This window comes from Cherax quadricarinatus, chromosome 5, assembly GCF_038502225.1.
Source record: "Cherax quadricarinatus isolate ZL_2023a chromosome 5, ASM3850222v1, whole genome shotgun sequence".
Taxonomy (NCBI): domain Eukaryota; kingdom Metazoa; phylum Arthropoda; class Malacostraca; order Decapoda; family Parastacidae; genus Cherax; species Cherax quadricarinatus.
In genome coordinates, this window is record NC_091296.1 from 32454503 (window position 1) to 32598681 (window position 144179).

Genomic DNA, 144179 nt, shown 5'->3' on the forward strand with positions numbered 1-144179 from the left:
TAGGGACACAGTTTGTCCGAAAAAATGGTCCTATTTTCGAAGCGTTCAATATGTGATACGTTCGATTTTTGAGGTTCCACTGTATAACAAACCCTTGGCTACGATGGAACATCGTGGCCAAGAAAAAAGAAATCAAGGATGCTGTTGTCGCAAAGGAGTTAAATATGCTGACAAAAATGAGATCACCAGTACTCGAAGAGGTTGAGAAGTTATTATTGATGTGGATAAACGAGAAACAATTAGCAGGAGATAGTATTATGACGTCGATTATTTGTGAAAAGGCTAGGCAGTTGCACGACGATCTGGTAAAGAAATTGCCTGCAACTAGTGGTGATGTGAGTGATTTTAAGGCCAGCAAAGGTTGGTTTGAGAGATTCAAGAACCGTAGTGGCATACACAGTGTGGTAAGGCATGGTGAAGCTGCCAGTTCGGACCACATAGCGGCTGAAAAATATGTGCATGAACTCAAGGAGTACATAGAGGCTGAAGGACTGAAACCTGAACAAATGTTCAATTGTGATGAAACAGGCCTCTTTTGGAAGAAAATGCCAAAGAGGACCTACATTACACAGGAGGAAAAGGCACTGCCAGGACACAAACCTATGAAAGATAGGCTGACGCTCATGTTCTGTGCTAATGCTAGTGGGGATTGCAAAGTGAAGCCGTTACTAGTGTACCATTCTGAAAATCCCAGTGTTCAGGAAAAACAATGTTATGAAAAGTAAATTGTGTGTGTTTTGGAAATCTAATAGTAAGGCATGGGTCACGAGGGAAATTTTCGTCGAGTGGTTCAATGAAGTGTTTGGCCCTAGTGTGAAAAATTACCTCCTGGAAAAGAAATTGGATCTCAAGTGCCTCCTAGTAATGGACAATGCACCTGCTCATCCTCCAAACTTGGATGACCTAATTTTCGAGGAGTTTGGGTTCATCACAGTAAAGTCCTTGCCCCCGAATACCACTCCTCTCCTCCAGCCCATGGACCAGCAGGTCATTGCAAACTTTAACCCTTTCAGGGTCCAAGGCCAAAATCTGAAGTGGTGCTCCAGTGTCCAGCATATTTTTGTGAAGGTAATAAGACAAAAAAAAAAAAATCTGATCAGTACTTACCGAGATACAGTGCCAAGAAGTTTGTCAAAAATGATGTGGTGGCGGCAACATCGACAAATTCCACATACGCGCATTACATTATTTTGTGGTTTTAGTTGTTTTTTCTTTTCTTTTCCAATTTTTTTCTATTCCCACTAACATTTGGGGCCTGAGAGACCAATACTGTATATAATGTATATATATAAACTCACTGTATTGAACACAATAACCGCACTAAAGTTATTATCATATTATTGTTTACCACTGTTGTTTATTACAATAAACATGCACAAATATTGTATAATACTAATGTTCTATCATATATTTACATATTTACAATCACTGGACATGGTTTTAAAACTGCTGGAGCTTGTGAAACTCCTTGAAACAAGGCACCATGCACAGAGGCACCTTACATTCCTCACACATAAACCGAGTGTCTTTGCGTCTTTGTTGCCGTCGTTTTGTTTGTGCACAGACAATGCATCTCTTCTGAGCAAATTTCTTCTTAGTTGAAGGAAGCTGTATTATGAAATGATCACCTCTCCTCAAACACTTGGGTATATCCTGAGGAATTCGAGGACCATGTTGTATAGCAGGTGTTGTTACCTGGTACTTCATTATGAGTTGTCTGACAACAGACAAACAAAATTCACCATATGGTGGTCTGTTGCCAGTCTTTATTTGGTACATATTATATGCATTGAGCATTGAAATGTCCATGAGATGGAAGAAAAGTTTCATGTACCACTTGTAACTCTTACGAACACAGTCAACAAAACCAATCTGCATGTCACACTTGTCAACCAAGCGCATGTTTTGTGTATAATCAATCACTGACACTGGTTTTCAAATACGTTCATTAGTCACTCGATCAACTTTGCCACTGTCTTGCATTTCATTACGGTGAATGGTTGTCAACAATGTGACATCTCGTTTGTCATGCCACCGTAATGCCATGATGTCATTGGCAGTAAACACCTGCACGTCATCACCACGAGCACCTGCGTTGAGCCTGGGCATATGTTTACGATTAGAACGCACTGTGCCACACACATCTGTCTTGTTCACTCGCATGAAATCACTGAGTAATGGGCTTGTGTACCAGTTATCGGTATATAATGTATGCCCCTTACCAAGATAAGGTGCCATCATGTTTCTCACTACGTCACCTGAGATACCCAATAACATCTTGGTATCTTTCAATGTTTTACTACCCGTGTATACAACAATATCCAACACCAGGCCACTGTCACAATCACAGAGTACAAACAGTTTTATACCAAAGCGTTTCCTCTTGCTCGGTATATACTGCTTGAATGACAGTCTACCTTTGAACAAAATCAAAGACTCGTCAATTACAAGATTCTTGAATGGATAAAAGTATATGCTGAACTTTTGTTTGAGATACATGAAAACATTTCTAATCTTGTATAACCTGTCACTTCTGTCAGGCCTGGTTTTGTCAGAGAAGTGCAACATACGTAAGAGTAAGATAAACCTGTTCACTGGTATGATTTCACTGAAGACCGGGATAGAAATTAGCCGATCTGTGGACCAGTATGCTTTTATATTATGCTTATAGACGTGAGGCATAAGCATTATTGTTCCAAAAAGCAAATACATTTCTGCAACAGTCGTCTCTTTCCACCTGTGTAGTCTTGACTGTGGTGATAAGATCGTATTTGCCATGGTGTACTCAAAATACTTATTACTTTCCCTGACAATAATTTCCATCAATGAATGGTCAAAGAATAATTCAAAGAATTTCAGTTCATTGGCCGTGGTTCCAAGGGGACAAGTAGGTAGAATTCCACTTTGATGATTCTCAAAGTGGTGAGGCTTGGGAACAAAATTGGGATTTTGCTGCCAATCCCACATACGGTTTGCTGGTGGATACTGGACATCATAGGCTGGTTGTGCGGGTGGTTGTGGTGGGCTGGTGGCTGGCGCTCCGCTTTGTCCTTGAAATGACGAGTCAGCAGCGTGGGTCCCAGCGTGGCCTCGTGAGTCACGCATGGCGGTGCCACTACCATCACCACTAACACCATCCACTGATGCCTGTGGTCTATCCATGCCAAGTGTAGCCACATCATCCTCACTATCATTACCTAAAACTGGTGTTGGGCCACGGGATGTACTCCGGGATGTGCTCCGGGATGTACTCCGGGATGTACTCCGTCCCCTGGGCACAGCATAGGGTACACTACCCGAGCGCATGCGGCGGCGAACATACCGACGCTTCACTGGTGAATGATTCCTCACTATCACTACTCGATTGATCGTCGAGCGCAATAAAATCACAGTCCACGTCACTATCATTATCATTACTGAAGTCAGAGGCCTGGCCACGCGAAAATATTAGTTTTCTCTTGCGATGAGGAACAACCGACCGTGAGGATTGTCAGGGTTTTCTGCACTATTATCGATATCCTGGTCATTCTTTTCGGTCACTAACTGATCAAAGCCGTAGAATTCGTCTTCATTTCCACTTCCATCAGTGTCAGAACTATCAGATAGGAAGAGGAGAGTCCCAATTTTCCGGGGAGTGAGAGCTGACTTGCGACGAGGCATGGTGAACAAGGGTAGTTTATGGCGCACACCCACCACGCAGACCCGTTCTCTCACATGTAGGCCTATGAGCATTTTCGCGCTAAATTTGACGGCGCTAGAATTTTGGCATTGATCTACGGTTTGGACACTCAACGTAAAGCCGTTGATCAATGGGACGGACCCTGAAAGGGTTAATAAAAACTACACCAAAGCAATGTTTCAAAAGTGTTTGAATGTGACCTCAGACACTCACTTGACCCTAAGAGATTTTTGGAGAGAACACTTCAGCATCCTCCATTGCATAACCCTTATAGGTACAGCTTGGGAGGGAGTGACTACCAGGACTGTGAACTCTGCTTGGAGAAAATTGTGGCCAGATTGTGTCAACAAGAGGGATTTTGAAGGGTTTGGGGCTAACCCTGATGAGCCTATGTCTGTTGTTAAAATTATTGTGGCACTGGGGAGTTCCATGGGGTTGGATGTGAGTTTGGAGGATGTGGAAGAGTTGGTGGAAGATCACAATGAAGAGCTCACCACTGGGGAGCTGCAAGAGCTTCAGCAGGAAGAGCAACAGATCGCAGCTCAGAATCTTGCTGCAGAGGAAGAGGAAGAGAGATGGAAGAAAATGCCTTCTTCAGAAATTAAGGAGATTTTTGAAATGTGGGGTAAGATGGAAAGATTTATGGAGAAACATCACCCTGACAAGGCTGTTGCAAGCCATGTTGGCAACATGTACAGTGACAAAGTCTTGGCCCATTTTAGGGAAGTGTTAAAGAGACACCAGAAACAGAGCTCTCTGGACAGTTATTTTGCGAGACAGGACTCCAGTCACTCTCAAGCTGGTCCTAGTGGCATTAAGAAACAGAGAAGAGAAGTAATCCCAGAAAAGCAATTGGTACCTGAGGTGTTCATGGAAGGGGATTCCCCTTCCAAACTGTAAATAATCCAATCTCTCTCCTCCTCCAGTCTCCCATACACTAAGAAGAATTGCCAATAAAGGTAAGTGTTATGCTGTTAATGTTTCATTCATCATGTCCCATTGTATTGTTTATTACTACATCTGTGTGTGATGAATGGTTTAGAAAACTGACAAGTTGAAGAATTGAGACACTTATGCAACACATAGGAATCTTTATTGAAAAAAACGTTTCACCACACAGTGGCTTCATCAGTCCAATATAAAGTAGAAATGGGTAAGGAGAGGAGAAGTTTGAGATAATCAGTCCCTCAACCTGGAATCGATGTGTTCAGTCCATCATTCTTGTAGGAAGTGCAGCATAGGGCCAGAGAGGTGGCTTATATACTGCAGTCAGACGAGTCGAAGCAGGAGGAGGCGTGATCACAGTGGGACATGCCACTAGTGTAAGTAGGTAGTCGTCCAAAGGTTGGGCAAGCGTTGAAGTCTTTGTACCAAGATTCCATGATGTTGCAGTGTCTGACATACGTGATGAATGGTTTAGAAAACAGACAAGTGTCTCAATTCTTCAACTTGTCAGTTTTCTAAACCATTCATCACATCTGTCATACACTGCAACATCATGGAATCTTGGTACAAAGACTTCAACGCTTGCCCAACCTTTGGACGACGACCTACTTACACTAGTGGCAGGTCCCACTGTGATCACGCCTCCTCCTGCTTCAACTCGTCTCACTGCAGTATATAAGCCACCTCTCTGGCCCTATGCTGCACTTCCTACAAGAGTGATGGACTGAACACATCGTTCCAGGTTGAGGGACTGATTACCTCAAACTTCTCTCCTTACCCATTTCTACTTTGTATTGGACTGATGAAGCCACTGTGTGGCGAAACATAAGAACATAAGAAAGGAGGAACACTGCAGCAGGCCTGTTGGCCCATACTAGGCAGGTCCTTTACAATTCATCCCACTAACAAACATTTGACCTACCCAATTTTCAATGCTACCCAAGAAATAAGCTCTGATGTGCAAGTCCCACTCAAATCCAACCCATCCCACTCATGTATTTATCCAACCTAAATTTGAAACTACCCAAAGTCCTAGCCTCAATAACCCAACTAGGTAGACTGTTCCACTCATCTACTACCCTATTTCCAAACCAATAATTTCCTATGTCCTTTCTAAATCTAAACTTATCTAATTTAAATCCATTACTGCGGGTTCTCTCTTGGAGAGATATTCTCAAGACCTTGTTAATATCCCCTTTATTAATACCTATCTTCCACTTATACACTTCGATCAGGTCTCCCCTCATTCTTCGTCTAACAAGTGAATGTAACTTAAGAGTCTTCAATCTTTCTTCATAAGGAAGATTTCTAATGCTATGTATTAATTTAGTCATCCTACGCTGAATGTTTTCTAACGAATTTATGTCCATTCTGTAATATGGAGACCAGAATTGAACTGCATAATCTAGGTGAGGCCTTACTAATGATGTATAAAGCTGCAGTATGACCTCTGGACTTCTGTTGCTTACACTTCTTGAATAAAGATTCCCATGTGTTGCATAAGTGTCTCAATTCTTCATTACTACATCTATATTTCATGTCAAAATTTTTTTTGTTTTAATACTTCTGGGTGTCAGGAACGGATTAATTGTATTTACATTATTTCTTATGGGGAAAATTGATTTGAAAATCGTAGATTTCGATAATAGTAGCACCTCCAGGAACAGATTAAATACGATAAATGAGGGACCACTGTACGTCGCTAAGTGAGGAGAGGCTGTATTATTATTATTAAAGCTACCAGAGGCTGGTTTCAAAAGTTTAGGGAAAGAGGCCAACTTAACAGCATCAAAGTGCAGGATGAAGCACAGATAATTGAATGTGTGGGATTTACCAAGCAACAGATTTTTAATGCGGATGAAAACTGCATTATTTTGGAAGAAGATGCCCTCTAGGACATATATTGCTAAAGAAGAGAAATCAAATCATACCACAGGCAGGGATAGAACCTGCGGTCAGTCTTGAAACTCCAGACCGTTGCATTAGCCACTGGGCCAGGTGGCTACAATAAGATTCATCCAGCTAGGTATATTTATTCACCATAGGAAGGTTAGCATAAACACCACTGTGACCACAAATGCAAGTTTTTATAGACCAATCTCCCACCAGTGTGGCTGTGATAAACTCTAGCTCAAAGTCCCCTCAAAGCCATCATCATGACTCGGGAAATCGTAATGACACGATTGCAAACAAACCATACCACAGGCAGGAATAGAACCCACGGTCAGTGTCATAAAATTCCAGACCAACGTGATAACCACTGGGTCAGCTGGCTACAATAAGATTCATCCAACCAGGTATATTTATACACCATAGGAAGGTTAGCACAGGCACCACCGTGACCCCAAATGCAAGTTTTTACAGACCAATCTCCTGCCAGCATGGCCATGATGAACTCTAGCTCAAGTCCCCTCAAAGCCATAATCATGACTCACAAAATCATAATGACACAACTGCAAACAAACCATGTCAGCTGGCTGAGTGGCTAATGGAGTTTTATGACTCTCCGACCGCGGGTTCTATCCCACCCGTGGTATAGTCTGTTTGCAATCGTGTCATTATGACTGCAAACAAACACTTCTGCTAGGGGCTAATACTACTCAGCACTCACTATCAGCTAAAATCTATAATGTTTTAAGATAAGCAATGAATGTGCTGTGTATGCATTTTACTTTTTTATTATTATTAACCCTAGTTCTATTGTTCACTTAATATATGGTAATGTAAATGCATTATCAGGCATTTATACATATTTAAAAGTGAAAAAAGGGCGATTCACTTTACAGCAATATTTACTTTATGGCAGTAGCCTAGAACCTAACCCTCAGTATAACCGGGGGGGGGGGGGGGGTTCTCCTGTACCTCAAGTTTCTGATTCTGAACCTGAGCAGTTTTTTTTAGTCTTTCGAAAGTTAGGCTCAAGCTTTGTGATGACCATTCAAGCATTGGATAGCACTGGTTCCCACAGCATATGGTAAAGCACAGGAATTCACAGCTGGTTTAAGTGATGAAGATTTCTCTGATTACAGCATTGTTTAAGTGATTGTGCTTGGTGCATATCAGTGTATTCCCAGCAAATATCAGTTCGAGTTAAAGTTAAGCAAGTGTCAGTCAGGTCAGTCTCATATGAACTTTGTTCAAACACAATCAAAGACCACCAGAAAGCAACCCACTGCTATTTCCCAGTGTCTGCAGTGAATATTTACACTATCCTGTGCAGTCTGTGACAAGAGATAATACATGTGGGAGAAACTGGCAGAAATCTGTCTCTTAGGATCAATGAACAAAAGTACACTTTTTACAGGGATCATCAGTGCTTGTGTCATACATAACAAATGGACATGTCACCAGTGAATCGGATATGAGGAAAAACTGGAGTTTAGAAGCATCCTTGATAGGGGTAACAAATAGTTGTAAAAAATAAAGGAAGTTACAACATACTGTACCTGCCAAGATAGCACAAATGCTTCTAAAACATGCCTCACTCTGCACATGTTTTCAAGAACAGTGTTCTTCAGACACTCCTCTGTAGCAAAGTTATCAGTGATCACCCTGCACAAGCTTACAAGAATAATGTTATTCAGAAATTGTGTTAGATATAAACTTGATAAAAATGGTTATAAAAAATATTAAAAATTACTTACAAAAATAAATAAGTTGCAATATATGCAGGCAATTTTGAATTAAGAGTACGTATTCATCAGTATGTAGACATAGAGTAGCAAGGCCCTTATACATAAAAGATTTCTGTTACTTGTGATTACTTTGTTACACGTTTGTCAAGTCTGAAGAGTGCAATGGATTCTTATTTGTTGATCAATGCATAATGTTTGTAAAACAAGCACTGAGTTTCAGCATACAGTGGACCCTCGGCTAACAAAAGCATAGTCTAACGTTAAATCCGCCTAACAGATCGTTTGAGTGTAAAAATTTTGGCCCGGCCAACGATGAAAAACTAGCCCAATGTGATTCGTCCCGAACCTGTCCATCCAGCTTGAGCACCTCAGCTGCCCTGCCGTCATTGTTTACAAGCCAGGGTGGCCGGTTCCATGCATACATTAGATACATTTTGTATTATTCCATTATTTTTAGTGCTTGTAACTGCTAAATAAGCCACCATGGCCCAAAGAAAGCTTCTAGTGCCAACCCTGTGGTAAAAGGGGTGAGAAATACTATCGTACCACGGTCAGCTGCTGCTGCTGTTGTACCACGGTCAGCTGTTGCTGCACCACTGTCAGCTGTACTACTCGAAGATGTGTAGAGACTGTTCTTGGTGTGGCTTAACAAGAAACAATTACCGAGAAACAATTAACCCCAGAGGGTTAGCCACCCAGGATAACCCAAGAAAGTCAGTGAATTATCAAGGATGGTTTAACTTATTTCCATTGGGGTCCTTAATCTTGTCCCCCAGGATGCGACCCACACCAGTTGACTAACACCCAGGTGAACAGGAAAAAATGCCTGGAACTAGTGCTCATATTGGTGAATTTAAGGCCAGCAAAGGTTGGTTTGAGAGATTTAAGAATCGTAGTGGCATACACAGTGTGATAAGGCATGGAAAAGCTGAAAAATTCCAACCCCAACAAGTGTTCAGTTGTGACGAAACAGGACTGTTCTGGAAGAAAATGCCAAACAGGACCTACATTACTCAGAAGAAAAGGCACTCCCAGGACACAAGCCTATGAAAAACAGGATAACTTTCTTGTTTTGTTGTAATGGTAGCGGAGATTGCGAAGTGAAGCCTTTACTCATGTATCAATGTGAAAATCCCAGAGTGTTCAAGAAAAACAGTGTCTCATCACTCATTAGTACTCTTCAATAAAGGTGTCATTTTAACATTTATTGCTCAACTTATTTTTTGCCATTAAAATACTCCAGGTGCTATAGACTACCTCAGGTGCCACTGATTTTACTTTTAATACATTCTTTTACTATTATATCCACTAGCTCCTTTATTTTAACTGTAAATATCTGGTCTTATTAATTTTCCTTTTATATCCATGGGGAAGTGGAATAAGAATCTTTCCTCCGTAAGCCATGCGTGTTGTAAAAGTCAACTAAAATGCCGGGAACAATGGGCTAGTAACCCCTTTTCCTGTAAAGATTACTAAAAAGAATAAGAAGAAAATTGTCAAAGTGGGAAGTCTGAATGTGCGTGGATGTTGTGCAGATAAGAAAGAGATGATTGTGGATGTTATGAATGAGAAGAAGCTGGATGTCCTGGCTTTAAGTGAAACAAAGCTGAAGGGGGTGGGAGAGTTTCAGTGGAGAGGAATAAATGGGATTAGGTCAGGGGTTTCAAATAGAGTTAGAGCTAAAGAAGGAGTAGCAATAATGTTGAAGGATAAGCTATGGCAGGAAAAGAGGGACTATAAATGTATTAATTCAAGGATTATGTGGAGTAAAATAAAGATTGGATGTGAAAAGTGGGTTATAATAAGCGTGTATGCACCTGGAGAAGAGAGAAGTGTAGAGGAGAGAGAGAGATTTTGGGAAATGTTGAGTGAATGCGTGGGGAGTTTTGAATCAAGTGTGAGAGTAATGGTGGTTGGGGATTTCAATGCTAAAGTGGGTAAAAATGTTATGGAAGGAGTAGTAGGTAAATTTGGGGTGCCAGGGGTAAATGTAAATGGGGAGCCTTTAATTGAGCTATGTGTAGAAAGAAATTTGGTAATAAGTAATACATATTTTATGAAAAAGAGGATAAAAAAATATACAAGGTATGATGTAGCACGTAATGAAAGTATATTAGATTATGTATTGGTGGATAAAAGGTTGATGGGTAGGCTCCAGGATGTACATGTTTATAGAGGGGCAACTGATATATCGGATCATTATTTAGTTGTAGCTACAGTTAGAGTAAGAGGTAGATGGGAAAAGAGGAAGGTGGCAACAACAAGTAAGAGGGAGGTGAAAGTGTATAAACTAAGGGAGGAGGAAGTTCGGGTGAGATATAAGCGACTATTGGCAGAAAGGTGGGCTAGTGCAAAGATGAGTAGTGGGGGGGTTGAAGAGGGTTGGAATAGTTTTAAAAATGCAGTATTAGAATGTGGGGCAGAAGTTTGTGGTTATAGGAGGGTGGGGGCAGGAGGAAAGAGGAGTGATTGGTGGAATGATGAAGTAAAGGGTGTGATAAAAGAGAAAAAGGTAGCTTATGAGAGGTTTTTACAAAGCAGAAGTGTTATAAGAAGAGCAGAGTATATGGAGAGTAAAAGAAAGGTAAAGAGAGTGGTGAGAGAGTGCAAAAGGAGAGCAGATGATAGAGTGGGAGAGGCACTGTCAAGAAATTTTAATGAAAATAAGAAAAAATTTTGGAGTGAGTTAAACAAGTTAAGAAAGCCTAGGGAAAATATGGATTTGTCAGTTAAAAACAGAGTAGGGGAGTTAGTAGATGGGGAGATGGAGGTATTGGGTAGATGGCGAGAATATTTTGAGGAACTTTTAAATGTTAAGGAAGAAACAGAGGCAGTAATTTCATGCACTGGTCAGGGAGGTATACCATCTTTTAGGAGTGAAGAAGAGCAGAATGTAAGTGTGGGGGAGGTACGTGAGGCATTACGTAAAATGAAAGGGGGTAAAGGAGCTGGAAATGATGGGATCATGACAGAAATGTTAAAAGCAGGGGGGGATATAGTGTTGGAGTGGTTGGTACTTTTGTTTAATAAATGTATGAAAGAGGGGAAGGTACCTAGGGATTGGCAGAGAGCATGTATAGTCCCTTTATATAAAGGGAAAGGGGACAAAAGAGACTGTAAAAATTATAGAGGAATAAGCTTACTGAGTATACCAGGAAAAGTGTACGGTAGGGTTATAATTGAAAGAATTAGAGGTAAGACAGAATGTAGGATTGCGGATGAGCAAGGAGGTTTTAGAGTGGGTAGGGGATGTGTAGATCAGGTGTTTACATTGAAGCATATATGTGAACAGTATTTAGATAAAGATAGGGAAGTTTTTATTGCATTTATGGATTTAGAAAAGGCATATGATAGTGGATAGAGGAGCAATGTGGCAGATGTTGCAAGTATATGGAATAGGTGGTAAGTTATTAAATGCTGTAAAGAGTTTTTATGAGGATAGTGAGGCTCAGGTTAGGGTGTGTAGAAGAGAGGGAGACTACTTCCCAGTAAAAGTAGGTCTTAGACAGGGATGTGTAATGTCACCATGGTTGTTTAATATATTTATAGATGGGGTTGTAAAGGAAGTAAATGCTAGGGTGTTTGGGAGAGGAGTGGGATTAAATTATGGGGAAGCAAATTCAAAATGGGAATTGACACAGTTACTTTTTGCTGATGATACTGTGCTTATGGGAGATTCTAAAGAAAAATTGCAAAGGTTAGTGGATGAGTTTGGGAATGTGTGTAAAGGTAGAAAGTTGAAAGTGAACATAGAAAAGAGTAAGGTGATGAGGGTGTCAAATGATTTAGATAAAGAAAAATTGGATATCAAATTGGGGAGGAGGAGTATGGAAGAAGTGAATGTTTTCAGATACTTGGGAGTTGACGTGTCGGCGGATGGATTTATGAAGGATGAGGTTAATCATAGAATTGATGAGGGAAAAAAGGTGAGTGGTGCGTTGAGGTATATGTGGAGTCAAAAAACGTTATCTATGGAGGCAAAGAAGGGAATGTATGAAAGTATAGTAGTACCAACACTCTTATATGGGTGTGAAGCTTGGGTGGTAAATGCAGCAGCGAGGAGACGGTTGGAGGCAGTGGAGATGTCCTGTTTAAGGGCAATGTGTGGTGTAAATATTATGCAGAAAATTCGGAGTGTGGAAATTAGGAGAAGGTGTGGAGTTAATAAAAGTATTAGTCAGAGGGCAGAAGAGGGGTTGTTGAGGTGGTTTGGTCATTTAGAGAGAATGGATCAAAGTAGAATGACATGGAAAGCATATAAATCTATAGGGGAAGGAAGGCGGGGTAGGGGTCGTCCTCGAAAGGGTTGGAGAGAGGGGGTAAAGGAGGTTTTGTGGGTAAGGGGCTTGGACTTCCAGCAAGCGTGCGTGAGCGTGTTAGATAGGAGTGAATGGAGACGAATGGTACTTGGGACCTGACGATCTGTTGGACTGTGAGCAGGGTAATATTTAGTGAAGGGATTCAGGGAAACCGGTTATTTTCACATAGTCGGACTTGAGTCCTGGAAATGGGAAGTACAATGCCTGCACTTTAAAGGAGGGGTTTGGGATATTGGCAGTTTGGAGGGATATGTTGTGTATCTTTATATGTGTATGCTTCTAGATTGTTGTATTCTGAGCACCTCTGCAAAAACAGTGATAATGTGCGAGTGTGGTGAAAGTGTTGAATGATGATGAAAGTATTTTCTTTTTGGGGATTTTCTTTCTTTTTTTGGGTCACCCTGCCTCGGTGGGAGACGGCCGACTTGTTGAAAAAAAAAAAAAAAATCTACTGTAGTTCATAAACTCACTTGTTAAAATAATTAAAGTGCTATTAGATATTTCAGTGTATAACTGAATTATCAATTCTGTAATAATCCCTTTTTCTTTCAAATTTTTACAAGTTTTAGATTCAATATAAATCTTATATCATTTTACTCAGAAAATCTAGTTTGTAAAATTACTCTCATCCTATGATTACAGACATAGATCCTGATGTAAACTTTTTACAAAATTAATTACATGAATCAACCAGTAACTATAATTACTACACAGCAGACCAAGCAAAGACATTACTCAGTGCAAACAATAACATAACCATCTTTAACTACAATGTCAGATCCTTGAACAAACATTATGATGACCTCACAGCATTACTCAGTTCCCTTAATTCCAATATATCAATCATCACACTCACAGAAACCTGGATTTCTATACCATTCCTGGCTACATGGCCATACACAACTGTAGAACAGACCAGCAAGAGGGAGGAACAGCTATATACTATTCAAATCAACTCGAATGTATCAATAAATCTTGCACAAGGGATGAACATGGAGAATATATCATAGCCAAATTTAAATCAAAAGACCTGCAAAAACCCCTCAGTTATAAACATCTACAGAGTACCACAGTCAAACATTTATCACTTTAGTGAAAAACTAGGAAACATGATTACTGATGCACACATGAATAAAGACCACCTACTACTAACAGGTGATTTCAACATAAACATACTACACAACCAGGACCTGCAAGTAACCGAATTCACAAACACAATGAGTAACTGCCTGTTGCTACCAGCAATATCTAAACCTACAAGAATCTCCGAGACAAGTGTCTCCTTAATAGATCACATCTGGACAAACACTATATCCCCTTCAAAATCAGGCATAATCACGGCCAACACTACAGACCACTACCCAACCTTTCTCATAACTAATCTGGGCAAACTACCACAAGACATTACTAAAGTAACCTTCAGACTAGACTACATAACGAGACAGCAGTTAACAACTTTATAGCAGCTATGAATAACATCGATTGGCAAAATGAGCTTGAAACATATACAGATATGAATGAATGTATAAATAATTTTCTAAAAAAAAGCCCAATGCCTCTACAACAGACATTGCCCCAGAAAAACTAAACAGATCACAGCAAAGAGACTGAATAATCCCTGGCTAACAGCAAGCATCCTCAAATCCATTAACATAAAGCACAAATATGAAAAACAGTATAGAATGGGTCAAATAACTAGAGAACAGTCGAGAAATTACTCGTCAGCACTTACCAGCCTGGTAAGAAGGTCAAAAAAATTGTATTATGAAAATAGATTACATAACATCAAAGGTGATACGAAAAAACCTGGAAAACTCTATCTGAAATTCTTGGAACTAAAAAGTTATCCAAAAACAAAGCAGTCAAACTAACAAAATCAGATGAACCTCTACTCACTCCAACCGAAACAGCAAACAGACTTAATGTTTTCTTTTCTACCATAGGAAAAAATCTAGCAAACAAAATACCAAGCACAAACGCCCATCCATCAGACTACCTCATAGGAACCTACCCAAATACACTATTCCTAGCTCCAACCAACCCCACTGAAGTTATGCTCATCATAAACACCCTTAAAAAAAGGCAGGAGACATAAACAACTTGCCTGCTTTTATGTACAAAAAAGCTTCTCAAGTATTGTCACCAATTATTGCAACGCTCTTTAACAAATTCACTGAATCATCTACCTTCCCAACAATCCTCAAAATAGCGAGGGTCACTCCGATCCATAAAGGAGGTGACCAAGCTGACTTGAATAACTATAGACCAATATCTAACTTACCACTGCTCTCTAAAATCTTTGAAAAATTAATTCATAAGACGGATCTATTCCTACCTCGTTTCACACAACATATTAAACCCTTATCTGTTTGGATTCAGAAATAATAAGCACAAATGACGCTATCATACACATGCTAGAACTAATATATACCGCACTTGAAAAGAAAGAAGTCCCACTGGGCATTTTCATTGATTTACGTAAAGCTTTCGATACAATCGACCATGAACTACTGTACTCGAAATTAATGCACTATGGTATCAGAGGCCACTCCCTCAACTACCTAGTCATACCTTAGTAACAGAACTCAATATGTGTATGCAAATGATGCAAACTCCTCCACCCAACCAATCACAGTAGGAGTCCTACAAGGAAGCATCCTTGGACCACTCCTCTTTCTCATCTACATCAATGATCTACTGGATGCATCACAGCTACTCAAACCCATATTATTTGCAGATGACACCACATATGTATTTTCCCACCCAAATGCAGTCATACTAGCAAACACAGTCAATGCTGAATTACAGAAAATATCTGCCTGGATGATGACTAACAAACTTACCTTGAACACTGATAAAACCTATTTCATTCAGTTTGGAAACAAAGCTGCAAATGATCCAATTAACATTACGCTAAATGGATCATCAGTCACAAGACTCAGAGGGAAAATTCAAAGGTATCCACCTTGACAGTATCCTTAAGTTCTGGACACACATACAACAAATCACCAAGAAAATCTCCAAGACTGTAGGCATACTATCAAAGATAAGGTACTACGTTCCACAATCAGCTCTTCTCGCACTGTACCATTCACTCATATACCCTTATCTTACATATGGAATTTGTGCATGGGGATCAACAACATCCAATCACCTAAAACTCCTAATAACCCAGCAAAAGGCAGCAGTAAGAATGATAACAAATTCCCACTCTCATCAGCAAGCTCCACCAATTTTCAAGTCTGAATCTGCTCACCATTAAGAACATCCATACTTTTTCAAGTGCCTACTACATACACAGAACAATACACGCAAATATAAACCCCCCACTCAAACTTTTCCTCACCAACCTAAACAGGACACATGGCCATAACACAAGACACAGATCTCTTTTTGATATACCTCGTGTCCATATCACACTGTGTAAAAACTCTGTCTATGCACATAAAGGGCTCCAGTCTGAAAATCAATTTAAGACTCTTCTCAAATGCCACTTAATCACCCTAGACTAAATGCTAAATACTTAGTATACATTTACTCACCTATGTACTCCCACATCATAACTAAAACAATCACATTGAACCTTTTATCCATTGTTAACAGGAATATAACTGAATCATTGTTTTTCACAAACGCATTTTAGAATATAAATACGTATATCTTTGTATTATACAAATTTTGATTCATTTCTAATTAATATTCTACTGTACAACTATGAAATACAGTGGACCCCCGGTTTACGATATTTCATTCCAGAAGTATGTTCAGGTGCCAGTACTGAACGAATTTGTTCCCATAAGGAATATTGTGAATTAGATTAGTCCATTTCAGACCCCCAAACATACACGTACAAATGCACTTACATACTTAATTACTTTCCTACTGTACAACTATGATATACTATTTCTTAGTATTAAGTAGAATGTAAGCCAATAATGTTAAGTTGGCCCATAATGCCAAGGCATAATAGAGGCTCTTTTTGCATTGCATCCCACTATTGTATATACACAATCTCAATGTACTGTTTGCAAAGACATTAAATAAATAAATAAAATATTGTACATGTCTTGTTGTTTTCTTTGTAGGGAAATGTATATTTCATGAAAAAAATTTTTTTTAATACTTTTGGCTGTCTGGAACAGATTAATTGGATTTCCATTATTTCTTATGGGGAAAATTAATTTGGCTAACGATAATTTCATCTAATGATGAGCTCTCTGGAATGGATTAATATCATTAGCCGAGGGTCCACTGTATTTTCTACAAGCAACCGTTCTAATACTTATACGTATTATAAAATTAATAAATTACTACTTGCACAGCCCAAATTAATTTAAAAATATTCCATTATGACATATCAGAACTTTGGTTTGAAGCCAAGCAGAAGAGACATTCTATGGTTATTACATGAAAACCAGTTGTCATGTAACTTTGAAATATTTTGTAACTTGGAACTATTTTGTAAATATCACAGAATGCTTTCATAAGGTTAAACACCAATACTTCACATGATGGAAACTGTAAACCATGAAAAATCATAAGAAATTTTTCCCATTTATCATGCTGATGCTTGGATATTTCTGTTACTGTACCACAAACATAACACTATAATGAAGAGATTAAAGGAAAAACTTTAAATACAAGTGAAATAAATTTAATTTTTTAGTTAGGTGCACAAGTGTGAAAGATAACAGTTTTACAGAATGTCGCATTGTATACACAGTTTAAGTCATTATTAGGATCATTTTTCTTATTAACTTGACAGATTGGTAAATGTGATAGGATAATAGTAATACATTAGGTGGATAAAGGATTTATCATCAAAGTATTTTTGTTCTTACATTAAAATACTTTCCTGATCTTTGCCTATTTTCTTTTTAGCTCTAAATTTAATTAAAAACATGTGCATGGTCCAATTCAAACCAAAACAGTCATAAGCTTGAGTTTACTATAGGAGGGTTATTTTTTATACAAAAATATTTGATTTACTCTGTGTATGTGTGTGTGTGTGTGTGTACTCGCCTATTTGTGGTTGCAGAGGTTGAGTCATAGCTCCTGGCCCTGCCTCTTCACTGATTGCTACTAGGTCCTCTCTCTCCCTGCTGCATGAGCTTTATCATACCTCGTCTTAAAACTATGTATGGTTCCCGCCTCCACTATGTCACTTTCTAGGCTGTTCCACTGCCTGACAACTCTATGACTGAAGAAATACTTCCTAACATCCCTTTAGTTCATCTGAGTCTTCAACTTCCAATTGTGACCTCTTGTTTCTGTGTCCCATCTCTGGAACATCCTCTCTTTGTCCACGTTGTCTATTCTGTGCAGTATTTTATGTCGTTATCATGTCTCCCCGACCCTCCTGTCCTCCAGTGTCGTCAGGCCGATTTCCCTTAACCTTTCTTCATAGGACAATCCCCTTAGCTCTGGGACTAGTCTTGTTGCAAACCTTTGCACTTACTCTAATTTCCTGACGTGCTTGACCAGGTGTGGATTCCAAACTGGTGCTGCATACTCCAGTATGGGCCTGACGTAAATGGTGTACAGTGTCTTGAGGTATCGGAACACTATCCTTAGGTTTGCCAGAAGCCCCTACTCTGCAGCAGTTATCTGATTGATGTGCGCCTCCGGAGATGTGCTCGGTGTTATACTCACCCCAAGATCTTTTTCCTTGAGTGAGGTTTGCAGTCTTCGGCCACCTAGACTATACTGTGTCTGCAGTCTTCTTTACCCTTCCCCAATCTTCATGACTGCATGTGTGTGTGTGGTAGCACATAAATAACATAATGAATATTAATATAAACACAAAGTGTAATACTATACAATCATTTAAGAATGTGAACCATTATATGTCTAGATCATTGTTTCTCAAACAGCAGATCATGGCCCCCATAGGTAATGTGAGCAAGAAAAACCTTTAACCGTAAAGATAGAAAGCAGCTGTATAATTTTAACAGTGTTTTCATGTATGGAATCAGCATTCTTAACAAGGAAAAAATACAAATGTACATAAGAAGACCTAAGGTAAAACATGTATTAAAAAATGGTAGCACAAGTGTGACTATTGAGTGGTCACGAATCAGACAAACTTGCTTGAGAAACACTAGATAAACACTGAAATTATGGTATGCTTGGTTTGTCTTTTTAACCCTTTCAGGGTCCGTCCCGTAGATCTACGGCTTTACGTTCAGGGTCCAAACCGTAGATCTACGCCATGAGCTCAGCTCACTCTGATAAACTGTGAGTGGTACATTTGGGCCTAGATATGAGAGAATACATCTATGTGGTATGTGTGCACCACATAAAACAGATCCTGCAGCACACTGTGTATAATGAGAGAAAAAAAATGAAATCATGATTTTTCGATTAAAACAGCAACTTTGCAGTGTTTTTTCGTATGTTTTTTATAGTTGTATTTGCGATTTCTTGGTCTCATTTGATAGAATGGAAGACATATTACAGAAATAGAGATGATTTTGATTGGTTTTAGCACTGGAAATGGCTTGTAACTGAGCTCAAATTAGCAGAAATGTTAAATTTTTGCCGATATTCAAGAGTAAACAAACGACCTCACACGTCTAATACACGTCAGCTGGTGGGTCTAATATACATTCACAAATATGGTGATGATATTTATACAATTATTACAGTATTGCATAACAGTAAATCTTCTATTTTTTGGTGTGAATAAAAATTCATTATGTGAATAAAAAATCAAAATGGAATTTATTTGTAAAGCCTCAAAACATAACTAATGAACAGAGGAAATGTTAGTTTAGTGCCAGGAATGCCTACATTGTTCATTCTGGACCCTATTTTGAAATTGGAATATTTTGAACTTTGTGTTAAATTGGCCAAATTAACAATTTCCGATCACTTTATTTTGTAGTTGAAACAGTTGACTTGGCGATTTCTTGTGCTCAATCGATAGAATAGAAGTAATACTAGTGAAATAGCTAAGAATTTGGTTGATTGGAATAATGTAATTGGCCTAAAATGGGAGTCAAAGTCGGCAAAATCGCCGATTCGTAAATATCGCTGACACATCAAAATTCGCGAGAGCATAATTTCGTCAATTTTCCACCAAATTTAGTACTTTTTGTTTTATTACCTTCACAAAAATATTCTCTACGATTTCATAAGAAAAAATAACAAATTTTTTTTTTGAAAATTCTTGGACACTGGTGCGTGACTCCAGATTTGGGCCTTGGACCCTGAAAGGGTTAACAAACCAGCTGTATCCCACTGAGGCAGGGTGACCTAAAAAAAAAAAAAATGGTTTCTCTTTTTAACCCTTTGACTGTTTCAGGCCCCTTTCTGAAACTGTCATTCTATGTCGTTCAATTTTTGAAAAAAAAAATTATTTTTTTTTATGAAATGATAGAGAATCTTTTCCCAATGGTAATGACACCAAAAGTCGAAAACTCATGGAATTATGCTCCCGCGAAGTTAGCGGTCTCGGTGACATATGCGTATCGGCGATTTCTCCGACTTTGAGCCCTATTTTCAGCCAATTCCATTGTTCCAGTTGACCAAACTCATAGCTATTTCTTTAGAACTCCATTTTATCTATCAGCTGAGTACAAGAAACCTCCCATTTACTAATTTGGACTACCCAATATGGTGGTCAGAAATTGGCAATTTGGCCAATTTCACGCAAACTAAAAAAGATGCCAATTTCAAAACAGGGTCCAGAATAAACAAGGTAGACATTTGTGGCACTAAAATAACATATGCTCTGTTCATTAGTCACATCTCTAGGCCCCTCTTACATTATTATTGCTTTCTATTTTGATTTTTTATTCATACAAAAAAATACAAAATTTACTGTTATGCAGACTACTGCATTATTGTAAAAATGGTATAAATAATATCAGTGCACTAGTGAAAGAATATTAAATTCCCCAGTTGACATGTATTGGACGTGTGGTGTGATTTATTTACTCCTGAACATTGGTAAAAATCGAACATTTCCGCTACTTTGAGCTCAGTTTCAAGGTCGTTTTCATCGTCAAAGTAATGAAAATCATCTCTATTTCTGTAATATGTTTTCCATTTTATCACCTAAGACCATGAAAACGCGAATACAACGATAAATACTATACGAAAATACACCTCAAAGTCGGCGTTTTATTCCAAAAAAACGATCAGTTTTTTTTTTCTCATTACGCAATGTGTGCTGCAGGATTTTTTTTGTGGTGCACACTGACCACACAGACCCATTCTCTCACATGTGGGCCAACCAGCTTTCTCCTGCTTGATTTGAAGCCGCTAGAATTATTGAGTATATATGTCAGAAACATTGGCTCGTAAGACGTATTTATACGTCGAAAACAGTCAAAGGGTTAAATTTAGTAATATATACAGGAGAAGGGGTTACTAGCCCCTTGCTCCAAGCATTTTAGTCGCCTCTTACAACAGGCATGGCTTACGGAAGAAGAATTCTGTTCCACTTCCCCATGGAGAGGTTTCTCTTATATGTAACCAAAATATAACTGAAATTATTTTAAATAATATAAACAAAATAATTTGATTCACTGACATAAATTATTGAACTCTGACATGTGTATAAAGAAACTGAAAAAATTAATGATTAATTTCACTGTTATGTCCTGTTAAATCCTCTTAAGCTAAAAGTTTGAATGTTTGAGTCTTATCCGTGTATATCTTGAACCATTCATTAACTAGGAAGTAGAATGGTTCTTCAATCCCTTTCTTCTCCTTCTGTTAATGAGAAATATAAAATATAAATTAAAAACATTAAACCAGGGGTCTCGTCTATAGAATTATTTAAGCATAAAATGAAATGGCATAAAGTTCAGCACAAACAGCTTCTTAATGGAAATTTAGCCGTTGGGAACATGCAATATGATAAAGCATTACTGTGTTTGTAGTAGTAACTTTAACACTGGAACTACATGTATGTAAAAATGTACTCTTGCAGTTGCATTCATTTAGGACATTGTTAATAGATACAGTTTGGTTCTGGGACCTTTGGAGTAACCAGGTCCCAGGATTGAAACATATTCAATATTCTGTCTACATATATATCCCTATTTCAATTATTCAACAAATTACTTTACAGCGTATTTGCAAAAAAATTTCACCATGATAAGGTATCTGATCTACTTTACATACCTCTAGACATATTGCTTAATCACACAGTTTCTGCCACTTATTTGTAACAGTGTTACATCATCTACTTTGTTTTCCTCCATATTTTTTTTAATATCCATTGTAAAATACAGAACTGTATTTCTCAAGAGCAGAAGATATACTCACAGCTGATCCTTCAAGGTACACCAACCCAAGTTTCTGAGCCAGATCCCTTCCTGCCTTGGGACTGATAAGACGTCTTGTTGTGAGATCAGTTTTATTGGCATAAAGAACTCCCCTAACAGCCTCTCCTTTGGCCTGTAACTTTATCTGTGGAATATATCAGAAACTAATACAAATAACTACACACCAAAGCAAATAAGTCTACAATATTTTAAAATGTATGGTTCCTTCAGATATTTCTATTACCACAGCCCATCTCTTATTTACTCCTCTACAACCCCTCAAGGGAGACTCCTTGATGCTGGTGAAAGGCTGTTAATACAGGGAACTGCATCTGTACTTCAATCCCTGAATTGAGCCTGAATGCCTTCCATCTCTCCTCCCCCACAGATGCTGTATAATTCCTATGGGTTTAGCACTCCCCATGATAATAAAATCCTCCTCTACAATGCTTTGTCATCCTATAACCAGCCACTTTTTTCTCGTACATTCTTTTCCATCATAGCATCAATCACTATCCATATGTCTAAAACAAAGTATTTTTCCTAACACTCTCCACAACCCAAAAACTATACTTATATTTAGAGATACAATGTCCCACAGGCTGTCCTCAAAGAATTTCATAAGGATACCTGTGTGTTTGGGAAGCTGAAAATGGCAGTAATGGATAACGGAAGTGAGTTTACCAGTGCAGAATTTAAAGACTATTGTAAGAGGGCAAACATGAAGCAAGCATTCAGCTTACCTTACCACCCTCAAGGAAATTCTGTATTAGAGAGGACTCACAGAACCTTGAAGTCAGTGCTAGCAATATTATGTAACGACCACCCTAACCTATGGCCAAAATACTTCTTTAATTAAATGAGGCTGTCCATACTTCTCTAGATACGTTGTCTTTTCATGCTAAATTTGGGTACCACCCATACCGAGAAGTTGGGGATTTGAACATCCCAGATGAGCCAAGTTTGTCTATGCACCATAATCAGTGGAAACAGGCTCACCCTCAAGTTGAAAACCAATGAGTATCTGACCAAGGCCAATAGGGAAAGACAAGATCAAATTATAGGTCCAGGGGTATTAGTTTGGATTTTTAACCTTTTCAAGGTCGAGAGGCTCTCTCCTAAACTTGTTCTCAGGGTCGAAAATTTTTCAGAAAAAAAAAATTATTTTTTCTTATGAAAAGATAGAGAATCTTTTCCCGATCATAATGACACCAAAAGTGTGAAATTTGATGGAAAACTTACGGAATTATGCACTCGCGAAGTTAGCGGTATCGACAATGTTTACTCATCTGCGATTTCGCCCACTTTGAGCCCTGTTTTCGGCCAATTCCAGTGTACTAATCGACAAAAATCATAACTATTTTGCTAGAATTCCATTTTTTCCATCGAGTGAGCACAAGAAACCGCCCATTTACTGATTTCAACTATCCAATAAAGTGGTCAGAAATTTGCAATTTTGCCAATTTCACACAAATTTCAAAAATGCCAATTTCTAAACCAGAATAAACAAGACAGACATTCCTGGCACTAAAATAACTTTTCCTCTGTTCATTAGTCATGTCCCCAGGCCCTTCTTACATTTCTTTTGCTCTCCACTTTGAATTTTTATTCTCACAAAAAAATAGAAGATTTACTGTTATGCAGACTACTGCACTAGTGTAGAAATGGTATAAACAATATCCGCACACTTGTGAAAGAATATTAGACCTGCCAGTTGACGTGTATTGGATGCATGGCAAGATTTGTTTTCTTTTGATCTTTGGCAAAAATCGAACATTTCTGCTACTTTGAGCTCAATTTCAAGGTACTTTTCATTGTGAAACCAATCAAAATCATCTCAATTTCTATAATGTGTTTTCCATTCTATAAAATGAGACCAGGAAAACTAGAATACAACCATAAATACCATACGAAAATACAGTGCAAAGTCGTTGTTTTAAACCAAAAAGTCAGCTTTTTTTTCTCTTTATGCACTGTGTGCTGCAGTATTTTTTTTTATACTTCGCACACTTACCACATAGACCCATTCTTTCATATGTAGGCCTACCAGCTTTCTCTTGCTAGATTTGAAGGCGCTAGAATTTCGGCATACTAGTATGTCAATAACCCTGGCGCGTAAGCCATACTAGTACATCAGAAACCCTGAAAGGGTTAATGAGGATCCTAAGGATGGAAATTATAGAAAACTGAACTCCAAGTGGATTGGCCCATGTCGTGTGGAAAATGTGTTGAGTAAGGGAAAGGGTTATGAACTAATAAACCCATTTGATGGAACTGTAGTAAAGAGGGGTTCATAAAAAATTAAATTGTATAAGGAAAGGGCAGAAATTCTAGTGGAACTTCATGAAAGTTTGGGCCAGGAAGATAGGTTACTGCCTAGAACTATAAGACCACCTGAGAGACTGGGATAGGATTAAGTAAGTCTTTAACTCTTTGACTGTTTTGGTCGTACATATACTTTTTACGGGCCACCGTTTTTGACATATATATATTCATAAATTCTAACGGCTTCAAATCAAGCAGAAGAAAGCTGGTAGGCCCACATGTGAGAGAATGGGTCTGTGTGGTCAGTGTGCACCATATAAAAAAAAATCCTGCAGCACGCAGTGCATAATGAGAAAAAAAATTACTCGTTTTCTTGGTCTCATTTGATAGAATGAAAAACATATTATAGAAATAGAGGTAATTTTGATTGGTTTTACTATGAAAAGAACCTTGAAATGGGGCTCAAAGTAGGGAAAATGTTTGATTTTTGCCGATGTTCAAAAGTAAACAAATGATGTCATTTTCCAATAAATGTCCAAGTAGCCATTCTAATATGCAGTCATGAATGGGTTGACATTATTTATACAATTATTACAATATTGCAGTAGTCTGCATAACAGTAAATCTTCTATGTTTTGTTTGAATAAAAATTCAAAACAGAAAGCAAGAGTAATATCAGAGCGGCCTGGAGACATGACTGATGAACAAAGACAATGTTATTTTAGAGCCAGAAATGTCTGCATTGTTCATTCTGGACCCTATTTTGAAATCGTCATATTTTTAATTTTTGTGAAATTGGCCAAATTGCAAATTTCTGACCATGTTACTGGGTAGTTGAAATCGGTAAATGGGCAGTTTCTTGTACTCAATCGATAGAAAAAATGGAGTAATAAAAAATAGCTATGAGTTTGGTCGACTGGAACAATGGAATTAGCAGAAAATAGGGCTCAAATTGGGCGAAATCGCCGATTCGTAAATATCGCCGAGGTTGCTAACTTTGCGAGAGCATAATTCCGTCAGTTTTCCATCAAATTTCATTCTTTTGGTGTCATTACAATCGGGAAAAGATTCTCTATCATTTCATAAGAATTTTTGTTTGGGGGGGGGATTTTGTGACACCAGGAGACACCTCAGGATTTGGCGTTGCCACAGTCAAGGGGTTAACATACACATAACTCTTTTTCTTGATGGAAGAATTTATTAGGTCCTTTTTTGCATCAATGGAATTGAATCTTAACACTTTGCTTTTGACTCAGCCTGCCTAGCAGTCAGGCCGCCTTGATATGACTGGTTTCAATGTTAATATATATCTTATCTTTTATTACCTGAAGATCTTTGTTGGTGCAGTTATCATGGTTTATATCTGATGGTAGGTTAGAGCTGGTTAAAATAAGTCTAGAAGCTTATCTTGTTCAATCATGTCCCTTTGATACCGGAAGCATGCACTCCACTAGGATTCTATGTTTAACTTCCAAACTTGTGTAGCTTCTGACAGCGTGGTGGTAAGGGAATCTATTTGCTCAGTGTGTGTGTGGCTACAGTTGTTTGCAGGTTTGTGTGTTGCTTGGTCATGTTAAGATCGTCAGTTTGATTTCTAGTTCACTAATACTTTTAGTAATCTCACACCTCTATTCTCCAGGCCATTAATCTTCTGCATAATAATCATACTATACATTGCCCTCAGCCACGACATCTCTACTGCCTCCAAACTCTTCCTTGATATAACATTCTTAACCCATACTTCACACCCAAATAAGAACATTGGCACCACAATACTCTCATACATTTTCTTCTTTGCATCCATGGATAACATTCTTTGTCTCCACAGACTCCTCAGTGGTCCACTCACCCTTTTTTCCCTAATCAATTCTATGATTCACCTCATCTTTCATAGACCCATCTGCTGACAAGTCCACTCCCAAATATCTGAACACATCTACTTCCTCCATACTCACTCCCTCCAATCTGATATCTAATCTCTCGTTACTTAAATTTTTTGTTGCCCTCAACACTTTGCTCTTTCCTATGTTCACTTTTAATTTCCTTCTTTTATTTTTTTTTTCAACAAGTTGGCCATCTCCCACCTAGGCAGGGTGACCCAAAAAGAAAGAAAATCCCCAAAACGAAAATACTTTTATCATCATTCAACACTTTCACCTCACTCGCACATAATCACTGTTTTTGCAGAGGCACCCAGATACAACAGTTTAGAAGCATATATAAAGGTACAATATAAAAAGTGACCTGAAATAATTACAATATCAGGGCCCCAATTATATATATATACTGTCTTATTACAGATCCCACCAAACTGCCAATATCCCAAACCCCTCCTTTAAAGTGCGGGCAAATTTATCCACCAACCTTTGTAACTTCTCTTCAGAATCTTTCAATAGCAGTGTGTCGTCAGCAAAAAACAACTTTAACAACTTTCATTTTTGTGTTAGATTCTTTATTTTCCAATCCCACAACTCTCCCCAACATCCCTGCATTCACTTCTCTTACAACCCTATCTAAAAATATATTAACCATAGTGACATCACCTTGGTCAAGCAAGATTTACCTGTTCATAAAACTCTGCTGCAGAGGCAAATGAGGCTTCTGAGGTCACATCATACATCAGCAACAGCAATGATGGCTGGCTACTCTATAAAAAATAAATATAATATTCTATAATCAATAATAACTCCAATTATCATATAGTGCATGAGACCATTTAATATTTATAAATCTTGTTAAAACTTCGACTTAATGAAATGTGGTAATTGTTTAGCCAACCTGGTTAAAATGCCTGACGCAGAAATTGGAAAAAAACATGAATACATTCGACTCCCTCCCACACACACGCGAAAAAAAGAGAAAAACATTAAAATTAAAAATGTTCATTATCAGCTTTTAAAAAAATATTATGCATTTCTTGATTGATCTGCATTGTACCAAAAATAGAAACCTACTGGACATGCACAAAATACAAGATCAGTGCTATTGACAAAAAAAATAAAAAAAATTATTTAGCCAAGAAACTTAAGAAAAAATAAAAACAATTCAATTTGTACCAAACAAATATAAGCCCAATGTACTGCATTTTCCATTATATCTGACTTGCTGTCATTTTGAGATTGTGAAAAAAAAAAAATTAGTGTACATACAGGTTTATTTAGCCCTTTGACTGTTTCTCTTACGAGCCAATGTGTTTGACATATATATACGTACTTAAAAATCCTATTGGCTTCAAATCAAGCAGGAGAAAGCTGGTAGGCCCACATGTGAGAGAATGGGTCTGTGTGGTCAGTGTGCACAGTATAAAAAAAACTCCGACCGTGTTTTTGGATTAAAACACTGACTTTGAGGTGTATTTTCGTATAGTATTTATGGTTGTATTCTTGTTTTCTTGGTCTCACTTGATAGAATAGAAAACATATTATAGAAATAGAATGATTATGATTGGTTTTACTGTGAAAAGGATCTTGAAATGGAGCTCAAATTAGGGAAAATGTTCAACTTTTGCCGATGTTCAAGAATAAACAAATGGCGTCACTGTCCAATAAATGTCCAACTAGCCATTTTAATATGCAGTCACGAATGGGTTGACATTATTTATACAATTAATACAATATTGCAGTAGTCTGCATAACAGTAAATCTATTTTTTGTGTGAATAAAAATTCAAAATAGAAAGCAAGAGTATTATAACAGGGGCCTGGAGATGTGACTGATGAACAGAGAAAATGTTATTTTAGTGCCAGGAATGTCTGCATTGTTCATTCTGGACCCTATTTTGAAATTGATATATAGTTTAATTTGCATGAAATTGGCCAAATTGCCAATTTCTGACTGCTTTATTGGATAGTTGAAATCAGTAAATGGGGGGGTTTCTTGTACTCAATCAATAGAACAAATGTATTTCTAAAAAAATAGCTATGAGTTTGGTCGACTGAAACAATGGAACTGGCGAAAATGGGCTCAAAGTGGGCGAAATCACTGATGCGTAAATGTCGCAGAGGTCGCTAACTTTGCGAGAGCGTATTTCTGTAAGTTTCCCATCAAATTTCATACTTTTGTGTCATTACCATCAGGAAAAGATTATCATTTCATGATAATTTTTTTTTTTTTTCCGACACCAGGAGACACTTCAGGATTTGGGGCTGTGACAGTCAAAGGGTTAGACAAAAGGAGATATAAGACTTTGGAAATAGTTTTCAAATACTGGGCTCAAATAAATTCACAAAGACCAAAGAAATCATTCTAACTAAACCAAATAAACCTCTCATCCAAATCAATGAAGTAATAAGAGGCCAAGCTATCACATACATGAGGTCCTACCTTAACAGATTCCAACATGTAACCAATAATGACTAAATATCAGTAACTCGACTTATCAACATAGGGGTGCCATAAGACAGCATCTTAGGCCCCCTTTTATTTCTCATTTGCATCAATGATTTACCTAATGTCTCCAGAACATGAAGCAGTTCCGTTTACTGATAAGGATGACAACTTTTGTCAACTTGAAACCACTGCTATCAATAAGCTCATTAACAACCAAGAAACCCACACTCTATACTAGTAAGACCTACTACACAGAGTTTTGAAATAGTTAAAATTATTCAGCTGAACATAAACTTTTGAAAGACAAAATGAAAGAAACTTTTTATGATATAAACCCTGAGTGCACACTACAAGTTAAGACATCCAGCACATATCTTAAGAAAATTTCTAAAAGAATAAGCACTCTCTAAAAAAAATGTTACCATAAACCTCAAACAACATTACTCACTCTGTGCTATTTAATCTATCCTTATCTCACTTATGGCATATGTGCATGGGATCTACAACATCCAATCTAAAATCCATTGTTAGTCAAAAATATTCTATTAGATTTATCACTCAGGTTCCAGACAACACACATCCCCTCTATTCTACTTAATATACAAAACATCCACACTTTTACTCTGCATACTGGATATACAGGACACTAAATACATATTAAAGTAATCCAAAAAATCTTGAATAGCTGCAACAGAACGCATAAATACTACACAAGACAAATATCTTTGATATCCAATGTGTTTGACTCAACCTGAGTAGAAATTAAAATGACAACAAGGGTCCCCAACATGTGGAATGCTTTACCAGAAGATTCTCAAAGTTCACTATTTGCCAACTGCTTCAAAAAAAAAAAAAGAAAAAAAAACTGCTTTTCCATAGTCAGCAGTTATACTCATGCACTTTTTGTCACCACTATATTTCTACCCCCAATAATTATTATAACTAAAATTGTCAGTGCTCTTTTGTATTACTATTTCTTCATATTACCTTTGCTGTTTTAATTTACCATATAGAGTTTTGTTACTTTAAATAATTAAATTTAATAAACTTATCTTCACACCTAGCAATAATTATTTTTTTTATTAACACACTGGCCGATTCCCACCAAGGCAGGGTGGCCTGAAAAAGAAAAACCTAGCAATAAATAACTTCAAATAATGGTCACAGTTTGTCTGACCAAAATGATCTCCATAACTGGGCTTTTTAAAATGTATGAAATTTCACCTAATTTTTTAACACCTGTGTGCATTTCAAAAATAAAACTTGATTTTTATTTAAATTTTTTGGAGGTAAATTATTTCTCGTAAGATAGAAAATACAGCATGTCATACATTTTAGTGAAAAATAAACACAGAAACTAGGATTTTTCAATTTCAGAGACACAAGAGGTCTAGGGACAGGCTCAAGCATATGGTTGAATAAGGAAATTAAAGTTATAATGAATTTAAAGAATATTAACTTAAATCACATTCTTAAAAATGGAAACAATGACAATAAAGAAAATTCCATCAAAACCTAAGCTTTGTATGAAAGAGAACTTTAGCTTTGACATATAGTAATTTAATTAAATTTTGCACAGCAAGAGTCCTCTGTTAGTTAAAAAGTTAGCTGCAATAGGTTATCAACAGTAGGCAATGTCAGTACCCTTAATTGGTGAAGCACTGCACTGCAACCAGCCATTTGTTGCTTAGCATAATGAATACATCAGATTGGCATTCCCTAAGATGTGTCTCTGAGGAAGAAACTATTGACATAATTTTTCAGAAGCCTATACTGATAGATCCATTAAAGATATCTTCACAAGGAAAACATCTTGCTAGATTTATGTACAGTAGAAAGAGATGAATGGGTGATAATGTATTTGAAGCACTTCTAGAGAGTTAAGAGGACAGACTCACTTTTATGGAAGTTGACACTAATACATGCTCCAAGAAGCTCAAGGATACTCTCCTCCCATAATATACTACAACACTTTTGGTGAGTCCCGAGGATATGCACTAATGAACTGACTGATTAATACAAGACAAGGCATATGTAATAACTAGGGGCCATTTAAAAAGCATTCTGATTGTAATAGACAAAATTCATTTTTTCTTCTTTTTAACATGTCGGCCATCTCCCTCAACTGCAAAGGGGCTAGAGCTGCCATAATTTGGAAGAAATACAAATGTACAGTAATGCATCAGGAAAGCAATTTTTGGACTAAATTTTCAGTTCCAACGTCCATAAGAGTACCAACATCAATGAAGTTCAATAAAAATTGCCCAAGATGAAACAGAAAAGGCGAGACAGCCTGGCACCATGATTGAAGCAAGGGACCACCTTAGTAGCTGAGAAGCTTTAAGACCAGGCAAGCACACACACAGTTCACTAGCAAATTCCTAAACACAGCTTATGATCTTCGTCTTTGAGTGTCATGACACCTGAAAAAAAATACATGAATAATACAACTAGAACTTCAGAATTACTCTCATGGAGATAGATAAATTCAAGAAAAAGACTGATTGCCATACACTGTAGTAGTAGTAATAATAATAATATGTAGGCTAAAACTAATATCAAAGATGAGATGTGGCTACAGAAGCCATATACAGTGGACCCCCGGTTAACAATATTTTTTCACTCCAGAAGTATGTTCAGGTGCCAGTACTGACCGAATTTGTTCCCATAAGGAATATTGTGAAGTAGATTAGTCCATTTCAGACCCCCAAACATACACGTACAAACGCATTTACATAAATACACTTACACAATTGGTCGCATTCGGAGGTAATCGTTATGCGGGGGTCCACTGTATTGCCAACACAAGAGTACAGTAGTGCTGCCAGTGCTTTGTATAGGAGCCACAATACTTTAGTGCTGCTGGAAGGAGTGGTGATGTCTTGTTTGACATCAATATGTGGTATGAATATCAAGCAAATAGTAATAAACAAGGAAGGGGGGAGATTTTGGGAGATGTTGAGTGTTCAAGGAGTTTTGAACCAAGTGAAAAAGTGTTTGTTGTGGGAGAAGGAAAAGGCTGGTAGGCCTAGATGTGAAAGAATGGGTCTGTGTGGTGGGTGTGCGCAGTAGGAAAAAAAATCTGGGACCCAGTGGTGCATTGTGGGAACACCATCTTTGTAAACAATGTCCACCATGCCTCGCAGTAAGAAGTTCCTCACTCCTCGGCGAATTGGGACACTTTTGTTCCCCAGTGACAGTTCTAATACAGATGGAAGTGCCAGTGAAGATGAGTTTCAAGGTTTTGGTGAGGTTTTGACCGGAACTAATGACCATAATATCGGTAATAGTGAGGAAAACCCAGACGACCCTCAGCCTTCCACCTCTGGTGCTGGGCCGTCTTGTTCACGTTCAGTTGTACCAGAATCAAAGAGGAAACTCCTATTTTCCCAAATCCCAGACTCAGATGTGAGCATTTGTGATGATAGTGATAGTGAATATGAACTACAAGCTCTTCAAAGTAGTTCCAGTAGTGATAGTGAAGTGCAATATTTCCCAGTGAAGCGTCAGTATATACGACGATATATGCACTCTGGTAGTGTGCAATATGCTATTCCAAGGGGAAGGAGTACATCTCGGAGTACATCCCGTGGCTGTACAACAGGAACAGACAGTGAAAATGACGATGATAGTGTTGCAGTTGGGATGGAAAATGTGCATGGTGGTGGTAGTGGTGGTGCCGGCCGTGAGGCACCAGCAGTGGGCCATGCTGCCACCCACGCCGCTGCCTCAGCTGATCTACAATAAAGGCCACCATCCCCCACCCACCCACCACACCAGCCTCCACAACCACAACCTCCACAACCACAACCTCCACAACCACAACCTCCACAACCACCACCTCCACAACCACCACCTCCACAACCACCACCTCCACAACCACCACCTCCACAACCACCTGTCATTGTCCAGTACCCACCAGCAGACCACACCTGGGATTGGCAGGAATCTGTCAATTTTGTTCCAAATCCCCACCAGTTTGATGACAGCCAAAGTGGAATACGGCCATGTTGTACACTTGGGAACAATACCAGTGAACTGGAATGTTTTGAGTTATTCTTTGACGAACCCCTGATGGAAAGTGTTGTCATGGAAAGCAACACATACTACGAGTACACCATGGCAAACACAATACTTTCACCAAAATCACGTCTACACCAGTGGAAGGAGACAACTGTGGCTGAGATGTATCTTTTCTTTGCCACAATAATGCTTATGCCACATGTGTATAAGCACATTGTGAAATCATAATGGTCAACAGACTGCCTGATTGCAATCCCAGGTTTCAGTGATATAACGCCAGTGAATCGATTTGTGCTAATGTTACGTATGCTTCACTTCTCAGACAAAACCAGGCCTGACAGAAACGACAAGTTATATAATATTAGGCATGTGTTTGTGTATCTGAAAGAGAAATTCAATATGTATTTTTATCCCTTTAGGAAGCTTGTAATTGACGAGTCTTTGATTCTGTTCAAAGGAAGATTCTCTTTCAAGCAGTACATACCAAGCAAGAGGAAACGCTTTGGTATAAAGTTATTTGTGCTTTGTGATTGTTACAATGGTCTGGTATTGGATATTATTGTGTACACTGGAAGTTATACATTGCAAAATACCAGGAAGTTATTGGGCATCTCTGGTGATGTGGTTAGAACAATGATGGAACCATATCTTGGTAAGGGGCATATATTATATACAGATAACTGTACACAAGCCCCACACGCAGTGATTTTTTGCGAGTGAACATGACAGATGTGTGTGGCACAGTGCGTGCAAATCGTAAACATATGCCCAGGTTCGACGCTGGCACTCGTAGAGGTGAGGTGCAGGCGTTTGCTGCCAATGACATCATGGCATTTCAGTGGCATGACAAACGAGATGTCACACTGTTGTCATCAGTTCACCCTAATGAAATGGCAGACACTGGCAGGCAGCATAGAGAAAGCAATGAACCCATTCTAAAACCTGCAGCTGTGATTGATTACACCCTCAATATGCGTTCAGTGGACAAATGTGACATGCAGATTGGGTTTGCTGATTGTGTTCGCAAGAGTTATAAGTGGTACATAAAACTCTTTTTCCATCTTCTGGACATTTCCATGCTGAATGCTTATAATATGTATAAGATGAGGACCAGAAACAAACCACCATATGGCGAATTCTGTTTGTCTGTCATCAGACAAATAGTATTCAAGTACCAAGGAACAACACCTGCAATAGACCGCCCACCAAATTTTCAACTACTTCCTTCTTGTTTGAAGCATGGTGATCACTTCCTGGTAAAACTGCCTGCTACTGCTTTCAAGAAAAAGGCTCGAAAGAGGTGTTATGTCTGTGCACATACAAGAAAACGCCCACAACAATGCAGAGACACTCGTTTTATGTGTGAAGAATGTAAAATGCCACTGTGCATGACACCATGTTTCAAAGACTTCCACAGGCTGCAGAACTTCTAGAAACATTCCCTGTGACTTTTTATGTATATATAAAATATAGAAAAATAGTAATAAACAACATTTCATATTGTTTGTTTGTACAAATATTTTTTGTAAACAAAACAATGACAACAGTGTTTACGCCCTTATTGTGTAGTATTGAAAAAGAAATAACTTACAAAATACTGATCATACTGGTCTCACAGGCCATAAAAGTTACTTGGAAAAAGAAGAATTAAAAAATAATAGAAATTAGTACATAAGAAAGTAAATAAAAGAATACCGGGTGACGGCAGTTGGCGATGTTGCCACATGGTGCCCCTTTTTCATCAACTTCACGCCTCCACATCTCAGTAAGTATTGATGGTAAAATTTTTTTTTTTTAGCCTATAATGTTCAGTAAAACTATTTTTTCATAAAATTTTTTTTTTTTTTTTGAAATTTAGCCGACCCTGAGAACAAGTTTCTGACAGGGCCTGTCGACCCTGAAAGGGTTAACTTGTTCTTTTTTATTTCTTCTATTGTCCATGGGGAAGTGGAAAAGAATCTTTCCTCCGTAAGCCATGCGTGTCGTATGAGGCGACTAAAATGCCGGGAGCAATGGGCTAGTAACCCCTTCTCCTGTATACAATTACTAAAAAAGAGAAGAAGAAAAACTTTATAAAACTGGGTTGCTTAAATGTGCGTGGATGTAGTGCGGATGACAAGAAACAGATGATTGCGGATGTTATGAATGAAAAGAAGTTGGATGTCCTGGCCCTAAGCGAAACAAAGCTGAAGGGGGTAGGAGAGTTTCAGTGGGGGGAAATAAATGGTATTAAATCTGGAGTATCTGAGAGAGTTAGAGCAAAGGAAGGGGTAGCAGTAATGTTAAATGATCAGTTATGGAAGGAGAAAAGAGAATATGAATGTGTAAATTCAAGAATTATGTGGATTAAAGTAAAGGTTGGATGCGAGAAGTGGGTCATAATAAGCGTGTATGCACCTGGAGAAGAGAGGAATGCAGAGGAGAGAGAGAGATTTTGGGAAATGTTAAGTGAATGTATAGGAGCCTTTGAACCAAGTGAGAGAGTAATTGTGGTAGGGGACTTGAATGCTAAAGTAGGAGAAACTTTTAGAGAGGGTGTGGTAGGTAAGTTTGGGGTGCCAGGTGTAAATGATAATGGGAGCCCTTTGATTGAACTTTGTATAGAAAGGGGTTTAGTTATAGGTAATACATATTTTAAGAAAAAGAGGATAAATAAGTATACACGATATGATGTAGGGCGAAATGACAGTAGTTTGTTGGATTATGTATTGGTAGATAAAAGACTGTTGAGTAGACTTCAGGATGTACATGTTTATAGAGGGGCCACAGATATATCAGATCACTTTCTAGTTGTAGCTACACTGAGAGTAAAAGGTAGATGGGATACAAGGAGAATAGAAGCATCAGGGAAGAGAGAGGTGAAGGTTTATAAACTAAAAGAGGAGGCAGTTAGGGTAAGATATAAACAGCTATTGGAGGATAGATGGGCTAATGAGAGCATAGGCAATGGGGTCGAAGAGGTATGGGGTAGGTTTAAAAATGTAGTGTTAGAGTGTTCAGCAGAAGTTTGTGGTTACAGGAAAGTGGGTGCAGGAGGGAAGAGGAGCGATTGGTGGAATGATGATGTAAAGAGAGTAGTAAGGGAGAAAAAGTTAGCATATGAGAAGTTTTTACAAAGTAGAAGTGATGCAAGGAGGGAAGAGTATATGGAGAAAAAGAGAGAAGTTAAGAGAGTGGTGAAGCAATGTAAAAAGAGAGCAAATGAGAGAGTGGGTGAGATGTTATCAACAAATTTTGTTGAAAATAAGAAAAAGTTTTGGAGTGAGATTAACAAGTTAAGAAAGCCTAGAGAACAAATGGATTTGTCAGTTAAAAATAGGAGAGGAGAGTTATTAAATGGAGAGTTAGAGGTATTGGGAAGATGGAAGGAATATTTTGAGGAATTGTTAAATGTTGATGAAGATAGGGAAGCTGTGATTTCGTGTATAGGGCAAGGAGGAATAACATCTTGTAGGAGTGAGGAAGAGCCAGTTGTGAGTGTGGGGGAAGTTCGTGAGGCAGTAGGTAAAATGAAAGGGGGTAAGGCAGCCGGGATTGATGGGATAAAGATAGAAATGTTAAAAGCAGGTGGGGATATAGTTTTGGAGTGGTTGGTGCAATTATTTAATAAATGTATGGAAGAGGGTAAGGTACCTAGGGATTGGCAGAGAGCATGCATAGTTCCTTTGTATAAAGGCAAAGGGGATAAAAGAGAGTGCAAAAATTATAGGGGGATAAGTCTGTTGAGTGTACCTGGTAAAGTGTATGGTAGAGTTATAATTGAAAGAATTAAGAGTAAGACGGAGAATAGGATAGCAGATGAACAAGGAGGCTTTAGGAAAGGTAGGGGGTGTGTGGACCAGGTGTTTACAGTGAAACATATAAGTGAACAGTATTTAGATAAGGCTAAAGAGGTCTTTGTGGCATTTATGGATTTGGAAAAGGCGTATGACAGGGTGGATAGGGGGGCAATGTGGCAGATGTTGCAAGTGTATGGTGTAGGAGGTAGGTTACTGAAAGCAGTGAAGAGTTTTTACGAGGATAGTGAGGCTCAAGTTAGAGTAGGTAGGAAAGAGGGAAATTTTTTCCCAGTAAAAGTAGGCCTTAGACAAGGATGTGTGATGTCACCGTGGTTGTTTAATATATTTATAGATGGGGTTGTAAGAGAAGTAAATGCGAGGGTCTTGGCAAGAGGCGTGGAGTTAAAAGATAAAGAATCACACACAAAGTGGGAGTTGTCACAGCTGCTCTTTGCTGATGACACTGTGCTCTTGGGAGATTCTGAAGAGAAGTTGCAGAGATTGGTGGATGAATTTGGTAGGGTGTGCAAAAGAAGAAAATTAAAGGTGAATACAGGAAAGAGTAAGGTTATGAGGATAACAAAAAGATTAGGTGATGAAAGATTGAATATCAGATTGGAGGGAGAGAGTATGGAGGAGGTGAACGTATTCAGATATTTGGGAGTGGACGTGTCAGCGGATGGGTCTATGAAAGATGAGGTGAATCATAGAATTGATGAGGGAAAAAGAGTGAGTGGTGCACTTAGGAGTCTGTGGAGACAAAGAACTTTGTCCTTGGAGGCAAAGAGGGGAATGTATGAGAGTATAGTTTTACCAACGCTCTTATATGGGTGTGAAGCGTGGGTGATGAATGTTGCAGCGAGGAGAAGGCTGGAGGCAGTGGAGATGTCATGTCTGAGGGCAATGTGTGGTGTGAATATAATGCAGAGAATTCGTAGTTTGGAAGTTAGGAGGAGGTGCGGGATTACCAAAACTGTTGTCCAGAGGGCTGAGGAAGGGTTGTTGAGGTGGTTCGGACATGTAGAGAGAATGGAGCGAAACAGAATGACTTCAAGAGTGTATCAGTCTGTAGTGGAAGGAAGGCGGGGTAGGGGTCGGCCTAGGAAGGGTTGGAGGGAGGGGGTAAAGGAGGTTTTGTGTGCGAGGGGCTTGGACTTCCAGCAGGCATGCGTGAGCGTGTTTGATAGGAGTGAATGGAGACAGATGGTTTTTAATACTTGACGTGCTGTTGGAGTGTGAGCAAAGTAACATTTATGAAGGGATTCAGGGAAACCGGCAGGCCGGACTTGAGTCCTGGAGATGGGAAGTACAGTGCCTGCACTCTGAAGGAGGGGTGTTAATGTTGCAGTTTAAAAACTGTAGTGTGAAGCACCCTTCTGGCAAGACAGTGATGGAGTGAATGATGGTGAAAGTTTTTCTTTTTCGGGCCACCCTGCCTTGGTGGGAATCGGCCGGTGTGATAATAAAAAAAAAATAAAAATAATAATAATAATAATAATAATAATAATAATAATAATAATAATAATAATAATAATACGATATAATTGAAGAAGGAAATTGTACAAAAATACGAGGGAGTGGTTGACACATCGTCAGTGTGGCTTTGTTTATGCTGGAGTGAGCATTAGTCTCCGTGCTCTTCCAAACATTTCACAATAATTCAGCAGTTGAGGCAGTAGTATTTAATAACATATATGTTATAAATAATAATAGTACATATTATTAATAACATGTATTATTATTATTAATAACATGTATGTTATTAAATACCACTGCCTCAACCGCTGCCTCAATCGCTGCCTCAACAGCTGCCTCAATTGCTGCCTCAACAGCTGCCTCAACAGCTGCCTCACCCACTGCCTCACCCACTGCCTCAATCGCTGCCTCAACAGCTGCCTCAACCACTGCCTCAATCGCTGCCTCAACAGCTGCCTCAACCACTGCCTCAATCGCTGCCTCAACAGCTGCCTCAACCATTGCCTCGATTGCTTCCTCAACAGCTACCTCACCCACTGCCTCAATCGCTGCCTCAACAGCAGCCTCAACAGCTGCCTCACCCACTGCCTCAATCGCTGCCTCAACCACTGCCTCAACAACTGCCTCAATCGCTGCCTCAATCGCTGTCTCTACCACTCCAGTCGCACTCAATCTACAAGCACCAAACAATGAATTATTGTGAAATGTTTGGAAGAGCACGGAGACTAATGCTCACTCCAGCATAAACAAAGCCACACTGACGATGTGTCAACCACTCCCTCGTATTTTTGTACAACTTCCTTCAATTATATCGTATTTATTATTATTATTATTATTATTATTATTATTATTATTATTATTACTATTGTTATTATTAGCAGTAGCAGAAATGTTTGATTCTTTGCTGAGTTCAAGAGTAAACACATGATGTCACCGTCTAATACCTGTCCGAATAGCCATTCCAATATGCAGTCATGAATGGGTTTACATTATTTATACTGTAGTTTAATAGCAAATAATGAACAAACAAAACTCTCACCACACTGAGTGGTGGGAGGGCTGGCTGCTAGTTGCGGGGGTCAGTGGGGACTCGCAGGTGGCGGGAAACTTGAATATGATTTGGCGGCTGGGAATTTGGTGGCTGGGAATTTGGCGGTTGGGAATTCGCGAATGTGTGAAGCCCACGAAAGCTGAAAACGTGAATGTTGAGGGAGACCTGTAATTGGGAAATAGCGTTGATTCTTTCAATACTAACTGCTTAAGTAAAAAAGTAGGAATAAAGAGGAATAAGGTTTTAGGAAGGGTAGGGGATGTGTAGACTCTGTGTTTACATTTGAAGAATAAAAGTGAACAACTCTTAGATAAAGGTAAGGAAATCTTTGTTGCATTTATAAATTGAGAAATGGTATATGATATGAGAACATAATAAAGGAAGAACACTGCAGCAGGCCTGTTGGCCCATACTAGGCAGGTCCTTCACAATCCATCCCACTATCAAAATATTTGTCCAACGCAATAAGTGTCTCAATCTTCACCCATGTATTGTTAGATTTAGGAATCTCTATTCTGGAAATGCTTTGCCAGCCAGTGGCTTCTTTAGTCCAATGAAGAGAACATAAGAAAGGAGGAACACTGCACAAGGCCTACTGGCCCATACAAGGGAGGTCCTTATCAAAATGACCTCTATCCAAAGCTACCCAAGAATTTACTTCTGTACCCAGTGACACAAATCAAACTCAGCCCCTCCCACTCATATTGTCCAATCTCTTTTTAACCCTTTCAGGGTCCGTCCCGTAGATCTACGGCTTTACGTTCAGGGTCCAAACCGTAGATCTACGCCATGAGCTCAGCTCACTCTGATAAACTGTGAGTGGTACATTTGGGCCTAGATATGAGAGAATACATCTATGTGGTATGTGTGCACCACATAAAACAGATCCTGCAGCACACTGTGTATAATGAGAGAAAAAAAATGAAATCATGATTTTTCGATTAAAACAGCAACTTTGCAGTGTTTTTTCGTATGTTTTTTATAGTTGTATTTGCGATTTCTTGGTCTCATTTGATAGAATGGAAGACATATTACAGAAATAGAGATGATTTTGATTGGTTTTAGCACTGGAAATGACTTGAAACTGAGCTCAAAGTAGCAGAAATGTTAAATTTTTGCCGATATTCAAGAGTAAACAAACGACCTCACACGTCTAATACACATCAGCTGGTGGGTCTAATATACATTCACAAATATGGTGATGATATTTATACAATTATTACAGTATTGCATAACAGCAAATCTTCTATTTTTTGGTGTGAATAAAAATTCATTATGTGAATAAAAAATCAAAATGGAATTTATTTGTAAAGCCTCAAAACATAACTAATGAACAGAGGAAATGTTAGTTTAGTGCCAGGAATGCCTACATTGTTCATTCTGGACCCTATTTTGAAATTGGAATATTTTGAACTTTGTGTTAAATTGGCCAAATTAACAATTTCCGATCACTTTATTTTGTAGTTGAAACAGTTGACTTGGCGATTTCTTGTGCTCAATCGATAGAATAGAAGTAATACTAGTGAAATAGCTAAGAATTTGGTTGACTGGAATAATGTAATTGGCCTAAAATGGGAGTCAAAGTCGGCAAAATCGCCGATTCGTAAATATCGCTGACACATCAAAATTCGCGAGAGCATAATTTCGTCAATTTTCCACCAAATTTCGTACTTTTTGTTTTATTACCTTCACAAAAAGATTCTCTACGATTTCATAAGAAAAAATAACAAATTTTTTTTTTGAAAATTCTTGGACACTGGTGCGTGACTCCAGATTTGGGCCTTGGACCCTGAAAGGGTTAAAGCTACCCAAGGTCCTAGCCTCAATCACCCCACTGGGAAGATTGTTCCACGCATCCACAACTCTGTTAGAAAACCAGTACTTACCTATGTCCTTTCTAAATCTAAATTTATCCAACTTAAATCCATTATTTCTGGTACTTACCTGGTTCGACACCCTCAGTACTTTATTAACCCTTTCAGGGTCCAGAGACCAAATTTCAAAGTGCACCAGGGTCCAAGAATTTAAAAAAATAAATTTTTTTATTTTTTCTTATGAAATGGTAAAGAATCTTTTTCTGAAGGTAATAAAACAAAAAGTACAAAATTTGATGGAAAATTGACGAAATTATGCTCTCGCGAATTTTGATGTGTCAGCAATATTTATGCATCGGCGATTGTGCCGACTTTGACTCCCATTTTAAGCCAATTACATTATTCCAGTCAACCAAATTCTTAGCTATTTCACTAGTATTACTTCTATCAACTGAGCACAAGAAATCACCATGTCAACTGTTTCAACTACAAAATGAAGTGATTGGAAAATTGTAATTTGGCCAATTTAATGCAAAGTTAAAAATATTCCAATTTCAAACTTGTCAGTTTGTCAAACCATTCATCACAAGGATCCAGAATAAACAATGCAGGCATTCCTGGCACTAAACTAAAATTTCCTCTGTTCATTAGTTACATTCTGAGGCTTTACAAATGAATTCCATTTTGATTTTTATTCACATAATGAATTTTTATTCAAACCAAAAAATAGAAGGTTTACTGTTATGCAATATTGTAATAATTGTATAAATAATATCATTACATTTGTGAATGTATATCAGACCCACCAGCTGCAAAAATTTAATATTTCCTCTACTTTGAGCTCAGTTTCAAGCCATTTCCAGTACTAAAACAATCAAAATCATCTCTATTTCTGTAATATGTCTTTCATTCTATCAAATGAGACCAAGAAATCGCAAATACATCTATAAAAAACATACGAAAAACACTGCAAAGTCGCTGTTTTAATAGAAAATTACGGTCTGTTTTTTTTCTCTCATGCACTGTGTGCTGCAGGATTTGTTATATGTGGTGCACACATACCACATAGATGTATTCTCTCATATCTAAGCCCAAATTTACTGATCACAGCTTATCAGAGTGAGCCGAGCTCATGGTGTAGATCTACGGCATGGACCCTGAAAGGGTTAATATCTCCTTTGTTTGTGCCCGTCATCCACTTACACACTTCAATGATATCTCCCCTCATTCTACGTCTCTCCAGAGAGTGGAGATTTAAGTAAGGCTTTAAGTCTATCTTCATACGGGAGATTCCTTACACAGTAAATCATTTTAGTCATTCTTCTTTGTATGTTCTCCAATGAGTATATCCATCCTGTAGTAAGGAGACCAAAACTGAGTGGCACAGTCCAAATGAAGCCTCACTAGTGATGTATAGAGCTGTAAAATAACTTTTGGACTTCTGTTACTTATACTTCTTGAGATAAATCCCAGTAATCTGTTAGCCCCATTGCACACATTTAGGCACTGCTGTCTTGGCTTTAGATTTCTGCTTACCATGACTCCCAAGTCCTTTTCACATTCTGCATGATCAAGCACTACTTCATCTAGTTTATAGCTTTGAGGGTTATTTTCATAACCAAGGACTAGTACCTTACACTTATCCACACTGAAGTTCATCTGCCATCATATAACATCATTTGTAACATCATCTGATCAATGATGTTACAAATACATGAAATAGGTGGGAGTGTGTTAAAAGCAGCAGAGAGTTTTTGTGTGTATAACAATGTTCAGCTTAGAACATGTAGGAGAGGGGGATTATTTTTCAATGAAAGTAGGACTTAGACACATGTATGATGTCACTATGGTTGTTTAACATGCTTATAGATGGGGGTTGTAAAAGAAGTGAATATGAAGGTGTTGAGTACAGTGTGGGATTAAAAAATAAACTAAAGAACAGTGGGAATTGTCACATTTGTATTTTGTCAGTGGGAGAACTTTCAGAGAGTCTGAAAGGAGGCTGCGAAGGTTGGTAGATGAATCTGGGAGGAGGACGTGTAAAAAAAAGGAAATTAAAAGTGAATACAAGATAGAGCAAGGTAATGAGAGTAACATAATATTTAGGGAATGAAAGATTGGAGGGAGAGCATATGGAGGAAGTAAATATGGTTATGTATTTAGGAGTAGATTTGTCAGTAGATGAATCTATGGAAGATAAGATGAACCACAGAACTGATGAGAGGAAAAAAAAAGGGGGCTGGAGCAATGGGGCATGTGTGGAGGAAAATAACCTTATCCACCTAGGACAAAATGGGAAAGTAACACTATAGTAGATATGTGATGTCTCAATGATTAATATAGTATTTATAGATGAAGTTGTAAAAAGTGAATGCTAGGGTGTTGGGAAGGGAAGTGGTAGTCAAAGATGTTGGATGTGATACAACATGAAGGTTATCAGAGATGCTCTTTGATAATGACACAGCTCTTTTAGAGCATTCTGAAGATAAGTTACAAAATTTGGTGGACAAATTTGGGAAGGCATGAATAAAAGAAAATTAAACATGAATATAAACCCTTCTCTCAAACTACTCCTTAATAACTACAACAGAGTGCACAAGCATAACACAAGGCACAAAACTCTTTTTGATAGCCCTCATGTCCATCTCTCCCTATGCAAAAATGCTATGCACATAAGGGCCTAAAGATCTAGAATAAATTGCTCGAACATACAAAAGGGCCCCTGCCGGCAAATCAATTTTAGGATCTACTTAGAAATCATTTCATCTCCCAAAATTAACCAGACACACATTATACATTATCATCTATCAATAACTCAAAAAAATTCCCAAATAATTTACAGTTGCACAATTATTTAAGCATTATTTCAAACTTAAAATTGTTTCAATTTCATTATTGTAAACTGCACTAAATTGTAATACTGTAATTTTTTATACACTTCTTCTCAACTATATATTCAATTACTGTAAATCACTAGCTACGTCTGCTGTAATACGAAAAATGATGTATAATTAAAATTTACTACTCTTCTTATGTCTAGTATTAGGTAGCCTGTAAGCATTAGGTTTAGTCTGCTTGAAATACCCTGGAATGATAATGGCTTTCTTTTTACTTAACAAAAATCAAAATTTTAATCACACATTGTTAACTCTGCAAAGAAATAAAATCTTTATCTTTATCTTTTAGAGAACTGCAAAAAAAAAAAAGTTAGGTAATGATAGAGTGAATATCAGAGTTAGAGGAAGTATAAAGGAAGTGGATGTATTAAGATATCTGGGAGTGGACAAGTCAGCAGATGGGGCTACAAGAGGTGAGGTGAATCATAGAATATATGAGAGGAAAAAGGTGGGTGGTGTGTTGAAGCATTTATAGAATAGAAGCAGTTTATCCATGGATGCAAAAACAGGGAAACGTACCCGAGTATAGAAACAAGGCATAAGTTTTGAATGGTGCAGCTAGGGGCCTACCAGAGGCAGTACAGATGTGATGTTTGAGAACAATATGTGTTGTAAATATTATGCAGAGAATTTGCAGTGTAGAAATTTCAAGGCAATGTGGGTTTACCAAGGATATAATTCAAAAGGTAGGTAGTAGGTTGGTAGACAGCAACCACCCAGGGAAGTACTACCGTCCTGCCAGATGACTGTGAAACAGAAACCTGTAACTGTTTTGCATGATGGTAGGATTGCTGGTTTCTTTTTCTGTCTCATAAACACGCTAGATAACAGGGATATCTTGCTACTCTTACTTACACTTTGGTCACACTTCACAGACACGCACATGCATATGTATATATACATACATCTAGGTTTTTCTCCTTTTTCTAAATAGCTCTTGTTCCTCTTTATTTCTTCTATTGTCCATGGGGAAGTGGAAAAGAATCTTTCCTCCGTAAGCCATGCGTGTCGTATGAGGCGACTAAAATGCCGGGAGCAATGGGCTAGTAACCCCTTCTCCTGTAGACATTTACTAAAAAAGAGAAGAAGAAAAACTTTATAAAACTGGAATGCTTAAATGTGCGTGGATGTAGTGCGGATGACAAGAAACAGATGATTGCTGATGTTATGAATGAAAAGAAGTTGGATGTCCTGGCCCTAAGCGAAACAACGCTGAAGGGGGTAGGGGAGTTTCGGTGGGGGGAAATAAATGGGATTAAATCTGGAGTATCTGAGAGAGTTAGAGCAAAGGAAGGGATAGCAGTAATGTTGAATGATCAGTTATGGAAGGAGAAAAGAGAATATGAATGTGTAAATTCAAGAATTATGTGGATTAAAGTAAAGGTTGGATGCGAGAAGTGGGTCATAATAAACGTGTATGCACCTGGAGAAGAGAGGAATGCAGAGGAGAGAGAGATTTTGGGAGATGTTAAGTGAATGTATAGAAGCCTTTGAACCAAGTGAGAGAGTAATTGTGGTAGGGGACCTGAATGCTAAAGTAGGAGAAACTTTTAGAGAGGGTGTGGTAGGTAAGTTTGGGGTGCCAGGTGTAAATGATAATGGGAGCCCTTTGATTGAACTTTGTATAGAAAGGGGTTTAGTTATAGGTAATACATATTTTAAGAAAAAGAGGATAAATAAGTATACAAGATATGATGTAGGGCGAAATGACAGTAGTTTGTTGGATTATGTATTGGTAGATAAAAGACTGTTGAGTAGACTTCAGGATGTACATGTTTATAGAGGGGCCACAGATATATCAGATCACTTTCTAGTTGTAGCTACACTGAGAGTAAAAGGTAGATGGGATACAAGGAAAATAGAAGCATCAGGGAAGAGAGAGGTGAAGGTTTATAAACTAAAAGAGGAGGCAGTTAGGGTAAGATATAAACAGCTATTGGAGGATAGATGGGCTAATGAGAGCATAGGTAATGGGGTCGAAGAGGTATGGGGTAGGTTTAAAAATGTAGTGTTAGAGTGTTCAGCAGAAGTTTGTGGTTACAGGAAAGTGGGGGCGGGAGGGAAGAGGAGCGATTGGTGGAATGATGATGTGAAGAGAGTAGTAAGGGAGAAAAAGTTAGCATATGAGAAGTGTTTACAAAGTAGAAGTGATGCAAGGAGGGAAGAGTATATGGAGAAAAAGAGAGAGGTTAAGAGAGTGGTGAAGCAATGTAAAAAGAGAGAAAATGAGAGAGTGGGTGAGATGTTATCAACAAATTTTGTTGAAAATAAGAAAAAGTTTTGGAGTGAGATTAACAAGTTAAGAAAGCCTAGAGAACAAATGGATTTGTCAGTTAAAAATAGGAGAGGAGAGTTATTAAATGGAGAGTTAGAGGTATTGGGAAGATGGAGGGAATATTTTGAGGAATTGTTAAATGTTGATGAAGATAGGGAAGCTGTGATTTCGTGTATAGGGCAAGGAGGAACAACATCTTGTAGGAGTGAGGAAGAGGCAGTTGTGAGTGTGGGGGAAGTTCGTGAGGCAGTAGGTAAAATGAAAGGGGGTAAGGCAGCCGGGAGTGATGGGATAAAGATAGAAATGTTAAAAGCAGGTGGGAATATAGTTTTGGAGTGGTTGGTGCAATTATTTAATAAATGTATGGAAGAGGGTAAGGTACCTAGGGATTGGCAGAGAGCATGCATAGTTCCTTTGTATAAAGGCAAAGGGGATAAAAGAGAGTGCAAAAATTATAGGGGGATAAGTCTGTTGAGTATACCTGGCAAAGTGTATGGTAGAGTTATTATTGAAAGAATTAAGAGTAAGACGGAGAATAGGATAGCAGATGAACAAGGAGGCTTTAGGAAAGGTAGGGGGTGTGTGGACCAGGTGTTTACAGTGAAACATATATTTTTATTATTATCACACCGGCCGATTCCCACCATGGCAGGGTGGCCCGAAAAAGAAAAACTTTCACCATCATTCACTCCATCACTGTCTTGCCAGAAGGGTGCTTTACACTACAGTTTTTAAACTGCAACATTAACACCCCTCCTTCAGAGTGCAGGCACTGTACTTCCCATCTCCAGGACTCAAGTCCGGCCTGCCGGTTTCCCTGAATCCCTTCATAAATGTTACTTTGCTCACACTCCAACAGCACGTCAAGTATTAAAAACCATTTGTCTCCATTCACTCCTATCAAACACGCTCACGCATGCCTGCAGGAAGTCCAAGCCCCTCGCACACAAAACCTCCTTTACCCCCTCCCTCCAACCCTTCCTAGGCCGACCCCTACCCCGCCTTCCTTCCACTACAGACTGATACACTCTTGAAGTCATTCTGTTTCGCTCCATTCTCTCTACATGTCCGAACCACCTCAACAACCCTTCCTCAGCCCTCTGGACAACAGTTTTGGTAATCCCGCACCTCCTCCTAACTTCCAAACTACGAATTCTCTGCATTATATTCACACCACACATTGCCCTCAGACATGACATCTCCACTGCCTCCAGCCTTCTCCTCGCTGCAACATTCATCACCCACGCTTCACACCCATATAAGAGCGTTGGTAAAACTATACTCTCATACATTCCCCTCTTTGCCTCCAAGGACAAAGTTCTTTGTCTCCACAGACTCCTAAGTGCACCACTCACTCTTTTTCCCTCATCAATTCTATGATTTACCTCATCTTTCATAGACCCATCCGCTGACACGTCCACTCCCAAATATCTGAATACGTTCACCTCCTCCATACTCTCTCCCTCCAATCTGATATTCAATCTTTCATCACCTAATCTTTTTGTTATCCTCATAACCTTACTCTTTCCTGTATTCACCTTTAATTTTCTTCTTTTGCACACCCTACCAAATTCATCCACCAATCTCTGCAACTTCTCTTCAGAATCTCCCAAGAGCACAGTGTCATCAGCAAAGAGCAGCTGTGACAACTCCCACTTTGTGTGTGATTCTTTATCTTTTAACTCCACGCCTCTTGCCAAGACCCTCGCATTTACTTCTCTTACAACCCCATCTATAAATATATTAAACAACCACGGTGACATCACACATCCTTGTCTAAGGCCTACTTTTACTGGGAAAAAATTTCCCTCTTTCCTACATACTCTAACTTGGGCCTCACTATCCTCGTAAAAACTCTTCACTGCTTTCAGTAACCTACCTCCTACACCATACACTTGCAACATCTGCCACATTGCCCCCCTATCCACCCTGTCATACGCCTTTTCCAAATCCATAAATGCCACAAAGACCTCTTTAGCCTTATCTAAATACTGTTCACTTATATGTTTCACTGTAAACACCTGGTCCACACACCCCCTACCTTTCCTAAAGCCTCCTTGTTCATCTGCTATCCTATTCTCCGTCTTACTCTTAATTCTTTCAATTATAACTCTACCATACACTTTACCAGGTACACTCAACAGACTTATCCCCCTATAATTTTTGCACTCTCTTTTATCCCCTTTGCCTTTATACAAAGGAACTATGCATGCTCTCTGCCAATCCCTAGGTACCTTACCCTCTTCCATACATTTATTAAATAATTGCACCAACCACTCCAAAACTATATCCCCACCTGCTTTTAACATTTCTATCTTTATCCCATCAATCCCGGCTGCCTTACCCCCTTTCATTTTACCTACTGCCTCACGAACTTCCCCCACACTCACAACTGGCTCTTCCTCACTCCTACAAGATGTTATTCCTCCTTGCCCTATACACGAAATCACAGCTTCCCTATCTTCATCAACATTTAACAATTCCTCAAAATATTCCTTCCATCTTCCCAATACCTCTAACTCTCCATTTAATAACTCTCCTCTCCTATTTTTAACTGACAAATCCATTTGTTCTCTAGGCTTTCTTAACTTGTTAATCTCACTCCAAAACTTTTTCTTATTTTCAACAAAATTTGTTGATAACATCTCACCCACTCTCTCATTTGCTCTCTTTTTACATTGCTTCACCACTCTCTTAACTTCTCTCTTTTTCTCCATATACTCTTCCCTCCTTGCATCACTTCTACTTTGTAAAAACTTCTCATATGCTAACTTTTTCTCCCTTACTACTCTCTTTACATCATCATTCCACCAATCGCTCCTCTTCCCTCCTGCACCCACTTTCCTGTAACCACAAACTTCTGCTGAACACTCTAACACTACATTTTTAAACCTACCCCATACCTCTTCGACCCCATTGCCTATGCTCTCATTAGCCCATCTATCCTCCAATAGCTGTTTATATCTTACCCTAACTGCCTCCTCTTTTAGTTTATAAACCTTCACCTCTCTCTTCCCTGATGCTTCTATTCTCCTTGTATCCCATCTACCTTTTACTCTCAGTGTAGCTACAACTAGAAAGTGATCTGATATATCTGTGGCCCCTCTATAAACATGTACATCCTGAATATTTAGATAAGGCTAAAGAGGTCTTTGTGGCATTTATGGATTTGGAAAAGGCGTATGACAGGGTGGATAGGGGGGCAATGTGGCAGATGTTGCAGGTGTATGGTGTAGGAGGTAGGTTACTGAAAGCAGTGAAGAGTTTTTACGAGGATAGTGAGGCTCAAGGTAGAGTATGTAGGAAAGAAGGAAATTATTTCCCAGTAAAAGTAGGCCTTAGACAAGGATGTGTGATGTCACCGTGGTTGTTTAATATATTTATAGATGGGGTTGTAAGAGAAGTAAATGCGAGGGTCTTGGCAAGAGGCGTGGAGTTAAAAGATAAAGAATCACACATAAAGTGGGAGTTGTCACAGTTGCTCTTTGCTGATGACACTGTGCTCTTGGGAGATTCTGAAGAGAAGTTGCAGAGATTGGTGGATGAATTTGGTAGGGTGTGCAAAAGAAGAAAATTGAAAGTGAATACAGGAAAGAGTAAGGTTATGAGGATAACAAAAAGGTTAGGTGATGAAAGATTGGATATCAGATTGGAGGGAGAGAGTATGGAGGTGGTGAATGTATTCAGATATTTGGGAGTGGACGTGTCAGCGGATGGGTCTATGAAAGATGAGGTGAATCATAGAATTGATGAGGGGAAAAGGGTGAGTGGTGCACTTAGGAGTCTGTGGAGACAAAGAACTTTGTCCTTGGAGGCAAAGAGGGGAATGTATGAGAGTATAGTTTTACCAACGCTCTTATATGGGTGTGAAGCATGGGTGATGAATGTTGCAGCGAGGAGAAGGCTGGAGGCAGTGGAGATGTCATGTCTGAGAGCAAAGTGTGGTGTGAATATAATGCAGAGAATTCGTAGTTTGGAAGTTAGGAGGAGGTGCGGGATTACCAAAACTGTTGTCCAGAGGGCTGAGGAAGGGTTGTTGAGGTGGTTCGGACATGTGGAGAGAATGGAGCGAAACAGAATAACTTCAAGAGTGTATCAGTCTGTAGTGGAAGGAAGGCGGGGTAGGGGTCGGCCTAGGAAAGGTTGGAGGGAGGGGGTAAAGGAGGTTTTGTGTGCGAGGGGCTTGGACTTCCAGCAGGCATGCGTGAGCGTGTTTGATAGGAGTGAATGGAGACAAATGGTTTTTAATACTTGACGTGCTGTTGGAGTGTGAGCAAAGTAACATTTATGAAGGGGTTCAGGGAAACCGGCAGGCCGGACTTGAGTCCTGGAGATGGGAAGTACAGTGCCTGCACTCTGAAGGAGGGGTGTTAATGTTGCAGTTTAAAAACTGTAGTGTAAAGCACCCTTCTGGCAAGACAGTGATGGAGTGAATGATGGTGAAAGTTTTTCTTTTTCGGGCAACCCTGCCTTGGTGGGAATCGGCCAGTGTGATAATAAAAAAAAATAATTCAAAAGGCTGAGGAAGGGTTGTTGAGGTGGTTTGGGCATGTAGAAAGAATGGACAGGGATAGGTTGAAGAAGAGGGTGTATAAATTTGGGGTGGAAGGTAAAAGGGAAAGGGGTTGTCCCAGGAATGATTGGAAGGACGGGGGGTACAAGAAGCTTTGAGTTATAGGGGCTTAAAAATTCAGCAGACTTCTGTGAGTGACTTAGAGAGCAATGAATACAGACAAGAAGTTTTTTAATGGATGTGCTGTTGGGGTGTAAGGGAATAAAAAAAAAACAGTTGAGCTTAAGTTCTGGAGGTGGGAAAGGCAGTGCCTGTACTCTGAAGGTGGACTGGGGATGTTGCAGTTGAAGGATAATCAGACTGTGATATCAGCATATTTCTGGCAAGACAGCAACTGAATGAATAAATGAATGTGATGTTTTTCTGGGGTCACCCTGCCTTGGCAGGAGATGGCCATTGATCTGAAAAACTTTTCACACTCACATAACAAGGTGGTAGTAAGGAACCTCCCTGGATGGTTGCTGTCTACCAAACAGCTGCTTATCGTGTTATGCAATGTGTCCAAATTCAGAGTACAGTGGAACCTCAAAAATCGAACTGCTCCCATCACAACCAATTATGTAAGTGTATTTTTGTAAGTGCTTTTATAAGTGTATTTCTGAGGGTCTGAAATGGACTAATCTAATTTACATTATTCCTGATGGGAATAAATTCATTCGGTAAAGGAACTCGAACAGCCTTCTGGACCAAAGAAAGTTCGATATTTGAGGTTCCACTGTATTATAAGCCGCTTTTTATATTTAACTTAATACCGTATGCATATACAGTAATATAAAAAATTACCTGCAAGACAATATTGAAAAAATTCATTTGTAGCTATTAACTACAGTGGTACCTTGACTTACGAGTGCCCCAACTTACGAGTTTTCCAAGTTATGAGCTGTCACTCGGTCAATTTTTTGCTTTGAATTGCAAGCCAAAATCCAAGTTACGAGTGAGCTTCAGATACTTCGTCACTAGTTGGCGCAGTGAATGACACAACAGTGCACATGGTTACCTAGCCATGGAAGCATCATTCTTGTGCTGTGCTGTGTTTGTGTTTTGTGAAGTTATTTTGCCGAATTTCATTTTTCTAACCATTTGTCCTAAGAAAGTAAATGCAAAGGACAGTGCTGAGAAGAAGAGGAGGATGATGTCCATTGAATTAAAGCATGAAATCAAAGAAAAACACGAGCGAGGTGTGTATGTAGTCAACTTGGCGAGGCAGTACAAGCGTAGTATGTACTTTGTGCCTCGTGCCTTCTCTGCAAGAAGGCATGAGGCATTTCCGCTGATTTACTTCCAAGATATTCACCTAAAACATAGGCCAGTCTCCTGACTTGGGGAAAAAATAATCCAAGAAAATCATTTTTGTTTCAGTGTTTCCCTTATGAAACTAATGATCTAGTGCAGTTAGCCTCACAAACACTCTCAGAAGGGCAAGAATAGGAAGATATGGTCAGAGCGATAATTTTACCTCGGGAATGGCCGCCACCACTCGTCACATAATGATATATTTTATTCATTCTAGAGTATATATCATGTTTCTATGTTATTTATATTGCTTATTATGTCATATTTATCTATCACAATTGATCTAATAAGTCATAGAGTTGAAAAAAGCATTTTATTGAAATATTTTCTCCTACCTCCCAAGAGCCAGGAATTCCGCTGGAACGGATTAATGGCATTTTAATTAATTTCAATGAGGAAAATTTATTTGATATATGAGCAAATTGAGTTATGAGCTGGGTCACAGAACGAATTAAATTTGTAAGTCAGAGTACCACTGTATTAACCCTTTCAGGGTCGGAAGGCCCTCTCCTAAACTTGTTCTCAGGGTCAGAAATTTTTTTGAAAAAAAAAAAAAAAAAATATTTATGAAATGATAGAGAAACTTTACCCAATCATAATGACACCAAAAGTATGAAATTTGATGGAAAACTTGCGGAATTATGCTCTCGCGAAGTTAGCGGTCGCAATGATGTTTACGCATCAGTGATTTCACCCACTTTGAGCCCTATTTTCAGCCAATTCCAATGTACCAGTCGACAAAAATCGTAACTATTTCGCTAGGACTCCATTTTTTGTATCGAATGAGTACAAGAAACCACCCATTTACCAGTTTCAACTATCCAATAAAGTGGTCCAAAATTGGCAATTTTGCCAATTTCACACAAATTTCAAAAGATGCCAATTTCCAAATAGGGTCCAGAATAAACGACAGACATTCCTGGCACTAAAATAACATTTCCTCGGTTCATTAGTCACGTCCCCAGGCCTCTGTTGCATTTCTTTTGCTTTCCACTTTGAATTTTTATTCTCACAAAAAATAGAAGATTTACTGTTATGCAGACTACTGCATTAGTGTAGAAATGCTATAAATAATATCAGTACACTTGTGAAAGAATATTAGACTCGCCAGTTGAAGTGTATTGGACGCATGGCTTGATTTATTTACTTTTGAACTTTGGTAAAATCGAACATTTCTGCTACTTTGAGCTCAATTTCAAGGTACTTTTCATTGTAAAACCAATAAAAATCATCTCAATTTCCATAGTCTGTCTTCCATTCTATAAAATGAGACCAGAAAAACTAGAATACAGCCATAAATAGCATACAAAAATACACTACAAAGTTGCTGTTTTAAACCAAAAACACGGTCGGAGTTTTTTTTTTCTCATGCACTGTGTGCTGCAGGATTTTTTTTTATACTGCACACACTGACCACATAGACCCATTCTTTCATATGTAGGCCTACCAGCTTTCTCAAGATCTGAAGGCGCTAGAATTTATGCGTACTAGTATGGCACCAACCCTGGCGTGCAAGCCGTACTAGTACGGCACCAACCCTGAAAGAGTTAAGAAGCTTAAAAGCTACAGTACTTTGTGATGGCCTGGTGACTAAAGCTCTCGCTTCACACAGCGAGGGTCTGGGTTTGATTCCCAGCCAGGGTAGAAACATTGGGCGTGTATGTTCCCATCAGTAAAAATGGGTACCTGGGTGTTAGGTGACTGGTGTGAGTCGCCATCCTGGGACACTGACCTAATTTGCCCAAAATGCTCAGCATAACAAGGGGCTTTCTATATACAAATGTCATTGATGTTAGCTAGGCCTATATACCATGTAGTACTTGTAGTAAATAAAGATATTATTATTATTATTATTATCAAGACTGCTTAGAGCCAAGTATACAGTGGAACCTCTACCTGCGAGCTTAATCTGTTCGATGATCTTGCTCACAACTGGATTTGCTCGTTTGCAGAGTCAATTTTCCTCATTTAAATTAATTGAAATGCAATTAATCCATTCCAGTGGAATTCTGTACTTCAATAATTTCGCTAATATCAACTCTACGGCTTATTTATCTATCACAGTTCATCTAATATGAAATAATAAACAATATAAATAACACAGAAACCTGATATTTACTCCAGAATGCATAAAATATGTCATTATGTAACAGGTGTCAAGACTCGCAGAGGGAAAATTCCTAGGTATCCACCTTGACAGTAGCCTTAAGTTCTAGACACACAACAAATCACCAAGAAAATCTCCAAGACTGTACTCATACTATCAAAGATAAGGTACTACGTTCCACAATCAGCTCTCCTGGCACTGTACCATTCACTCATATACCCTTATCTTACATATGGAATTTGTGCATGGGGATCAACAACATCCAATCACCTAAAACCCCTAATAACCCAGCAAAAGGCAGCAGTAAGAATGATAACAAATTCCCACTCCCACCAGCATACTCCACCAATTTTCAAAAGTCTGAATCTGCTCACCATTAAGAACATCCATACTTATTCATGTGCCTACTACATACACGGAACGATACACGCAAATATAAACCCTCCACTCAAACTTCTCCTCACCAACCTAAACAGGACACATGACCACAACACAAGACACAGATCTCTTTTTGATATACCTCGTGTCCATATCACACTGCGTAAAAACTCTATGCACATAAAGAGCCCCAAAATATGGAATTCATTACCAGAAGATATTAAAGTAACCCAGTCTGAAAATCAATTTAAGACTCTTCTCAAAAACCACTTAATCACCCTAGACTAAACGCTAAATACTCAGTACATACATACTCACGTACTCTCACATCATAACTTCAACAATCACTTTGAACCTTTTATCCATTGTTGACAGGAGTATAATTGAACCATTGTTTTCACAAAAAGCATTTTCGAATATATGAATATATCTTTTGTCTTATACAAATTTTGATTCATTTATAATTAATAATCTACTGTACAACTATGAAATAATTACTATCCTATTGTACAACTATGATATAATCCTTAGTGTTAAGTAGTCTGTAAGCCAATAATGTTAAGTTGGCCCATAATACCTAGGCATAATAGAGGCTCTCTTTGCATTGCAACCCACTATTGTAAATACAAAATCTCAATGTACTGTTTGCAAAGACATAAAATAAATAAATAAATAAAAGGTGGAGGCAGCTACAACTGCTCCCTCTTTGTTGTGGTAAACACTGCCATCTAGTGACGGACTTTTGAAGTTGTTTATTATTATAATTATTATTATGTAGTACATTATTATTATATATGTATTATTATTATACATATTATTATTATTGTATTATTATACTATTATTATTATACATATTATTATACATATGATTATTATTATTACGTATTATTATTACGTTAAGCATCTTTCCATCATACATTGCCCAAGTTTCAATAAGATAGTCCAACAAACACACGAGATACAATTCCCTAGATCAAGAGCAAGAGCCATCTCACCAGCGTCAAGGCACCTGCCTAGAGGTCTGCTCGTTTATGAAAATTTTGCTCGCGTATGGAAGCAATAAATTGACCCATCGACTGCTTGTATTTGAAATAACTCGCATGTGGATGCGCTCGCAAGCAGAGGTTCCACTGTATATCATCAACATACATAAGGGGATGGTATTCGTAAAATGACTGATGAAGTCTTGGGCATGAGAGAGGCATTCCTTTACCCCAAATGGGGTATGTTTTTCTGCCTACTTTGAACCTTTGCAGAGCCTAATCAATACACAAGAAATTAAGATTGCCATGAGCCAGTGAGGAGTAAGGATGTAAAGCAGTGTAGTCCTAGACCTGGGAGATTGTTTTTCTCAATCACTCATAAGTATAAATTATGATTGTTTGGGTTAAATGATTCATATATAAAACTAAGACACTACAAAAGTCACAAGAGTAAAAATGTCTTGGAATGGTCTATTCTATAACATACCAAAAGTGCATTCAAGTCTCCTCAATAGTTTGATGACCAAACACTAAAGGATTAATCAGTAACCACGCACTAGGAAAATAGGCAAAAATTTCTATATTAAAATAGTGCATTGTTAACATGTCCAATTGTATTTGATGTTTGTGTTTGTTACAGTATGTTATTTGATTGTGTTGCTATACTGTTATTTTTTAATGATACTGGAGATGAGTCTTGAACCTAACCTCCCCCTTCCCTCTCCCTTCATTTACTATGATAAACTAGGCTCATTTTTCACAGATTTCCAATGAAAAATTTGTTCTCTGAATACATTCCCTGTTGAGTAAAAATGAGTTTTCTAGTTATAAATGTTTCAAATCACTATAAAGTTCAGAATTTTGTAATCACTTTATCTTAGTCATCACCTGTATAGTCTACATACTATTTTAAACCTTTCAGGGTTTCGGCCGTACTAGTACAGCTTACGCCCCAGGGTTTTTGACGTACTAGTACGCCTAAATTCTAGCGCCCTCAAATCTAGTGAGAGAAAGCTGGTAGGCCTACATATGAAAGAATGGGTCTATGTGGTCAGTGTGCGCAATATAAAAAAAAAATCCTGCAGCACACAGTGCATAATGAGAAAAAAAAAACTGTGTTTTTGGATTAAAACAATGACTTAGAACTGCATTTTCGTATGGTATTTATTGTTGTATTCTAGTTTTCCTGGTCTCATTTTATAGAATGGAAGACATATTACAGAAATTGAGATGATTTTGACTGGTTTTAGAATGAAAAGTACCTTGAAATTGAGCTCAAAGTAGCAGAAACGTTCGATTTTTACCAAAGTTTAAAAGTAAACAAATCATGCCAAGCATCCAATACACGTCAACTGGCGAGTCTAATATTCTTTCACAAGTGTGCTGATATTATTTATACGTACCAATGCCCTGTTGCGGATACCGAAACCGCAGATAGCTGTGAATCCTATATACAAGTCCTTTTTCATTTACATACATACCTATCACTACTACCATCACTACTAAAGCACTTTGGATCCTTTATTAAGCAAAATTAAGGCTTATTTTCGGCCCACAGTAAACTGTGAAAATTTGACCCGCAGATATGGAGGTCTTACTGTACTTTTCAATACTGGTATTTAGTTACTCGTATTTGTTTATTTACTTATTCAGTGACAGTAGTTATTTATTTATTTATTTATCTACTTAGCATATCATATTCATATTCGACTAACGATATTTTTGACTTATGATGGGTTTGTTGGAATGTAACCCAATCACAAGTCAAAAGCCGCAGTAAGAATTATCATGCACTCCAATACTAGGCAACACACACCCCCACTCTTCAAAGACCTAAACTTACTCACTGTACAGAACATCCACACTACTGTGCAACCTACATTTACAAAACCATATATTCCAGTATTAACCCTGAACTAAAATGCTTCCTTGATATTTGTGACAGGACCCATAGGCACAATACCAGACACAAAAATCTGACATTCCCTGTGTCATGCTAAATCTGTACAAAAATTCAATGTACATAAAAGGGTCTAAAATCTGGAACTTCCTGCCTGAAAACCCTAGAACTGCAGACTCAACCACCATTTTCAAAACTACCATTAAAAAACATCTTATCTCCCTAACATATCCCACCATCAGCTAACTACATGAAAACCACTTATACAGTGGACCCTCAACCAACGGCATTAATCCGTTCCAGAGAGCTAGCCATTAGTCGAATTTGCCGCTGGTTGAATTAATTTCCCCCTAAGAAATAATGGAAATCCAATTAATCTGTTCCAGACAGCCAAAAGTATTAAACAAAATAATTTTTTTTCCACATGAAATAGTATACATTTCCCTACACAGAAAACAATTAGACATGCACAATACATACATAAATAAATACTAAAATGACACTTACCTTTACTGAAGAGTACTGTTGAGTGATGAGACACTGTTTTTCTTGAAAACACTGGGATTTTCACATTGATACATGAGTAAAGGCTCCATTTTGCAATCTCCGCTACCATTACAACAAAACAAGAAAGTTATCCTGTCTTTCATAGGCTTGTGTTCTGGGAGTGCCTTTTCTTCTGAGTAATGTAGGTCCTGTTTGGCATTTTCTTCCAGAACAGTCCTGTTTCGTCACAACTGAACACTTGTTGGGGTTGGAATTTTTCAGCTTTGCCATGCCTTATCATACTGTGTATGTCACTACAATTCTTAAATCTCTCAAACCAACCTTTGCTGGCCTTAAATTCACCAACATGAGCACTAGTTCCAGGCATTTTTTTCCTGTTCACCTGGGTGTTAATTGACTAGTGTGGGTCACATCCTGGGGGACAAGATTAAGGACCCCAAAGGAAATAAGTTACAGTCCTCGATGACGCACTGACTTTCTTGGGTTATCCTGGGTGGCTAACCCTCTGGGGTTAATTGTTTCTCAGTATTTTCTATAAGCCACACTAACAATAGTCTCTCCACATCTTCGAGTAGTACAGCTGACCATGGCACAGCAGCAGCTGACAGTGGTGCAGCAACAGCTTACAGTAGTACAGTAGCAGCAGCAGCAGCTGATGGTAGTGTAGCAGCAGCTGATGGTGTTGCAGCAGCAGCTGATGGTGTTGCAGCAGCAGCTGATGGTGTTGCAGCAGCAGCTGATGGTGTTGCAGCAGCAGCTTACGGTGGTGCAGCAACAGCTTATGGTGGTGCAGCAACAGCTTACGGTAGTACAGAAGCAGCTGATGGTGTTGCAGCAACAGCTGACGGTGTTGCAGCAGCAGCTGACCATGATACGATAGTATTTCGAGAGTATTTCTCACCCTTTTCAGCACTAGAAGCTTTCTTGGGGCCCATGGTGGCTTATTTAGCAGTTACAAGCACTAAAAACACTGAATACAAAATATATCGCAGGTACACTTGGAATCGACTGCAACGGCTTGTAAACATTGGCACACTTGCTATACACAGTTTTGGAGTGGCTGGGCCCACTCAGGCCACATACCATTAGACGAGTTTTTCGTCATTGATACAGCCAATTTTTTTACGCTAAGAGCACCGTTAGATGAATTTGCTGTTACCTGATGCCGCCATTGGGCGGGGGGTTCACTGTATTATTACTCGTATCCTGTACACATCCAAACAGACATACTCTCGATATCTGTGATTCCCCCTAATTTACACTTACACTCACCCATATGACTGTAAACATAAATTCCGAATATAGATATTGCCTAATAAATCTTAAGCTAGTCATAAGTATTTCTGAGATATTCCAATACAGGAAATTTAATATAAACTGTATATCATTCCAAGACAAAACCATTCTCATTACTAAATTTACAAATTGTAATATTCTTTAAAGTTTTTGAACTACCTCACTATTGTAAATCTATTTAATCACTACAGTTACATAACTTTAATATCAGTATGCTCCATAACCTGTGTCAACATAAAGTAGGAATTAGTATTTGTCTGCCTGAAATGCCTAGGCATGTTTGTGGCCTTCTTTGTAATTCATATTTTACAATATGTAAACCACAAATTGTAATTAATATTCTATAATATGAGAGGTTTTTACAAAGCATTAGTGTTATAAGAAGAGTAGAGTATATGGAGAGTAAAAGAAAGGTGAAGAGAGTGGTGAGAGAGTGCAAAAGGAGAGCAGATGATAGAGTGGGAGAGGCACTGTCAAGAAATTTTAATGAAAATAAGGAAAAATTTTGGAGTGAGTTAAACAAGTTAAGAAAGCCTAGGAAACGAATGAATTTGTCAGTTAAAAACAGAGTAGGGGAGTTAGTAGATGGGGAGATGGAGGTTTTGGGTAGATGGCGAGAATATTTTGACGAACTCTTAAATGTCGACGAAGAAAGGGAGGCAGTAATTTCATGCACTGGCCAGGGAGGTATACCATCTTCTAGGAGTGAAGAAGAGCAGGATATGAGTGTGGGGGAGGTGCATGAGGCATTACGTAGAATGAAAGGGGGTAAAGCAGCTGGAACTGACAGGATCATGACAGAAATGTTAAAGGAAGGGGGGGATATAGTGTTGGAGTGGTTGGTATTTTTGTTTAATGTATGAAAGAGGGGAAGGTACCTAGGGATTGGCGAAGAGCATGTGTAGTCCCTTTATATAAAGGAAAGGGGGACAAAATAGATTGTAAAAATTATAGAGGAATAAGTTTACTGAGTATACCAGGAAAAGTGTACAATAGGGTTATTATTGAAAGAATTAGAGGTAAGAGAGAATGTGGAATTGTGGATGAGCAAGGAGGCTTTAGAGTGGGTAGGGAATGTGTAGATCAAGTGTTTACATTGAAGCATATACATGAGCAGTATTTAGATTAAGGTAGGGAAGTTTTTATTGCATTTATGGATTTAGAAAAGGCATATGATAGTGGATAGGGGAGCAATGTGGCAGATGTTGCAAGTACATATATATGGAATAGGTGGTAAGTTATTAAATGCTGTAAAGAGTTTTTATGAGGATAGTGAGGCTCAGGTTAGGGTGTGTAGAAGAGAGGGGGACTATTTCCTGGTAAAAGTAGGTCTTAGACAGGGATGTGTAATATCACTATGGTTGTTTAATATATTTATAGATGGGGTTGTAAAAGAAGTAAATGCTAGGGTGTTCGGGAGAGGGGTGGGATTAAATTATGGGGAATCAAATACAAAATGGGAAGTGACAGTTACTTTTTGCTGATGATACTGTGCTTATGGGAGATTCTAAAGAAAAGTTGCAAAGGTTAGTGTTCGAGTTTGGGAGGGTGTGTAAAGCTAGAAAGTTGAAAGTGAACACAGATAAGAGTAAGGTGATAAGGGTATCAAATGATTTAGATAAAGAAAAATTGGATATCAAATTGGGGAGGAGGAGTATGGAAGAAGTGAACGTTTTCAGATATTTAGGATATTTATGAAGGATGAGGTTAATCATAGAATTGATGAAGGAAAAAAGGTGAGTGATGCATTGAGGTATATGTGGAGGCAAAAAATTTTATCTATGGAGGCAACGAAGGGAATGTATGAATGTATAGTAGTACCAACACTCTTATATGGGTGTGAAGCTTGGGTTGTAAATGCTGCAGCGAGGAGGCGGTTGGAGGCAGTGGAGATGTCCTGTCTAAGGGCAATGTGTGATGTAAATATTATGCAGAAAATTCGGAGTGTGGAAATTAGGAGAAGGTGTGGAGTTAATAAAAATATTATCAGAGGGCTGAAGAGAGGTTGTTGAGGGGGTTTGGTCATTTAGGGAGAATGGATCAAAGTAGAATGACATGGAGAGCATATAAATCTGTAGGGGAAGGAAGGCGGGGTAGGGGTCGTCCTAGAAAAGGTTGGAGGGAGGGGGTAAAGGAAGTTTTGTGGGCGAGGGGCTTGGACTTCCAGCAAGCGTGCGTGAGCGTATTAGATAGGAGTGAATGGAGACAAATGGGATTTGGGACCTGACGAGCTGTTGGAGTGTGAGCAGGGTAATATTTAGTGAAGGGATTCAGGGAAACCGGTTATTTTATATAGCTTGACTTGAGTCCTGGATGATGATGAAAGTATTTTCTTTTTGGGGATTTTCTTTCTTTTTGGGTCGCCCTGCCTCGGTGGGCAACGGCTGACTTGTTAAAAAAAAAAAATATGTAAACCCCACATTATAATCTTTACAGAGAAATAAACATTTCAATTTCAACTTCAAGGAAGGCCTGTATAAACACAAACTTGATTTTACAGTATATGCTGATTTAAGACACAAAAACCCCAGAGGCCTAACACAGAGCTCACTAACTTAGTTCAATGGAAAGTAAGAGATTATCAAGAATTCAGTGATAATGTATTCCTGGACTTTTTGAGTATGTTAATTTCATCCACTAAGGTACCTGTGGATACACGCATGTTTTCTGAACAAGTGAGACCAAAACATTAATACACAAATGAAACCAATTTCTTTAGGTAGCAATCATGAGGTAGCAATATCTACCTTCACTGGGTACAGTACTTCTGGAAACCCCCTGATCTGTCTAAAGTTTAACTTGATTTATTTATAACATGTAAGTCATAGTGAAAATAGCAGACACTTTATGAAGGCATATACAATACTACATACACATGTATACTGGTATATACAAAAATACTCACTATTCTTAATACAAGATTTCTGTAAAACTCCTTGCCAGAGCAGTCATAAAGGTAAAGCTCAACACTGGAGTTCGTGTCTGGAACATTGATCATCTTTGTCACAATATCCAGCCCTAGAGTCTGTTGGTCAGAAAATTATTAGAGAAGATATGAAAACAATGTCACTTTGGCAAAATGCATACAAAAATGCAGTATGTTATATAAGACATGTCTTGAGTATACAGTATTATAATACATTATGGTAAAACAAAATACTGTACCAATGAATAACAATACTTGTATACTCTCTCTGGCCACAAGTCATCCTTTACCAGTAAAATGTACATATACAAAATTATAACTCTGAACTTAAATATTCTATAAAAAACTTCATAAAACTGGGAGCATATATCATTGCCTGAGAAACTATGGTACAGTATATCGTAATACAACAGAGAATCCTTTATCTGAAATTCCAAAAATCCAAAAACTTACAGAATCAGAAAGCTTTTCAAGTGCTGACATGATGCACTACAAATGGATCATTCAGAGCAGTTGGTTGTCAGCAGAAATACTGATTACCACATGTTTTGTGTTCTATGATGTGAAGATATTGTTGAAAACATCAACAGGACCTATGGGTAATTGTGAAAAGAAAAAGAGGGACCATTTATGTTTATCTATATCAGAGAAAGTCAAGTTGTTGGAAAAACTTGAGAATGGTATAAGAGTGAAGCCTCTGTCTGAAGAGTTTGATGTTGGAACAACCACGATCTATTGCCTAAAGAAACGGAGGGACAAATTGTTGAAGTTCTATGCTGAAAGTGAACAGAAATTAAAAATAGAAAAACTCTGCACAGAGGGAAAAATGAAGATCTCGATCATGGAGATCCACTCATGGAGTGGATTCATCAGCAACGGAGAGAGTATGTGCTGTTTAACCCTTAAACTGTCCAAATGTAAATCTACGTTTGCTCACGAAGTGCTCCGAATGTAGATCTACATTTTTTTTTACATTCTTATGGAGAAAATCAAGGTTGGAGCGCTACACGCGCAAACGTAGATCTACGTTTGGACAGTTTAAGGGTTAAAAGAATGCTGAACATGAAACGACAATCTATATTGACGAACTGAATACTGAAGGTAGTTGTGAATATTCTGCAGGCAGGCAGGTTACAAAAATTTAAGAAAAGGCATGGCATTAAATATTTAAAGATTAGTGGGCTAATGAAAGGATCAAAAATCAAATTCTCTAACACATGACTGATTATTTAATGACTCATACTCAGAGAACAATGGCTTGGGATGCAGTTTACATTAAGAACAAAATTAAGCTTCCCCCACAAAAACAATGGTCTCGCCTGTAGGCTGACTGCCTTGGAAAGCTATACAAATTTATACCACAAGTTTACAACTGTTGTCACAAAACCATGTTACAGTAGACCCACATATTACACGGTAGTTACTTCCTGAAAATGCAGTGTTCGATAAATCAGTGTTATATAAACTGAAGAACTTATGGGGAAAATAGGGTTACGTTCCTGGGACCCCCCCCCCAAAAGCCAAACAATTTTTTTTTAGACATCGAGATCTTACAAAAATAAAAATGATAGTGTTGTTTTGTTGCTTAAGACTACAAATGCAACAGAATATTATTTATTATTATTTTTTTTATTATCACACTGGCCGATTCCCACCAAGGCAGGGTGGCCCGAAAAAGAAAAACTTTCACCATCATTCACTCCATCACTGTCTTGCCAGAAGGGTGCTTTACACTACAGTTAAAAATATTATTATTTACCTTAAATTTTGGTTGCTGGTGTATGTCAGTGATTGTTAATAAAGTGGAGATGCATGGTGTGGCCCTACTGGGCTGAGGTGGATGGTTGTTGGTTGTCGGCAGAAGTGGATGGTTGAGGTTCTGGTACTGAAGTCGATGGTTGTATTGGAGTGTGCATAAATTCTGTAATGGATCTCTGGTTTCTTCTGCCCTGCAGTATATTATACATTATTCCAGAAGCTTGGTACATCCAGCAAAGCTTCTGGATAAGTACAGGGAATTATCAAGAATGAAGAGAGCCTTGAATGCAAGGTTCTTGCTGTGCAGGAAAAACTGACTTCAGGAATAGTGATGCTTAAACCAGTCAATAAATATTTCCTCTGTCATCCATACTGACTGATTTGACCTCCAAATTACTGGTAAGGTGTTTTTATCTATACTTTTCAAGCACGAGGATTCTTAAAGCGGTAAATAACCATGGGCTTACACTTGAAATCACCTGATGCATTACCACAAAGGAGCAAGGTGAAGTGATACTTTGCTGCCTTGAAGCCCGGTGCAGCCCCGCGGAGAGAGTGGTCTCACCCACAGTGGCTTGAGCTAGGAAAATATCCCGAGGGTGATGCTCCAAATGTTTTCCCATCCTACAAACTGAACTTTGTCAAGTTAATTTTACAAAATTTTGTATAAAATTATGCTGCAATTTTTCAATAGTGTAATAACCAAGTGTGCCAAATAAATCTGTGTAATATGAGGGTCTACTGTATTCAAATCAGTTAATCAAGGGTCTACTGTATATGATCAAGCAACTTAACTAACATAAAAGCAATGTGGAAGGCAGAACAACCATCAACCACTGAAAGGGTAGGGCACAGTACCACCACACACATTAACAATATATGTACATATACGTATAGTATAAAGACAAAGGAAAGGGCAAAAAGTTAAAAATATTGAAGCATGAGAACATGAAGTTCCTCAGACCCTGCTGCTGCAACTGGATAAGAGAAAAGGTATTAGAAGGCTCACTTGTGAAAGAGGCAAAAATCTGGTGTTAAACTTCTGTTTTGCTTTAGACTGCAGAAAACTGGGTAGTAAATGCCACCTTGTGAGACCTGAGCACAACAGTGAATTAATCTTTCAAACACTTCAGTAGGGTTTGTAATCTCTATGCCAGCAACATGAAGCAAGGAAAATCAGGTGGGTGAAAACTTACCTGCATGTTTCTATGCCGCCTTCTAACTAACAAGGCAAAAAAATGGGTCCTGGCATTAAGAGCAACAAACCAGTAGCAACCCAAACCAGCATCATGGCCAGGCATTTACTAAAAAATACATTTCTGAATGTCCCATTGGGCTGGGTGATCACTACAACAGAGGCAGAGAAAAGGCTATTCAGAAAAAAGTTCAGAATGACAGATTACACTGAAATATGAGATTAAAGAATGGCAACTTTGTTACAGATAACCTTGTTCCTGATTATGAAATATGTTCTCCCTCTCCAACATAACAATCATTGCATTCTGGGTTAAAGACATGGAATTAACAGGATTATGAGAGATGATTCTCGACTCAATTAAGGCAGGGAGTATCAATAGGTTGGATTATTTTAGACTGATGATCCTCAAATGACTTTCTGCAATCAATAAGTAGTATTTGGTTAGTTTGCCAAAAAGTCAGCAACATCAGCAAAACCACAGAGGAAAGGGGAAGGTGGCTGTAACAGCAAAACATTTTTGTGCATGCTGAAGATGTGACAGCCACCACTAAGTGAACAACTAGAGGATGTAAAGAATCAAAATTCTAGATCACTTGCAATGTACTCTGAAAACTTTAAGAAACTGAGATTACAGCAAATGATGCAATAGACATGGTACCAATGACAATAATGATAAATCTGAATTCAGTTGTGAAAACACTGACATAACAGCTGTACTTTCAATAAAAGTGGCAACAACAATAAAAAAGAATGACAAATGCCCAGCATCAAAATTTCAGTTGAGCATGGTAAATGACAGTGAAGGATATGCTAGTCGCTGCTTATACACCTACCATCCGACTTACGATCGAGTTCGGTTCCAAAAAACCGGTCATAAGTCGAAATGGTCGTAAGTCAAACTTTACTACTGAATATCAACAACACATTTTTGTAATGACTATTTTATTGTTTTACAGTGAACCCCCGGTTTCCGATATTATTTCATTCCAGAAGTATGTTCAGGTGCAAGTACTGACTGAATTTGTTCCCATAAGGAATATTGTGAATTAGATTAGTCCATTTCAGACCCCCAAACATACACATACAAACGCACTTACATAAATACACTTACATAACTGGTCGCATTGGGAGCTGATCGTAAACCAGGGGTCCACTGTATTTTGGTATTTCATGTTTTACTTTACTTTTTATGTTGTTAGTACTGTATTTTATACTGTAAGGTTCAGGATAAACACTGTGTACAACACAAATAGTTGTTTATTTCCCAGAAATTTGGCATAAAAAACATGGTCGTAAGTCGAGCAGGTCGTAAGTTGGATGGTAGGTGTAGTTTGAGGAGGGCACGACCTTAAGAGACCTTCTGTATATATATTGTGAACTTAGTGCAATATATAGGTAATCCCATGGCTAGCTGATGACACAAGTGTGTTGAGTTTGTAATCAAACTCTTATCCAATTATTCTGCTGGAGCACAAAAATAAATCACGACTAACAGTAGAAGTTACTCTAATGGCAGTGTGACTTAACAATGACTTAACAGTGACTTACCATGTTGTAATTTTTAGGGAACTGGTTACCATCTGACATGAACATCTGTATCAGTGATGTTTTACCTACAGTACTATCACCTGAAAAAAATAATCTGATTTAGGTTTCTGTATTTACATAAGCAATTTTAGCAAAACAAAAAAAAAAAATTGCATTATATTACAATAAGAAGCCCTTGTGGCTTAGCACTTCTTTTTTATTATAATAATACAATAAGAAGCAGTGTTTTGAACTTTATAGGGATATAATGAACAATTTTTGTTTTTTGTCTACATGTACTTGTTTCTCTGGGTGAAGACTTGCTAGTCCTGGTAATTCTACTCTACCTGATATAATTTCTTTCAAATGATAAAAATCAGAATTATATATACAACAGACACCCATTCCACAAAAACAGCTGTATGTGAAAACACAATAAGTGAACAATGGAAATAAATGGTAGAAAATACCGACACAATGGAAAAATAAACACATAAGCAGTATAATGTGATCCTTTATTGACAATGTTTCACCCACACAGTGAGCAAACAATTTATGGTTAAAATGGTTTACATTCTATGCCACCTCCAGAAAAGCCAAACTAACTTTTTCTTTAATTCACAATTGACCTAAACTAATAATGAGCACACAGATGTTATGGGCATATTAAAGTATGTTATTAGAGTATGATACAAGATGATTTAACTTAGCATAACCTACTGCCTGAGCCCCTTCTGTCTGGAAAAAGAGCTCTGCCAACATTTAATCTGGATTTTCCTTCCTCATCATCTTCAAAGAGTTCACTGATGTCTTCTGGCTGTATGATTTCAAAGCCCTCACCTGGCATTCTCCTTGCCTGCTGAACAATTTCTTCGACATGACTCAACTGAGGGAAAATCTGTGAAAGTATTCACCACACTAGGCTATAATTTTCCCAGTCAGCATTTATTGTTCATTTGGGCACATTATTCCACAGAGCTTTGACAAGGAGTAAGGCATCTGCAGTGTTGAATTTAAGACACATTTCTGGCACTCCAAGCTCTGAGCCATCATCCACTGTTGCAACCACTGCCTGAACTACTCTGAGTGTGTAAATACAGTGAAATGGTGTAATTACACCTTGATCCACTGGTAGTATCAGCGATGTGGTAATAAAAAAAAAAAACACTTTGTATTTGGCTTCAAATCCTGCAATAGTTCAGGATGAGTACAGAAATTATCAAGTCAAGAGGATCATGAATAAGAGGTCCTTGTTGCTTAAATAAAGCATCACTTAAGAAGAAAATAATGCTTGAACCAAGCAACAAATAATTCCTCTGTCATCCATGCTCACTGGCTTGACTGCCAGATAAAAGACAAAGTGGTTTTCAAGCACAGGGGTTCTTTGAACAATTAATAACAATGGGTATGCACTTAGACACCTGTTGCCTTAGTGCACAGCAGTAAATCAAAAGTCCTTTGCTGGACTGAAGCCAGGAGAATATTTTTCTTAGTTGCTGATGTAAGTTCTAGAAGACATCTTCCAGAACAATCAAATGCATAACCCTCAGAAATAATTTTCAGCAACTTAGCAAAATTCTCTACTGCTGTGTGGTCAGCAGAGGTAATCTCACCACTGAATTTCACATTATGAAACTTACTGCACATTGTTAACAGATTAAATCATCCATGATGGTTGTAGTATGGGTGGGAGGCAAAGGGGTGGGTGTATATGAAGATAGGACTAGCATAAAACTAAAGAGGCCTGAGGCACATGGGAGGGGAAATAGCCCACCTGCACCACTGCAATGACTGGCCATGTCAGAGCACAATGTGAAAATGAATAGAGCCACCATGAAAGATGTGGAGAATCTTGGAGCAAAAGGTGGAAATAGATACCAAAAACTGACAATGAACAGGGAAAAATGCAATAGGTGGAGGTGTGAAAGGTGGTCTGCTCTGTGTACTCACCTATATGTGGCTGCAAGGTGTATGTATATATGTGTGTGTGCATGTGTCCCCATATGAATGCATGTGCGCATGTGTATATATGAATATTTGTGAACGTGCATGCGTATTAGGAAAAGACAGGCTAAAAGAGAGGCGAGGGAGTGCAGAGGGAAAGCCAGTGAATGAGTGGGTGAGGATTTATCAACAAATTTTGCTGAGAATAAGAAAAATCTGGGACAAATAAGTTATAAAAAAAAACTAAGGAAAAAAAATAAATTTAACCTTTTCAGGGTCTGTCCCATAGATCTATGGCTTTGAAGCCAGTGTCCAAGCCGTAGATCTACGCCAAAATTCTAGTGGCTTCAAATTTAAAGTGAGAAGGGTGGTAGGCCTACATTTAAGAGGTCAGTGTGTGCAGTAAACAAAAAATCGGGGCACCCGCATTGTATTGTGGGAATGCCATCTCGGTACGCTTCGTTCGTGTCTGGCGCAAGGAAGCTCTCACTCCCGGCAAAGTCTGACTCCTCTTCCCAAGTATTAGTTCTAACACTGATGGAAGTAGGTCTGAAGAGGAATTCTATGGCTTTGAACCATATGGTAGAATGGTACCATATGGTAGAATGGTACCATATGGTAGAATGGTACCATATGGTAGAATGGTACCATATGGTAGAATGGTACCATATGGTAGAATGGTACCATATGGTAGAATGGTACCATATGGTAGAATGGTACCATATGGTAGAATGTACCATATGGTACAATGGTACCATATGGTAGAATGGTACCATATGGTAGAATGGTACCATATGGTACATTAAGAAAGAAATTGGAGGTAGTAGTGATATGTTTGAGGTGATGTGTGATGTAAATGTCATGCAGTGAATTCAGAGTGAGGAGATCACAAGGTGTGAGGTTACCAAAAGTATAAGTCAGAGGACTCAGGAAGTGCTGTATATAAACTGACTTTACATTACATTGTGTATGCAATTAGTGTATATTCCAATTACTTTTTTGCAAGTACCAAAACTATCTTTTGCTAGCTAGTACCAACTACCTCATTTTTTTTACTTTTATTGTGCAATAAACTGCTCAATTTATCTAATATTACAAATCAGATCTTACTCCTAAACCAATATTATTTCATAGTGACCATCTGTCCATTTAACTTTGTTTACCATTACTTAATTTTAGTCCCTTATATATTTTCTCCTTTATTTTAGCTTTATATAACTACCCTAGCCTATACATTCACAATTGTTAAAATAATCAAGGTGCTATTCTCAGGTGCTAAAGTAGAACAAGTTCACAATTTTGCCATTATATTCCAAAGCTCATTTATTTTATAGTACTACCTACTATCATATTCCCAAGCTCCATTATTTGATCATCACTTTATTTGTACTAGTCCCTTTTATATTGTCTCCTTTATTTTAGCTTAAAAAAAAAAAAAAAAAAAAAAACTACCTTAGCTCATTATTTTACATTTGTTAAATAATTCAGGTGCTACTTTTTAGCTTAAGACTATTTACTTTGTTTTATACTTAATTCTAACTATAGATTCACTACAAATCTTATGATTACAAGCATTGATCCAGATACCAACCTCTTATTTAATGACTTAAATGAATCAAACAGTTACTGTAATTACTACACTGCAGAACAATCAAAGGCACTTCTCAGTGCCAACAACAACATAACTATCTTTAACTACAATATCAGATCTTTAAGCAAGCATTACGATGACCTCATAGCATTACTAAATTCCTTACATGCCAATATGTCCATCATTACACTAACTGAAACCTGGCTAAAGCCTGATAGTACAGATGTCTATGCCATTCCTGGTTACACAGCCATACACAACTGTAGGCCAGACCAACAAGGGGGTGGCACAGCCATATACTACTCAGACCAACTAGAATGTATCACTAATACTTGCACAAGAGATGAACATGGGGAATATATAATAGCCAAATTCAAATCCAAATACCTACAAAAACCTCTCACATTGATAAACATCTACAGAGTTCCACAGTCAAACATTAGCCAATTTAGTCAAAACCTAGGAAGTATGATAACTGATGCACGCATGAACAAAGATCACTTACTACTCTCAGGTGACTTCAATATAAATCTCCTGCAAGACCAGGACCCACACGTTACTGAATTCACAAACACAATGAGTAACTGTATGTTGCTACCAACAGTAACAAAACCTACAAGAGTTACAGAGACTAGTGTTTCCCTACTTGACCACATCTGGACCAACACCATATCCCCTTTAAAATCAGGCATAATTACAGATAATACCACAGACCACTACCCTACTTTCCTCATAACAACTCTTGGTAAATTACCCCAAGACACTACTAAAGTCACCTTCAGACTTCACAATGAGGCAGCCATTAATAACTTCACAACAGCAGTAGCAAACATTGACTGGCACACTGAGCTAGAAATCAATACAGATATTGACGAATGTATTAATAATTTTCTAAAAAAGACTCAATACCTCTATAACAAGCACTGCCCTAAAAAAACTAAGCAGATGACAGCTAAGAGACTGAACAGTCCCTGGCTAACACCCAGCATTCTCAAATCCATAAATACAAAACACCAATATGAAAAACAGTACAGAATGGGTCACATAACCAGAGACCAAACAAAACGTTACTCGTCAATCCTAACCAGCCTGATAAGAAGGGCAAAAAAATTGTATTATGAGAACAGATTATCCAACTTACGAGGTGATATAAAAAAGACCTGGAAAACCCTATCAGAAATTCTGGGAACAAAAAAGATATCACGAAATAGCGAAATAAAATTAGCAAAATCAGATGAACCCCAACTCCCACCAACAGAAACAGCAAACAGACTCAATGATTTCTTCTCCACTATAGGACAAAACCTTGCCAATAAAATCCCAAGCTCAGATACCCCACCAAATGACTACCTCACCGGCAACTACCCGAACACACTGTTCCTAGCTCCGACTAACCCATACGAAGTCTCCCTTATTATCAACGCACTAAAAAACAAGGCAGGAGATTTAAATACCTTACCACCCTTTATATACAAAAAAGTGTCACAAGTGCTATCACCAATCATTGCAACACTCTTTAACAAATCCATTGAATCCTCCACCTTCCCTACAGTACTCAAAATAGCAAGGGTCACCCCGATCCACAAAGGAGGAGACCAAACAGAGTTGAATAACTATAGGCCAATATCCAACTTACACCCTCTCTCAAAAATCTTCGAAAAATTAATTCATAAACGAATCTACTCCTACCTTATCTCCCAAAACATACTCAACCCCTGCCAATTTGGATTCAGGCTTAACCCTTTCAGGGTCCGTCCCGTAGATCTACGGCTTTACGTTCAGGGTCCAAACCGTAGATCTACGCCATGAGCTCAGCTCACTCTGATAAACTGTGAGTGGTACATTTGGGCCTAGATATGAGAGAATACATCTATGTGGTATGTGTGCACCACATAAAACAGATCCTGCAGCACACTGTGCATAATGAGAGAAAAAAAATGAAATCATGATTTTTCGATTAAAACAGCAACTTTGCAGTGTTTTTTCGTATGTTTTTTATAGTTGTATTTGCGATTTCTTGGTCTCATTTGATAGAATGGAAGACATATTACAGACATAGAGATGATTTTGATTGGTTTTAGCATTGGAAATGGCTTGAAACTGAGCTCAAAGTAGCGGAAATGTTAAATTTTTGCCGATATTCAAGAGTAAACAAACGACCTCACACGTCTAATACACATCAGCTGGTGGGTCTAATATACATTCACAAATATGGTGATGATATTTATACAATTATTACAGTATTGCATAACAGTAAATCTTCTATTTTTTGGTGTGAATAAAAATTCATTATGTGAATAAAAAATCAAAATGGAATTTATTTGTAAAGCCTCAAAACATAACTAATGAACAGAGGAAATGTTAGTTTAGTGCCAGGAATGCCTACATTGTTCATTCTGGACCCTATTTTGAAATTGGAATATTTTGAACTTTGTGTTAAATTGGCCAAATTAACAATTTCCGATCACTTTATTTTGTAGTTGAAACAGTTGACTTGGCGATTTCTTGTGCTCAATCGATAGAATAGAAGTAATACTAGTGAAATAGCTAAGAATTTGGTTGATTGGAATAATGTAATTGGCCTAAAATGGGAGTCAAAGTCGGCAAAATCGCCGATTCGTAAATATCGCTGACACATCAAAATTCGCGAGAGCATAATTTCGTCAATTTTCCACCAATTTTCGTACTTTTTGTTTTATTACCTTCACAAAAAGATTCTCTACGATTTCATAAGAAAAAATAACAAATTTTTTTTTTTAAATATCTTGGACACTGGTGCGTGACTCCAGATTTGGGCCTTGGACCCTGAAAGGGTTAATAAAAATACTAATGATGCTATTATACACATGCTAGAACATATATACACTGCAATAGAGAAAAAAGAAGTCCCACTGGGGATCTTCATTGACTTACGTAAAGCTTTTGATACAGTTGACCATGACTTGCTCCACGTAAAATTGTCACACTATGGTATAAGAGGGCACTCCCTCAACTACCTCAAGTCATACCTCAGCAACAGAAGCCAATATGTGTACGCAAATGGGGCAAACTCTTCTGCACAACCAATTACAGTTGGTGTCCCACAGGGAAGTGTCCTTGGCCCTCTTCTCTTTCTCCTATACATAAATGACCTACCAAATGCTTCTCAATTACTCAAACCCACACTATTTGCTGATGACACAACATACGTCTTCTCCCACCCGAGCCCAGTCACGCTAGCCAATACTGTAAATACCGAATTACAGAAAATATCTACCTGGATGAGTACTAACAAACTTACACTAAACATTGACAAAACCTACTTCATTCAGTTTGGTAACAGAGCTACAGATGTCCCTCTTAACATAATGATAAACGGATCACCTATCACAAAGCTAACAGAGGGAAAATTCTTAGGAATCCACCTTGATAATAGACTCAAATTTCATACACATATACAACAAATTTCTAAGAAAATTTCCAAGACTGTAGGCATACTATCGAAGATACGGTACTATGCTCCACAGTCAGCCCTCCTGGCCCTATATCACTCTCTTATTTACCCCTATCTCACCTATGGAATTTGTGCATGGGGCTCAACAAGAAGTAACCATCTCAGACCACTAATTACCCAACAAAAGGCTGCAGTTAGAATGATAACAAATTCTCACTACAGGCAGCACACTCCACCAATATTCAATACACTCAACCTACTCACCATACAAAACATCCATACTTATTACTGCACCTATTACATACATAGAACACTCAACTCTGATATTAACCCTCCCCTCAAACATCTCCTTGCCAACCTCAACAGAACACATGACTATAACACAAGGCACAGATCACTCTTTGATATTCCTCGTGTCCATCTCACGCTATGCAAAAACTCAATGCACATAAAAGGCCCTAAAATCTGGAATTCATTACCTGTAAATATAAAAGAAACACTACCTGTTTATAAATTCAAGTCTCTTCTCAAAGATCACTTACTCACCCAAAACCAAATAAATACTGAATAACTGAACCTTATAAATTGTATATCTTAAATGTTTCTCACAATTATATCACATAAATGTTAAACCTAAAACCCAATCTAACTTTATTATTTTTTAAATACACTACCTAACAGAATACTCCATTCTACTGAATTTATAACAATGCATGCAACCATATGACCTGTCTTTGTAATACTCACTTGTGCTTTATAGTAATCAGTTTACACTAATGTTTTTCACTGATTTCATCATTGCTTAGTTAATCTTAAGTTAATTTTAAGCCAGCCCGTAATGCTATGCATAGTATAAGTGGCTTTGGCATGCTGCTCTTATCTGTATTTTTTTTTTTTTTGTACCTCTGTAAGTGTGCTCAAATTATAAATAAATAAATAAATAAATAAAAAAAAAGTAGAGGTTGTCCATGGAAATATTGGAGGGAGAGGGAAGGTGGGAAGTAAAGGAGATTTAGGTGATATGGTCCTGGATGTCCAGGCTAATGACTTGGTTGATGACATGGTTGATGATAAGGTTGACAATACAATGGATGACATGGTTGATCATATGTCTGGCAACGAGATAGAAGACATGGTTGATAAGGTTGATCAATAGGTTGATTACACGGATAATGACTGACAAGGTAGATAGATGACCGAGAAAGTAAATGACTGACAAGGTAGATGATTAACAAGGCACCGTAGTCTTCAAGACTACGGTGCTCATCACTACTCCAAGGCTGAGACTCATTACCTCATCTTTTGTATATACTACTACAGTCTTCACATTATCTCCTTGTATTGCACTGATAAGGTCACTGGATGGCGAAAAATCTACAAATAAAGATACCCAGATGCTGCACATGTGTCTAATTCTTCCCCTCACATGTTTCTCACAAGAAGCAAGACTATGTTAAAGACCTGACTACATGTGTCACCCCCGTGGCTGGTCTTACTTACCTATGATAAGACATTTAGCACGTATTATATTATGCATACTGCAATAGTCTTATTGGTCACACTCAAGAGAGTAAGAGAGAGGTACATGTAAGATCCTGGAGTGACGACCACAGCATCTCTGTGTTTGTTTACGTTACCTTGTTGCTAAGCAACACCAAGTGAGGCACAACCTGCGCACCTCCCACTACCTCGCAAGTGATTCAATTCAATCAAATCAAATCAAATCAAAGTTTATTCTCTATAAGGATTACAATGCGGGGTTTACAGATTTTGGTTATTGTGTGGTTTACATGTAATAAAATACTAATTACAGAGGGGGCCACTATCAAGGCTAGGCATTTCGGGCAAACTTAGATTAATTCATAACCCTAAATTATTACAAATTGTGGAGTAAGTTGACTAAATACTAAGTGACTAAATACTAAGTGACTAAATACTAAGTGACTAAATACTAAGTGACTAAATACTAGTTTGTGAGTTTAGCAACGTGAATGCTTTTGTTTTGGCATAATACATAGTTTCTATATTGGAGTATCACAGGCAAACTTGTGACTAGTTAGGAATCATTATTTTAAGATTAAGATACGTATTTCTGTGCTTTTAGTCAAATGGGTGAGTGAGTGTAAGTATGAACCACCAGGTGGTTTTTATGTAGTTAGTTGACGGGGTGTATCAGGGAGATACCTGGAGTTTACCTGGAGAGAGTTTCGGGGGTCAACGCCCCCGCGGCCCGGTCTGTGACCAGGCCTCCTGGTGGATCAGCGCCTGATCAACCAGGCTGTTGCTGCTGGCTGCACGCAAACCAACGTACGAGCCACAGCCCGGCTGATCAGGAACTGACTTTAGGTGCTTGTCCAGTGCCAGCTTGAAGACTGCCAGGGGTCTGTTGGTAATCCCCCTTATGTGTGCTGGGAGGCAGTTGAACAGTCTCGGGCCCCTGACACTTATTGTATGGTCTCTTAACGTGCTAGTGACACCCCTGCTTTTCATTGGGGGGATGGTGCATCGTCTGCCAAGTCTTTTGCTTTCGTAGTGAGTGATTTTCGTGTGCAAGTTCGGTACTAGTCCCTCTAGGATTTTCCAGGTGTATATAATCATGTATCTCTCCCTCCTGCGTTCCAGGGAATACAGGTTTAGAAACCTCAAGCGCTCCCAGTAATTGAGGTGTTTTATCTCCGTTATGCGCGCCGTGAAAGTTCTCTGTACATTTTCTAGGTCGGCAATTTCACCTGCCTTGAAAGGTGCTGTTAGAGTGCAGCAATATTCCAGCCTAGATAGAACAAGTGACCTGAAGAGTGTCATCATGGGCTTGGCCTCCCTAGTTTTGAAGGTTCTCATTATCCATCCTGTCATTTTTCTAGCAGATGCGATTGATACAATGTTATGGTCCTTGAAGTTGAGATCCTCCGACATAATCACTCCCAGGTCTTTGACGTTGGTGTTTCGCTCTATTTTGTGGCCAGAATTTGTTTTGTACTCTGATGAAGATTTAATTTCCTCATGTTTACCATATCTGAGTAATTGAAATTTCTCATCGTTGAACTTCATATTGTTTTCTGCAGCCCACTGAAAGATTTGGTTGATGTCCGCCTGGAGCCTTGCAGTGTCTGCAATGGAAGACACTGTCATGCAGATTCGGGTGTCATCTGCAAAGGAAGACACGGTGCTGTGGCTGACATCCTTGTCTATGTTGGATATGAGGATGAGGAACAAGATGGGAGCTAGTACTGTGCCTTGTGGAACAGAGCTTTTCACCGTAGCTGCCTCGGACTTTACTCTGTTGACGACTACTCTCTGTGTTCTGTTAGTGAGGAAATTATAGATCCATCGACCGACTTTTCCTGTTATTCCTTTAGCGCGCATTTTGTGCGCTATTACGCCATGGTCACACTTGTCGAAGGCTTTTGCAAAGTCTGTATATATTACATCTGCATTCTTTTTGTCGTCTAGTGCATTTAGGACCTTGTCGTAGTGATCCAGTAGTTGAGACAGACAGGAGCGACCTGTTCTAAACCCATGTTGCCCTGGGTTGTGTAACTGATGGGTTTCTAGATGGGTGGTGATCTTGCTTCTTAGGACCCTTTCAAAGATTTTTATGATATGGGATGTTAGTGCTATTGGTCTGTAGTTCTTTGCTGTTGCTTTACTGCCCCCTTTGTGGAGTGGGGCTATGTCTGTTGTTTTTAGTAACTGAGGGACGACCCCCGTGTCCATGCTCCCTCTCCATAGGATGGAAAAGGCTCGTGATAGGGGCTTCTTGCAGTTCTTGATGAACACAGAGTTCCATGAGTCTGGCCCTGGGGCAGAGTGCATGGGCATGTCATTTATCGCCTGTTCGAAGTCATTTGGCGTCAGGATAACATCGGATAGGCTTGTGTTAATCAAATTTTGTGGCTCTCTCATAAAAAATTCATTTTGATCTTCGACTCTCAGTCTGGTTAGCGGCTTGCTAAAAACCGAGTCATATTGGGACTTGAGTAGCTCACTCATTTCCTTGCTGTCATCTGTGTAGGACCCATCTTGTTTAAGTAGGGGCCCAATACTGGACGTTGTTCTCGATTTTGATTTGGCATAGGAGAAGAAATACTTTGGGTTTCTTTCGATTTCATTTATGGCTTTTAGTTCTTCTTGTTTTCTAACGGTAGTTTTGAAGGTGATGAATGTGTTTAGTGTGAGTAGTTTCGGGAAGGTGCTAGTATCTAGTGACTTGTTAAAAAGTAATGAAATAGCATGCGAGAGGACATGGCCCGCTCGCTTGTACAATAATGGTGGGACATGAGACAGGTTCCCTGAGTTATTTTTAAGTGACTTTATAATCTCAGTGACTTCGGTGGGCTCAGTTAGTACAAGATAGATGGAATTTGGGAAATTCTCATCTAGATAGTCCCCGGCATGGGCGTTGGTACGTGGGATTTTACTGGCAAGATTAGATCCTATGGTTGAGAAGAAGTCGTTTATCTTGTTAGCTGTTTCAGTGGGATGCAGTGGTGTTAAGTTAGGTTTAGTTAGAACAATATTCTCGTTTTTTTTCAGTTTGTCGGTGCCCAGAATCTGAGTGTTTTTTCCAGGTCTCTTTTATATCTCCTCTTGTGTCAGTGAATCTGCTGGAGTAGTACAGTTGTTTGGCTTTCTTTATTACTTTGGTGAGAACTGATGAATAGTGTTTGAGAATATCTTTGTGTAATAAGCCCTGTCTATATCGCTTTTCATATTGGCGTTTCTTATCAATGGATTTCAGAATGCTGCTGGTTAGCCATGGGCAACCAAGCCGTTTGTTCGTGATCTGTTTCGTTTTTATAAGACAATGTTTGTTGTACAGTCTAAGTAATTTGTTAAGAAAAATGTCTGTCCAATCGTCAATACCATTGGCCTTGGAGAATTTTGTAGGCCAGTCAACAGTCTCTAGGTCTGTTGTGAACTTTCTTATTGAGGCCTCGTCATGGAGTCTAAATGAAACTTTGTTGTATTCCAGTGGTGGTTTACTAATGTTTGTTAAGAGGAAGGTAGGGTAGTGGTCTAGTGCTGTCTGTGATTATCCCTGATTTAAGGGGAGCTAGTATATTGGTCCATATGTGCAGGGCCAGATTAAGAAGTCTCCGGGCCCTAGGCTATTCAGATTGGCGGGGCCCCTTTGAGCTACGGGTAAGCGAAACGACCCCTTCCAGCTTGGGTGGGGGGGGTCGGTGTGAGCCTGTTCAAGTTCTAATTAAATACATTCTGGCTAATTAGATTAAATTTAATAGGGAAAGTACATCAAGACAACCAAAACCATTTACCAACAGCCATTATAACTATCTTGTTAAATCATGCATTTTAAAGAGAATAAACTCAAGACAGCATAGTATTACTAGATTAGGCTATTAAAGTAGTGACATCATGTACCTATTATATTCAGCATAACCACTACAGCACTATTATTCCCTTTATAAATCACTGACCATTATTGTTATCATTGCATCATGCATAAGACTATCAAATCATATAAACTCAAGAAAGTAAAGAATTGTTTATATTCACAGGCACTTCTTAAATAAACTTTTTTCTGGATTTCATATTGGCAAAATCATCAATTATATTCTGAAAATCAATATTTCTTGTTAGATCAGACTCAATGGTCAACAAGGCTAGGTTACACAATTTGTCTTGGCTCATTGTTGAACGGAGCTGGTTTTTCACTCTTTTCAAAACAGAAAATGAATATTCTCCTTCACAGTTAGTAGCTGGAAGTGTTAGGTAAAGGCGATACACTATGTCAACATTAGGGAAGGTTTCTGAGATACCTGCATTTCTTAAATGTTTCAAAGCAGCTGAGGGCGCACATTTTTCAGGTGGAGCTTTAATCTGATTCATATACCCAGAAAAATGAACTATTTCTTCAATAAATGTGTCCTGAACATCTGCTGAAAGGTGTTGTTGCAACTTTAATGCAGCTTCTCTCAATTCTGCATCTGGCATAGTAGTAATTTTGAACAGAAATCCAAACTTGTCATTGAGATTCTGGTAGATTTCTTTTCTTTTCATTTTCTCCACGGAAAGCAAGTCCTCTTAGAGCTAAGAATTTTACAACAGCAACAACTCTTTCTAGAACTTTTCTCCAATAAGTGCGCTCTTTTTCAGTTTGATTTTCCAAATGAGAATCCAATAAGCCTTTTATCTGTGCACGAAATACACTGGCTAAAATGCAGCTCATGTGAGTGGTGCTGTTTTCATGCTCCTCGAAAAGCTTGGAATTTTTCCAGTCATTGAACCCCTGTGTGAAGGTATTTTCTTTGGTAGAAAATAGCTTGCATGCTGAACAGTACACTTTTCCTGAGCTTTCAAAGTATACCATCCATGATCTTTTCACAGTTTCTGAATTTGCAAGCTTCCTATAAAACATAGATGACTTTAAACAACGACGACTTCCATCATCATAAATCCTTGCTGATTTCCTAAAGTCAATGTTCAGAGTTTGACTGAAGTTTTCTGCAATGAAAGCATTACGTAGAGAATCTGGGATTACATTTGGCCATGAGGCAGGATCTTTTAAGACAAATCCTGTGGATGAAATGTCCGTTGAGACATTGAGAGGAGACACAAAAGAAGTAGATGCTGGCTGAGAAATAATGGAGGGAGGGCTTCCTGTATGATCTGACGTATCTGCAGATTCAACTGTACTGGTAACATCAGAAACTGTTTTCGTGAGCATGTCTGTGATCTTTCTGCAGCTTCCTACATCTTTCTTTTTCTGTTCTTCTTGAATTTTCTTCTTTCTTTTCTGTGACCCACTCGCATAAGAACGTCCAACATCACTTTCACGAGATGCCATAATGAGGATGTATCACTGTCTGTCATCATGCAAATACAAATTTTTCATTATCAATTATTATTATTTTTTTAATTATTAAAAAAAAATTGTCAATTGGGGGGATATGGCCCTTGTAGCCCCCTTTCCTCTGGCTGCGCATCTAAAAATTCAAAACGTTACCAGAAAGGAGTCATATACAGAACTTTTACCATAGATTAGGTTAGTGATTTGGGCTACGAATATTTTACTAATTCATCCTCTTTGATCTCCAGTTTACTTAAACAGAAATCATACTGAGTCCAAGAACAATGCACAATGGTATTTATATTACCATTTTCATAACTAAACTAATCATTGTTTTGCATGATATATGGCCTACCACCATAGATAAGGACATGAGAATTAAAGAATGCAGGGACAATTTTCAGTTTCACCCAACCAACGATTTTGTGATGTGGCTTATGTGTTTCTGGGGAAATATGTAGTAAATTAATTGATGTTCTACATCACTTCCGTCGCAACTTGAAAATTAAGCATTTGCGACGGAAGTGATGTAGAACATCAATCAATTGAGATCTGTTATTGAAATGATAAAGACTTAAAGACAGGACAAAGTGCTTTTAAAACCTACAAACGGAAGTCAGTTTGCTTTTTTAGGTTTTTCTTTATAGTATTTTTACCAAAAATGCGTCTTTACTGGTCCATGCGTCTTTACTGGTCAAGTAACCCTATCAGGTACCTCCCTTAACATTTAGAGGCGAAAACAAACATTTATCCATACACATCAATGTCTATCAACAACACTTCAGTTAATTTGTCACAGTACAAGTCTAGATAACGTGTAATTACTACAGAAAATTGGAGAGGAATCTCCAATACTCACCCATTAGCGGGAAAACGCAGCTGTTCTGATGTAAACAAAGGCGTGTTGAGTGTTGCCATCTATGGTTAGGTTTATTTATTTTTATTTTATTTTATTTCATTATTTATTTTTGTTTTGATTAATTTTTAAAAATCAATTTTACTCTCCAAACACTTGAACTTTTTAGGTAGGGACCCCTTTGCACTTCCACCATGTGCGCAGTCCTGGATGAGCCCCTGAACCCCTTGGACCACGGGGCCCCCAAATGCGCAGGGCCCTAGGCAAATGCCTAGTTTGCCTATGCGGTAATCCGGCCCTACATATGTGGTCTATTATGGTTGCACTCATCTCTGTGAGCCTGGTTGGTTTAGTTATTGTTGGTATGAGAAGTGTGTTGTTCATATTGTTGATGAAATCAGTTACAGGCTGATCATCTAGTAGGCCAAGGTTGATGTTGAAGTCTCCAGCTAAGAGAAGGTGGTGCTTGTTCATTTCAATTCAATTCAAGTTTATTCTCTATAAGGGTTACAATGTGGGGTTTACAGGATTTGGATATTGTGTGGTTTACATGTTATAAAATACTAATTACAGAGGGGGCCACTAGGACACCTAGCATAGCTAGGCATTTCGGGAAGACTTTGATTAATTCTTAACATAAATCCTTACAGATTATGGTATTCAGGCTAGGTGACTACATTATAATTTGTGAGTTTAGCAATGTGAATGCTTTTGTTTTGGCACAATACAAAGTGTCTATATTGGAGTATCATAGGCAAACTTATGACTAGTTAGGATTCATTATTTTAAGATTAAGATTAGTATTTCTGTGTTTATAGCCAGTGGGTGAGTGTAATTGTGAACCACCATGTGGTTATCATGTAGTTAGTTGTCGGGGTGTATCAGGGAGATAAGATGTTTTCTAACTGTAGTTTTGAAAGTGATGAGTGTGTCTGCAGTTCTAGAGTTTTCAGGTAGGGTGTTCCAGATTTTAGGTCCTTTGAAATACATTGAATTTTTGTAAAGGTTTAGTCGGACACAGGGAATGTCGGATATATTTGTGTCTGGTGTTATGTCTGTGGATCCTGTCACAACTATCAAGAAAGTGTTTTAGGTCAAGGTTAATATTGGAATTTAAGGTAATGTAGATATAGATTGCACAGTAGTAAGTGTGGATGTTCTGAACAGGGAGTAAGTTTAGATCTGTGAAGAGGGGGGGGGTTGCCAGGGATGGGATTTAGTGAATATTCTTACTGCAGCTTTTTGTTGGGTTATTATTGGCTTTAGGTGTGTTGCTGCAGTTGAACCCCAGGTACAGATAGCATAGGTGAGGTATGGATATATAAGTGAATGGTATAGTGTGAGAAGGGCAGTTTGCGGCACATAGTATCATATCTTGGAGAGGATCCTGTTGTGATAGAAACACAGGCCTTATCTCTAGGCTTTATTGAACATAGAATCTTCATAGTACTTCTGCAACAACAAAATATAATGACTAGTACATCTAATAATGGCTTCTACAGGGATGGTGATGTCTTGCATATGTCAAGAGAAAAGTTATAACTACAGGCCACATATTTAAACTCACCATGTAATCTGCATCGCTGATAAATGGATAAAGTAGGAGAGAATCACACACCATGTGTTGGTGCCCATGACACACACCAAACTGTTGTTGTTGTTAAGGGCCCCTAGAGGTGGTGCAGTATTATCCTGCTGCTGCTCCCCACAGGACCAGTATCACTACAATCTCCCCCTTCTAAAATATCAGAGACAGTAATCTCCCAAACTGTTAGGTGGGCGACGTACACGTCCCGACCTTCGTAGCCCTTGAGCCTCTTCACCAGGTTCGATATTTTCCAGCGGGGTTTGATTAACTGCTGGAGCAGAATCCTCTATTTCCATAGGGGTAGTCTCAAGGGGCTTTCCAGGAGAAAACGAAGCATCTTTCACATCTATTGGTGTATCTTGAGATTCCACACTAATAGGGATTTCAACTGGGGCTAAATGTCTTGTAGATACTGTAGTCTCTTCACCATTTTGGTAGCGAATGTGGGCGTAATGTGGATTAGCTTGCAGGAGCTCTACCTCTTCCACTAAAGGATCCGTCTTGTTCATCCTACGGTGACTCTTCAGGAGAACGGGTCCAGGATGACATAACCAAGTGGGCACGGAGGCTCCCGTAGAGGAACGACGTGAATAGTTGAGGAGTCTTTCATGAGGGGTTGCATTAGTAGCTGTGCACAGCAGTGATCTAATAGAGTGAAGAGCATCAGGTAGGACAGTTTGCCAGTGTTGAACAGGTAGATTGCGCGACTTTAATGTCATTGTAACTGCCTTCCATATAGTACCATTGAACCGCTCCACTTGACCATTGCCTTGAGGGTTGTAGCTTGTTGTTCTGCTGCAGGCAATACCTTTGCTAGCCAAAAACTCCTGAAGTTCGTTACTCATGAACGAGGATCCCCTGTCTGAATGGATATAAGCTGGCATACCAAAAATAGAGAACAACTGTGAAAGACAACTAATAACAGTTGAAGCAGCCATATTTGCACAGGGGAATACAAAGGGAAACCTTGAATATTCATCTACTATGTTAAGGAAATACCTATTCTGATTTGTGCTTGGTAGAGGTCCTTTGAAATCTATATTCAATCTTTCGAAAGGCTGGGTGGATTTTATGAGATGAGTCTTCTCTGGCTGATGAAAGTTTGGCTTGCACTCTGCACATACTCTGCATGCTCTGATCACTTGTCGCACATCTTCCACTGAGTAGGGCATGTTCTTTGATTTGACAAAATGGTACAGGCGTGTAACTCCTGGGTGACACAAAGCCTTGTGGAGAGCTGAGAGTGATTGCAAATCATGACATGCTGCTCCACAGTGGGACCTAGAGAATGCATCAGGTGAGATGTTCTCTTGACCTGGTCGGTACAGAATATCAAAGTCATAACACGATAGTTCCATCCTCCAGCGTAATATCTTGTCATTCTTTATCCTACTTTTGTGCTTCTTGTCGAACATATACATCACGGACCGTTGGTCAGTCCTTATGGTGAAATGTCTACCAGTTAAATAATGCCTCCAGTGGCGAACTGCTTCTATGATGGCCTGGGCTTCCTTTTCTACAGCAGCATAACATTTCTCTGATCCTTGAAAAGTTCTCGAAAAGAAGGCTACTGGTCGTCCTGCCTGAGATAAGACTGCAGCAATGGCAATGTCAGATGCATCCGTTTCCACTTCGAATGGTAGGGACTCATCAATGGCTTGAACTACCGAGTTTTCAATGTCCTGTTTGAGAGTATGGAAAGCGGCTTCTGCTTCCTTTGTCACAGGAAATGTGGTAGCACTCAATGGGCGGACTTTACTTGAATAGTTGTAGATCCATTGTGAGTAATAAGCAAAGAGACCAAGAGTTCTTCGGAGTGACTTTTTGTCTTGAGGCATTGGAAGTTCCCGTAGAGGTCGTAGTCGTTCAGGGTCTGGGAATATTGAACCTCCTTCCACTACATAACCAAGGATGCTAAGCCTTTTAGTTGAAAAAGTGCACTTTTCCTCATTGTAACTGATATTTTTCTTCTTGGCGGCTTCCAAAAACTTATCAAGGTTTGCATCATGTTCCTCCTGGGTCTTGCCACAAATGGTAACATTATCTAAATACGCGTAAGTTCCCATGAGTTGCTCTTCCTGAATGAGTGAATCCATAATTCGTTGGAAGCAGGCTACCCCATTGGTGACTCCAAAAGGGACTCTGGTAAACTGATACAGGCCATCACTAGCCTGAAACGCTGTGTATGGTTTATCTTCATTCCTTATAGGGACTTGATGATAGGCACTCTGTAGATCAATTGTGCTAAACACGTAGTACTGAGCAATTTTGTTCACTGTATCGTCAATTCGAGGTAGAGGGTACCCATCAAGAAGTGTAAATTTGTTGATTGTCTCAGAGTAATCGATAGCCAGTCTCCGTTTCCTATAACCATCTTTAACAACAACAACCTGTGCACGCCAAGGGGAATCACTCGGTTCTATAATACCCTCCTTCAGCAGCCTCTGAGTTTTTCTCAATGAACATCCGATCCTCATAAGAATAGCGGCGTGACTTAGCTGATATAGGATGGCAATCCGCGGTAAGATTTGCAAACAGCTTTGGTGGGTCTACCCTTAAAGTGCTAAGTCCACAGACAACAAGAGGAGGCAGTTCACCTCCATATGTTAAGGTGACACTACCATGCAGCTTCTGAAAGTCCTGACCAAGGATAACATCAGAGCACAGTTGTGGCAGAATAGCTAAATGTACATCTTGATAATCCTTTCCATTAACTCTGAGATTTACCTTACAAAACCCTAAGGTCTGAATAGAGAGAGATGTTGATGCCATGGAAACGGTACCTGATGAGTGATGTAGAGTCAAGGAGAGCCGTTTAACTAAGTCAAGGTTGATGAAACTCTCTGAGCTGCCACTATCAATAAGACCATCTACTTCTGTTCCTTTGATGAATACTTTCACAACTGCCTTTGACAGTGAATTTGGAGTAGCCGCAGAAGTCACTGTTGCTAGAGTCGCATGATCACTGGAATGTGTGGAGGCACTAGCTCTTGTTGATGCATTAGCACGACATACTTTAGCAAAGTGACCTTTCTTGTGGCATTTATGGCACATTGCTTCACGAGCAGGACACTTTGGACGTGGATGTCTTGAAAAACCACAAAAGAAACACACCGTACCTGCTGCTGCTGTCACTGAGGCAGGTTCCCCAGTAACTTCATTGCAAGAGTCTTGGTCAGGAATTGCAGCACTTACCACTCGAGAAGGCTGAGTGGTACTGTATACTTCAGAATTCTTCTGGGCTGAATCTAGAGCTCTTGCCTGGTCAAAGGCAGCGGCTAAGTCGAGAGTTTTATTCTCCAATAAACGCTGCCTTATTATTGGTGATTGCAGGCCACTGATAAAAGCATCCCTGATGGACTCTTCACAATACTGAGCAGCTGTCACTGCTTGGAAGTGACAGTCCTTACCTAAAATTTTCAGTGCTTGAAAGTATTCCTCTAAGGATTCATCAATCTGCTGGCGGCGAGTTGCAAGGCGATAGCGTGCAAAGATTTCATTTGTAGGTTTAATATACTGAGACTTGAGGGTTTTGATAGCATCTTCGTAGGTATTACACTCAGAAATAGCCTCATATATCTTAGGTGACACAAAATTGATGAGCAGACTTAGTTTATCTAGATCTTCTTTAGGAAGGGCTCCCAAGAAGTTTTCGAAAGTCTTAAACCAGTGCTTCCATTCCTGAGCAGCCGTTGATAAGCTGGGGTCACAGTCTAGCCTCTCAGGTTTCAGTAAACGCTCCATGTTGTGATGTAGTCTAGCTCAGGATCACCACCAGGTAGCCCAGGATTCTATGTTCAATAAATTGTTGTGATAGAAACACAGGCCTTATCTCTAGGCTTTATTGAACATAGAATCTTCATAGTACTTCTGCAACAACAAAATATAATGACTAGTACATCTAATAATGGCTTCTACAGGGATGGTGATGTCTTGCATATGTCAAGAGAAAAGTTATAACTACAGGCCACATATTTAAACTCACCATGTAATCTGCATCGCTGATAAATGGATAAAGTAGGAGAGAATCACACACCATGTGTTGGTGCCCATGACACACACCAAACTGTTGTTGTTGTTAAGGGCCCCAAGAGGTGGTGCAGTATTATCCTGCTGCTGCTCCCCACAGGACCAGTATCACTACAGATCCCCACAGTTTGGGATACTTTTTTTGTTATGTGTTGGATATGGGTGCTGAAATTTAGGTTGTTGTCGAGGTGTAGGCCAAGGAATTTGCCCTCATTATGTCTGGCAATTAGAGTGTTGTCGATCTTAATGTTAAGTTGTGCAACACCTGCTCTGCTACCAAACATAATATAGTAGGTTTTGTCAGTTTTAAGTGTAACTTTATTGGCTATCATCCAAGCCGATATTTTGAGCAACTCCTCGTTAACAATGGTGTTGAGGGTGGCAAGATTAGGGTGGGAGATGACATAAGTCGTGTCGTCAGCAAAGAGAATGGGTTTCAAGTGTTGGGATATGTTTGGAAGATCATTGATGTAAATGAGGAAGAGCAGGGGTCCAAGGACACTTCCCTGCGGAACTCCAGTATCAAGTGGCCGTATTGATGAGGCTCTGTCTTTAATGGTGACATACTGATACCTATTAGAAAGGTAGGATTTGAAATATGCAAGCGCATGGCCTCTTATACCATAGTGGTCAAGTTTGTGGAGTAGGATGCCGTGGTCAACTGTGTCAAACGCTTTTCTTAGGTCAATAAAATTTAGGTACATGTACACATAAGGATATTTATCATATATAATTTAAAATGTGTAAATTACCTGGGATAACCACCACCCAAAAAAAGTCAGACGAAGTGACTTATTTCCAGTTTATTTAGGTACAGGTACACATAAGTACATTTATCATACATAGTAACATATGCGTCAATTACCTAGTATAAAGCAGCTAAGTAACTCAGCTGTGTTAAAATCAGTTACAGCTAAGGAGACACAGTACAAATAAAGTGAACTGAGTTATTTATATGAACATTGCTGTATAGCCCTTGTGGATTAGCGCTTCTTTTTGATTATAATAATAATATATGAACATTAAAGAGAGGATCAGCTTGCAGTAACAGGTACATGAATGCTAACTATATACGAAATCTCTCTCCTCCCTATCTGCAGCTTCATTCATTAGGAACCTCACAGCTCTCTACCTGGACTAGCTCATGTTAGGACAGACTTTGATATGTACAGGCAATCCCTTCCACTCCTGTATTACTGTACAATTGTGGAAAATTAAATTTACCTGGATGTAACTCATAAGATACATACCAGTAAATGGTAACAAAGATAATTATTCTTTATCAAGGTTAGAGAGACAAATAGGAATTTTAGGACTCCTAGGTCGCAAAAAATGCCCCCCTTCGATACCTACTACTGTCATATCCACAAGTCACTCTGGACCTATATTAATTTCAGATGAAATATACATCACCAGGAATTCTGGTAAAAACATTAATATAAATATGTGGACTGTATATTAAATTTAAAATGTAAATACATATACACTGAAGGAGAATTTATAATAAGACTCGCCAATTAGTCTGGAGATTATGGTGTCATACCCCCCTTGCCTAAATATGAAGAAAATACTGGCCAGAATCTCAACATAAATAGACAACGACTTAGCTGGGGTTCCTAAGCTGTCCTGTCCATCTGCTTAATGCTCACATTATGCAGGACTGCAAATCCAACAATTTCGGCTCCAATTTGGGAAGTTTCAAACACAATTTAACTTCCAGAGTGACGAAATTTATGCACATTTCATTGGCGTGTCTGTACCACATTCAAAAACAGGCGCAGAGCTTCCCTTGTTGGTTCACTTCTTTAAAATACACTTTAGAGCAATAGTAATGTATTAATCAGGTATATTTTCATTATTAAAAATATACAGCATAATTTTGGGAAATTATTTTCCACACTGCGGCCAGGCGGAGGTCGTTGCTAAACGACTCAAATTACTCCTTCCTTTAGGAGACAATTCCAGACAGTTTTGGCTTGAGTGGCTGTTCTCCTAGTAAGTCTTGCTTCAATTTCATCTTCCTGCATCACTTGGTCAGCATTACCTTCAATATCACTTGTGTCACTTTCCCTTAGATTTTCATTTACGTTTGATTGAATACCATTTAATTCCAAGGTTAGATTTTCATTTACGTTTGATTGAATACCATTTAATTCCAAGGGAATAAATTTATTAATTGTGTGTAAACTATCCTGGCCACAACACAACACTTTGGCATTCCGGACAACACCTTGTGCATCTGGGTACAATGTCAACACTTTGCCCAGAGGCCACAATGTTCGATGTTCAGTATCAATGAACACAATGTCACCTGGTTGAATGTTCTGTCGATTTACTGCCTCTGTCGCACCATGAAAGTGTTCACGTAGTGTAAGAAGATATTCCTTACGCCACACATTAGACCAATGATCAATTACTTTATTTAACATTTTAAATTTAACACACACACACACACACACACACACACACACACACACACACACACACACACACACACACACACACACACCGCAAGGGAACAACAGCTCATTTTTGCTCTTGAATCTTTAGTAGTTAGTGGCCAATCAACGCCACTGCCAGGGTCATCAGAAGTTGACAGTGTCGGTGAACAACCCGAGAAGTGATACACGATCTGTGCCAATCAGAAAAGGCAGGTGAAGGATACAGCCACATGAAAACAATTTGAATCAGTGCCAAGAGAGAGTGGAATGGTCATAGGCCTAGTGTTGGTGTAGGTGGTATTGCCACATCCCAGTACCAAAATTCAAACAGAATAAGTGTGACCCAAGCCAGGGAGATAAAAGACAAGGATAGTTGAGTTAGTGGTTCCAGTGTATAGTGCATACAGTGATGGAGTTGGTGAATACAGTGTTTAGTGAATACAGCGAAGAAGAAATAGAAGAGGAGCTGCAATGGGAAGCATCTTACAGCGCATGAGAGAAGCAGTGCAGGCCTACCAGATGTAACGTATAGCCTTTTTGTGGTTGCTGGGGTATTGGCCCTGTATATTACTGATAGCTGAGGGTCACAAACCTTGCGCTGGAGAGCTGAATATCATACCTAGGGCACTAATCACTGACAGAGGAGTAGAAGTGGGGAAGGGGAATAAAGGTGGGGACCAGAGGCACTGTAGTGCACATGCAGGCAGTAAGGTTGGACAATTAACACTAACATTGTTTATTCATTAAGTATAGCTCCAGGTATACACATGTAGTTGCACAGGTTGTGAAAATTTGTGTGGACTGCCTCCAAGTGAGTCGCCTACCCTGGCAAACTCTGTTGACACCGAGCTCTGAGGTGGGTACCTCAGCCTCACAAGTGGCTTATAGGACAGATTTTCACAAATGATTGATGTTGCAAGAAACTCGCCTGCATGCACGTATAAAGGACTAACTTACTTGGTGTTGCAGCATATATCCTGATCTTCAACTTCCCTAAGCTTAGCCTTAGCCCCTTTGGACTTCCCCTCAGAAACCACGTGCAACTGGGAGCCTTAATTCCTGCAATATTCAATCGTTATTAGTGTCCTGCCTGCACCCCAGAAATTCCTATATCCAAGAGGGTATGTATCCCCTAGTATAACTATGCAGACATGGACACTAGCTTCCAGACTGCCCTGAGACACTGGTACTTACTGGGCATGCACTGCCTGTTGCACACCGGGCCCACAGATCAAACTCACTCACAATTCTCCCCAGGCACTGGCCAGAAATCTACGAGATAAAGTGGAGGTCTTGTCTTACTGTATGGGCCTGACGGAGGTCATCTACGGTACATCGAGGTGCCTCTACCAGATTTCCCTAGGTCTCAAATGTAAAGACACATGGAGGGCGCCGTCTGCTGATCACGGCACATCTTGTCCAGTTGGTGTCTGTCTTAAGAAGAACGAGCTGGTCTCTCTTCCAGACCCTCGTCTCTTCGTTCAAACTAGGGCTGCCAGTTCTCCCTAGCTAACTTATCCTAGTGTTTGCCTACATTATCGGCCTATTACTACCTATGTTAAGGTCTTAGGTCTACATTATTATTATCTACAGTTGCCTTAGTAAACCTAATATTAATATACTAATAGTAAAACTACCTACTCCTTCCCTGAAGAGTAAATCTATAAATTAAATAAATGCCTACCAACAATCCACGCCCGGTGGCCTGGTGGCTAAAGCTCCCGCTTCACACACGGAGGGCCTGGGTTCGATTCCCGGCGGGTGGAAACATTCGACACGTTTCCTTACACCTGTTGTCCTGTTCACCTAGCAGCAAATAGGTACCTGGGTGTTAGTCGACTGGTGTGGGTCGCATCCTGGGGGACAAGATTAAGGACCCCAATGGAAATAAGTTACAGTCCTCGATGACGCACTGACTTTCTTGGGTTATCCTGGGTGGCTAACCCTCTGGGGTTAAAAATCCGAACGAAATCTTATCTTAACTAGAGAGAATGTTGTTTGTTTGGGAGGGTTTAAGGGCCACCCAGCTCAGCTGTTCCATTACGGCCATGCTGGATCTGTCCTGTGGAACTTTAGGTACCAAATAAGTTTCCACACAGGTGTTTACTTATTAAGTATAGCTCCAGGTATACACGAGTAGGTGCACAGGTGTTTACTCATTAAGTATAGATTCAGGTATGCACGAGTAGGTGCAAAGGCATAGGCAGGGTACTCCCGGTACAGGCTCTCTCAGTACATAGCAGTATGCACGTGGAGAGTCTACGATAGGCCCAAAAGCCTGGCAGCGAGATTATCCCTCTCTCTCCTCCTCCCTCTCCCCTCGCTTGACTCCGGTGGCAGGATAGTAACGCACACATGCGCGCACACACACTACCATAATGGACACGTGTTACATACCCACACATACCCACAGTTCATACTCTCTTTGTACCTCCCCTACCTCTCTTTACCTCCCTCCCTCTCTCTTTCCCTCCCTTCCTCCTCCTGCTCCTCATCCTCCTATACCTCCTCCATCTTCCCCCCACTTCCCCTCCCTTCTTCCCTACCTGCCTCCCCTACCTCTCTCTCCCTCCCTCTCTCTTTCCCTTACTTCCTCCTCCTGCTCCTCCTCCTCCTATACCTCCATCTTCCCCCTACCTCTCCTCCCTTCCTCCCTCCCCTACCTCTCCCATTCCCTCCCTCCATCTCTCTTTCCCTCCATTCCTCCCCCTGCTCCTCCTCCTATACCTCCTCCATCTTCCCCCCACCTCCACTCCCTTCCAACCTACCTCCCCTACCCCTCTCTCCCTCTCTTTTTCTCTCCTTCCTCCTGCTCCTCCTCCTATACCTCCTCCATCTTCCCCCACTTACCCTCCATTCTCCCCCTTCCTCTCCCCTCACCTCCTAGACCCCACACACTCTAACACTCCCCTCCCCCTCTCTCTCTCTCCCTCTCTAACTCACACTCAACCACACTTTCTCTATCCTCCTCTTTCTCTAACCCTCTAGCTCACACTCAAACACACACTCTCTCTATCATCCTCCTCCATCTCTCCCCTCACCTCCTCTTCCTTCTCCTCCTCCCTCTCCCCTCTCCTACGAGGCCTGCGAGCACATAGGCTGATCTTCCCCAACTCGCATGCTCCACACACTCTGACTATCCCTTCCCCCCCTCTCTAACTCATGCTCAACCACACTCCCTGTCTCTCTCTATCCCACTTCTCTCCCTCTTCATCTTCCTTCTTATCCTCCCTACTCCTTCTACTCCCCTCCCCCATTGCTCTTCCCCCTGTCCCCCTTAGTCTTCCCCCCTGCTGCTGTCCCCCCTCCAACTCTCTATTCTTTTCCCCTCCCTGTCTCCTCCTCCCTTCTCCCCACAACAAACACCCCCCTCCCTCCCCACAACAAACACCTCCCTCCACAGCACTCTTGGCATAAGCTCTTCCTTCTGTGAAAAAGAAACATGGGACACCAAAAACCAGAACGGAGAACCAGAGGAATGGTGGATGAAGCGAGTGATGGACCTGGGAGAGAGGACTGGGGAGCAGAGCTCGCACGAAGAGAGGAGTGGGGGAGGAGGCGGCTGGAAGAGATCAGCAAGAAAATGGAAGAGAAAATAGCTGAGGAGAGCAGGAAATGGGAATTACAAATCACAGCAGCTGAAGCTAAGATACAGAGCTTAGTAGAAGAACTAAAGAGTCTGAAACAGCCTAGAGAACCAAAGGACAGTACAGCCATGACATAAAGAGCTACTACATCAGTCACCAATGAGGGGACAGTAGGGGACAATGATATACTGTATGCAATGACTCCATCAGACCCAAGGGGGGCCTGGGAAAAGGCAGGGAGAACAGCAAGAACTAATGAGGGGACTAAAGTCAATGAAGGAGCTAAGCTATAGACAGAGGCTCTAACAGACAACTGCCATGTCCAGGAACAAATAAGCAGAGGGACACCAGATAGGGAAGAGACAGTAAGAAGCAATGCATCAATGGCAGGAACTAATTTGAATCAGAGGATGCTCAGGGAAGCACAGTGGGAGGATGAAAGGGAGAGGGCAATTTTTGTCTATGGGCTCCAAGAAGTAGATGGGGAAACTTATGAGGCAAGGAAACAGGAGGAGAAAAAAAATGATTGAAAGCATCATGAAAGCAATAGGAGAGGACGACATGACCCAGCTGACAAATTTTCGAAGAATTGGGTGGTTTGCAAGGGGAAAAAAGCATCCAGTCAAAGTGATTTTCAAGGCAGAGTCAGCTCAAAACTGGATTCTGCAGGAGAAAGCACGCCTAAGGGACAATCAGGCATTCTGGAGTGTGTACCTCGACCGAGACAGAACACAAGAAGAAAGGATAACACTGAAAGGGAGGGTGCAATGTTGCAAGGAGGAATGGGAGGCAAGGAAGGTGGAGAGCAGGAGAAATCAGGCCCACGTGGAAGAACAAACACAACCCCCTCCAGTACCACCCACAGAAGGAACACAATCATGGCAGTCCCAAAGCAATCAAACAACCTAACCCAAAACCCACTCAATGTACCCTCTGCCCCCATCCCCCTCAGCACAAACCCCACCTCCACAGAAACCCACAGTAATCCACACATCCCCCTCATCCCCCTCTGCATAAACCCCACCCCCACAGTAACCCTCAGTAAACCACACATCCCCCTCAGCTCAAACCCCACCCTACAGAAACCCACAGTAATGCACACAATGTACCCTCTCCCCCCATCCCCCTCACCACAAACCTCACCCTCACAGTAACCCACAGCAACCCACACACTGTACCCTCTATCCCCATCCCCCTCACCACAAACCCCCCTAGGCCCTCTTCCCCCATCCCCCTCAGCACCACCCCCACTGAAACCTGATAGGCCCTCTGCCCCCACACCCCACTCCAACCCCCTATAGGCCCCTGCCAGGCACCTGCTCCCCCTAACCCACCTCTCTCCCCAGACCACAGTTATTGAAAAGAAATTGAAGGTTTGGTATACGAACGCAGATGGAATAACGAATAAATGTGATTTGGGAAAACCTGGAGCCACATGGGGGTCTCAAAACATGGAGAGCCAAGAAGATGATGGATGTGGTGCTGGCAAATCTCATGCACCAACATGTTAGGGATACTACCAGAGAGAGAGGGGAGGATGAACCAGCAAGACTGGACCTCGTGTTCACCCTGAGTAGCTCAGACATTGAGCACATCACATATGAAAGGCCCCTTGGAGCTAGTGACCACGTAGTTATGAGCTTTGAATACAACGTGGAGCTAAAAGTGGAGAGGGTAACATGAGTAGAAAGGGAAAAGCTAAACTATAAAAGGGGGGACTACACAGGAATGAGGATCTTCCTGCAGGAGGTTCAGTGGGAACAGGAGTTGGTAGGAAAATCAGTAAACGAAATAATAGACTTTGTAACAACAAAATGTAAGGAGGCAGAGGAAAGGTTTGTTCCCAAGGGTAACAGAAATAATGGGAAGGACAGAACAAGCCCTTGGTTTACCCGAAGCCACAGGGAGGCAAAAACTAAGTGCTCTAGAGAATGGGAAAAGTACAGAAGGCAAAGGACTCAGGAGAATAAAGAGATTAGTTGACGAGCGGGGTCCTACAGGGGTCAGTCCTGGGACCAGTGCTATTCTTGGTATATGTGAACGACATGATGGAAGGGATAGACTCAGAAGTGTCCCTGTTTGCAGATGACGTGAAGTTAATGAGGAGAATTAAATCAGATGCAGACCAGACAGGTCTACAAAGAGACCTGGACAAGCTGGATGTGTGGTCCCAAAACTGGCTCCTAGAATTTAACCCAGCCAAATGCAAAGTCATGAAGATAGGAGGAGGGCAAAGAAGACCGCAGACAGAGTATAGGCTAGGAGGCCAAAGGCTGCAAACTTCATTCAAGGAGAAAGACCTAGGAGTGAGTATAATACCGAGTACATCGCCAGAAGCACACATTAACCAGATAACTTGTAGATGAATGGTTCAGAGAACCGACATGTTGATAAATTAGACACATGTGCAACTCTTGGGTATCTTTATTGAGGAAACGTTTCGCCACACAGTGGCTTCATCAGTCCATACGTAAGAGAAACTTGAAAAACAGGAGGAGAATGAGGTAATCGGTCCCTCAACCTTGAGTCGATGTGTTCAGTCCATCAATCTTGAATAGAATACGGCATATGAGCTGAGAAGCAGCTTATAAACCGTATGGCAGGAGAGGTGCAGCAGTCATAGGTGGTGTCACATTTGTTCAATGTTGAAGTAGGTCGTGCCCAAGAAATAGGCAAGCGAAGAATTCCTAAGTATTAAGATCCCAAGAAGTTGCAGTGTCTGACAGGTTTGTAGATGAATGGTTGAGGGACTGATTACCTCATTCTCCTCCTGTTCTTCAAGTTTCTCCTACGTATATACTGATGAAGCCACTGTGTGGCGAAACGTTTCCTCAATAAAGATACCCAAGAGTTGCACATGTGTCTAATTTATCAACATGTCGGTTCTCTGAACCATTCATCTACAAACCTGTCAGACACTGCAACTTCTTGGGATCTTAATACTTAGGAATTCTTCGCTTGCCTATTTCTTGGGCACGACCTACTTCCACATTGAACAAATGTGACACCACCTATGACTGCTGCACCTCTCCTGCCATACGGTTTATAAGCTGCTTCTCAGCTCATATGCCGTATTCTATTCAAGATTGATGGACTGAACACATCGACTCAAGGTTGAGGGACTGATTACCTCATTCTCCTCCTGTTCTTCAAGTTTCTCCTACGTATGGACTGATGAAGCCACTGTGTGGCGAAACGTTTCCTCAATAAAGATACCCAAGAGTTGCACATGTGTCTAATTTATCAACCAGATAACTGCTGCGGCATATGGGCGCTTGGCAAACCTGAGAATAGCGTTCCAGTACCTCAGTAAGGAATCATTCAAGACTTTATACACTGTGTACGTCAGGCCCATACTGGAGTACGCAGCACCAGTTTGGAACCCACATCTGGTCAAACACATCAAGAAATTAGAGAAAGTGCAAAGGTTTGCAACAAGGCTAGTTTCAGAACTAAGGGGAATGTCCTATGAAGAAAGGTTAAGGGAAATCGGTCTGACAACACTGGACAGGAGGGTCAGGGGAGACATGATAACGACATACAAAATACTGCATGGAATAGACAAGGTGGACAGAGACAGGATGTTCCAGAGATGGGACACGGAAACAAGGGATCACAATTGGAAGCTGAAGACTCAGCTGAGTCAAAGGGATATTAGGAAGTATTTCTTCACTTGGTCCGGTGGCCTGGTGGCTAAAGCTCCCGCTTCACACACGGAGGGCCCGGGTTCGATTCCCGGAGGGTGGAAACATTTCGACACGTTTCCTTACACTTGTTGTCCTGTTCACCTAGCTGCAAATAGGTACCTGGGTGTTAGTCGACTGGTGTGGGTCGCATCCTGGGGGACAAGATTAAGGACCCCAATGGAAATAAGTTAGACAGTCCTCGATGACGCACTGACTTTCTTGGGTTATCCTGGGTGGCTAACCCTCCGGGGTTAAAAATCCGAACGAAATCTTATAGAGTAGTTAGGAAGTGGAATAGTCTGGCAAGCGATGTAGTGGAGGCAGGAACTATACATAGTTTTAAGATGAGGTATGATAAAGCTCATGGAGCAGGGGGAGAGAGGACCTAGTAGCAGTCGGTGAAGAGGTGGGGCCAGGAGCTTAGTCTCGACCCCTGCAACCACAATTAGGTGAGTACACAACACTGCCGCAGGATTATTTCTATAGACAGGGGCAGCTTCCAATTTCCTTCCACATATTAGGTGAGAAGGTGTTAATACATCTGCATCAGGTGTATCACTCATGTACGAGAGAGGCCTATTATTTATCCAATTCTCCGCCTCCACCAACACCGCCCGAAATTCCTCCAAATTAATTCTCTTCCGGTGTAGTACTTTACGGAGACACCTCTTCACTGTGCCTATCAGTCTTTCGTACAGTCCTCCCTGCCAAGGGGCTCAAGGAGTAATAAATTTCCAGGTGCACCCTCGTTGGGTTAACAGAGATTGAACATCGTTACTATTATATAATTCTATCAAGTGTTGAGCACCTGCTACAAAATTAGTGGCATTATCCGAAATCATCAACCTCGGACAGGATCTCCTAGCTGCAGATTTTCGAAACAGCTGTATAAACTGTTCTGCAGATAAGTCCTGTGCCACTTCTAAATGAACTGCCCTAGTAGCAGTACAATTGAACAAGCGTACATACACTTTCAGTGGAACACCATCTGAAATACCTGTTAAAATGATTGGACCAGAAATACTAATCTTAATCTTAAAATAAATCCTAACTAGTCATAAGTTTGCCTATGATACTCAAATATAGACACCTTGTATTGTGCCAAAACAAAAGCATTCACATTGCTAAACTCACAAATTATGATGTAGTCACTTAGCCTTAATACTATAATCTGTAAGGATTTAATGTTAAGAATTAATCTAAGTCTGCCCGAAATGCCTAGCCATGCTAGGTGTCCTAGTGGCCCCCTCTGTAATTAGTATTTTATAACATGTAAACCACACAATACCCTAAACCTGTAAACCCCACATTGTAATCATTATAGAAAATAAACTTGAATTTAATTGAATTGACCACTATAGTCTACACCTGTTACATCAGATGGTTTCACTAATTGTACATGCTCCTTTGGCAATAGTGGAGGACCTAGGTACATATAGGATCTGGCAACCACACGGTGACATATTACACAAGATTTAATCACCCTTTTTACACTTTGCCGTCCTTGTGGAATCCAGAAAGTTTCCCTAATACCCCACCATGCATTACATTTTTATGGGCATTTAAAACAATTAAATTTGTTAGATAAGTTTTGGCCAGTATGAGAGGGTGTTTAGCATAATCACCCAATTCAGCATTTTGTAACCTACGTCTGCACCTAATTACATTGTTCTCTAAATACAGTCCCAATTTCTCTATTATGGAACCTTTCACAATTTTTCTTTCCATCAATTTATTCTCATTTCCATAGATTTCTTCTTGTACCCTCTTTTTCCAATATTCAAGAGGATGTGAAAACTTATATGAGATATTCATCTTGTTTAGAAATTTAAACACCAACTTAGTTACATTGATTAGTTTGGGTAAAGAAGAATACCTATTTATATCAATGGCTAAGGAAGGACAAACTATTGGAGCGGTGGTCACAGTAATTTCAACAGGAGCAATATACGCCTTTTGTACAGGCCAATTAGCTTTATTTACCAACCAGCTCGGTCCTTTAAACCATGATACAGCATTTACGAATTTAGCATAAGGTAAACCTCGAGACAAGAAATCAGCTGGATTCTCCTCACCAGGTATATGATTAAATGTTAACATATGCTGACCCAAACTATTATACTTCTCTTGCATCTGATTAATTTCAGCGACTCTGTTTTGTACATACACAATTTTACTGTTTCCATTACGAATCCATTGTAAGGATACCTCATTATCAGACCAAATTACAGTGTCGCTAATATTTATCTCCTGCAACTTATTTCTTATATAATTAGCTAATTTGACACCTACATAAATGGCTGTTAATTCCAACTGAGGTAAGGTACGTGATTTAATTGGAGACACTTTAGCCTTGGACATAAGAGAAATGATGCTATTACATTGAAGGTAAGCAACTGCTCCATATGCCAATTCTGAAGCATCACAAAAAGATGTGGAGTATATTTTTCCCATCTGGATTGGCCACATAGCATGGGAACTCCAGCATTGGAATTTTTTCATAATCACCAATTAATTCATCCCACCTGTTAATGAATTCCTCAGGTAGAGTTTCATCCCAAGCACATTTAAGTTTCCATGCTTCTTGTATTAAAAATTTCCCTCTTATAGTAAGGGGTGACACTAAGTCTAGTGGATCAAAACATTTTGAAACTTCAGCAAGCAAGACTCTCTTAGTTAATTTGTTGGGCATACTGTAATTATTAGGTTTTAACATTAACAAACCTCTCTCAGTATCCCAAGTTAATCCCAATACATTGCTACATTTTGATACTTTATCTCCAGGGTAATCTTTACTTATTTTGTCCTTTAATTTGGACGAATTACTATTCCATTCCCTCAGAGGCATATTTGCACTTTGCATTATTTTATTCGCCTCTCCATAAGTCATTAACAGTTCCTCTTCAGTTGACGTCACACCCAGGAAATTGTCCACATAAAATTGTTTGCTCCTTACTTTACTCAGAGGACTTCCCATAAGTTTAAGGTGTGCATTTATCGTCGTTTGAAGTAGGAACGGACTTGCTGTAGCACCAAATAATATGCTCCTAAAGTGAAAGGTTTTCAGAGAGCTAAGTGGGTCACTAGGATTCTCAGGCCATAAGAAGCAGGAACAATCCCGATCAGCCTCTTGTAAACCCACTCTTATGAAAGCTTTACTTATGTCAGCCGTAAAGGCATAATCCTTCACCCTGAAATTTAATAAAATATCTCCTAATTTCTCCGTCAACGATGGACCTGTCATCAAACAGTCATTTAAACTAGGTACATTTTTGTTACTCCTGGCACTACAATTAAACACAATCGTCAGAGGAGTTGTCTTAGAATCCTTCTTCACTCCGTGATGTGGCAAATAGTGACCATAAACATTGGCTTCTTCAGGAGGTTCCTCTTCTATAAATTTATTAATTGTTTAGTAATTATATCATAGGCAGTCAACAATTCTGGTGTCTTACTCAGTTCACTGAGCTGGGCCTTTAATTGTCTATATGCCATTCTGTAATTAGTGGGCAATTCTGGATGGTTTAGTCTCCATGGAAGTCGTACCCAGTATTGTCCAAATTCAAATTTTACATCTCTCAGGTACTGTTCCTGAGTAAAAGAATCGTCTGGACTTTCTTCATTTACATTTATTCCAATGCTGTCTAATTCCCACAATTTATGCACTGGCTCAACACCATTCTCTATGGAAGAATTATACTGGGGCACGATTTCATGCGTAAGACACACAGTTATGGTATTTATAGTTTCCTCTAGTAATGCATTATTATTACGAGGAATCCTACCATACATTACATGGCCTCCTGCAGCCTTTAAAAGGGTGACACCACATTTCTTTACCATACCCTCACAAAGGAGGCATAATAGTCACTACCTATCAAAATATTTATTGGGCCTACAGAATCATCATTTACACCTGAAGGTGCTAAATTTACATTATGTGAAAGTCTTTCTGTAGCTTTACTAAGCCCTACTGTAGATATTTTCTCTGGGAGCCTATCTACAATTACTGCATTAATACGTTTTTTCTCATTGCCCAAACTGACAGTTACATAAACAGTGTCATACAATTGAGCCCTTTTATCCGAGAGAAAACAAGATAATTTTAGAGTTGTAGGATCTCCCATTTGTACTTTCATCCCATTAAGACATTTACTTTTAATGAAAGTACGTTGTGGTCCCTGGTCTAATAATGCAGTTACATTTTTTTATTTATGCCTTTTATCATCAATTTTTACCTGTAACACAGGTAAGGCTACTTCAGCAAAACCATCATTATTAACATTAGCAGCAATTTTTACATTAGCCACTGTTGTGTCAGGATTGTCAACATTATCATTATTATCAACATTGTCATATAGACCCTTACACATGACTATATGGTGTCTTCCTTTGTGACATTGATAACAGTTGTTTAATTTGGCATGACAATCCTTTACATTGTGATTACCTAGACATCTGATACATCTGTCAAGTTCTTCCAATCTTTCAACTTTATCATTCCATGAATTGTATGCATTGCAATTCTTAGAAAAATGAGAACCCTCGCAGAAGAAACAATCTCTCTTTTCTTTGACTGGCTTCTTATTAACTGGGCTACTCTTAGGAGGGTACTTATTCTTCTTACCTTGTGGAGAATCATTATTTCTGATTCCTGCTACTTGATATGTACCTATGCAACTCTTTTTAGGAAATGAATTTTGATTATTAACATTGGGATAATTTTTCCGCTTGTGAAACTTGACAGATACCTCAGAGTTATTATGTGTTGCATCTTTAAAATGAGTTAGTTGGCTTGTCTGCAACTGAATAATTAATTCTTGTAGACCTAGTCTTATTTCCTCCAGATCAAAATAACCTTTGTGATACTTGTTCGAGAGCCATTCAAGTGTTTTACAGCTTAATTTGTTCTGTACAATGGCACTCAATAACCAGTCTGATTCCTTCAGATTATATTTATTACTTAAAGTTTTGAAAGTGCTCTCCAGTTTAACTCTAAACTGCTGCAAACCTTTGTAAGTGTGATCTGGAGATTTTAAATTAACAATGATAGTCACTAGATCCAACCTACTTTGTTCTATATTACCGTAAGTGACCTTCAACAAGTCAACTGCTTCTTTGTAAGAGTCATCTACATTGGGAAAGGCTTGTATGAGCATGTGAGCATCTCCTCTTATCTGCCCTTTGAGGTAAAATAATTTAGTAACACATGCTAAGTCACTCCTATCATGCACAGCTGCTTCAAAAATTGACCAAAGCTCCTTCCAATTTTCTCCAGGATTAAATACAGGTAAACATAATTCTGGGATTTTTGGCAAAGACATCTTATTTGTTGTAGCAGATTGATTAACTGCCTGGTTTACACATTTTAATTTATTCAAAGCCTGACTTTTACAAGAAAGAATTTTTTCTTCTAATTCATAATACTGATTAATCATAAGATCCATTTCTGTCTCATCTGCACAATTTACTAACAAATCTCATATTTTTCATAATATATTTTTATAATATTCCCTAAAGCATCTAAATACACTTTTAAATCATCAGTATTCACAGTTTCTTGATTCATTAATTCCAAACATTTATTGTATGCCTTTGTTACATGACCCTTTCTAGCCTGCAATGATGATTTTTTTTTTTTGCTCTAAATTCCATGTGCTTGTCCTCTACATTAATTTCCTCATTTTCACCCATGGTGCGATGTATTAAATTCAACTTAATTAATAACACTGGTTATGTACTTAATTATGCACTTTATAAAGGTAAATATTACAATTTACCTTTGAATAAATCCTAGCTACACTTGAGCTTAGCAATTACACATGTAAGGAAATTATAATATAAATTCTAAATACATTAATATAAATTATTGTTACACTTGAGCTTAGAAATATTGTTATTTTAGTAATTATAATCCACTACACATTAAGTAAATTTGTGGACCTAACATCCACCTCCTGTCATTTCACATATAATTATTGAATAATTAATTCACTAATTAATGACTTATCTAATTATATCCAGTTCGATCAAGGACCAACGGGCAACTATGTGGAAAATTAAATTTACCTGGATGTAACTCATAAGATACATACCAGTAAATGGTAACAAAGATAATTATTCTTTATCAAGGTTACAGAGACAAGTAGGAATTTTAGGACACATAGGTCGCAAAAAATGTCCCCCTTCAATACCTACTATAATCTATCTCTCCACAAGTCACTCTGGACCTATATTAATTTCAAATGAAATATACATCACCAGGAATTCTGGTAAAAACATTAATATAAATATGTGGACTGTATATTAAATTTAAAATGTGAATACATATACATTGAAGGAGAATTTATAATAATAAGACTCAGCAATTAGTCTGGAGATTATGATGTGTCATACACAAACCCCCTGCCTAAAATATGAAGAAAATACTTGCCAGAATTTCAACATAAATAGACATCAACTTAGCTGGGGTTCCTGGACTGTCCTGTTCACTCGCCTAATGCTCACATTCTGCAAGACTGCAATTCCAGCAATTTCCGCTCCTATCTGAGAGGTTTTAAGCCCAATATAACCCCTAGAGCGACGAAAATTCCTCCGATTTTCACTAACGTTTGTCTCGGTCAATTAAAAAACAATGGTGACTCTCCCCCAGCGACGTTCACCCATTTCACTGGTTCTTTATCTATTTACAAATTAATTTTTATTACCTACAATATATTCCATCAATTTACATACAAAACACACTGTATTTTTGGAAAATATACAGTATTTTCCACAACACCCCTCCTTCAGAGTGCAGACACTGTACTTCCCATCTCCAGGAATCAAGTCCAGCCTGCCGGTTTCCCTGAATTCCTTCATAAATATTACCTTGCTTACACTCCAACAGCACGTCAAGTCCTAAAAACCATTTGTCTCCGTTTGCTCATATCTAACACGCTCACGCACACTTGCTGGAAGCCCAAGCCTCTCGCACACAAAACCTCCTTTACCACTATGACAAGGTCCTGGATGCTGTAGAGGATAAACAAAATACAGATGTAATATACACAGACTTTGCAAAAGCTTTCGACAAGTGTGACCATTGTGTAATATTGCACAAAATGTGTGATAAAGAAAAAACAGAAAAAGTTGGTAGATGGATCTATAACTTCCTGACAAATAGAACACAAAGAGTAATAGTAACCAGAGTAAAGTCCCAGGCAGCCACGTTAAAAAGCTCTGTTCCACATTTTATTCTCATTCTATTCCTCATTCTCATTTCTGACATAGAGATATAAGCCCCTATCCACCCTGTCATATGCCTTTTCCAAATCCATAAATGCCACAAAAGCTTCTTTACACTTACCTAAATACTGTTCACCTATGTGTTTCACTGTAAACACTTGGTCTACACACCCGCTACCCTTCCTAAAGCCTCCTTGTTCATCTGCTATACTACTCTCCATCTTATTCTTAATTCTTTCAATAATAACTGTACCATACCCTTTACCAGGTATACTCAACAGACATTTGATAATATATGCTTCTAATAATATATGGAAGTTGAAGGAAAGCTGGAAAAAGAACAAGGATAGAACTGGATGAAAGTAGCAAGGTTAAGGTTTTAAGTATATTGGTGTCCAGGTTACATTAAGGTAATGTGGTGCTTTTTATCATGAGCTCTGAAGCGATTGCCTGATAGGCTATCCTCTGAATCTTCAGTGAAGGAGTTTCAGATTTTTGGGCTTTTTATGCGCTGGGGATTTTACACAGGTTGTCAAACGCAGGTAAATCAAAGAGATTTTGGTCTTGTTATGCCTTGGATTTTTGATGCAGCTGTCAGAGAAGATTTTCAGCGCAAATTTTACATTAGAACTGATTGTCCCGTGTACATAGGGTATGCACAGTAGTATGAGTGAATATTATGTACACTGAGTAAGATTAAACTTTTCAAGAGAGAGGGAGAGTGTTGTCGGGCGATAGACTGGGTAATCGTTCCTACAGCCGTTTTTTGCCCAGTTATTTATTATTGGTTTTAAGAACATAAAACCATAAGAATTGATGAACACTGCAACAGCCCTACCAGCCCATACTAGACAGGTCCTTTTCAAACCCAAATAAAATACTTTTCCAGCAATGAATAAGTATTGATAACCTTACTAAGCAATGTTGTGTAAGTCCCACTCAGTTTCAACCCGTCTTACTCGTGTATTTATCCAACTTATACATGAAGCGACCCAAGGATTTAGCTTCAATGCCTGATGAAAGACCCTTATGGATTTAACGCTTAGTTACAATTATAATTAGCTTCAATGACCCTACTAGGCAGAATGTTCCACTCATCGACTATATATCCAAACAAGTACTTTCCTATATCCTTTCTAAACCTAAACTTATCTAATTTTAATTCATTATTTCGAGTTATTTTTCTGAGGAATATTCTCACAACCTTATTTATATCTCTTACCCATCTTCCACTTATACCCATCTTCCACTTATACCCATCTTCCACTAATACCCATCTTCCACTTATACCCATCTTTCACTTATACCCATCTTCCACTAATACCCATCTTCCACTTATGCCCATCTTTCACTTATACCCATCTTCCACTAATACCCATCTTCCACTTATACCCATCTTCCACTTATACCCATCTTTCACTTATACCCATCTTCCACTAATACCCATCTTCCACTTATACCCATCTTCCACTTATACCCATCTTTCACTTATACCCATCTTCCACTTATACCCATCTTCCACTTATACCCATCTTCCACTTATACCCATCTTCCACTTATACCCATCTTCCACTTATACCCATCTTCCACTTATACCCATCTTCCACTTATACCCATCTTCCACTTATACCCATCTTCCACTTATACCCATCTTCCACTAATACCCATCTTCCACTTATACCCATCTTCCACTTATACCCATCTTCCACTTATACCCATCTTCCACTAATACCCATCTTCCACTAATACCCATCTTCCACTTATACCCATCTTCCACTTATACCCATCTTCCACTTATACCCATCTTCCACTTATACCCATCTTCCACTTATACCCATCTTCCACTTATACCCATCTTCCACTTATACCCATCTTCCACTTATACCCATCTTCCACTTATACCCATCTTCCACTTATACCCATCTTCCACTAATACCCATCTTCCACTTATACACTTCAATCATGTCTTTCCTTATTCTACGTCTTACAAGAGAATGTAGGTTAAGGATTCTCAATCTAGTTTCATACAAAAGATTTCTTAGGCAGAGGATTAATTTTGTTCTTCTCTGTATGTTCTCCAATGGAAATAAATGGTATAAAATACCGACACAATGGAAATATAAACACATACGCAGTATAATGTGATCCTTTATTGACGTTTCACCCACACAGTGGGCTTTTTCAAGACACACACGTACCTTCCACCCCAGGTAGATCTGTGTGTGACTTGAAAAAGCCCACTGTGTGGGTGAAACGTTGTCAATAAAGGATCACATTATACTGCATATGTGTTTATATTTCCATGTTCTCCAATGAATTTATACCAAGCCTGCGGTACGGAGACCACAACTGAGCTGCACAATCATTATAATAGAGGCCTTACTAATGTTGTGTAGAACTTTTGCTTATACTTATTGATATAATTCCCAGTAATCTATTAGCCTTATTACGTACGCTTAGGCATTACTGTCTTGATTTCGGGTTGTTACTTATCATAACTCCCAAGTCGTTTTAGCATTCTGTATGTCCAAGTTATACATTATTTAGTTTATAAGTATTGGGGTTATTTACATTCCTGAGCTTAAGGACTTTGCATTTATCTACACTGAACTGCATTTGCCACTTTTCTGACCATGACATAAACTTGTCTAAATCCTTCCTAAGTACAGCGGCATCTTCATGAGTCTATTATTCTGTGTATTTCTGGGTCATCAGCGAATTTGCTCACTTGTTATTTCCTAGTCAAGTTAATGCAAATTGTGAACAATAATGGGCCTAAAACTGATGATCTTTGTGGAGCGCCACTTGCGGCTGATCCCTCCTCAGATTTCACCCCTTTTATGCAGTTAGTTTAATATCTTTATCATGTACCCCATACCCATCCTGTGGGTGGTAGTCACCCCATACCCATCATGTGGGCGGTAGTCACCCCATACCCATCCTGTGGGCGGTAGTCACCCCATACTCATCCTGTGGGCGGTAGTCAAAGGATTACAGAGGTATATAATGGGTCCAGGGACTGGACCCCAAAAGTTTTGACAGCTGAACAAGATACAAAGGTAATGAACTCACATGTTACAAAGGTAATGAATCATCTGCAGGTCTATACATGGTTTCAATCATGAACAAATAATAAAATAATGAGCAATTCACACGTCTGCACCCGGTCACAACTGTAATGAGCTATTGGTGCAAGTATTAATTGGGACGGACACACACACACACACACACACACACACACACACACACACACACACACACACACACACACACACACACACACATACATCTCAGTAGTAGTAACCAGTTACCAGTAACCAGTGTACCGTTGACTCAACGACCAACCGTCTCTGCCTTGGATAGAAAAGGTTAGGGAAGTCCGACCTCGGACACGCAGGTGAGAACCAGATACTCCACTAAGGGAGGACACATGAGTCGGTTCTACGAGAAGGACATGTCGTAACTGCTTATCCTTAAACAAACTAGACCTAATAATATTGACTTGCGCAATCATGAACAAATAATAAAATAATGAGCAATTCACACGTCTACACCCGGTCACAACTGTAATGAGCTATTGGTGCAAGTATTAATTGGGACGGACACACACACACACACACACACACACACACACACACACACACACACACACACACACACTGTTGGTCAGCTATGCCTCGATCCATGACAGGACTTTTCCCCCAGCGTCATGACCCGCCACTTTCTTTAATAGTCCTTTATGTGGTAGTGTATCAAAAGCTTTACCAAAATCCAAATAAACATCATATTCTTTATCATGATCACTGCCTCGTTAATCAAATTATGCTCATGAAAATGGCTTCTTATAATATCAGCTATTATTGACTCAACTAATTTGCCTAAAACTGAGGTCAGGCATATTGGACAGTTGTGCAAGACAGGTATACAATACCGACAAGAAGAAAGTTAAGGCACTTGTGCAACATTTGGTTATCTAAACACCACCTCCAAGGCTGAGGGACTGATTACCTCATCTTTTGTATATAGTTCTTCTGTTTTCTTGTTATGTCCTAGAATCTGTATTGATAAAGCCACTGGATGGCGAAACGTCTACAATAAAGATAACCAGATGTTGCACAAGTGTCTTAACTTTCATATTATCGGCATTGTATACCTGTCTTGCACAACTTGTCAGACACTGCAACATCATGGAATCTTGGTTCAGAGAACATCTACTTGACCTTCTTCACGGCTACAACAACTAACCCATCAATTTGGGTAGGACCTACTTCCACTGGGGAATCCCGCCTACCAGTGACTATGCCCTCGTCTGCTACACGTCACTGACGCCTATATAAGCGCCAGTCTCCTTGCCTCCTTGCTGGCGAAACGTTCAGTTTTTGTTAAACAATTGGATAAGATAATCACATCCATACCAACGGATGAACTGAAGACCTCAATCGACGACCAAAACACCTGGGCCTCTGTACACACCATCACACGAATTCCCAATCCCTCATCTATGATCAAAATCACCTTTTCTAACATAGATATGGCTACCCAAGCGCTCTCTAATGGACTAGCTATCTCGTATTACCACATACATCCACGCCACACTGAACCTGAACGTTTTGCCCATGTCTCTCCCTGTTGGAACTGTTACTCTTATCAACATTCAATCATGGACTGTCCCATTAAAGACAAAAAGTTCTGTTCTACCTGTGGAAAAGAAGGTCATGACTTCAAAGCCTGCACCACCACCAATGCCACTCCAACATATCTTAACTGCAAGGGTACTCATCATACCCTTGCAGCTAAATGCCCACTACGAAAAGAAGTAATGTCGAAAAAAATTAAAGAAGAAACCAAGAAGAATAGTCCCAAATCGCCGGCATATGCCGCCATTTCAAAACTCCAGTCGGACACCACCAGAATTCTACAAGCCACACAGCAGTCATCTCTATCCAGCAATTCCCTTTCTGCACTCCCTGACGCTGCTCCCTCTAAGGTGTTGTACTGCATGATGTATGCACACCTTGTAAATGCAGCAAACCCAGGCACATTCAACGCTACAATTAACGAACTATTCAGTCTTAACATGCCGTCATTCAACTTTCCTGACTCGCCAACATCACAGGACTTCCTCAAGATTATCCCAAACATCGCTAACTTGACATCAACTTCAGGCCCAAATCCTGACTCTGCCCCAAAAAACACTCCTGAACCACCCCCAGTGACCACTACCACCTCTCAACAACCACCAACAACCAGCCAGGTCGCAAATACTCTAGACTCCCAGCCTCCCCTTGACACAATCACTGTAGAAACAATTGAACAAGAATTTTCTGATGAATCCCCCGACGAAGCAGATAGCGACGACTCCAGCACACCCTCTTGGGAAAACCTTACTTTCTACACCTCTCCCTCGAACGCTGACACCATGACCTGCTCTGAACTCTACAAAGGTCTCGGTGATGGAACAGTCAAGTATGCCTGCTAATCACCTCTTCACTTCACACTCACGCAAGCTCTTGAGTTCATCAAGCCTCTTCGTTTCACTTTTTCCACCTCTAGAGGAGCAGCTTCAAGAAGTTTGAAAATGGCTCCACTGCAAACCTGCCTCCTCAACTACTAAAATAACCTCCCACATGTCTGCTGCCCTCTGATGGTCCTACCTGCCTGCCCTCTCCTGCGACCTGGAAAGTTCCAGCTCTCGAGACTCAAAGACCTCGCCTACCACGAGACTGTTGCATACACAGCTTGCTCTCTTCCCGTTTTTTCTCCAAGTCTGTCCCACGATCGCCTTAGCTGCTGGGTCAAGCCCTGGTTCTATTTCTACGACTAAGAACACTCCTCTCCAGCGCTATTCTTCGTCTGTCCGGTCTTTCCCGCTCATCCCATTGGGATCTTACCTGCACTTGTTCGTTCGCCTCTGCTTCAGAATCTCTACAACCACGGTGCTCTAAACACCACCTCCAAGGCTGAGGGACTGATTACCTCATCTTTTGTATATAGTTCTGTTTTCTTGTTGTTAGGTAAGACATATGCAACAGTTAGGTATCTTTATTTCGAAACGTTTCGCCTACACAGTAGGCTTCTTCAGTCGAGTACAGAAAAGTTGATAGAAGCAGAAGAGACTTGAAGACGATGTAATAGTCCATCACCCTTAAAATTTTGAGGTGGTCAGTTCCTCAGTCTGGAGAAGAGCATTGTTCATAGTCTGAAACAATATGGAGTTGAAGTGACAGGATGGAGCCTTATATAGCGCCAGGAGGTGAGACGTAGGTCACTAGTAGCACGTAGATTTTGGGAGGTCAGGTCCCTCTCAAATCCAGCCGTTCTCACTAGTAGAGGTTGTCGAAGTTGATTGCAGGTCTGTACCAAGATACCCTTGTGTTGCAGTGTCTGACAGATTGAACATTAAAATGGTATAAAATACCGACAGGTTGTTAGGTAAGACACATATGCAACAGTTAGGTATCTAACATCTACGTGCTACTAGTGACCTACGTCTCACCTCCTGGCGCTATATAAGGCTCCATCCTGTCACTTCAACTCCATATTGTTTCAGACTATGGAACAATGCTATTCTCCAGACTGAGGGACTGACCACCTCAAAACTTTAAGGGTGATGGACTGATTACATCGTCTTCAAGTGTCTTCTGCTTCTATCGACTTTTCTGTACTCGACTGAAGAAGCCTACTGTGTAGGCGAAACGCTTCGGAATAAAGATACCTAACTGTTGCACATGTGTCTTACCTAACAACGACTTATTTCCTGCTTTAAAAATAGGAATTACATTACATAAGAACATAAAGGAGGAACACTGCAGTAGGCCTGTTGGCCCATTGCAGTAGGCCTGTTGGCCCATTGCAGTAGGCCTGTTGGCCCATTGCAGTAGGCCTGTTGGCCCATAGCAGTAGGCCTGTTGGTTCACTGCAGTAGGCCTGTTGGCCTACCACAGCTTCTATCTTGCATGACTCACGAAATCGTAATGACACGATTGCAAACAAACCATACCACGGGCGGGATTGAACCCGCGGTCAGAGAGTCTCAAAACTGGTCCAGTGGCTAGCTGGTCGCGTTAGCCACTGGACCAGCTAGCCACAATAAGATTCGTCCAACTAGGTATATTTCTACACCATAGGAAGGTTAGCATAGGCACCACTGTGACCACAAATGCAAGTTTTTACAGACGAATCTCAAGTGGCTAACGCGACGGTCTGGAGTTTTGAGACTCTCTGACCGCGGGTTCAATCCCGCCCGTGGTATGGTTTGTTTTCAATCGTGTCATTACGATTTCGTGAGTCACGTTGACGGCTTTGAGGGGACTTGAGCTAGAGTTCGTCACGGCCACGCTAGCTGGAGATTCGTCTGTAAAAAACTTGCATTTGTGGCCACAGTGGTGCCTATGCTAACCTTCCTATGGTGTAGAAATATACCTAGTTGGACGAATCTTACTGTGGCTAGCTGGTACAGTGGCTAACGCGACCAGCTAGCCACTGGACCAGTTTTGAGACTCTCTGACCGCGGGTTCAATCCCGCCCGTGGTATGGTTTCTATATTGCATTTTTTAAGAACCCTTGAAAAAAATTCATCAGGGCCCGGGGATTTATTTTATTATAATCGGTCAACCTATTTAATTACCATATCCCTAGTGACTGTGATATCACACAACATATTTTATTCGTACCCATAATAAAAAATTAAATACCGAGATATCGTTTGTGCCTTATCGAGTGAAAACTGATAAAAAATAATTATTCAAAATCGAGCACATTTCATTCCTTTTGTCAGTAAGCTGCCCAGAGATAGCTTTAAGAAGACCTAACTTTTCTCTAACTTTTGTTCTATATACCTGGAAAAAACTTTCGGGTTTTCGAATCCTCAGCAACTTTAATTTCATAGACCCATTTAGCTATTTTCATCCCTTTTTTTAGCCTCCTTCGTAATTTGAGTACATTGATCCACGAGATGACCCTCACCACTTCTGATCCACGAGACGACCCTCACCACTTCTGATCGACGAGATGACCCTCACCACTTCTGATCCACGAGATGACCCTCACCACTTCTGATCCACGAGATGACCCTCACCACTTCCGATCCACGAGACGACCCTCACCACTTCTGATCCACGAGATGACCCTCACCACTTCTGATCCACGAGATGACCCTCACCACTTCTGATCCACGAGACGACCCTCACCACTTCTGATCCACGAGATGACCCTCACCACTTCTGATCCACGAGATGACCCTCACCACTTCTGATCCACGAGACGACCCTCACCACTTCTGATCCACGAGACGACCCTCACCACTTCTGATCCACGAGATGACCCTCACCACTTCTGATCCACGAGATGACCCTCACCACTTCTGATCCACGAGATGACCCTCACCACTTCTGATCCACGAGATGACCCTCACCACTTCTGATCCACGAGATGACCCTCACCACTTCTGATCCACGAAATAAATCTCACCACTTCTGATCCACAAGATGAATCTCACCACTTCTGATCCACGAGATGACCCTCACCACTTCTGATCCACGAGATGACCCTCACCACTTCTGATCCACGAGATGACCCTCACCACTTCTGATCCACGAGACGACCCTCACCACTTCTGATCTACGAGATGACCCTCACCACTTCTGATCCACGAGATGACCCTCACCACTTCTGATCCACGAGATGACCCTCACCACTTCTGATCCACGAGATGACCCTCACCACTTCTGATCCACGAGATGACCCTCACCACTACTGATCCACGAGATGACCCTCACCACTTCTGATCCACGAAATAAATCTCACCACTTCTGATCCACGAGATGAATCTCACCACTTCTGATCCACGAGATGACCCTCACCACTTCTGATCCACGAGATGACCCTCACCACTTCTGATCCACGAGACGACCCTCACCACTTCTGATCCACGAGATGACCCTCACCACTTCTGATCTACGAGACGACCCTCACCACTTCTGATCCACGAGATGACCCTCACGACTTCTGATCCACGAGACGACCCTCACCACTTCTGATCCACGAGACGACCCTCACCACTTCTGATCCACGAGACGACCCTCACCACTTCTGATCCACGAGACGACCCTCACCACTTCTGATCCACGAGACGACCCTCACCACTTCTGATCCACGAGACGACCCTCACCACTTCTGATCCACGAGACGACCCTCACCACTTCTGATCCACGAGACGACCCTCACCACTTCTGATCCACGAGACGACCCTCACCACTTCTGATCCACGAGACGACACTCACCACCTCTGATCCACGAGATGACCCTCACCACTTCTGATCCACGAGATGACCCTCACCACTTCTGATCCACGAGATGACCCTCACTACTTCTGACCCACGAGATGACCTCACCACTTCTGATCCACGAGATGACCCTCACCACTTCTGATCCACGAGATGACCCTCACCACTTCTGATCCACGAGATGACCCTCACCACTTCTGATCCACGAGATGACCCTCACCACTTCTGATCCACGAGATGACCCTCACCACTTCTGATCCACGAGATGACCCTCGCCACTTCTGATCCACGAGACGACCCTCGCCACTTCTGATCCACGAGACGACCCTCGCCACTTCTGATCCACGAGACGACCCTCGCCACTTCTGATAACGATATCAATTCTTTCTTCTCCCATAAAAAATGTTTGAGTTTATTGTTCAACCATTTCGGATCATTTCTATTCGATCTTATTTGTCTATACGGAATAAATGTTGTTTGGGCAGCGTGTGTAGTATTAAGAAAACTGCCATAGTGATAGTTCTCCTTGTAACCCCAGTCTACACGTTACCACAGTCTACACGTTGCCCCAGTCTACACGTTGCCCCAGTCTACACGTTGCCCCAGTCTACACGTTACCCCAGTCTACACGTTACCCCAGTCTACACGTTACCCCTGTCTACACGTTACCCCAGTCTACACGTTTCCCCAGTCTACACGTTACCCCAGTCTACACGTTACCCCAGTCTACACGTTACCCCAGTCTACACGTTACCCCAGTCTACACGTTACCCCAGTCTACATGTTACCCCAGTCTACATGTTACCCCAGTCGATACGTTACCCCAGTCTACACGTTACCTCAGTCTACACGTTACCCCAGTCTACACGTTACCCCAGTCTACACGTTACCCCAGTCTACACGTTACCACAATCTACACGTTACCCCAGTCTACACGTTACCCCAGTCTACACGTTGCCCCAGTCTACACGTTACCCCAGTCTACACGTTACCCCAGTCTACACGTTACCCCAGTCTACACGTTACCACAGTCTACACGTTACCCCAGTCTACACGTTACCCCAGTCTACACGTTACCCCAGTCTACACGTTACCCCAGTCTACACGTTACCCCAGTCTACACGTTACCCCAGTCTACACGTTACCCCAGTCTACACGTTACCCCAGTCTACACGTTACCCCAGTCTACACGTTACCCCAGTCTACACGTTACCCCAGTCTACACGTTATCCCAGTCTACACGTTACCCCAGTCTACACGTTACCCCAGTCTACACGTTACCCCAGTCTACACCTTACTCCAGTCTACACGTTACCCCAGTCTACACGTTACCCCAGTCTACACGTTACCCCAGTCTTCACGTTACCCCAGTCTACACGTTACCCCAGTCTACACGTTACCCCAGTCTACACGTTACCCCAGTCTACACGTTACCCCAGTCTACACGTTACCCCAGTCTACACGTTACACGTTACCCCAGTCTACACGTTACCCCAGTCTACACGTTACCCCAGTCTACACGTTACCCCAGTCTACACGTTACCCCAGTCTTCACGTTACCCCAGTCTTCACGTTACCCCAGTCTACTCGTTACCCCAGTCTACACGTTACCCCAGTCTACACGTTACCCCAGTCTACACGTTACCCCAGTCTACACTTTACCCCAGTCTACACGTTACCCCAGTCTACACGTTACCCCAGTCTACACGTTACCCCAGTCTACACGTTACCCCAGTCTACACGTTACCCCAGTCTACACGTTATCCCAGTCTACACGTTACCCCAGTCTACACGTTACCCCAGTCTACACGTTACCCCAGTCTACACGTTACCCCAGTCTACACGTTACCCCAGTCTACACGTTACCCCAGTCTACACGTCACCACAGTGTACACGTCACCACAGTGTACACGTCACCACAGTGTACACGTCACCACAGTGTACACGTCACCACAGTGTACACGTCACCACAGTGTACACGTCACCACAGTCCACACGTCACCACAGTCCACACGTCTCCACAGTCCACACGTCACCACAGTCCACACGTTACCACAGTCTACACGTCACCACAGTCTACACGTCACCACAGTCCACACGTCACCACAGTCCACACGTCACCACAGTCCACACGTCACCACAGTCTACACGTTACCACAGTCCACACGTTACCACAGTCCACACGTCACCACAGTCCACACGTCACCACAGTCCACACGTCACCACAGTCCACACGTTACCACAGTCCACACGTTACCACAGTCCACACGTTACCACAGTTTACACGTTACCACAGTCCACACGTCACCACAGTCTACACGTCACAGTCCACACGTCACCACAGTCCACACGTTACCACAGTCCACACGTTACCACAGTCCACACGTTACCACAGTCCACACGTCACCACAGTCCACACGTCACCACAGTCTACACGTCACCACAGTCCACACGTCACCACAGTCCACACGTCACCACAGTCTACACGTCACAGTCCACACGTTACCACAGTCCACACGTTACCACAGTCCACACGTTACCACAGTCCACACGTTACCACAGTCCACACGTTACCACAGTCCACACGTTACCACAGTCCACACGTTACCACAGTCCACACGTTACCACAGTCCACACGTTACCACAGTCCACACGTTACCACAGTCCACTCGTTACCACAGTCTACACGTCACAGTCCACACGTTACCACAGTCTACACGTGACAGGTGTTTTAAGCCCTTACTGAATTATCTGTACTATAATAATGTAATCGGTTTGTGGTCGCTCGTGCCAAGTTCCTCTGTAATCTCCAGATAATTAATAATACCTGGAGTATACCTGGAGATGGTTTCGGGGGTCAGCGCCCCCACTGCCCGGTCTGTGACCAGGCTTCCTTTTCCAGAACTAATTCAAGCAGGTTAATTTCCCTGGTTGATTTTCATAAACTGTTATAAAACAGATTTGAATTGTCTCTAAGAAGTGTTTTCAGTCAAGAAATTCCAATTGATTTGACTAAAGTTAAAATCTTCTAGAATTACTACGTTATCGTGCCTTGAACTCTTACCTCACTCGGGCTAAAACATTACCCTGAACCAATCTGCTTGGACGTCCTACTCATTTCTGCAACATTGCAAGCTTTTGATGTGTCGATTGCAACACAAAAGGCCCTTTTGGTAGTGTTGCAATGGTATTGCTTGTTCTCGATTATTGCGCGCGCACGCGCGCGCACACACACATACACACACACTAGGACTCGACCCCTGCAACCACAAATAGGTGAGTACAAATAGGTGAGTACACACACACACACACACACACACACACACACACACACACACACATACACACACACATATCGTCCCGAATAGGTAAAACTTGCGATTTTGGCTTAAATAGCAATGCCCTTCTTGCCGAATAAGGCAAGCGAAAATTTGTGTATGCAATAATTTCGCAAAAATCGTTCTGAACCTAACGAAAAATATATATCTCATTGTGTTTGCTTATTATTAAATTACTGTAAACGTATCTAAAATATATTTAGTTGGATTAGGTTAAATTAAATTGAGCTTTTATAATAAGATTATATAAGTTTTCTAAGGTTCTTTTGGTACAAAATTATTAATTTTAACATTAACATAAATGGAAAAATATATCTTTAAACGTATAAGAGAAAATTTTAGAAAGAACTTAATTTTAAATGAGTTATTGCTAATTGACCAGTTTTGTAACTCACGAAATCGTAATTACACGACTGCAAACATTATATATATATATATATATATATATATATATATATATATATATATATATATATATATATATATATATATATAATAACGAATCGGCCCTATCCCACCAAGGCAGAGTGATCTAAAAAGAACGAAATTTTTAAATTTGGTAATGTATACAGAAGGGGGTTATTAGCTCCTTGCTCCTGGCATTTTAGTCACCTTTTATGACACTCATTGCTTATAAAGTACACTAATGACATTTGTATGAGGTAACACTTGTATAAATGTTAGCTATATAGCGTTATCACACCAGATGGTTACTGAATGTAATAAGTGTTATTGACAACATGGCGGACACAGCTGTTCGAGTCACGTCACCATCAACACTGTACACTGATGGTTTCAAGACGAGTGTGTAAAGTAAAAGGACATAAGTGTAACTAATGTGACATTTTTATGGTGGCAACGTTTCGCTCTCCAGGAGCTTTGTCAAGTCCTTACAAACAATACATAACGAACGAACGAACGAAAGTTCAGGTAAGATCCCAAATGGGATGAGCGGGGAAGACGGGACAGACGAAGAATAGTGCTGGAGAGGAGTGTTCTTAGTTGTAGAAATAGAGCCAGGGCTTAACCCACCAGCTAAGTCGATCGTGGGACAAATATTGAGAGCACACATAGCAGGCTCTTCTGTTGGGACTCCGGTGGGTGAGTGGGGAAGTGTGGACAGACGAAGAATAGTCGGTGAGAGGAAGGTCTTGAGTTGTAGATGAAAGAGCCAGGGCTAAACCCAGCTGCGTGGCACTGCGAGGCAGTGTAGAGAGGGCATGTTGAGGACATAGAGGAGAGAGCAGACTGCAGACAGTGCTCGCTGGCTGATATGCTTCAGGATGAGGTGAAGAGCTGGTTTGGACGTCAGGTGTCGGGAGGCTCACGCTATGTGTTGCGGAAGTGTGTTGTGTGTTTGGCTACACTTCGCTGGTGATGGAGCCACTCTTGAGTCTTTTGAAGTCTCTCTTGGACATGTGGAATAGTTGCATTCTGAGGATGGAGCAGTTCAGATTCATCACGAGGTAAGATAGTGCGTTTTCAAAAGGAATTTGGTGAGGTTTGGTGCAGGTGTACTTAACAGCTCCTTTCATTAAGTGGAGCATATCAGCTGCGTTCATTTCGGTTGGGAGGTTGTGGGTGGTGTAGAAGGTTAGAGACCCATTAAAGGCTTGCCTTAGGTAACGGTTGCCTGTGGTTTCTTCTTCGGTTACTTCTTCGACTACTACTTCGTCGTCGTCCAAGGGTTGTTCATAATATTCTGGTTCTATTTCGTATTCTGTGACTGTTGAGAGGAAGCAGGGAGTGTTGGTCGGTTGTGGTTTGTTGGGCTGGTGATGGGTGGTGAAAGGTGGCAGTAGACGGTGGTGTTGGTTCTGGAGTAGTCTTGGTCAGAGATACGAGTAGGACCAGGGGTTGAGGTGAAGTTAACAATATCTGGAATTAGCTTGAGGAGGTCTTGCGATGGTGGCGAGTCTGGAAAGTTGAAGTTTGGCATGTTGTTAAGGCGAAACAGTTCATTGATTGAACATCAAAATGGTATAAAATACCGACAGGTTGTTAGGTAAGACACACATGCAACAGTTAGGTATCTTTGAAGATTGAGACACTTATGCAGCATATGGGAATCTTTATTCAGGAAACGTTTCGCCACACAGTGGCTTCATCAGTGCAATACAAAGAGGAAGGCGTAAGGAGAGGAGGAGAATGAGGTAATCAGTCCCTCAACCTGGAGTCGATGTGTTCAGTCCATGAATCTTGTAGAATGTACAGCATACGGCCGTAGACGTGGCTTATATACTGTAGTGAGGTGAGGTGAAGCAGGCGGAGGCGGGGTCATAGTGGTACCATCCACTAGTCGAAGTAGGTCTTCGTCCAAAGGTTGAACAAGTGTTGAAGAATTCTTTGTAACAAGATCCCATGATGCTGCAGTGTCTGACAGTTGTGATGAATGGTTTAAAAAACCGACAAGTTGAAGATTGAGACACTTATGCAGCATATGGAAATCTTTATTCAGGAAACGTTTCGCCACACAGTAGCTTCATCAGTCCAATACAAAGAGGAAGGCGTAAGGAGAGGAGGAGAATGAGGCAATCAGTCCCTCAACCTGGAGTCGATGTGTTCAGTCCATCAATCTTGTAAAATGTACAGCATAGGGCCGTAGACGTGGCTTATATACTGTAGTGAGGTGAGGTGAAGCAGGCGGAGGCGGGGTCATAGTGGTACCATCCACTAGTCGAAGTAGGTCTTCGTCTAAAGGTTGAACAAGTGTTGAAGAATTCTTTGTAACAAGATCCCATGATGCTGCAGTGTCTGACAGTTGTGATGAATGGTTTGAAAAACCGACAAGTTGAAGATTGAGACACTTATGCAGCATATGGAAATCTTTATTCAGGAAACGTTTCGCCACACAGTGGCTTCATCAGTCCAATACAAAGAGGAAGGCGTAAGGAGAGGAGGAGAATGAGGTAATCAGTCCCTCAACCTGGAGTCGATGTGTTCAGTCCATCAATCTTGTAGAATGTACAGCATAGGGCCGTAGACGTGGCTTATATACTGTAGTGAGGTGAGGTGAAGCAGGCGGAGGCGGGGTCATAGTGGTACCATCCACTAGTCGAAGTAGGTCTTCGTCCAAAGGTTGAACAAGTGTTGAAGAATTCTTTGTAACAAGATCCCATGATGCTGCAGTGTCTGACAGTTGTGATGAATGGTTTAAAAAACCGACAAGTTGAAGATTGAGACACTTATGCAGCATATGGGAATCTTTATTCAGGAAACGTTTCGCCACACAGTGGCTTCATCAGTCCAATACAAAGAGGAAGGCGTAAGGAGAGGAGGAGAATGAGGTAATCATGGGATCTTGTTACAAAGAATTCTTCAACACTTGTTCAACCTTTGGACGAAGACCTACTTCGACTAGTGGATGGTACCACTATGACCCCGCCTCCGCCTGCTTCACCTCACCTCACTACAGTATATAAGCCACGTCTACGGCCCTATGCTGTACATTCTACAAGATTGATGGACTGAACACATCGACTCCAGGTTGAGGGACTGATTACCTCATTCTCCTCCTCTCCTTACGATGATGATACCAAGATACCAAGATAGTCAAGATACCAAGACCAAAAGAGGCATCATCATCGGGTTTTTCCTAAGAGCATACCGAATTTGTAGTCCTGAGTTTCTTGACGAGGAGTGTACATACATTCACCAAACATTCACAGAGTTACATTTTCCTTCTTTTTTCATCAAAGACTGCAAGAAAAGAGCTCTTCAGATCATAAATTCTCCACGCATCAACACCACTCCCAGCAAAGTTATAATTCTTCCCAACAGTCAGGTTGCACTGAACGTCTCAAAAGTACTTTCACAAGCTAACACCAGAGTCGCCATCGCTTCTAGCACTTCAATAAAGGATATAACCAGGACAAAATCCAAGCACCACGAACCAGTCCATGCAGGAGTTTACACTATACCCTGTGGAGGCTGTGACTAGATTTACGTAGGTGAAACAGCCAGAAACCTCGACACCCGCCTCAATGAACACATTTACGCATGTAGGAACGATAACCTGAACAACGCCTGTGTACAACACCGAAATTCCACCAATCATCTCATGAAATTCAGAGACGCTCAATTAGTGATCAAAGAAACTAATTTCCGCAGACGCAAGTGCCTCGAATCAGCACTGATCGCTGTTTCGAATACAATTAAACAAAACAACGGCAGCTTCACCATCTCCGAAGTCTTAGCAAGAATCCTCCTGAAAACAGTAAACCCTGCCATCACATAGTCTCTCCTGTTATACTACACAAAGCACAGAGAGTGAACACTGAAACAAGCTGCCTCATTCCAGTCTATATTTGTCCAACCTATTTTTATGTTACCCAAGTAATAGCTTTTATATCCTTTTACTCATTTACGAATTAATTGCTCTACCATATTGTATTTTGTCACTACCACCACTACTACTACTACTACTACTACTACTACTACTACCACTACTACTACCACTAGTGAACATCGAAATGGTACCTCACTAGTATTACACCTCACTCTGAGCCTTTATATACCCTCTGTGTCCATGTATTGTTTGTAATGGCTTGATAAAGCTCCTGGAGAGCGAAACGTTGCCACAATAAATGTCACATTAGTTGCACTTGTGTCCTTTTACTTTACATACTTTGTCGTTGTCCGAGGGTTGTTCATAATGTTCTGGTACTATTTCGTATTCTGTGACTGTGTTGAGAGGAGGCAGGGAGTGTTGGTCAGTCGTGATTTGTTGGGCTGGTGGTGGGTGGTGAGAGGTGGCAGTAGACGGTGGTGTTGGTTCTGGAGTAGAGTCTTGGTCAGAGATACGAGTAGGACCAGGGGTTGAGGTGAAGTTAACAATGTCTGGAATTAGCTTGAGGAGGTCTTGTGATGGTGGCGAGTCTGGAAAGTTGAAGTTTGGCATGTTGTTTAGGCGAAACAGTTCATTGATTGTTGTGTTGAATGAGCCAGGGTTTGCAGCATTAGTGGTGACGTGTACTTAGCTCTGTGAAGACCTGTTTGTGTGCTCTCTGTGATTCTGTACCAGGATGCCCTCTCTTGAGCAACTTTACCAGCAGCTGAGAGAAGAGCTCAGAGTTGCTAAGATGGAGATACGGCGATTAACGGAGGAGAACAAGAGGATTCGTAGTAATCCTTCTGTTGTGAGTCCCCAGGTTAAGAGGGGAGCTTGGTCAGTGGCCGGGCAACATGGAACCAAGCTGAAGATCAAGAAAACGGTTGGAGAGGCAGAAACAACGAGAAACCAGAAGACTACCATGGAAACTTCCAACTCATTCTCGGTGCTACCTGACGAATGTGAGTGTTCTACTGGGAATGCCACAACGAGCACCAAAGAAGCATTGGCAGACGTGAGTAAGACATCCCTAGAAACCCCAACGAAGACCATCGAGAACGTCTTGACGAATTCTACAAGTGGTGTAATGCTACCTGGCGAATGTGAGTCGACTACTCGGAGCATCACGACGGACGACGCCAAGGAAGGTAAAAACATTGTTGTTGTTGGGGATAGCCAGATTAGGTACATGGATAGGGCATTCTGCTTGAAGGATAGGAGTAGGAGGCAGAGAGTGTGTTTTCCTGGGGCTGGGATGAAGGATATTGTTAGCCGTCTGGATGACATCATGAGAGGTAATGGGAGCAATCCTATTATCTGTCTCAGTGCTGGAGGCAACGATGTTGGCAGACGTAGGAGTGAGGATCTGATTAGCAGGTATAGGTCAGCAATAGAGATAATTAGGAGGAAGGGTGGGAAACCTGTCATATGTGGCATTTTGCCAAGGAGAGGAGTTGGAAATGAATGGTTGTCCAGAGCAATTGGTGTCAATTGCTGGCTGGACAAATACTGTAAGGAAAATGCGGTAACATTCATTGACAACTGGGACCTCTTCTATGGCAGAAATGACATGTATGCCAGGGATGGGGTTCACTTATCTAGGTGTGGGGTGGGAGCACTGGCCAACGCAGTGGAGGGAGCTGTTAGGTCTTTAAACTAGGAATAGTTAGTGGTATGGGTTTTGGCGGGAAAACTGTGAAGTCGCAGGGTAGTAACATGAGTACTAGGAGAACTAGTAATAGGCAAAATGAGGTGGATATTGGAAAGCCAGTGGCACTAATTGACAAGGACAGTAATAGGTTTAGTGGAATAACAGAAAGGAGCAGGAAGGGTAAAGAGAGAGGAGGGTCATTAAATATTTATTACACAAATAGTCGCAGTGCTAGGAATAAGATGGACGAGTTGAGACTAGTTGCTAGTGCAGGTAACATAGATGTATTTGCCATTACTGAGACGTGGTTTAATTCAAAAAGTCGGGACATGCCTGCAGAATGTCACATTCAGGGTTTTAAATTGTTCCAAGTAGATAGAAGTATCGGGAAGGGGGGTGGGGTGGCATTGTATGTCCGAGATCGCTTGAACTGTTGCATAAAAACGGGTATTAAGTCTGAAGTAACACATACAGAGTCTGTTTGGATAGAATTTTCAGAGGGGCATGAAAAATTAATTTTAGGTGTGATATACCATCCCCCAAATTTAGATAGGGACCAGGGGAGACTACTATGGGAGGAAATTGTTAGGGCCACAAGGCACGATAATGTAGTAATTCTAGGAGACTTTAACTTTAGTCATATTGATTGGAATTTCTTGACTGGGAATTTAGAATCATACGACTTCTTAGAAGTAGTTCAGGATTGTTTTTTGAAGCAGTTTGTGACAGAACCTACAAGGGGTAATAACCTGCTTGACTTAGTTCTGGCAAACAATGAATCCCTTGTTAATAATTTAGAAGTTTCAGAGGAACTGGGTGCTAGCGACCACAAATCAATTACATTTAGAATTGAATGGAAGTATGATAGTAGGGATAACTCAGTAACAGTCCCAGATTTTCGCTTAGCAGATTACGATGGGCTTAGAGAACACTTATCATCTGTTGACTGGGGTAACGAAGAGAGCTATCAATATGACAGTTTTCTGAACACAATACATGCTGCTCAAAGAACGTTTATCCCTTATAAGGAAATTAGATCAAATAGAAATGACCCAAAATGGATGAATAATAGGCTGAAATATCTACTAGGGCATAAGAAAGGAATTTATAGGCGTATCAAAAGAGGCGAGGGTCATCTTATGAATCAGTATATTGACATTAAGAGGGACATTAAAAAGGGGATAAGAAAAGCTAAAAGGGACTATGAAATTAAAGTTGCTAGGGATTCTAAAACTAACCCAAAAAGTTTTTTCCAGGTATATAGAACAAAAGTCAGAGATAAGATAGATCCCCTTAAAAATAACTATGGGCATCTTACTGACAAAGAGAATGAAATGTGCTCGATTTTAAATAATTATTTTCTCTCGGTTTTTACACAGGAAGACACTAATAATATTCCGGTAATTAATTTTTATAGTGGATCAGAAGAAGATAAATTATGTAACATCACAGTCACTAGTGAAATGGTTGTGAAGCAGATAGACAGACTGAAGCAAAATAAGTCACCGGGTCCTGATGAGGTTTTTTCAAGGGTTCTAAAGGAATGCAAAATGGAAGTCTGTGAACCATTAACTAATATTTTTAATTTATCTCTTCAAACAGGTGTAGTGTCTGATATGTGGAAGATGGCTAATGTAACTCCTATTTTTAAAACAGGGGACAAGACTTTACCGTCAAATTACCGCCCAATAAGCCTGACCTCAATCGTAGGCAAATTACTAGAGTCAATTATAGCTGAGATTATAAGAAGCCATCTCGATAAGCATAGCTTGATTAAGGATACTCAGCATGGATTCACAAGAGGCCGGTCTTGTCTAACTAATTTATTAACTTTCTTCAGTAAAGCTTTTGAGGCTGTTGACCACGATAAAGAATTTGATATTATTTACTTAGATTTTAGTAAGGCATTTGATAGAGTTCCGCACCAAAGACTGTTGAAGAAAGTAACAGCTCATGGCATTGGGGAAAGGGTGCTCTCGTGGATCGAATCATGGCTCACAGACAGGAAGCAAAGAGTGTCCATAAATGGGGTTAAATCCGAGTGGGGATCAGTAACAAGTGGCGTTCCACAGGGATCAGTCTTGGGCCCGTTGTTGTTTATAATATATATCAATGATCTTGATGAAGGAATTACTAGTGATATGAGCAAATTCGCCGATGACACGAAGCTAGGTAGGATAATTGATTCAAACGTAGATGTTAGGGAACTTCAGGAGGATTTAGACAAACTCTACTCTTGGTCAGAAAAGTGGCAGATGCAGTTCAATGTAGATAAATGCAAGGTTCTGAAGCTCGGGAGTGTCCATAACCCTAGCACTTATAAGTTAAATAATGTAGAACTTAGCCATACAGATTGCGAAAAGGACTTGGGGGTTATGGTAAGCAGCAACCTTAAACCAAGACAGCAATGCCTAAGCGTACGTAATAAGGCAAATAGATTACTGGGATTTATATCAAGAAGTGTAAGCAACAGAAGTCCAGAGGTCATACTGCAGCTTTATACATCATTAGTAAGGCCTCACCTAGATTATGCAGCTCAATTCTGGTCTCCATATTACAGAATGGACATAAATTCGTTAGAAAACATTCAGCGTAGGATGACTAAATTAATACATAGCATTAGAAATCTTCCTTATGAAGAAAGATTGAAGACTCTTAAGTTACATTCACTTGTTAGACGAAGAATGAGGGGAGACCTGATCGAAGTGTATAAGTGGAAGATAGGTATTAATAAAGGGGATATTAACAAGGTCTTGAGGATATCTCTCCAAGAGAGAACCCGCAGTAATGGATTTAAATTAGATAAGTTTAGATTTAGAAAGGACATAGGAAAGTATTGGTTTGGAAATAGGGTAGTAGATGAGTGGAACAGTCTACCTAGTTGGGTTATTGAGGCTAGGACTTTGGGTAGTTTCAAATTTAGGTTGGATAAGTACATGAGTGGGAGGGGTTGGATTTGAGAGGGACTTGCACATCGGAGCTTGTTTCTTGGGTGGCATTGAAAATTGGGTTGGTCAAATGTTTGTTAGTGGGATGAATTGTAAAGGACCTGCCTAGTATGGGCCAACAGGCCTGCTGCAGTGTTCCTCCTTTCTTATGTTCTTATGTTCTTGGATGGAGCAGCGTCAGGAAGAGCAGAGAGGGACTGGCTGGGTGGAGACGATTGTTGTGCAGCTTGAAGGAGTTCGGTGGTATCTGATTGAATTTTTGCAATGGCGGCGTATGTTGGCGATTTAGGGTTGTTGTTCTTGGTTTCTTCAATGATTTTTCTTAGACAGGACTTCTTTACGTAGAGGGCATTTTGCTGCAAGGGTGTGGTGAGTACCCCTGCAGTTGAGGCAGGTAGGAGAGGTAGTGGTAATAGAACATTCCTTGAAGTCATGGCCGTCTTTACCGCAGTTTGTGCAGTACTTCTTCCCTTTCAGAGGACAGTCAGGAGTTGAGTGGTGATAGGAGTAGCACGTCCAGCATGGCGAGATGTGGGCGAAACGTTCGGGTTCTATGTGACTTGGATGGATATGATAGTAGGAGATAGCTAGGCCGTCAGACAGTGCTCTAGTAGCCATCTCGATGTTGGAGAAGGTTAGCTTGACCATTGTAGAGGCGTTGGGGATTTTGGTGATAAGTTTAATCGACGCCCAGGTATTTTGTTCCTCGATAGAGGTCTTGAGATCCTCATTCGATAAAGAAGTGACGAGTTTGTCCAGCCGTTTGACGAAAACGGAACGTTTCGCCAGCAAAAAAGGTGAACGGGAGATGGTGAACTGTCGGTCTCTGAAGGTTTTCATAGAAGTGTCGGCGATCAGCTTTGAGGCTTCATAATCGTCAGTACAGACCACGATGAATGAGTCTTTCGTCGAGTGGATGGCTGTAAATTTAATTGTAGGCAAGTCTTTACAGCGGCAGCAAGGGCAAGTTTAGTAGAGTCATTTATTACTCTGTTGGGTTTGATCCTTACACAGTTTGCAAGCATCATGAAGGAGTAAGGGAGGCGCTGGTACGATGACTATAGGTTCCCCTCCCCGACGGGGATCGAAGGAACACTTCTTGAGGAGAGAAGCAACTGTGTCTTACGATGATGTGTTTGGAACGAACGAACGAAAGTTCAGGTAAGATCCCAAATGGGATGAGAGGGGAAGGCGGGACAGACGAAGAATAGTGCTGGAGAGGAGTGTTCTTAGTAGTAGAAATAGAGCCAGGGCTTAACCCAGCAGCTAAGTCGATCGTGGGACAGACATTGAGAACACACATAGCAGGCTCTTCTGTTGGGACTCCGGTGGGTGAGTGGGGAAGTGTGGACAGACGATGAACAGTCGTGAGCGGAAGGTCTTGAGTTGTAGAATAAAGAGCCAGGGCTAAACCCAGCTGCGTGGCACTGCGAGGCAGTGTAGAGAGGGCATGTTGAGGACATAGAGGAGAGAGCAGACTGCAGACAGTGCTCGCTGACTGATATGCTTCAGGCTGAGGTGAAGAGCTGGTTTGGACGTCAGGTGTTGGGAAGGGTGTTGTGTGTTTGGCTACACTTCGCTGGTGATGGAACCACTCTTGAGTCTTTTGAAGTCTCTCTTGGACATGTGGAATAGTTGCATTCTGAGGTTGGAGCAGTTCAGATTCGTCACGAGGTAAGATAGTGCGTTTTCAAAAGGAATTTGGTGAGGTTTGGTGCAGGTGTACTTAACAGCTCCTTCTTTCATTAAGTGGAGCATATCAGCTGCGCTCATTTCGGTTGGGAGGTTGGGGGTGGTGTAGAAGGTTAGAGACCCATTAAAGGCTTGGCTTAGGTAACGGTTGCGTGTGGTTTCTTCTTCGACTACTACTTCGTCGTTGTCCGAGGGTTGTTCATAATGTTCTGGTACTATTTCGTCTTCTGTGACTGTGTTGAGAGGAGGCAGGGAGTGTTGGTCGGTTGTGATTTGTTGGGCTGGTGGTGGGTGGTGAGAGGTGGCAGCAGACGGTGGTGTTGGTTCTGGAGTAGAGTCTTGGTCAGAGATACATGTAGGACCAGGTGAGGTGAAGTTAACAATATCTGGAATTAGCTTGAGGAGGTCTTGTGATGGTGGCGAGTCTGGAAAGTTGAAGTTTGGCATGTTGTTTAGGCGAAACAGTTCATTGATTGTCGTGTTGAATGAGCCAGGGTTTGCAGCATTATTAAGGTGTGCATACATCATACAGTATAGCACCTTGGATGGAACAGCGTCAGGAAGAGCAAGGAGGGACTGGCTGGGTGGAGATGATTGTTGTGTAGCTTGAAGGAGTTCGGTGGTATCTGATTGAATTTTTGCAATGGCGGCGTATGTTGGCGATTTAGGGTTGTTCTTCTTGGTTTCTTCAATGATTTTCTTAGACAGGACTTCTTTACGTAGAGGGCATTTTGCTGCAAGGGTGTGGTGAGTACCCTTGCAGTTGAGGCAGGTAGGAGAGGTAGTGGTAGTAGAACATTCCTTGAAGTCATGGCCGTCTTTACCGCAGTTTGTGCAGTACTTTTTCCCTTTCAGAGGACAGTCAGGCGTTGAGTGGTGATAGGAGTAGCAGGTCCAGCATGGCGAGATGTGGGCGAAACGTTCAGGTTCTATGTGACTTGGATGGATATGATAGTAGGAGATAGCTAGGCCGTCAGACAGTGCTCTAGTAGCCATCTCGATGTTGGAGAAGGTTAGCTTGATCATTGTAGAGGCGTTGGGGATTTTGGTGATACGTTCAATCGACGCCCAGGTATTTTGTTCCTCGATAGAGGTCTTGAGATCCTCAGTTGATAAAGAAGTGACGAGTTTGTCCAGCCGTTTGACGAAAACGGAACGTTTCGCCAGCAAAAAAGGTGAAGGGGAGATGGTGAACTGTCGGTCTCTGAGGGTTTTCATAGAAGTGTCGGCGATCAGCTTTGTGGCTTCATAATCGTCGGTACAGACGACGATGAATGAGTCTTTCGTCGAGTTGATGGCTGTAAATTTAACCTGTAGGCAAGTCTTTACAACGGCAGCAAGGGCAAGTTTAGTAGAGTCATTTATTACTCCACTGTTGGGTTTGATCCTTACACGGTTTGCAAGCATCATGAAGGAGTAAGTCAGGCGCTGGTACGATGACTATAGGTTCCCCTCCCCGACGGGGATCGAAGGAACACTTCTTGAGGTGAGGAGCGACTGTGTCTTACGATGATGTGTTTGGAGTGTGACGGAGGGTATATATAGGCTCAGAGTGAGGTGCAATACTAGTGGTAGTAGTAGTAGTAGTGATATAAGTTCTAGTAGAACAATTAACTTGCACATGAGTAAAAGGATATATAAGCTATTACTTGGGTAACATAAAATTAGGTTAGACAAATATTTGTATAGGAGGCTGGATAGAGAAGGCCTGTTTCAATGTTCATTTTCTGTAATGTGCTTGTGTAGCAGGAGAGACTGTGACGGCAGGGTTTACTGTTTTCAGGAGGATTCTTGCTAAGACTTCAGAGATGGTGAAGCTGCCTTTGTTTTGTTTAATTGTATTAGAAACAGCTATTAACGATGATTCAAGGCACTTGCGTCTGCGGAAATTAGATTCTTTGATCACTAATTGGGGGTCCCTGAATTTCATGAGATGATTGGTGGAATTTCGGTGTTGTACGCAGACCACCACTTATCAAATTTGACTGGAGGTCACTTGAATGTCCCTGGAACACCCACAAAACCCGTCTTATTACATATAAATCAAACTGGCCAGCTAACTCTACATAACAAGACGGTTTACTTATCTGTGGTGGTTGATGTTTCTTGCTTTCTCCAGTCACCATCCAATCTCACTCCTGCTAAGTTAATATGATTTCTCCTTCAGCAGGACACTATTCCCGATTTGCATTATTCTGATTTAGGTTGAGTCCCATTAAATCTCCTAAACCATCGGAATATTAACACCAAGTTTACCATGCGGTCGCACACTGGGACTTCAATATGCTGATCTCTTTATTTCACTAAATATCACTTTGGTCGAGTGTGGTTTTTCACTATTTTCTTCACAGTTTGCAGTGTATTACATTACAGCATCATTTTCTGTTCATCAGAGGTTGATTCACTGTAATTTGTTCTCGATGAAGCTTGATTAAATTAGACAAGTTTATCATCACCGCCTACACGCTCTCACTGTTTCCCATGTGTTAGGTAAGACACATATGCAACAGTTAGGTATGAACATTAAAATGGTATAAAATACCGACAAATTGTTAGGTAAGACACATATGCAACAGTTAGGTATCTTTATTTTGAAACGTTTCGCCTACACAGTAGGCTTCTTCAGTCGAGTACAGAAAAGTTGATAGAAGCAGAAGATACTTGAAGACGATGTAATCAGTCCATCACCCTTAAAGTTTTGAGGTGGTCAGTCCCTCAGTCTGGAGAAGAGCATTGTTCCGTTGTCACAGACAACGTTGTTTCAGACAACGGAACAATGCTCTTCTCCAGACTGAGGGACTGACCACCTCAAAACTTTAAGGGTGATGGACTGATTACATCGTCTTCAAGTATCTTCTGCTTCTATCAACTTTTCTGTACTCGACTGAAGAAGCCTACTGTGTAGGCGAAACGTTTCAAAATAAAGATACCTAACTGTTGCATATGTGTCTTACCTAACACACTGCAACACAAGGGTATCTTGGTACAGACCATCTACTTCGACAACCTCTACTAGTGAGAACGGCTGGGTTTGAGAAGGACCTGCCCTCCCAAATCAACCTACGTCTCACCTCCTGGCACTATATAAGGCCCGATTCTGTCACTTCAACTTCATATTGTTTCAGACAACGGAACAATGCTCTTCTCCAGACTGAGGGACTGACCACCTCAAAACTTTAAGGGTGATGGACTGATTACATCGTCTTCAAGTATCTTCTGCTTCTATCAACTTTTCTGTACTCGACTGAAGAAGCCTACTGTGTAGGCGAAACGTTTCAAAATAAAGATACCTAACTGTTGCATATGTGTCTTACCTAACAACAGTTAGGTATCTTTATTTCGAAACGTTTCGCCTACACAGTAGGCTTCTTCAGTCGAGTACAGAAAAGTTGATAGAAGCAGAAGATACTTGAAGACGATGTAATCAGTCCATCACCCTTAAAGTTTTGAGGTGGTCAGTCCCTCAGTCTGGAGAAGAGCATTGTTCCGTTGTCTGAAACAATATGAAGTTGAAGTGACAGAATCGGGCCTTATATAGTGCCAGGAGGTGAGACGTAGGTTGATTTGGGAGGGCAGGTCCTTCTCAAACCCAGCCGTTCTCACTAGTAGAGGTTGTCGAAGTAGATGGTCTGTACCAAGATACCCTTGTGTTGCAGTGTGTTAGGTAAGACACATATGCAACAGTTAGGTATCTTTATTTTGAAACGTTTCGCCTACACAGTAGGCTTCTTCAGTCGAGTACAGAAAAGTTGATAGAAGCAGAAGATACTTGAAGACGATGTAATCAGTCCATCACCCTTAAAGTTTTGAGGTGGTCAGTCCCTCAGTCTGGAGAAGAGCATTGTTCCGTTGTCTGAAACAATATGAAGTTGAAGTGACAGGATGGAGCCTTATATAGTGCCAGGAGGTGAGACGTAGGTTGCTTTGGGAGGGCAGGTCCCTCTCAAACCCAGCCGTTTTCACTAGTAGAGGTTGTCGAAGTTGATGGTCTGTACCAAGATACCCTTGTGTTGCAGTGTCTGACAGAATGAATATGTGTCTTACCTAACAATCTGTCGGTATTTTATACCATTTTAATGTTCACACTGTTTCCCATTCTTACCACCCTGTTACGGTGGTTTCGTTAATTTTTTGTCCAGTATTTTACACAGGGGCTAGTTACAACACTTCCTATTATGAAGTGAGGCCAATATTCCCATTACGCCTCTGGGAACGCCAAAGCCATGGTCCCATTTTTCAACCAGTCTGCACACGATTCAGTTCCACTCCTGCAATTACTCACCTAATTGTGGTTGCAGGGGTCGAGACTCAGCTCCTGGCCCTTGCATCCCTAGCACGCAAGCGCAGAGATTCAATTCAATTCAAGTTTATTTTCTATAATGGTTACAATGTGGGGTTTACAGGTTTTGGGTATTGTGTGGTTTACATGTTATAAAATACTAATTACAGAGGGGGTCACTAGGACGCCTAGCATGGCTAGGCATTTCGAGCAAACTTAGATTAATTCTTAACATTAAATCCTTACAGATTATGGTATTAAGGCTAAGTGACTACATCATAATTTGTGAGTTTAGCAATGTGAATGCTTTTGTTTTGGCACAATACAAGGTGTCTATATTTGAGTATCATAGGCAAACTTATGACTAGTTAGGATTTATTATTTTAAGATTAAGATTAGTATTTCTGGGTTTATAGTCAGTGGGTGAGTGAGTGTAATTGTGAACCACCATGTGGTTATCATGTAGTTAGTCGTCGGGGTGGATCAGGGAGATAAGATGTTTTCTAACTGTAGTTTTGAAAGTGATGAATGTGTCTGCAGTTCTAGAGTTTTCAGGTAGGGTGTTCCAGATTTTAGGGCCTTTGAAATACACTGAATTTTTGTAAAGGTTTAGTAGAACACAGGGAATGTCAGAGATGTTTGTGTCTGGTGTTATGCCTGTGGATCCTGTCACAACTATCAAGAAAGCGTTTTAGGTCAAGGTTAATATTGGAATTTAAGGTCCTGTAGATATAGATTGCACAGTAGTAAGTGTGGATGTACTGAACAGGGAGTAAGTTTAGATCTATGAAGAGTGGGGGGGGGGTGTTGCCAGGGATGGGATTTAGTGATTATTCTTACTGCGGTTTTTTGTTGGGTTATTATTGGCTTTAGGTGTGTTGCTGCAGTTGAACCCCAAGCACAGATAGCATAGGTGAGGTATGGATATATAAGTGAATGGTATAGTGTGAGAAGTGCATTTTGCGGCACGTAGTATCGTATCTTGGAGAAGATCCCCACCATTTTGGATACTTTTTTTGTTGTGTTGGATATGGGTGCGGAAATTTAGGTTGTCGAGGTATAGACCAAGGAATTTGCCCTCATTATGTCTGGCAATTAGAGTGTTGTCGATCTTAATGTTAAGTTGTGCAACACCTGCTCTGCTACCAAACATAATATAGTAGGTTTTTCACTCCTTTTTCACTCCCAATTAAATTTTACCAACAGCAATACACTAATTATGCACATTTACATTTTAAAATTTATGCAATATAAAGTTGGGAAAATTTCATCACAATTTTTCACACTGCGGCCGGGCAGAGTTCATTGCTAAACTATATAAATGGCATTTCTTCTTGGAGACGATTCCAGCCAGCTCTAGCTAGAGTGGCTGTACTCCTAGCAGGCCTTATTACAGTTTCTTCTTACACTACTTGGTCAGCACGATCTTCAATCTCACTCGTGTCACTTTCTCTTAGATTTTCATTTACGTTTGATTGAACACCATTTAATTAATGGTATGCAAACTTTCCTGACCACAGCACAACACTTTGACATTCTTGACAACACCTTGTGCATCTGAGTATAATGTTAATACCTTGCCCAGAGGCCACAGTGTTCGATGTTGTTCAGTATCAATTAACACACTGTCACCTGGTTCAATGTTCTGTTAATTTACTGCCTCTGACGCACCCTAAGAGTGTTCACAGAGTGTAAGAAGATACTCTTTATGCCACACATTGGACCAATAATTAATTACTTTATTTAACATTTTAAATTTATTTAGCACTGTTACATTACTATAATCGTCAATTTCCTCAGATTATCTCTATAGATAGATGCAGCTTCCAATTTCTGTCCACATATTAAATGAGAAGGCGTTACTCTCTATATTCAGAGTGTCACTTATGTATGAGAGGGAGGCGATTATTTATCCTATTTTCCGCGTCCACTAACACTGTACGGAATTCCTCCAAACATTCTTTTCTTGTGTAGCACCTTCCATAGACACCTTTTTACTGTACCTATTATTCTTTCATAAAACCCCCCTTGCCACGGTGCTATGGGGGTAATAAATTTCCAGACACTCCCTCGCTGGGTTAAGAGATTGTGCATCATTGTTCTTTTTTAGTTTCATCAAATATTGGGCACCCGCTACAAAATTAGTGGGATTATCTGAAATCATCAATCTTAGACAGGATCTCCTAGCTGCAAATTTCCAAAACAGCTGTATAAACTGCTCTGCAGACAAGTCCTGAGCCACTTCTAAATGAAGGGCCCTAGTAGTGGTGCAAGTAAATAAACATACACTTTCAAAGGAATAACATCTGAATTACTCGTTAAAATTATTGGACCACTATAGTCCACAGCTGTTACATCAAATGGTTTAATAACTGTACATGTTCCCTTGGTAATGGTAGAGGAGCTGGGTACATATAGGTTCTGGCATCCACACGGCGACATATTACATAAGATTTAATAACCCATTTTTACACTTTGTCGTCCTTGTGGAATGCAGAAAGTTTCCCTAATACAATTTAAGGTATCTTGTACCCCACCATGCATTTCATTTTATGGGTATTTAAAACAATCAAAATTGTCAGATGATGAGTTTTGGGCAGCAAGATAGTATGTTTAGCATATTCACCCAATTCAGCATTTTGTAACCTACCTCTGCACCTAATTACATCATCCTCTAAATACAGCCCTAATTTATCTGTTATTGAACCTTTACAGTTTTTCCTTTCATTATTTTTTTTTATTCGCCGGTATTCTCCCGGCCCGTGTCTTTTCCAAGAGTGGTGACCCCGGCCTTGGCTCCCTATCTGGGGAGTGTCTCGAGACCTAAGTCTTCCATGGGAGGAGGTGCAAGTACCCCCTCATCTTTGGGACCAAGTGTCCTCCGGCCTAGCCACAGTCCCCGCCTTCATGGGGCTCGTAGGGAGAAGCTAGGCCTCTGGTCAGCCATCTGCCCCGCCCCAAAGGGGCTCGTGGGGATGACAGTCTTGTGAGCTGCAGGTGGTAGCAAGCTCAGGCTTAGTTTCATTATTAATTTACTTTCATCTCCATAGATTTCTTCTTGCACCCTCTACAGCCAGTATTTCAGAGGATGTGGAAAATTATGAGATATTCATTGTGTATATAAATTTAAACACTAACTCTCTTACATTAATTAGTTTGGATAAGGAAGAATACTTATTCATATCAAAGCTACGTAGGGACAAATTATTGGAGCTGTGGTCACAGTAATTTCAGCAGGAGCAATATGCACCTTTTGTACAAGCCAATTAACTTTATTTACCAAACAACTCGGTCCTCAAAACCATAAAGCATTTACAAATTTAGCATAAATCAAGCCTCGTGACAAGAAATCAGCAGGATTCTCGTCACCAGGGATACGAGTTAATGTTAACATATGTTGACCCAAACTATTATATTTCTCTTGCATCTAATTAATTTCAGCAACTCTGTTTTGGACGTACACAATCTAGCTGTTACCATTCCGAATCCAATGTAAGGATACCTCATCAGACCAAATTAGTGTCGCTAATTGTTACCCCCTGCAATTTATTTCTTATAATTAGCTAATTTGACACCTACATAAATGGCTGTTAATTCCAGCTGAGGCAAGGTACGTGATTTAACTGGAGCCACTTTAGCCTTAGACGTAACAAGAGAAATAGGATTATTACATTGAATATAAGCGACTGCTCCATAAGCAATTTTGAAGCATCGAAAAATGTGTAATACATTTTTACCATCTTTACTGGCTACATTATGTGGGAACTCCAGCATTGATATTTTTACATAATTGCCTATTAATTCTTCCTCATCACATTTAAGCTTCCAGAGACTAGTGTTTCCCTACTTGACCACATCTGGACCAACACCATATCCCCTTTAAAATCAGGCATAATCACAGATAATACCACAGACCACTACCCTACCTTTCTCATAACTAATCTAGGCAAATTACCCCAAGACACTACTAAAGTCACTTTCAGACTTCATAATGAGGCAGCCATTAATAACTTCACAACAGCAATGACAAACATCGACTGGCACACTGAGCTAGAAAACTATACAGATATTGACGAATGTATTAATAAATTTCTAAAAAAGACCCAATGCCTCTATAACAAGCACTGCCCTAAAAAACTAAACAGATGACATCTAAGAGACTGAATAGTCCCTGGCTAACACCCAGCATCCTCAAATCCATAAATACAAAGCACCTATGCGAAAAACAGTACCGAATGGGTCATATAACCAGAGACCAAACAAAACGTTACTCGTCAATCCTAACCAGCCTGATAAGAAAGGCTAAACAATTGTATTATGAGAACAGATTATCCAACTTAAAAGGTGATATAAAAAAACCCTGGAAAACCCTATCAGAAATTCTAGGAACAAAAAAGATATCAGGAAATAGCGCAATTGAACTAACTAAACCAGATGAACCCCAACTCCCACCAACTGAAACAGCAGACTCAATGATTTCTTCTCCACCATAGGAAAAAACCTAGCCAATAAAATCCCAAGCTCAAATACCCCACCCAATAACTACCTCACCGGCAACTACCCAAACACACTGTTCCTAGCTCCGACTAACCCAACAGAAGTCTCCGTTATTATCAACACTTAAAAACAAGACAGGAGATTTAAATACCTTACCACCCTTTATATACAAAAAAGCGTCGCAAGTGCTGTCACCAATCATTGCAACACTCTTTAACAAATCCATCGAATCCTCTACCTTCCTTACAGTTCTCAAAATAGCGAGGGTCACCCCGATACATAAAGGAGGTGACCAAACAGACTTGAATAACTATAGGTCAATATCCACCTTACACCCTCTCTCTAAAATCTTCGAAAAATTAATTCATAACCGAATCTATTCCTACCTCATCTCCCACAACATACTCATCCCCTGTCAGTTTGGGTTCAGGCCTAATAAAAATACGAATGATGCTATTATACACATGCTAGAACAAATATACACTGCACTAGAGAAAAAAAAAAGAAGTCCCACTGGGGATCTTCACTGATTTACGTAAAGCTTTTGATACAGTTGACTATGATTTGCTCCACATAAAATTGTCGCACTATGGTATAAGAGGGTACTCCCTCGGCTACCTAAAGTCATACCTCAGCAACAGAAGCCAATATGTGTACACAAATGGAGCAAACTCTTCCACACGGCCAATTACAGTTGGTGTCCCACAGGGAAGTGTCCTTGGCCCTCTTCTCTTTCTCCTATACATAAATGACCTACCAAATGCATCGCAACTACTCAAACCCACACTATTTGCAGATGACACTACATTCGTCATCTCTCACCCAAGCACAGTCATGCTAGCCAATACTGTAAATACCGAATTACAGAAAATATCTACCCGGATGATGACTAATAAACTTAATCTCAACATTGACAAAACCTACTTCATTCAGTTTGGAAACAGCTACAGATGTCCCTCTTAACATAATGATAAACGGATCACCTATCACAAAGCTAACAGAGGGAAACTTGTTAGGAATCCACCTTGATAATAGACTCAAATTTCGAAAACATGTACAACAAATTTCCAAGAAAATTTCCAAGACCGTAGGCATACTATCGAAGATACGGTACTATGTTACACAGTTAGCCCTCCTGGCCCTATATCACTTACTTATTTACCCCTATCTCACCTATGGAATTTGTGAGTGGGGCTCAACAACAATAAACCATCTCAGACCATTAATTACCCAGAAAAAGGCTGCAGTCAGAATAAGAAATTCCTACTACAGGCAGCACACTCCACCAGTTTTCAAAATTCTAAACCTACTCACCGTACAAAACATCCAGACTTATTATTGTACTTACTACATACATAGAACACTTAACTCGGATATAAACCCTCCCCTCAAACATCTCCTTACCAACCTCAACAGAACACATGACCATAACACAAGGCACAGATCACTCTTTGATGTTCCTCGTGTCCATCTGACACTGTGCAAAAACTCAATGCACATAAAAGGCCCAGAAATCTGGAATTCATTACCTGTGAATACAAAAGAAACACTGTTTATAAATTCAAGTCTCTTAAAAATCACTCGCCCACAACTAAATAAATACTGAATAATTGTATCTCATAAATGTTTTACTTGTGACCCTATCAAACTTTGTTTTTTAATTACATTACCTAACAGAATACTCCATTCTACTGAATGCACAACAACTCGGTAAATGGCCATATGACCTGTCTTTGAAATACTCATTTGTGCTTAATTGTTATTTGTTCACTATAATTTTTACCACTGAATATATCATTGCTTAGTTTATCTTAAGTTAATTTTAAGCCTGCCCATAATGCTCTGCATACAAGGGGGTTTTGGCATGTTACACTTACCACTGTATTTCTTTGTACATCTATGTATCATGTCCAAATTAATAATAAATAAATAAATAAATGTTTCCTGTATTAACAATTTCCCTCTTATTGTAAGGGGGTAACATTAAGCGTAGTGAATCGAAGCATTTGGAAATTTCAGCAAGCAAGACTCTCTTGGTTAATTTATTGGGCATACTGCACTTATTAGGCTTTAACAATAACAATTCTCTCTCGGTATCCCAGGTTAATCGCAATACAGAACTACATTTAGGTACTTCATCTCCAGAGGCATATTTGCCTATGTCAGAAATGCCTCAGAGGCATATTTGCACTTTGCACTGTTTTATTGGTCTCTGCATATATCCTCATTAGTTTCTCTTCAGTTGGCTTCACACGCAGGAAATTGTCCGCATAAAATTGTTTACCCATTACTTCACTCAAAGGACCACCTGTACGTTTAAGGTGTGCATTTATTGTCGCTTGAAGTAGGAACAGACTGGAGGTAGCGTCAAATAACACATTTCTAAAGCGCAAAGTTTTCAGAGCACTAAATGGGTCACCAGGATTCTCAGGCCACAAGAAGCGGGTACAATCCCAGTCTGCCTCCTGCAAACCCACTCTTAGGAAAGCTTTCCTAATGTCAGCCGTAAAGGCATAATTCTTAACCCTGAAATTTAGCAATATATATCCTAATTTTTCCGTCAACAACGGACCTGTCATCAAGCAGTCATTTAAACTAGGTACATTTTTACTACTCCTAGCACTACAATTAAACACAATTCTTAAGGGAGTAGTTTTAAAATCCTTTTTAACTCCATTGTGAGGTAAGTAATAACCAGAAATTTTTGCCTGCTCAGGAGGTACTTCCTCTATAAATTTATTCTTTAACTGTTCATTAATTATATTATAGACAGTCAATAATTCTGGTGTCTTACTCAGTTCGCGGAGCTGGGCCTTCAATTGTCCATAATCCATCCTGCAGTTTGTAGGTAATTCTGGATGATTCAGCTTCCACGGGAGTCACACCCAGTATTGTCTTGATTCAAATTTAACATTCTTCAGGTATTGTTCCTGAGTAAAGGAATCATCTGGACTTTCTTCATTTACGTTGATTCCAATGCTGTCCAGCTCCCACAGTTTATACACTGGCTCAACGCCATCCTCTATAAAAGAATATTTATACTGGGGTGATATTTCATGAGTAAGACACAGTGACTGTATTTATGGCTTCTTCTAGTCATTCATTATCATTATTACGAGGAAGCCTACCATAAATTACATGACCTCCTGCAGTTTTGAAGAGAGTGACACCACTTTTCTTTACCATACCTTTCACAAAGGAGGCATAATAGTCACTACCTATCAAAATATCTACTGGCCCCCACAGAGTCATTATTTACACCAGAAGGTGCCAATTTTACATTATTTTGTGAGTCTTTCAGTAGCTTCATTAAGCCCTATGGTTGAGATATTCTCGTGTAGCCTATTCTCAATTACTGCATTAATACTGTTTTTCTCCTTGCCCAGGCTGATATTTATATGAACAGTGTTGTACAACTGGACCCTTTTATCTGAAAGAAAACCAGATAATTTTAAAGTTGTAAGATCCCCCATGTATACTTTCATCCCACGTAGGCAATTACGTTTAATGAAGGTACGTTGTGATCCCTGGTCTAATATATTGGTCCATCCAACACAGGTAAGGCTAATTCAGCTAGGCCATCATTATTAACATTAGCTGCAATCTTTACATTAGCTACTGTTGTATCAGGGTTATCACATTATCATTGTCATCACTATTATTACGGTTATATACACCCTTACACATGTCATCACTATTATTACAGTTATATACACCCTTACACATAACTATATGATGCCTTCCCTTGTGGCATTGATAACAATTATTCAGTTTGGCATGACAATCCGTTACATTATGATTGCCTAGACATCTGATACATCTGTCAAGTTCTTCCAATCTTTCTACTTCAACATCCCATGAATTATAGGCACTACAATTCTTAGAGAAATGAGTACCTTTGCAGAAGAGACAATCTCTTTCACTTGCCTCTTATTAACTGGACTACTCTTATGAGGGTAATTATTCCTTTTACCTTGATGTGGAGAACCACTATTTCTGGTTCCTGTCACTTGATATCTACGCAACCCATTTTAGTAGATGAATTATGATTATTGACATTGGGATAATTTTTCCCTTTGTGAGACTTGACAGATACCCGAGTCATTGTGTGTTATATTCGTAGAATTATTTGGCTGGCTGGTCTGCAATTGAACAATTAATTCTTTCAGACCTAGTCTTATTTCCTCCAGGCCAAAATAACCTTTGTGGTACTTGTTAGATAACCATTCCACAGTTTTACTGGTCAATTTATTCTGCACAATGGCACTCAATAACCAGTCTGATCCATCTAGATCATATTTATTAAAGTTTTAAGAGTGCTTTCCAGTTTAATTCTAAATTGTTGTAAACTTTTGGAATTGTGATCTGGTGATTTTAAATTAATTACAATAGTTACCAGATCCAGCCTACTTTGAGATTACCGTAAGTGACCTTCAACAAATCAACTGCTCCTTTGTAAGATTCATCTACATTAATCAATCAAGTTTATTCTCTATAAAGATTACAATGCGGGGTTTACATATAGGATATTGTGTGGTTGACATATTATAAAATACTAATTGCAGAGAGGGTCACTGTCACACCTAGCGTGACTAGGCATTTCGGGCAGACTAAGATTATTTGGTATTAAGGCAAAGTAACTGCATTACAGTTCGTAAATTTAACGATGTGAATGGTTTTGTTTTTTGGTACAGTACATAGTTTCTATATTTGAGTATCACAGGCAAACTTATAATTAGTTAAGAATCATTAGTTAATAGCTGTATTATGTATTTGTATGTTTATAGTCAATTGGGTGAGTGTAGGTGCGAATTGTGGGGAATCACAGATATCGAGGTGAGGTCTAGGTTGTTTTTTTGTGTGTGTATGATACAAGAGAATAGGCGGTTTTCATGTAGTTAGCTGATGGTGGGGTGTGTCAGGGATATATGATGTTTTATAATGGTAGTTTTGAAAGTGATGAATGTGTCTGCATTTCTAGAGTTTTCAGGTAGGGTGTTCCAGATTTTAGCCCCTTTCATGTACATTGAATTTTTGTATAGGTTTAGCCGGACACGGGGAATGTCATAGAGATGTTTGTGTTTGGTGTTATGCCTTGGAAAAGCTTGTATGAGAGTGAGTGCATCTCCTCTTACCTGTCCTTTTAAGTAGAACAATTTAGTAACACATGCAAGCTCATTCCTATTATGCACAGCTGCTTTAAAGATAGACCGAAATTCCTCCGTTTTCTCCTGGGGTAAATACAGGTAAACATAATTCTGGGAGTTTTGGCAAACACATCTTGTTTACATTAATAGGTCGACTAACTGCCTGGTTTACACCTTTTAATTTATTCCTAGCCTTATATTTACAGGACAGAATATTTTCTTCCAGATCATAATTAAAATTTTCCTTGCATTATCATCTGCACAATTCTCCAGCAGATTTCCTTCATATTTTTTGTAAAACAATTTGTATGACTCGCATCTACTTTCTAAAGCATCTAAATACAATTTCAAATCAGTATTCACCGTTTCCTGATTCATTAAATCCAAGCACTTATTGTATGCCTTGGTCACATGACCTTTCCAAGCCTGTAATTATGCTTTCTTTGCTCTAAAATCCATGGACTTATCCTGAGAATTAATTGCTCTTTTCCCATCCATGGTTCATATATTAAATTCAGTTAAGACACTGGTTATACAATTAATTATAATTACTATTACAAACACCCATATAAATCCTAGCCACACTTGCCTTAGCAATTACACATTTATGTAAATTATACACCTAGCCCTACCTGGGCTTATCCAAATTATAATATAAATTTCACAAATACACATTCATATAAATGCTAGCTATACTTGGGCTTAGTATATTAATTGTGGTAATTATAATTCACCACACAATTAAATCTGTGTACCCAACACCCACTTCCTTCAATCAAGTCACTTACAATTATTCAGTTAAGTAATTTTTCACTACCTCCAGTTCAAGAAGGACCAATTGGCAAATGTGAGAAATAAATTTACCTACTTGAACCTCACCATTACATTCATGCAAGTAATTTGATTAGAAGACAACAATTGTGAAAAATTGCATTTATCTGAATGTATCATTATGTACATAACAGTAAATGAACAAAGATAATTATTATTTATCAGTTAGACAAGTAGGAATTTGGGACACCTAGGTCGCAAAAAATGTCCCCCTTCGATACCTACCACTGTCATATCCACAAGTTGCTCTGGACCTATTAATTATAAATGAAATATACATACACCAGGAATGCTGGTAAATATATAAATTTTGTGGACTGTATATTAAATTAAAAAATGATTATATATAAGCACATTTACATAACAGAAGGAAAATATCTTATCACTCACCAATTTGACTGGTGATTAATGTGTCATGTACAGGACCCCCCTTTTGCCTACATTTATGAAAAATTTACTGGCCAGAATTTAAACATAAATTAGACAGCATATCTAAGGTTCCTGGAGTTGTCCTGTCCTGTCGCCTGATACTCAGATTATGCAGGAATGCACATCCAACAATTTCGGCTCCTATTTGAGAGGTGTCAGCCCAATTTTAACCTCTAGAGTACGAAAAATTCCTCCCATTACACTAACGTTCTGTTCAATTCAAACAACAAAACGGCGACCCTCTTCTGCGCAGACGCAAGCTTTCCGTTTTCTATGACAAATATTATTAAATACAGTATGGCCATCTATTTACATATAACTACTGTATTTCTGGAAAATATATACAGTATTTTCCACAACAATAATACATTTATTACATTTGTTGCACCTCTGAGGTATGTGGGAAACTTTTGAGACACTCCAGGTCACAAGGAGAGTGTCTCCCTTCGACACCCACTACTCATATATATATATATATATATATATATCTATATATATATATATATATATATATATATATATATATATATATATATATCCAACCTGGACCAAAATATTTATATTTTATTTAAACAATATCAATAATTATGATATTAATATTTATATAGAAATTATGGACTGTACGATTAGATTAGACTGACGGAAGGGGAGGGGGGGTACACATGTATATACGTCATATGATAAAATATACTTATATACAAGACCATATTAACTTGCACATGAGTAAAAGGATATATAAGCTATTACTTGGGTAACATAAAATTAGGTTAGACAAATATTTATATAGGAGGCTGGATACAGAAGGCCTGTTTCAATGTTCATTTTCTGTAATGTGCTTGTGTAGCAGGAGAGACTATGTGATGGCAGGGTTTACTGTTTTCAGGAGGATTCTTGCTAAGACTTCAGAGATGGTGAAGCTGCCTTTGTTTTGTTTAATTGTATTAGAAACAGCTATTAGTGATGATTCAAGGCACTTGCGTCTGCGGAAATTAGATTCTTTGATCACTAATTGGGCGTCCCTGAATTTCATGAGATGATTGGTGGAATTTCGGTGTTGTACGCAGACCACCACTTATCAAATTTGACTGGAGGTCACTTGAATGTCCCTGGAACACCCACAAAACCCGTCTTATTATATATAAATCAAACTGGCCAGCTAACTCTATGGTGGCCTGGTGGCTAAAGCTCCCGCTTCACACACGGAGGGCCCGGGTTCGATTCCCGGCGGGTGGAAACATTTCGACACGTTTCCTACACCTGTTGTCCTGTTCACCTAGCAGCAAATAGGTACCTGGGTGTTAGTCGACTGGTGTGGGTCGCATCCTGGGGGACAAGATTAAGGACCCCAATGGAAATAAGTTAGACAGTCCTCGATGACGCACTGACTTTCTTGGGTTATCCTGGGTGGCTAACCCTCCGGGGTTAAAAATCCGAACGAAATCTTATCTTAAGACGGTTTACTTATCTGTGGTGGTTGATGTTTCTTGCTTTCTCTAGTCTCCATCCAATCTCACTCCTGCTAAGTTAATATGATTTCTCCTTCAGCAGGACACTATTTCCGATTTGCATTATTCTGATTTAGGTTGAGTCCCATTAAATCTCCTAAACCATCGGAATATTAACACCAAATTTATCATGCGGTCGCACACTGTCCTCGATGAAGCTTGATTAAATTAGACAAGTTTATCATCACCGCCTACACGCTGTCACTATTTCCCATTCTTACCACCCTGTTAGGGTGGTTTCGTTAATTTCTTGTCCAATATTCTACACGGGGGATAGTTGTGAACATTCAAATGGTATAAAATACCGACAGGTTGTTAGGTAAGACACACATACTGTACTCGACTGAAGAAGCCTACTGTGTAGGCGAAACGTTTCGAAATAAAGATACCTAACTGTTGCATATGTCTTACCTAACAACGGGGGATAGTTACAACACTTCCTATTATGAAGTGAGGCCAATATTTCCCATTACGCCCCTGGGAACGCCAAAGCCCTGGTCCCATTTTCAACCAGTCTGCACACGATTTAATTCCACTCCTGCAATTACTCATCTAATTGTGGTTGCAGGGGTCGAGACTCAGCTCCTGACCCTCACACCCCTTCCACATCAATACACTAATGCACATTTACATTTAAAAATTTATACAATATAAATTTAGGAAAATTACGTCAAAAATTTTCATAGGGCTAGAACAACATGGTTTCGAATCCTCGGCTAGTCGCAGTGTTGTTATTGATTAAATAGCACTTGTTGATGGTTACAATTTTATATATATATATATATATATTGTGTGTGTGTGTGTGTGTGTGTGTGTGGAAAATAATTTCCCAAAAATTATGCTGT

General features: G+C 40.0%; 1 protein-coding gene across 1 annotated transcript; it reads right to left on the reverse strand.

Moving 5' to 3' along the window:
* Window positions 1-21015: 21015 nt before the first annotated feature.
* Window positions 21016-74819, reverse strand: LOC128684779 (intraflagellar transport protein 27 homolog). The gene is made up of 6 exons (XM_053771037.2): window positions 74679-74819; window positions 66232-66311; window positions 61707-61826; window positions 26685-26768; window positions 21858-22001; window positions 21016-21299 (listed from the first exon to the last, which is right to left on the reverse strand). The coding sequence occupies exons 1-6, from the start codon at window positions 74713-74715 to the stop codon at window positions 21201-21203; spliced, it is 564 nt and encodes a 187-aa protein (XP_053627012.2). The 5' UTR covers window positions 74716-74819; the 3' UTR covers window positions 21016-21200.
* Window positions 74820-144179: the final 69360 nt, after the last annotated feature.

Excerpts from the sequence above, each read along its gene's own strand:
- LOC128684779 (XM_053771037.2), bottom strand. The coding sequence starts at position 74,715 with ATGCATAATATAATACGTGCTAAATGTCTTATCATAG. Across the intron at positions 61,827-66,231 it reads TCCCTAAAAATTACAACATG|ACTCTAGGGCTGGATATTGT; the intron begins GTAAGTCACTGT and ends TCTGACCAACAG. Across the intron at positions 26,769-61,706 it reads GAAATCTTGTATTAAGAATA|AGTAGCCAGCCATCATTGCT; the intron begins GTGAGTATTTTT and ends TATTTTTTATAG.